Source organism: Bos javanicus, chromosome 3 (genome assembly GCF_032452875.1).
Source record: "Bos javanicus breed banteng chromosome 3, ARS-OSU_banteng_1.0, whole genome shotgun sequence".
In the NCBI taxonomy this organism is placed as follows: domain Eukaryota; kingdom Metazoa; phylum Chordata; class Mammalia; order Artiodactyla; family Bovidae; genus Bos; species Bos javanicus.
Genome location: NC_083870.1, coordinates 54,906,567 through 55,047,048, shown reverse-complemented (window position 1 = coordinate 55,047,048; position 140,482 = coordinate 54,906,567). Strand labels below are relative to the sequence as shown.

The 140,482-nt window shown below is 40.3% G+C and overlaps 2 protein-coding genes across 8 annotated transcripts; both read right to left on the bottom strand.

The window, feature by feature from the left end:
* Positions 1-38,111: 38,111 nt before the first annotated feature.
* LOC133244321 (heterogeneous nuclear ribonucleoprotein A1-like) lies at positions 38,112-39,536 on the bottom strand. Its single transcript, XM_061411352.1, has one exon. The coding sequence runs from the start codon at positions 39,519-39,521 to the stop codon at positions 38,625-38,627; it is 897 nt and encodes a 298-aa protein (XP_061267336.1). The 5' UTR covers positions 39,522-39,536; the 3' UTR covers positions 38,112-38,624.
* A 17,521-nt stretch (positions 39,537-57,057) lies between these two features.
* LOC133244316 (guanylate-binding protein 2-like) lies at positions 57,058-137,766 on the bottom strand. 7 transcript variants are annotated; one of them, XM_061411336.1, is made up of 21 exons: positions 137,583-137,766; positions 131,453-131,661; positions 130,806-130,933; positions 129,774-129,883; positions 123,508-123,704; positions 122,922-123,164; positions 120,072-120,352; positions 118,461-118,673; positions 115,971-116,073; positions 115,026-115,204; positions 83,664-83,859; positions 80,454-80,581; positions 70,889-70,998; positions 70,488-70,684; positions 68,656-68,901; positions 67,315-67,595; positions 65,060-65,272; positions 63,422-63,524; positions 62,896-63,089; positions 59,477-59,546; positions 58,277-58,358 (listed from the first exon to the last, which is right to left on the bottom strand). In XM_061411336.1, exons 1-20 carry the CDS (start codon positions 137,654-137,656, stop codon positions 59,487-59,489), a joined length of 3,465 nt encoding a protein of 1,154 aa, XP_061267320.1. In that variant the 5' UTR covers positions 137,657-137,766; the 3' UTR covers positions 58,277-58,358; positions 59,477-59,486. The 7 variants fall into 7 exon arrangements, with proteins under 7 accessions (XP_061267317.1, XP_061267318.1, XP_061267323.1 ...); XM_061411333.1 differs by lacking the exon at positions 59,477-59,546 and having other exon boundaries at positions 57,058-58,358; XM_061411334.1 differs by lacking the exon at positions 59,477-59,546 and having other exon boundaries at positions 57,058-58,358; positions 70,889-70,995.
* Between the last annotated feature and the right edge of the window lie 2,716 nt (positions 137,767-140,482).

Sequence of the window (140,482 nt, the reverse complement as noted above, 5' to 3'; positions counted from 1 at the left end):
GTGTGTGAGATGAGTGCAATTGTGTGGTAGTTTAAGCATTCTTTGACATTTCTTTTCTTTGGGATTGAAATGAAAACTGACCTTTTCCAGTCCCGTGGCCACTGCTGAGTTTTCCAAATTTGCTGACATATTGAATGCAGCACTTTCACAGCATCATCTTTTAGGATTTGAAATAGCTCAACTGGAATTCCATAACCTCCACTAGCTTTGTTCATAGTGATGCTTCCTAAGGCCCACTTGATTTCACATTCCAGGTGTCTGGCTCTAGGTGAGTGATCACACCATCATGATTATCTGGGTCATGAAGATGTTTTTTGTACAGTTCTTCTGTGTATTCTTGCTGCCTCTTCTTAATATCTTCTGCTTCTGTTAGGTCCATACCTTTTCTGTCCTTTATCGAGCCCATTTTTGCATGAAATGTTCCCCTGGTATCTCTAATTGTTTTTTGAAGAGATCTCTAGTCTTTCCCATTCTGTTGTTTTCCTCTATTTCTTTGCATTGATTGCTGAGAAAGGGCTTCTTATCTCTCCTTTCTATTCTTTGCAGCTCTGCATTCAAATGGGTGTATCTTTCCTTTTCTCCTTTGCTTCTCGCTTTTCTTCCTCTCACAGCTAATTGTAGGGCCTCCTCAGACAGCCATTTTGTTTTTTTGCATTTCCTTTTCCTGGGGATGGTTTTGATCCCTGTCTCCTGTACAATGTTGCAAACCTCTGTCCATAGTTCATCAGGCACTCTTGTCTATCAGATCTAGTCCCTTAAATCTATTTGTCACTTCCACTGTATAATCATAAGGGATATGACTTAGGTCATACCTGAATGATGTTAGAAAAGGCAGAGGAACGAGAGATCAAATTGCCAACATCTGCTGGATCATCAAAAAGGAAGAGAGTTCCAGAAAAACATCTATTTCTGCTTTATTGACTATGCCAAAGCCTTTGACTGTGTGGATCACAATAAACTGTGGAAAATACTGAAAGAGATGGGAATACCAGACCACTTGACCTGCCCCTTGAGAAGCCTGTATGCAGTTCAGGAAGCAACAGTTAGAACTGGACATGGAAAAACAGACAGGTTCCAAATAGGAAAAGAAGTATGTCAAGGTTGTATATTGTCACTCTGCTTATTTAACTTATATGCAGAGTACATCATGAGAAACGCAGGGCTAGAGGAAGCACAAGCTGGAATCAAGATTGCTGGGAGAAATACTATAACCTCAGGTATGCAGATGACACCACCCTTATGGCAGAAAGTGAAGAGGAACTAAAAAGCCTCTTGATGAAAGTGAAAGAGGAGAGTGAAAAAGTTGGCTTAAAGCTCAACATTCAGAAAACTAAGATTATGGTGTCTGGTCCCATCACTTCGTGACAAATAGATGGGGAAACAGTGGAAAGAGTGACTGACTGTATTTTTCTGGACTCTACAATCACTGCAGATGGTGATTGCAGCCATGAAATTAAAAGACGCTTGCTCCTTGGAAGGAAAGTTATGACCAATCTAGACAGCATATTAAAAAGCAGAGATATTACTTTGCCGACAAAGGTCCGTCTAGTCAAGGCTATGGTTTTTCCAGTGGTCATGTATGGATGTGAGAGTTGGATTATGAAGAAAGCTGAGCGCCGAATAATTGATGTGTTTGAACTGTGGTGTTGGAGAAGACTCTTGAGAGTCCCTTGGACTGCAAGGAGATCTAACCAGTCCATCCTAAAGGAGATCAGTCCTGGGTGTTCTTTGCAGGGACTGATGTTGAAGCTGCAACTCCAATACTTTGGCCACCTGATGAGAAGAAATGACTCATTTGAAAAGATGCTGGGAAAGATTGAGGGCAGGGAGGAGAAGTGGATGAGAGAGGACGAGATGATTGGATGGCATCATCGACTCAATAGCCATGAAATTGTGTGGGCCCCAGGAGTTGGTGATGGACAGGGAGGCCTGGTGTGCTGCAGTTCATGGGGTTGCAAAGAGTCGGACACGACTAAGCAACTGAACTGAACTGAACTGAACTGAATTGTTTAGTGGTTTTCCCCACTTTCTTCAATTTAAGTGTGAATTTGGCAATAAGGAGTTCATGATCTGTGCCACAGTCAGCTATCGGTCTTGTTTTTGCTGACTGTATAGAGCTTCTTTATCTTTGGCTACAAAGAATATAAGCAATCTGATTTCAGTGTTGGCCATCTGGGGATGTCCATGTGTAGATTCGTCTCTGGTGTTGTTGGAAGAGGGTGTTTGCTATGACCAGTGCGTTCTCTTGGCAAAATTCTATTAGTGTTTAGATTATGTTATATAGCATGCTGCTGCTGCTAAGTCGCTTCAGTTGTGTCCGACTCTGTGTGACCCCATAGAAGGCAGCCCACCAGGCTCCCCCTTCTCTGGGATTCTACAGGCAAGAATACTGGAGTGGTTGCCATGTCCTTCTCCAATGCATAACGTGAAAAGTCAAAGGGAAGTCGCTCAGTCGTGTCCGACTCTTAGCGACCTCATGGACTGCAGCCTACCAGGCTCCTCCATCCATGGGATTTTCCAGGCAAGAGTACTGGAGTGGGGTGCTGTAGCATAGGATACTTTAAAAAGTAGAGATGACCCAAGTGGACATTACCTAATCACATAAGTCTTTAACATGTAGTCTTCTCCTGTTGGTAGGAGAAGAGGTAATCAGAGAGATTAGAAACAAAGAAGAATACAGGGCACCATTGCTGGCTCAAAGATGAAGCAGGGTGGTTATCCAGAGCCCATATGAGTGCTGAAGAAAGATATATTCACATATTTACACATGGGGAGGACAGTGTGGCTTATACATGATTTAAATTAAACTTTATGCTAAATACAATAACCTGTTTGTGGCCTATCAAGCATACATTTACATCTGCTTCAATCATTAAAGGGATACATTTAAAAATCAAATTGGAATAACTTGTCCAGGAATTCAAAACTGAGCTTGGTGGCCATTGTAGATGTGATTTTAGGCATGTTTCTGCATCACTGAGAACTTGAATCTTCTGAACTTTATCACACTCAAGGATGCCACTATCCATTCCCAAAACAGTGTTTGCTATAGTAGCAACGGGAAGTTGTAAACTTATGGTCTCAAAGATCCCATTGTAAATACGCAATGGTTTCAGACTCCAAACAATCCTGTAACAAGCATTTTTACTTCTTTCCAACTCCAGTCTTAATTCTTAACAAATACTACAGGTAATTTTGTGGGTTTTGCCTATAGTGAGGGTTTTGCCACCCGCCCCACCCCCCCCGCCCCCGCCGCCGCCCCATTTTGGAGTCCAGTGGAGCACAATTCAAATGCTTCTTGTATGTGTATCTTCAGGGTGCTAGTCCTCATTTGGCTCAAATCAAATTCTTCTTATCCTATGACAAACTGCTGTTTATTCTTGGGAGTATTACTAAGGCCTTTGAGCCTTCCCCCCCCTTCATCTTGTTGTACACAGAGCACATCACCTGTACACCCTGAGCTGGGATCTAACCTGAAGAATTTTGAGCCAATAAATGTGTGTTGTTTTAAACAGCTAAGTACAAGGTAATTTGTTTACAGTAGAAAATAAAGAGGCCAGTTTTTAGAAAAAGGGATGGAATGTAGCCTGTAGAATCCTGTCTTTCACAGGAATCCAAACTCCTTTTACAAATGAGAAGCATGTGAACCACAGGTGAAAAGAAGGAGCCTTAGCACATTTCTAGAAGAAAGGTATCAGGAAGGCTATATTCTAGGCTACATTACCAGAAATTTCTTCTGGAAATCCTTCTTTTCATCCTTGAAGGAGTGCTCCATGAAGACTGCAATGGCTTCCTTCTCACAGGCTGCGTGCACCTCCAGCAGCTCCTGGAGCGTGTCTGTGGGGAGGCTCAGTCGCTTGGTCATCTGCTCACTGTAGTGGTCAGCTGCTCACTGTAGTGGTCAGCTGCCTTCTGCACGGCTGCTGAGTTCTCTAGCTGGGCCAGAGTTGTCACCGCGTTCTCCAGACAAGGAACTGATCCACTGTTGATGGCATTTATGTAGGCTTCCACCAGAGTCCCCAACCCTGAATGACACATTATATTTTTAAAATAAACAGAACATTCTCCCTCATTTTATGAACTTTAGATCAATACTGTTAAAATTACTAAAGTTTTATTGAATTTGAGGTTCTATTTCTTCTCATCTTCATCCTTATCCTCATCATTGTATCCTCCACCTTCTATAACTTTCTTATACTAACATCACTGTGTCTCCCATTCACTCTATTTTATAGTTCTCATTTCATCACAATACAGTATTAACTGAATCATCTCAAACAGTATGTTCAAAGTTCTCCTGTGACAATTTTCCCATTGTAATAAAATACAAAGAACTTATATATATATGAGTAAACTGCATATTTTGTGAGCACTATTTCCAAATGAAAATGTAGTGCCACATGCAAAAATGTCATCAAGAATTTCCAGACCATGATACAAACTTTAAAGCAAGCAGCCCCATCTCAGCACAGGGCACTATGTGACTGCCCCATTGACATGGGCATGAAGCTAGCACTACGTAAGATTATATTTAGACTTGTTTCTCAGACTCTCAAGAGTGTACATGGATTCATGACCTACTACTTATTATTGATTCATGTAAATTCACAGAATACCTTGTATATCCTCACTAGAAACACTTACCCACTCAATGATTCATCACCATGAATATTTATATCCTTAACATATCTATAATGTAATATTGGGTTGGCCAAAATGTTTGTTTGCATTTTTCCATAATATTTTACTGAAAAACTCCTTTCTGGAGCACCAGGTTATAATCCTGTTCAACTTTCTTCTTTTGCTTCTAAGTAGACATTGTGTCCTCCAGAAACAAAGAAAATTCCTTCTGAAATACTGTTCATCAAAAGCTCTGAAAGGTGCTTAAGCTCAGACTAACACAGATGCCTCTTCATTTTGCAACAAGAAAATTTCCTTCTTTTTCTCTGTGAAATCCTATCAGGGAAAGTGGAGAAATCCAATGGAAAGAAGCTGTTAGAAGGGAAGGTCCAGCTGTGATTCTTTTGGAGGAAGTCTGATAATATAGAATTGAGACACAGAATAACAGACACAGAGTCAGGAGTCTAGTTTTAGTCCAAGTTCTGACCACCTCTAGTGTGACTTGTGGGAAGTCCCTTAAATCCAGTGGACTCAACCTCAACATCTGTTCAGTGAAGGGGTTGGCAGGCATGAATCCTATGTGGTTCCTTTAGCAGCAGTAGAACAAATCGTGATCCATCCACCAACAATGAAAAATGGAAAGTTTAATTATGATGGGAAAAAGGGATTCCTCTGCACACTGGGTGCTATGGATTAAAACACATACATAGCGAATCAACTGCCCATTAATGAGTTAAGTACACACTGATCGGAGTTTTGAACTCTTCACGAATTCTCGATTCCCTGAGAGCTGGAGTGTGTGAAAATATAGAAACAGAATTTTTTGTTTGTACTTATAAATTAAAATCAGGCTTGCTTTCTCAATATGAACTAAGAGATTTTTGTAACTTGTAAGATGGTCAAGGGAGACTGAAAGTCAAACTTTCATTGAAGCTGCCAATGGTAAGTAGAACTGCAATCTCCAAGCATTCTCTCCCCTGGTGTCTACACTCTGCATAGTCTGTATACTTGTGAATATGACAAATATAGATGCTGTGTTTAGACTATGTTATATGGCACAGGCTAAGTTAAGAAATGGAGATGACCCAAGTGAGCATTACCTAATCACACAAGCCCTTCACATGTAGTCTTCTCCGTTGGTGGCAGAAGAGGTAATCAAAAAGATTAGAAACTGAAGAAAGAAACAGTGCACCATGGCTGTTGAAGAGGTAGGGGTGTTCCCCAGAGTCTTCATGTGAGTACCAAGCCCACTTGACCTTGTTTTCGGCTATGGTACACTGAGCAGATACCCGTGGACCCTGAGTGGGAATGTGACCTGAGGAACGATAAACTATTAGATGTGTGTTTCAACTTGCTAAGCTCAGGGTAATTTGTTTTACTACGACAGAAAATAAAAAGCCCAACTTTTAGAAAATGGATGGACTGTATAGCTTGTAGAGCCATATCACCCACTAGAATCTAGTCTTATTTTATGATAAGAAGCACAGGAATCATGAGGTCAAAAATGGGGTGGGTAGGCATCATTCTGGAAGAAAGGAATCAGGAAGGATATATTCTAGGTCACATTACCGCGAGCTTTTTCTGAAACATCCACTTGTCATCCTTGAAGGAGTCCCTCAAGAAGACGGCAATGCCTTCCCTCTCACAGGCTTCATGAACCTCCAGCAGCTCCTGGAGCATATCTGTGTGGAGGCTCAGTCGCTGGGTCATCGGCTCACTGTAGTGATCAACTGCCTTCTGCACGGCTGCTGAGTTCTCATGCTAAGCCAGAGTTATTACTGCGTTCTCCAAACGGGGAACTCCTCCACTATTGACGGCATATATGTAGGCCTCCACCAGAGTCCCCAACACTGAAAGATACATGATATTTATGAAATGGGAGAGAATTCTCACCTGATATTTTAAAACAGCTTTACAGATCAGCATTCTAGAAATCATAAAATTTTTTGAAGTTAAAGATTTATTTTCTTCTATTTATCCTTCTCCTCATTTCCTTCATTCTTGTATCCTCATCCTTTTATTGTATGAATCCACTTTTTAAAAATATAATCACTGTGTCTCCTATGCACTCTATCTTTTATGTTTTTCCAACTCATCACATTACAATATTGAACAAATCATCTCAAACAATATGCTCAAGGGTCTCCCAGAACACTTTTCCTATTGTAATAAAATAAGAAGAACTTATGGCACTTGTAAGTAATTTACATAATTTGTAAATTAAAACATCTTGATGAAAATGTCATCAGAATTTCAGGACAGTGACACGAAACATGAAAATAAGAAGGACTCATCTCAGAACAGGACACTGTGTGACTGCCCAGGCGGCATGTTCATGAGGCCAACCCTGTATATAAGAGTGATTTGTATTTGTTTCTCAGTCTCTCGGTAAAACTACATGGATTCATGGACTACGATTTATTTTCTTCTTAGTGTAAATTCACAAAATACTTTGCATATCCTCACTCAAAACACCTATCACATCAGACATCTCATCACCATGAAGATTTCTATCTTTAACTTATATCATTATTGTAATAGTTTCAAGAGATTTGATAGACTGCAAAAAAACCACGTACACAGGCTTCTTTTAGTGAAGAAACATGCATTTCCATGTGTGGCATGAGCATCCATTTTCCAAGTTACATGGAGAAGAAAATATAATTACTGAGAATCCCAAAGTGCAATCACAAGTTCATCACACACACTGAATCACAGAGACACATGCTCTAGTGCAAGAGACTCACCTCCCCACTTGACAATGATTCCTTCTCTTAGGGTCTTGGGTTTTGCATGGGTAAGATATATGAACAGAAATCCTCTGATTTCTTCTGGAAATTCTCGTCCAGTTGGTTATCTAGCACTTCCTCAATATGGAGTAATAGCTTTTTGTCACTTGAAGGCCAGTCAAAGGCAAAGCATTTTCTTTTTGGAAAAAACTTCCTGATATTCTTTCTGGGCATGTTGGGGTTCTGAATTCTGGGATCCTCGCCAATAGTAGTGAGAAACAAGCAATCGTGGAATGGACAAATTTCAGGTGAGGAGGCTCAAGTGTTTCATTTCTGGGATCTTTGCATTTTGGTATCTCTTGTGTCTGTAAATCTTTACTAATCAAATCATGCAAGTCAATCTTATGCTAATCTACTCAGGAAATGGAAAATCGCTTCCGTATTTTTTTCTTTTTTTCTTGCACAGAGCTGAGAGTGCAGGGCTTCCCAAGTGGTTCAGTGGTAAAGAATCTGTCTCCTAATGCAGGAGACCAGGGTGTGATCCTTGGGTCTGGAAGATCCTCAGGAGAGGGAAACGGCAACCCACTCCAGTTCTTGCCTGGGAAATCCCATGAAGAGAAGAACCTGGTGGGCTGTAATCCATAGGGTCACAAAAGACTAGGACATGACTGAGTGACTAACAACAACAAGAGTGATGAAAGTACTTCTGAGGAGGCAGGGAAGGGATCCATTCCAAGTGAAGAAACTTCTGATTACTTTCCTTAACATTCCATGCTGTGTAGTGAATCAACTGCTTATTAGATGTTTTTTGAGTAATAGATTTATCCAAGAAATTGTCAGAAATATTTTTCTGATATTGCAGTTCCCATGTTAGAAATGACATGTGTGCTCTAAAGTAATGTAATCATAGAAATAAAGATATTTATGATATTTCTGGGAAGATAACCTATGGAGACAAATGATTCTCAGGACATAAAGAAAATCTTTATAAATCAGGGTAAAAGTGTACACATACTATCAAGAGATCACTTTAGCATATACCATCCCATAGTAAAGATAGCCTAAATGAAACTTGGAGACCTCATCCATCTCCTGTATCATTTTATATTATGTCTTACAGCATCATAGAAGATGGTTCTGGGCATATCTATCATTAAGTAGTTATTGAAAGAGTGAATAAATGATTAAATATGCAAAATTAATAATGCTTTTAGGTACCAGCAATTATCCTCTCTGCTAAAATAATCTGAGTAACTAGCTTTTTATTTTAACATGACATACATACATGTAAGTTCAAGAATGAAGAGTGTGATGTTACGAGAAAGAGCATTTAGGAACCAGACAGTTCTTACTGGAAGGACATAGCAATTAGTTTCCCTGAACTCTTTAGTGCATAAACAGCCTGTCTATGAAGGAGTTACCTGTGTAGGCTAAGAACATACATTGTGTGAAATGTATGTCAAAAATTAGTCCTATTGTTTACCTTATGATTCTGTATTTACCAATTTCTAAACTGATAGATTATCTTACTCAAATAGGAGAGGAGAAGCACTCAATATATAATACACATATGTCAGCCTTTCTTTTTCTTGGTACCCATTTCTCTAATATTGGATTCTAAACTTCCTCTGTGAGCTTACGCTCTGGTCACTGGGGTTTCCAAGTAACAGCAATGATAAAGGTAAAGCTACATTTCATTCACCAAGCACCATTAGCATGGCCTCAATCCAGCCCCAAATCAAGATTGACACCATTCATTCAATTCAAGCCCCAAATCATCATTGACATCTGAGCTGAATGTCAGAGCTCTTTTTTAAAAAATTAATTAATTTTACATTACAATATTGTATTGGTTTGCCATACATTGACTTGAATCCGCCATGAGTGTACATGTGCTACCCAACCTGAACCCCCCTCCCTTCTCCCTCCCCATCCCATCCCTCTGGGTCATTCCAGTGCACCAGCCCCAAACACCCTGTATCATGCGTCAAACCTGGACTGGTGATTCGTTTCACAAATGATATTTTACATGTTTCAATGCCGTTCTCCCATATCATCCCACCCTCGCCCTCTCCCACAGAGTCCAAAAGACTGTTCACTACATCTATGTCTCTTTTGCTGTCTTGTATACAGGGTTATCGTACCTTCTTTCTAAACTCCATATATATGCGTTAGTATACTGTGTTGGTGTTTTTCTTTCTGGCTTACTTCACTCTGTATAATAGGCTCCAGTTTCATCTACCTCATTAGAACTGATTCAAATGTATTCTTTTTAATGGCTGAGTAATATTCCATTGTGTATATGTACGACAGCTTTCTTATCCATTCATCTCCTGATGGACATCTAGGTTGCTTCCATGTCCTGGCTATTATAAACAGTGCTGTGATGAACATTAGGGTACATGTGTCTCTTTCGATTCTGGTTTCCTCAGTGTGTATGCCCAGCAGTGGGATTGCTGGGTCATATGGCACTTCTATTTCCAGTTTTTTAAGGAATCTCCACACTGTTCTCCATAGTGGCTGTATTAGTTTGCATTTCCCCAACAGTGTAAGAGAATTTCCTTTTCTCCACACCCTCTCCAGCATTTATTGCTTGTAGACTTTTGGATAGCATCCATTCTGACTGGCATGAAATGGTACCTCGTTCTGGTTTTGCTTTGCATTTCTGTGATAATGAGTGATGTTGAACATCATTTCATGTGTTTGTTAGCCATCTGTATGTCTTCTTTGGAGAAATGTCTGTCTAGTTCTTTGGCCCATTTTTTGATTGGATCGTTTATTTTTCCGGAATTGAGCTGCAGGAGTTGCTTGTATGTTTTTGAGATTAATTCTTTATCAGTTGCTTCATTTGCTATTATTTTCTCCTATTCTGATGGCTGTCTTTTCACCTTGCTTATAGTTTCCTTTGTTGTGCAGAAGCTTTTAATTAGGTCCCATTTATTTATTTTTGTTTTTATTTCCAGTATTCTGGGAGGTGGGTCATAGAGAATCCTGCTGTGATGTATGTCAGAGAGTGTTTTGCCTATGTTCTCCTCTAGGAGTTTTATAGTTTCTGGTCTTACATTGAGATTTTTAATCCATTTTGAGTTTATTTTTGTGCATGGTGTTAGAAAGTGTTCTAGTTTCATTCTTTTACAAGTGGTTGACCAGTTTTCCCAGCACCGCTTGTTAAAGAGATTGTCTTTACTCCATTGTACATTCTTACCTCCTTTGTCAAAGATAAGGTGTCCATAGGTGTGTGGATTTATCTCTGGGCTTTCTATTTTGTTTCATTGATCTATATTTCTGTCTTTGTGCCAATACCATACTGTCTTGATGACTGTGGCTTTGTAGTAGAGTGTGAAGTCAGGTAGGTTGATTCCTCCAGTTCCATTCTTCTTTCTCAAGATTGCTTTGGCTATTCAAGTTTTTTTTTTTTTAATTCCCATACAAATTGTGAAATTATTTGTTCTAGCTCTGTGAAAAATACCGTTGGTAGCTTGATAGGGATTGGATTGAATCTATAGATTGCTTTGGGTAGTATACCTATTTTCGCTATACTGATTCTTCCAATCCATGAACACGGTATATTTATCCATCTGTTTGTGTCCTCTTTGATTTCTTTCACCAGTGTTTAATAGTTTTCTATATATAGGTCTTTTGATTCTTTATAGTATAGTATAGTATAGTATAGTATAGTATAGTATAGTGAAGTCGCCCAGTTGTGTCCAACTCTTTGCGACCCCGTGGACTGTAGCCTACCAGGCTTCTCTGTCCATGTTTCTCTAAGTAGATATATTCCTAAGTATTTTATTCTTTTCGTTGCAATGGTGAATGGAATTATTTCCTTAATTTCTCTTTCTGTTTTCTCATTGTTAGTGTATAGGAATGCAAGGGATATCTCTGTGTTAATTTTATATCCTGCAACTTTGTTATATTCACTGATTAGCTTTAGTAATTTTCTGGTGGAGTCTTTAGGGTTTTCTATGCAGAGGATCAAAAAGCAAGAGAATTCCAGAAAAACATCTATTTCTGTTTATTGACTATGCCAAATCTTTGACTGTGTGGATCACAATAAACGGTGGAAAATTCTGAAAGAGATGGGAATGCCAGACCACCTGACCTGCCTCTTGAGAAACCTATATGCAGGTCAGGAAGCAACAGTTAGAACTGGACATGGAACAACAGACTGGTTCACATAGGAAAAGGAGTATGTCAAGGCTGTATATTGTCACCCTGCTTATTTAACTTCTATGCAGAGTACATCATGAGAAACGCTGGACTGGAAGAAGCACAGGCCGGAATCAAAACTGCCAGGAGAGATATTAATAACTTCAGATATGCAGATGACACCACCCTTATGGCAGAAAGTGAAGAGGAACTAAAAAGCCTCTTGATGAAAGTGAAAGAGGAGAGTGAAAAAGTCGGTTAAAGCTCCACATTCAGAAGACTAAGGTCATGGAATCTGGTCCCATCACTTCATGGGAAATAGATGGGGAAACAGTGGAAATAGTGTCAGACTTTATTTTTGGGGGCTCCAAAATCACTGCAGATGGTGATTGCAGCCATGAAATTAAAAGACACTTACACCTTGGAAGGAGAGTTATGACCAACCTAGATAGCATATTCAAAAGCAGAGACATTACTTTGCCAACAAAGGTCCATCTAGTCAAGGCTATGGTTTTTCCAGTAGTCATGTATGGATGTGAGAGTTGGACTGTGAAGAAAGCTGAGCACCAAAGAATTGATGCTTTTGAACTGTGGTGTTGAAGAAGACTCTTGAGAGTCCCTTGGACTGCAAGGAGATCCAACCAGTCCATTCTAAAGGATATCAGTCCTGGGTGTTCTTTGGAAGGAATGATGCTAAAGCTGAAACTTTAGTACTTTGGCCACCTCATGCAAAGTGTTGACTCATTGGACAAGACTCTGATGCTGAGGGGAATTGGAGGCAGGAGGAAAAGGGGATAACAGAGGATGAGATGGTTGGATAGCATCATCGATTCAATGGACATGAGTTTGAGTGAACTCCAGGAGTTGGTGATACACAGGGAGGCCTGGCATGCTGCAATTCATGGAGTCGCAAAGAGTTGGACATGACTGAGTGACTGAACTGAACTGATGTAGAGAATCATGTCATCTGCAAACAGTGAGACTTTTACTTCTTCTTTCCCAATCTGGATTCCTTTTATTTCTTTTTCTGCTCTGATTGCTGTGGCCAAAACTTCCAGAACTATGTGGAATAGTAGTGGTGAGAATGGGCACCCTTGTCTTGTTCCTGACTTTAGGCGAATTGCTTTCAATTTTTCTCCATTGAAGATAATGTTTGCTGAGAGTTTGTCATATATGGCTCTTGATCCCACTTCCTACTGATCTTTCTACCACCTTGCCCCTTCAAGTTGATACCTGGAATCAACTTCAAGGCATTCTCCAGGTACTCATCTTCAGTGATGGGATTCCCATCTAACTCCAGCTCCAGCATGCAATCCCGCACATTCCAGATTAAGTCTGAAAAGAAACTCTCAAATTCAGTTGAGTCTGCTACTTTGTCAGAGCTGGGAGGTGATTTGGTTCTGATCAGTTCTGTTAATTCAGTCACATATCTGGGATCTTAACTTAGCAATAAATGGCACTCTCCAACACAATTTCCAGATCTCACCCCAAAAACCAGCTTTATGAATACTCCCTTTTGCCCCATTTTACTATCTCATCTGCCAACAGAATGGAGTCATGGAAAAGAAGAAACATTGTCAGTTGCTATTCTTATGAAGTCAATGAAATCTACTCGTTCAGTTCTGGAAGGATACTGCAGCTGTTCCAGGGCCTGGTGGTTGATGGTGTTCATCCTGTTGAACAAAGCTGCTGCTCAGGAGCATGGCCAGGGCAAAGATGCATGAGTCATTCTTGGAGTTCCCCTAGAAACTACGTTACAGCATGAGGATGCTACTCCTTATGCTTTCATTCAGTTGTTCATTTACTATAACAGCTGTACTGTAACTCAATAGTGAAACAAATAGCAAATTTTCCAGATAATGCTAAATGCAAACCTTTCTGGTGAAGATATTGACCCCTCTAAGCACTTGAGTATGATTAGCTGCCAACAGAAATGAATGATACCCTGTATGTACTTAAAATATTTAGTACAGTGCCTGGAACATAGAAGTTGTGGGACAGTGAGTGGGTGTTGGTTGCCTTTCCAACGTTTTCCTAATATATCATGGTGTATATTAAGAACACAAGTGATATTCAGTTAAATTAATCAACTACTAACTGTGCATCTAACTAACAGGAGACACTTATTTGTTTGCTTGGATATAAAATTTCATATTATACTCCTTGCCTTAGAAAGAGGGCATTGAAGAGGTGCAGGTATACCTGGAAACATAATCTTATTGGAGACGTTTACATACATCCAAGATGATAAGCTGCCAAGCATGGAATCAAGTGTTATATTATAAATGGCAAAGGTAAGTAAGTAAATGTTAGTTGCTTAGTCGTGTTTGACTCTATGTGACCCCATGGACTGTAGCCTGTGAGGCTTCTCTGTCCATGGAATTCTCCAGGCAAGAATATTGGAGTGGGTAGCCATTCTCTTCTCCAGGGAATCTTCTGGACCCAGGGATTGAACCTGGGTCTCCTGCATTGCAGGCAGATTCTTTACTGTCTGAGATACCAGGAAAACCCATATGCCCAAACCAGAAAAAATACTCTGTGCATTCAGAGCAGTAGTGCTTATGTCTGACTGTAATATGATGGTATTAAGAAATAAATAGCTGGAATTTAAAGAATTGACAGAAGATGGATTTGTGGAGTTATAGAAATCATGCAGGTGGAAGGACCCACAGAAGCCAGTCATAATTGCCAGAAAGTGTGCTCAGGTAAAGGTATTACACGATTATTTTATTTGACTGAAGTAGTGATTATCTATGTGGTAGTAGATGATGAGGCTGAAGACAAAATTCAGGGCAAGGTAGGAGTGACTTCAGAATAGAATGTGTGTGTATACAAACACACACACACACACACACACACACACACACACACACACACGGTATCAGGGCTTCCCTCGTAACTCAGTCTGTAAAGAATCTGCCTGCAATGCAGGAGACCCAGTTTCTTTTCCTGGGTCAGGAAGATTCCCTGGAGAACGACATGGCACCCTACTCCAGTATTCTTGCCTGGAGAATCCCATGGACAGAGGAGCCTGGAAGGCTACAGTCCATGGGGTTGCAAGAGTTGGACACGACTTAGTGGCTAAATCATCATATATATTACCAAGATACTTTATACCAATATGAGCAGCAAGTAGTTCTGCTATCAGTGTGCAGTTCAGTATGCTTTGGTTCTTTGAAAAATGCAGTTAGATAAAAAGAAGAGGATCATGAAAATTACGGTCTATTACGAATCAGTAGACCAACTTGGGTTGACACTAATGTGATTATTGAATACATTAAATCTGGATTTTTAAATTTAGAATTTATGTACCAACTTTTATAAATTCTGAATTTATGTACCAGCTTTTATCTACAATGATGAAGGCCAAAGATTCAATGCTATTGTTTCTTATATAGATGCAGATTACTATAAATAAGTAGAAAAGTTTGATTACAACTAACATTGTAAAGACAAAGTTTCTAAAATTATCCCATTTACAAAGTTCTTGGTTAAAGTAGCTCATGCTTCTAGATAAGTCAGTGACGAATTCATCTTCAGAACCTAAAATGTTCCTGAGATAGCTGAAACTTTTCTGGAGATTTGAAAAATACATTATTCAGAGAAATCCTATGTTAATGGTTCTTACCTACACCAACATTAACTCAACTCCACACACTTCAACGACTAGATCCCATTGATTGAATGGGTTATAGCTTTCATAATGAAGTTTTCAGGAACCTGAACAACTGGGATAGATTCTCACATTCTTTTCCTCTTGGTTCCCTGTACTGATAACACTGAATATTTTTCTGCCCAACTCAGCTCTGGGTCTTTAACTCACTGAGATATCTGTTACACTTCATCCCGAGGATTCAGATGCCCAATAAGTATTTATTAACTTGTATGGACTTCCCTGATAGCTCAGTTGCTAAAGAATCCACCTGCAATGCAAGAGACCCCGGTTTGATTTCTGGGTCAGAAAGATCCTCTGGAGAAGGGATAGGCTACCCACTCCAGTATTCTTGGGCTTCCCATGTGGATCAGCTGGTAAAGAATCTGCCTGAAATGCCGGAGACCTGGGTTGGATCTCTGGGTTGGGAAGATCCAGATTCCCTGGAGGAGGGAAAGGCTACCCACTTCAGTATTCTGGCCTGGAGAATTCCATGGACAGTACAGCCCAGGCATAATTAGTAAGCGTGGTGGGTTCCGCGCTTCAGATGGAGACTCAGCTGGAAGTTAAGGGGAAGAATGACATGGGGAGACCAAGCATTGGTGAACAAGGCCCGTAGCTTTATTTTTAACAGGGGCTTTTATACCCTAAGTTACACATAGAGGATAATAGGGGATGCAAAGTCAGCAGTTTTTGATCCTTATCAAATACCAGGGTTTCTTTCCTGCAAATTTATCGTATACAAATAGTGTAGGTGATTTACATCATCTTCTGGCCAGAAGGCCTATTAACATTTTATGACTCTTGACAAAGACTTATCAACAAAGACTTATTTTCTCTAAGAGTAATTATTTTAAGGTTTGGCGCCATCTTCCGAAGATAAAATTGCATTCCTATAGGGCGGATGTGTAATGGGTTTACAACAAAGGAAAGAATTTATTACCTTAAGGGTCTAAAGTTACTAACACCAAAGCCACTACTTATTTTTTCTACATACCAACTGTATTAATTAATACACATTCAAGGATACAATTCAGGGGATGTGGAAACTTGGCAACAAGCATTGGCTCATCAATGAAATCCTTTACTAGTTTATTCTGACAGTTTCTAACTCTCTGAGAGGTTCTAAGCTATTTGAATATCTTAAGCTTCCTGTGCCTCTCGAGGCTGGAAGACTGTAAACAATCATATGCATAGCTGTAGGAGTCCGGGTAAACTTGTCAGGTGAGTTAGAGAGCCATCTGAGGGGTTTGGATTTAAACACTCCTAATTGCCCAGGAACTTTATTAATTGGAGCTGTAAGTTAACTCTTTGACAGAGAGAGCGAGATGGTGGTGGGGGACAGCCCCCAGTAAAGTCAGAGGTGAGAGCACAAAGCAATAAAGTAGGCAGACTCTGGTTTTTGGGGGGTAGATGCTCGAGAATATTCGGGGGGACTCCTGAGGCTCGATCCCGCCTTTGCGTATGCCGAGCCTCCTTCCTCATGACCTTTGTCACGAGTGGAATGCCTCACCGGCTCCAGGCACTGAGGTATATATTTTATCAAAGAATTAATTCAAGGAAAGAGAATTTGGCCTCATCATTCATAATAGGATTTGCAGTTTATAGGAACATGTCCTAAAAATTGAATTGAGGTGGGAAATTGAAATGTAAGTGGAGTCTCAAGAGTAAAGAAGATTCCCTGCCTTACCGTCTCCACATTGCCCAGACCCTCAGTGTCCAGAAGGACCAGGGTGTGGTTCTCCTTGGAGGGATGGTGCACACACAACATCCAGATGCCTCTGGTTTCCCACCTCACTGTGGAGCCCAGAGGAAAACGTGCACAGAAAGACTAGAATGCAACACACAGTAAGAGCAATAGACCAGACTGCCCATGGGTTGCTTTGGGTGAACTTGTGTGCAGATGAATGCCTGCCTGGGAGGAAGATACTTCCATTTTAACAAGGACAGAAAATTCAACCTCTATACATATTCAGAACCTTCTCAAGGAACACTTTGTTTCCCCTATTCACCTCCTACCATTAATGGCTCTAACTGTGTCACATTCTAGAAATAATGCAAACTGTATTAAACTTTCTATATTTATCTGACACGGAAGATCCCCCATATCCTTCATCCTTTCTGATGGATATTTACCAGTGAGAAGTACCAGCAGGAGACTAGAAGTCAGGCTCCTATTCCCCTTGCTTCCACCCTCATCAACCACAGTGCCCCAGTGTCTCTTTCCTCTGCCTTGGTCACATCTTTCATTTAGCACCATCCATTTTCTCTGATCTTTGATAATTCTGGAATTCACACATTGCTTGCCTTTTCACTCTACACGAGTTATAAAAGCTACCTGGTCATTGTTCCTGCCACCTTCTGACTGCTCCATATCCTTCATTCAATCCCTCTGCTTGTGCCCTTGAACTTGTCCCCCCCACCCCCGCCTTTAAATGTCTTCAGTTACCCTTTAAGTGGATTATCTGTGTACCTCCAACACCTGGACTATACATCAGCTTTTGTCAGATATTTTTCCTCCCCTTCCTCTCTGTATTTTCCTCATTTCTCTTCTTCTCTTCAAAAAAGGATGAATTCTTTGTTCATTGACTGAGGTGGGCATGTAACAGCAGGAAATTCAACAAGACCTGTGAGAATCGCTTGCCCTTCTTTCTAAAGGTTTAAACCCACAGTGGAGAGGAGGTGAGGTGTATGTTGAAGAAGCTGCAGGCAATGCATCTTATCCATACTCCAAGATTTTGACTGTCTGCCATAGGCAATGCTCCCTTCAACTGAGAATAGAAATGGATATGATCAAATACCTAGGGGAGCGTGGTTCAGCATGCTCAGGCCAATCAGCTGCCATGTCCTGTGTGTTCTGTTTAGTATGGGTATAACATCTGAGATGATCTGTACCCCTCTACATCTTGATGGCATTTGACTTCTTGCTGATTAATACAGAGCAACCTGAGCTCCCAGTTTCACCAAGGAGAAAAGACAAAGTGTTACTAGAGTTCACCACTGTCAGGTATTTGAGATAAAGAGCAGATAAAGAAGTCATCACAAGGAGACAGAGAGAGCAGTGACCTGGTCCTGATTGTCCACCTAACCCTAAATGGGCACAAGTTTAGTGTTTGGTTTTTGTTCTTCCTGTGATATGACTGGGGTTCAGTTCAGTTCAGTTCAGTCGCTCGGTCGTGTCCAACTCTTTGCGACCCTATCGACTGTAGCAGGCCAGGCCTTCCTGTCCAACCTGAACTCCCGTAGTTTACTCAAACTCATGTTCATTGAGTCGGTGATGCCATCCTCATCTCATCCCCTTCTTCTCCTGCCTTCAATCTTTCCCAGCATCGGGGTCTTTTCAAATGAGTCCATTCTTCGCATCAGGTGGCCAAATTACTGGAGTTTCAGCTTCAGCATCAGTCCTTCCAATGAATATTCAGGACTGATTTCCTTTAGAATGGACTGGTTGGATCTCCTTGCAGTCCAAGGGACTCTCAAGAGTCTTCTCCAACACCACAGTTCAAAAGCATCAGTCTTTCTGCACTCAGCTTTCTTTATAGTCCAACTCTCACATCCGTACATGACTACTGGAAAAACCATAGCTTTGACTAGACAGACCTTTGTTGTCAAAGTAATATCTCTGCTTTTTAAAATGCTGTCTAGGTTGGTCATAACTTTTCTCCCAAGCAGTAAGCGCCTTTCATTTTCATGGCTGCAGTCACCATCTGTAGTGATTTCAGAGCCCCCAAAAATCAAGTCTGTCACTGTTTCCACTGTTTCCCCATCTATTTGTCATGAAGTGATGGAACTAGATACCATGATCTTAGTTCTCTGAATGTTGAGTTTTAAGCCAACTTTTTCACTCTTCTCTTTCACTTTCATCAAGGGACTCTTTAGTTCTTTGCCATAAGGGTGGTGTCATCTGCATATATGAGGTTATTGATATTTCTCCCAGCAATCTTGATTCCAGCTTGTGCTTCATCTAGCCCAGTGTTTCTCATGATGTACTCTATATATAAGTTAAATAAGTAGGGCGACAATATACAGTCTTGACGTACTCCTTTCCCAATCTGGAACCAGTCTGTTGTTCCATATCTAGTTCTAACTGTTGCTTCCTGACCTGCATACAGATTTCTCAAGAGGCAGGACAGGTGGTCTGGTATTTCCATCTCTTTTACAATTTTCCAGTTTGTTGTGATCCACACAGTCAAAGGCTTTGGCATAGTCAATAAAGCAGAAATAGATGTTTTTCTGGCACCCTGTTGCTTTTTCAATAATCCAATGAATGTTGGCAATTTGATCTCTGGTTCCTCTGCCTTTTCTAAATCCAACTTGAACATCTGAAAGTTCACGTTTCACGTATTGCTGAAGCCTGGCTTGGAGAATTTTGAGCACTACTTTACTAGTGTGTGAGATGAGTGCAATTGAGCGGTAGTTTACAGCATTCTTTGGCATTGCCTTTCTTTGGGATTTGGATGAAAACTGACCTTTTCCAGTCCTGTGGACACTGCTGAGTTTTCCAAATTTGATGGCATATTGAGTGCAGCACTTTCACAGCATCATCTTTCAGGATTTGGAATAGCTCAACTGGAATTCCATCACCTCCACTAGCTTTGTTCATAGTGATTCTTCCTAAGGCCCACTTGATTTAGCATTCCAGGACGTCTGGCTCTAGGTGAGTGACCACAACATCATGGTTATTTTTTGTATAGTTCTTTTGTGTATTCTTGCCACCTCTTCTTAATATCTTCTGCTTCTGTTAGGTCCATACCATTTCTGTCCTTTATCAAGCCCATCTTTGCATGAAATGTTCCCTTGGTAACTCTAATTTTCTTGAAGAGAGCTCTAGTCTTTCCCATTCTGTTGTTTTCCTCTATTTCTTTGCACTGATCACTGAGGAAGGCTTTCTTATCTCTCCTTAGTATTCTTTGGAACTCTCTATTCAGATGCCTGTATCTTTCCTTTTCTCCTTTGCTTTTCACTTCTCATCTTTTCACAGCTATTTGTAAGGCCTCCTCAGAGAGCCATTTTGCTCTTTTGCATTTCTTTTCCATGCGGATGGTCTTGATCCCTGTCTCCTGTATAATGTCATGAACCTCCACCCATAGTTCATCAGGCACTCTGTCTATCAGATCTAGTCCCTTAAATCTATTTCTCACTTCCACTGTATAATCATAAGGGATTTGATTTAGGTCACACCTGAAAGGTCTAGTGGTTTTCCCTACTTTCTTCAATTTAAGTCTGAATTTGGCAATAAGGAGTTCATGATCGGAGCCACAGACAGCTCCCGTTCCTGTTTTTGCTGACTGTATAGAGCTTCTCCATCTTTGGCTGCAAAGAATATAATCCATCTGATTTCGGTTTTGACCATCTGGTGATGTCCATGTGTAGAGTCTTCTCTTGTGTTGTTGGAAGAGGGTGTTTGCTATGACCAGTGCATACTCTTGGCAAAACTCTATTAGCCTTTGCCCTGCTTAATTCTGTATTCCAAGGCCAAATTTGCCTGTTACTCCAGGTGTTTCTTGACTTCCTCTTTTGCATTCCAGTCCCCTGTAATGAAAAGAACATCTTTTTTTGGGTGTTAGTTCTAAAAGGCCTTGTAGGTCTTCATAGAACCGTTCAACTTCAGCCTCTTCAGCATTACTGATTGGGGCATAGGCTTGGATTACATAATATTGAATGGTTTGCCTTGGAAACAAACAGAGATCATTCTGTCGTTTTTGAGATTGCATCCAAGTACTGCATTTCGGACTCTTTTGGTGACCATGATGGCTACTCCATTTCTTCTAAAGCATTCTTGCCTACAATAGTAGATATAATGGTCATCTGAGTTAAATTCACCCATTCCAGTCCATTTTAGTTTGCTGATTCCTATAATGTTGACATTCACTCTTGCCATCTCTTGTTTGACCACTTCCAATTTGCCTTGATTCATGGACCTAACATTCCAGGTTCCTATACAATATTGCTCTTTACAGCATTGGACCTAGCTTCTATCACCAGTAACATCCACAACTGGGTATTGTTTTTGCTTTGGTTCCATCTCTTCATTCTTTCTGGGGTTATTTCTCCACTGATCTCCAGTAGTATATTGGGCACCTACCGCCCTGTGGAGTTCCTCTTTCGCTATTCTATCATTTTGCCTTTTCATACTGTTGATGGGGTTCTCAAGGCAAGAATACTGAAGTGGTTTGCCATTCCCTTCTCCAATGGACCACATTCTGTCAGACCTCTCCAGGGCATGGCTTGGTTTCATTGAGTTAGACAAGGCTGTAGTCCATGTGATTAGATTGACTAGTTTTCTGTGATTATGGTTTCAATGTGTCTGCCCTCTGATGCCCTCTTCCAACACCTACCTTCTTACTTGGGTTTCTCTTACCTTGGGCATAGGGTATCTCTTCACGGCAGTTCCAGCAAAGCGCAGCCGCTTCTCCTTACCTTGGATGAGGGGTATCTCCTTACCTCCGCCCCTCCTGACCTTGAATGTGGAATAACTCCTCTCGGCCCCCCTGTGCCCACACAGCCACCACTCCTTGGATGCTTCTCAAACCTTTAATCCCTTCTAAACTGACCTACTAATTAACTAAGCTTGACAAAGGAAAGTGTTCTCCCTTGATTGGTGGTCAAGAGTTCTTATAAAAGGAAAACAGATAATAAATGTTTTGTGTGGTGCCAATGGAAGATTGCAAAGCAAAAATGAGAGAAGAGAAAAGCAGAATAAAGAGAGTGGGAGAGACTTACAGGCACAGCAATAGAGCAAGAGTCCTTGGAGAGACAGTGATATAATCCTATGGATCTTCAGGACTGGACTGAGGTTCTAGCCCCTAATTGTGATGAGCCACTAAGCCACAGAGGAAGACGTTAGGAAAGAAATGGTGAGTGGCTTTCTTAGACAGAAATGCTGAAGGAGATATAAGCAGATTGTCCTAAAAATCAGTAAGAAGAAGAGAAGTATCCTGCTAGGAAAATATCAACTTATTGAATTAGCAAATGCAAATAGTAAATAAATATATGATAAGGTACTCAAATTTATTTGCAATGAAGCAAATAACATGCAACTATACAAACACTAGATGAGCAAAAAAGATTAGTGCTTTTCCCTAATTTTTGTGAAGCTATGGAGAATTCTCAGCTTATGCTAATAAGCACATAGAATGAATATAAGCTTAAAACATTGTATTATATCATCTAGAGGGGTTTAAAACATATGTATTCCTAGACCCAGCAAGCCCATTCCTGGGCATATGCCACAAGGGTAGGTAGTGTACATGTACACAAAGATATAGATATAAGAATGTTCATAATTCATGGCAGCACTGTTCATAAAAGATAAAAACTACAAATAACACCAATTTTCATCAACAAGTGGATAAATTGTGCTGTCCATAATCTGTAGCATATTGAAAAGGAATGAAAATAATTTACAGCTACATTTGTCAAACTGGATGAGCCCTATAAACTTCTGTAGAATATGAAGCTAGATACCAATGAATATCACAATGTAATGCCCTATACTAAGTTTAAGCCCCTTTTTATAATTCTATACAAAGATTGAAAAACTATGTCTAAATAGGAATGGTGGAAAAGTGCACCATGAAAATCAAAACACTAATGAGTTCTAACAAGAGTGTGAGACAGTGTGATTTGGGGTTTTATATGTTGGTGATGTTTTATTTCTTGAAATAGGCAGTGATTAAACAGCTAATCACTTTACATACATCAGCTTTATTATGTCTATGTATATACATATATGGGCCTCCCCAGTGGTTCAGTGGTAAAAAATCTGCATGCAGTGCATGAATTACAGGAGACTCGAATTCAGTCCCTATGTTAGGAAGATCCCCTGGAGGAGGAAATGGCAACCCATTCCAGTATTCTTGCCAGAAATATCACATGGACAGAGGAACCTGGCAGTCTACAGTCCAAAGCATCACAAAGAGTCTGACACATCTGCTCCACTGAGCATGAGCAAGAGAACATATACACTTGTATACGTATGTGTTCTAATTCTACATACAAGAAAACACTAGAGATAGATTAGGGGCATGATTTCTCAAAGTTAAAAAAAAGGATGGCTGTCCCATTGAGATATAAGATGCAGGAATTTTGCTATCTGTTCTTCCTTCCATTCCTCTTTAAAAAAGTGCATTGAAAATACTTTGTATCATTTATTTATATAGTTTTCATTGAATCATTGATTCACAATGTTGTGTTTGTGTCAGGTGTACAGGAAGTGATTCGGGGAGAGAGAGGGAGAGAATGTGCATAACAATATCTAATATATAGACAAATAATTGTTTTTAAGATTCTTTTCCATTATATGTTATTTCTTTCTAAAAAGAGGAAGCAGGGCATGTTAAACAACATTTGTGTGACCTGGAAATGACCCTGTGGTTTAGGGCAAAAGTGATGAAGGAAAAACAAAGGCAGTAATCATTCAAGATGAGCCCCAGAGGAGATTGTAGCAGATGGGGTCAAGATGAAAGAGGTAGATGTTTTGATGAGATTAGGAACTCTAGATTACTGCACAGAGAGTGAACATTGTGGAGAGATGGCTTTGGAGTTATAAATTTGGTGGTGAGAATTAGAAGTTTTCTTCAGTGTGGGGGTTAGACTCTTCCTTAACATGACCCTAGAGGAGGTGGATCAGCAGCCTGCATTATCACTGCTTCCAAGCAAATGTCCTGAACAACACTCACTGTGGTTCTGTCCTGCCAGGCGGTTCATCAGGTAGGACTTTGTGGTCCGATAGAGCCCTGCAATGGCCACTACCACCGCAGGCTGAGATATCTGCTCAAGAATCTTCAGTGCTCTGGGATTTACTGACAACTGACATTTCTGGTTTTCCACCAGACAGAAGGGGTCCATTACAATGGATCCAGATGCCACTGGAAGCTGTAACCCAGAGGAACAACTCAGTAAAACACAAGATCCGGAAGTCATCTCTCATGGTGCACATCAGCCTTCTGCTTGTAGAAACTGTACATCAATTCTCTATTGTTTGTATGTTTCTGAAAGGTAAGTATTCAGCCTAGTGTGCTAAGGCCTGTACAGGTAAATTATACACATTACCTCATGGATCCTTAATGAACCCTAAAGCAACCTGTCCATGGGAGGCATGCAGTGAATAGAATGAGAACACAAAGCACTGATGATGGAGCCTTGAGAACACAAGCATTTGAGGGATATTAGGGGCAGATGGGACATGAAGGGGATGAGGAGTTACCAGACACCATCTCTGGAGTTCCCGAATGATTTGGTCACTCAGTAATTGCACAAATATTTATTGAGAACCTACCTTGTGCTGGAGACTGTCCTAGGCACTCAGAAGCAAACAGTGAACAAAATGGAGACAAATCTCTGCCTTGTGAAGCTCTCTTCTAGTGGAAGAGACAGATAATATAGGATGTGAAAAAACTAAATACACATATGTTTATTAGATAATGATAAATGCTAAGAAAGAAGTGAGCAGGGAATGGTGTTTAGTATATTGGGGGTTGAATTTACATAGTGTTTAATCTGGGAAGAACTTGTGGACGTAGCAAAAATGAATGTGAGCAGTATTCTCAGTGAGAACAGATGCAGGGAACCGGTGGGAGCAGGAACAGGCTGGAGGAGAAGTGACTGTGAGAGAAAGAAATTGAGATAAAGATAGCCATTCTCTTTCAAACATAACAGGACCAGAGCAGTGTAAAGTACCTAACAAAGTTATACATGTAAAAATTATTTTATCATCTGAAATTATAAGACATTTAAAAAAATTATTTGAACTGAGAGGGAAGAGAGGCAAGCAACGTGTATTCTAAGGTCTACCTAGATATGTCAGAGTCTCCCATCTGGGCCAAGCTCTCCTATGAATTTTTTCATCAACGTGATTGGGTGTTTCATGATCTCAAAAGACAGACAGCAGTCAGAGACCTTTAATCATAATTTTGTTTTCTGAAAGACAATACTAAAGATAAGACCACCACATGTTATCATACTTAAGTAACTGTGTGATGACTGGGAAGATTAATTTCTGTGGACTTCAGGTTTCTCTTCTGTAAAATGGTGACACAAAGGGTAAAGTCCATCTGTCATCAAGGTCATTCAGTTGAGTTCAGTTCAGTTGCTCAGTCGTGTCCGACTCTCTGCAACCCCATGAACTGCAGCACGCCAGGCCTCCCTGTCCATCACTAACTCCCGGAGTTCACTCAGACTCACGTCCATTGAGTCAGTGATGCCATCCAGCCATCTCATCCTCTGTCGTCCTGAAAGGTTGTTGTTGAATCACGCAAATACACCGGGATTCTTGGCCCCCAGAGGAGAAGAATTCAATCCGGGGCCAGAGACGAGGCTTGATCACTGAGAGCTTTTGTGTAATAAAGTTTTATTAAAGTATAAAGGAGATAGAGAAAGCTTCTGACATAGGCATCAGAAGGGGGCAGAAGAGTACCCCCCTGCTAGTCTTCAGCTGGATGTTATATAGTCACTAGCAGTCTGTTAATGAAAGAAAGGAATGTCTTAAAATTCAGAATGGCACCAGGCCCCTCACCCATAAGATGCATTTTGGGATAATCTTGGCACCAAATGGTTTATCCTGGGCCATAAAATGATTAACTTGAATCTTGAAGAAGGGCAGACCACCATACAAATGGTTTCATTTACATAGATTAGGGGAACAATATCTGAGTATAACATACTGGTTTGTCAAGTAGGTTCTGGGCCAAGAGGCGGAACCAACTTGGAGACAGAGTTTGGGGTAAAGGCATAGTACATTAGCATAGCTTAAGACAAACATTTCCATAAGAAAAAGGCATTGGTTATCTCTAGGCTCGAGAATAGCTAACTTCAGGCGAAACCAGGTGTCCTTATGGCAACACAGTATTTTAAGAGAAACCTCCCTTTAAATTTGTATAGAGAAGGAGAAAATATTGCTAGTTTGTTTCCTCCTGCCGCTTAAGAGAGAGAAAAATGTCTGATACTTGCAGGCTATTTCCTCCATTTGGAGACCCCTGGCCTTCCTGCCTGTTACCCTCTCATTTTCATCGACTCCAGTCCCCAGGTCCTGGTCTACAAAGACTGTGAAAAGTTTGTCCTTTCTTCCTCCTTGAGAATTCCAGACCCCTCTCTCCTTGGGGACCCCTAGATTTCCTATCAACCTGCTTAGGAAATGACTCTCTCAGTCCCCTTTTCCTCCTGCCCCCAATCCCTCTCAACATCAGAGTCTTTTCCAATGAGCCAACTCTTCGCATGAGGTGGCCAAAGTACTGGAGTTTCACCTTTAGCATCATTCCTTCCAAAGAAATCCCAGGGCTGATCTCCTTCAGAATGGACTGGTTGGATCTCCTTGCAGTCCAAGGGACTCTCAAGAGTCTTCTCCAACACCACAGTCAAAAGCATCAATTCTTCGGCACTCAGCCTTCTTCACAGTCCAACTCTCACATCCATACATGATCACTGGAAAAGCCATAGCCTTGACTAGACGAACCTTTGTCGGCAAAGTAATGTCTCTGCTTTTGAATATGCTATCTAGGTTGTTCATAACTTTCATTCCAAGGAGTAAGCGTCTTTTAATTTCATGGCTGCAGTCACCATCTGCAGTGATTTTGGAGCCCAGAAAAATAAAGTTTGACACTGTTTCGCCATCTATTCCCCATGAAGTGATGGGACTGGATGCCATGATCTTTGTTTTCTGAATGTTGAGCTTTAAGCCAACTTTTTCACTCTCCTCTTTCACTTTCATCAAGAGGCTTTTTAGTTCCTCTTCACTTTCTGCCATAAGGGTGGTGTCATCTGCATATCTGAGGTTATTGATCTTTCTCCAAGCAATCTTGATTCCAGCTTGTGTTTCTTCCAGTCCAGCATTTCTCATGATGTACTCCACATATAAGTTAAATAAGCAGGGTGACAATATACAGCCTTGACATACTCCTTTTCCTATGTGAACCAGTCTGTTGTTCCATGTCCAGTTCTAACTATTGCTTCCTGACCTGCATACAGATTTCTCAAGAGACAGGTCAGGTGGTCTGGCATTCCCATCTCTTTCAGAATTTTCCACAGTTTACTGTGATCCACACAGTCAAAGGCTTTGGCATAGTCAATAAAACAGAAATAGATATTTTTCTGGAACTCTCTTGCTTTTTCCATGATCCAGCAGATGTTGGCAATTTGATCTCTGGTTCCTCTGCCTTTTCTAAAACCAGCTTGAACATCAGGAAGTTCACAGTTCATGTATTGCTGAAGCCTGGCTTGGAGAATTTTGAGCATTACTTTACTAGCATGTGAGATGAGTGCAATTGTGCGGTAGTTTGAGCATTCTTTGGTATTGCCTTTCTTTGGGATTGGAATGAAAACTGACCTTTTCCAGTCCTGTGGCCACTGCTGAGTTTTCCAAATTTGCTGGCATATTGAGTGCAGCACTTTCACAGCATCATCTTTCAGGATTTGAAATAGCTCAACTGGAATTCCATCACCTCCACTAGCTTTGTTCGTAGTGATGCTTTCTAAGGCCCACTTGACTTCACATTCCAGGATGTCTGGCTCTAGGTGAGTGATCACACCATCGTGATTATCTGGGTTGTGAAGATCTTTTTGTACAGTTCTTCTGTGTATTCTTGCCACCTCTTCTTAATATCTTTTGCTTCTGTTAGGCAAACCACTTCAGTATTCTTGCTTTGAGAACCCCATGAACAGTATGAAAAGGCAAAATGATAGAATACTGAAAGAGGAACTCTCCAGGTCAGTAGGTGCCCAATATGCTACTGGAGATCAGTGGAGAAATAACTCCAGAAAGAATGAAGGGATAGAGCCAAAGCAAAAGCAATACCCAGCTGTGGATATGACTGGTGATAGAAGAAAGGTCCGATGCTGTAAAGAGCAATATTGTATAGGAACCTGGAATGTCAGGTCCATGAATCAAGGCAAATTGGAAGTGGTCAAACAAGAGATGGCAAGAGTGAATGTCGACATTCTAGGAATCAGCGAACTAAAATGGACTGGAATGGGTGAATATAACTCAGATGACCATTATATCTACTATTATATCTATTACTGCAGGCAGGAATCCCTCAGAAGAAATGGAGTAGCCATCATGGTCAACAAAAGAATCTGAAATGCAGTACTTGGATGCAATCTCAAAAACGACAGAATGATCTCTGTTTGTTTCCAAGGCAAACCATTCAATATCACAGTAATCCAAGTCTATGCCCCAACCAGTAACGCTGAAGAAGCTGAAGTTGAATGGTTTTATGAAGACCTACAAGACGTTTTAGAACTAACACCTAAAAAAGATGTCCTTTTCATTATAGGGGACTGGAATGCAAAAGTAGAAGTCAAGAAACACTTGGAGTAACAGGTAAATTTGGCCTTGGAATACGAAATGAAGCAGGGCAAAGTCTAATAGAGTTTTGTCAAGAAAATGCACTGGTCATTAAGGTCATTAGACAGGTTAAATATCTCATGATGCTCCAGTTCAGTTCAGTCACTCAGTCATGTCCGACTCTTTGTGACCCCATGAAATAGCACGCCAGGCCTCCCTGTCCATCACCAACTCCTGGAGTTTACTCAAACTCATGTCCATCGAGTCGGTGATGCCATCTAGCCATCTCATCCTCTGTCATCCCCTTCTCCTCCTGCCCCCAATCCCTCCCAGAACCAGAGTCTTTTCCAGTGAGTCAACTCTTCACATGAGGTGGCCAAAGTGCTAGAGTTTCAGCTTTAGCATGAGTCCTTCCAATGAACACCCAGAACTGATGCTTACAATACTTTTTTTTTAAAGCTGTTAACAATGTTGTGATAGTGTCAGGTGGACAGCAAAGGGACTCCGCCATACATATACATGTATCCATTCTCCCCCAAACTCCCCTCCCGTCCAGGCTGCCGCATAACACTGAGCACAGTTCTGTGTGCTATACAGTAGGTCCTTGTTGGTTATCCATTTTAAATACAGCAGGGTGTATACGTCCATCCCAAACTCCCTAACCATCTCTCCCCCATATCCTTCCCTGCTGGCATCCTTAAGTTCATTCTCTATACGATACTCTTAAAACTATGCTGGTGCATAGCGAATTCTAGATAAATATTCCTTTACAAGTGAGTGTCTCTGAAGACAGGGAGGGTCATTTCTGAATGAAAGTGGAGGCTTTAGCCTGAAACAGTAACATTTCCCTCTCTAATTACAAGCAAGTGGGAGGACACAGCCCAAGAGGAAGATGAGCAGGCTGGGGAGATCCAGTGGGAACAGCTGAGAGGCAGGATGGTGATGGGGGGAGAGTCAGGCTGGAGGAGCTCAGAGCTGCCCAGCGAAGTCCAAGTACAGATTTTGGAGTTGGGCTGCTAGAGTTCAAACCTGAGGGCTCATGTCACTTATTTTCTTTTGAGACCCTGAAAATGAACTTAACTCCGTAAGCCACCATTTTCTTATCAATGTTGTAGGAAAAATGATAATTCCTACCTGATTCATTACTGCACAGTTGATAACATATAGACTCTCTGAAATTTTTAAAACTTTTTTTCATTAATGTACAGTTTCAACAGCGAACAAGTTAGACAATGTGTTATAATGTATCATAATGTATCAGTGCTTTATGTAAGCTGCAAATTGCCAAGAATTGTAAGTTATCTAAAAATCCTTTTGTCAGAAAAAAGCATGAATTTTTTTAAACATAATGCCTCTCTAAAATTTACCTTTTTTTTTTTTTTTAAAATCTATAGTGGGTTGGGAGCAGAGTTGGGAGAATAAAATGATCTTTTACTTCTGTGTTATGTGAGAATTAATAAAGGGATGCTACTCATATCGAGTCAGCTGGCCAGAAAGAAGAGCTCTCATGTAATATGTTTGGAGGTCATTACAGACCCCAAGGGAAAAATCTTCAACAAGGGAGTCATCAGTGACAGTCTCCAACAGGAAAAGATGTACATTGCGTCTCCTAGAAGAATTGACTCCCCAACAACTCAGCCAATGAGGACGAGTTATCACCATGAGCTCTTATTTTTTACCAATGGACTTGTTTTGAAAATAATCTTTCCCAACTCCTTCCTTTTCTCCATTAAATAATATTCTTCTTTGTTAGATTTGCCCATGGCTTTTCTATAGCTTGCTATTCTGGAATTAGACTTCCTTTGCTATTCCTGAATAAACTCACTTTTACTTGAAAAATAACTGCTTAATTTTAAGGTGAGCAGCTATAAACAAGAGGAATTGTAGATTCCCTTTCTGATATTAAATACTGATAAAGCTTTGTATAGGAGCTCTAGAGTTTACAATGTATTTTTTTTTTTTCATTCAAAGTACACTGAGGTACCTAAACCAGAAACTTCAAAACTACCCAAGTAGAATGAAATAGTGTTATTAGATGGTAGAAGATGTCCAGTGTTTTTCAAAGATTATTGTTCAGGAGAGTTATCTAAAGTAATAGTTAAAAGTACAGCAATTGTATTTTCAGCTAATACCACAAGTTATTCTGAGGCAGTAACTGAATGGGCCAGGTATTAAAAATGGTGCATGATAAACCAACACAATTAGACCTTAACATATTATTTATAGTTGATTAGTGAGAAGGAAATTGAATAATTCTGTACAATAGAGTTGTGTAGTATTTGAGATGCTAAATACTTTAAAAAACTTTTTATTTTATATTGGGGTACAGCTGATTAACAATGTTGTGATAGTTTCAGGCGGACAGCAAAGGAACTCTGTCATACATATACATGTATCCATTCTCCCACAAACTTCTATCCAATCTAGGCTGCCTCATAACACTGAGGAGAGTTCCATGTGCCATACAGTAGGACCTCATTGGTTAGCCATTTTCAATATTGCAGTGAGTACATGTTGATCCCCAAATTCTTAGCTATCTCTTCCTCCCATTCTTCCCTCATGGAATATTAATATTTTTAATACAAAAATAATCCTGTCTGTGTTTTAAGATTTAAATAGTCTTTATGTTAAGGGCCTTCTTTTCTGTCTCTTTTTTTCCGGTGCCCAGCAAGGACTAGTCAGGATGCAGTCAGAGTCAGGGAGATAGGGACAGGGGGAAGCGACCTTAGCCAGTGCCTCTCTGAAGAGGTAGGCGTTGGGTCATGCAGTCCTAGGAAGGACTTCAGCCCCCTTTTCTCAGAAGAGTTAGGATGCACACCTCTGTATTCCATGGTGGGCTCCTTTCTGCACTCCTGGATGGATGCTGGAGGAGGAGCATCCATCCAGGACACGGTTGCATAGGCTGTTGCCTCCCAGCTGCCTCAGGTCCAAACTGAGAGGCTGAGTGGCAGGAGAAAAGCTCCCTGCAGGCTGCTCATCCTTTGCTCCTTCCATGACCTCTTGCCTCCCTTCCCGAAGTGTGGGCTCTGTGCTGGGGGATTTATTGCTCTTTCTAGTCAACCAAAAAGTGTTCACAAGTAAATTTTAGGAGTGTATTTGCTTTGTGTGTATTCTGCAGCCAGGGAACGATTTCTCAGCTTTCTTTGCTTATTTCTGGAGCCCCTCCTGTGTTTGGTTCTGGGGAAAATGCTTCTCTTTAGAAACAGAAAACGGAGCAGGATGTTACATCCATCCTGTAATGGACTGGGTTGATAAAAAGAGAGGAAATCAGGTCTAAGCCACATTACCTCTTTTGGAGAGGTTAGTTAGATTGTCTTTCTTTCTTCGTTTCTGTTTTCTGCTCTGAGGCATGGACACCAGATGAGGTGCGAAGAGTGGCATCCCTTCCTCCACACTCAGGTTTACAATCCCACCCTCAGTCGTCCTCCCCAGTTGGCTTTTGGGGGTCTTTTGTGTTTTCATACAGAATGAAAACCTTTTTGTTCTAGGTCTGTGAAAAATTCTACTGGTATTTTCATAGGGATAGCACTAATCTGTAGATTATCTTGGTTATCATGGCCCTTTTTTACAATACTGATTCTTCCAATCCACAAACATGGTATATCTTTCCATTTGTTGGTGTCATCTCTCATTTCCTTGATCAATGTCTTATAGTTTTCAGAGTACATATCTTTTGCCTCCTTAGGTAAGATTACTCTTATGCTGTTTACTGTTTTTGATGGAATGGTAAATGGGATTGTTTCCTTCTCTTCCTGATGGCCTGTATTCAGTGTATTGAGTGCAATAGATCTCTGTTTACTAATTTTGCATCTCCTTCCCAATTTTAAGATGTTTTAATTCTATTTCTGGGAAAAATGCCATTGGTAACTTGATAGGGATTGTATTGGGTCTGTGTATTGCCTTGAGAAGCATAATCATTTGACCAATATTAATTCTTACAACACTTAACATGCTATATCTTTTCATCTATTTGTCTTGGTGCCAAGATGAAGATGTCCAGGAGACCTCACACTGATTAATATTCTTTGAGACCTGAAATTCTCTGTTAGTCCAGTGGATTGGACTCAGTACTCATACCACAAGAGCCCAAGCCCAACTCTTAGCTTGAGAGTCAAGCCTCTGCAAGCCAGGCTGAATGAAAACAAACAAAAAGCAAAAGACAGCAACAGTAAAGAAAAGAATAATAACAAAGAATAGCAATAAATAAAAGCAATAAATAAATAGCAATAAATAAAAAAATAGCAATAAATATGGAACAGCAGTATTCAAAGTAAAGAATCCACAATAGTAAAAAAAAAAAAAAAAAATGTGAAAGTGAGTGAAAGTCTCTGAGTCATGTCCGACTCTTTGTGACCCCAAGGACTGTAGCCTGCCAGACTCCTCTGTCCATGGCATTTTCCAGGCAAGAATACTGGAGTTGGAAGCTGTTCCCTTCTCCAGGGAATCTTCCCAACCCAGGGATTAAACCCAGGTCTCCTGCATTGCAGGTGGATTCTTTACATCTGAGCCACCAGGGAAGCCCAAGAAACCTGGAGTGGGTAGCCTATATCTTCTTCAGGATACCTTCCCAAACCAGGGATCAAACTGGGGCTCTTGCATTGCAGGCAGCTTCTTTACCAGCTGAGCTACTAGGGAAGCCCACAATGGCAAAATAAATATAAGTCAGAAAGAAAAACACCAATACAATATTATACTAGCATATATATATGGAATTCAGAAAGATGGTAACGATGACCCTATATGCAAGACAGCAAAAGAGACACAGATGTATAGAACAGTCTTTTGGACTCTGTAGGAGAGGGCGAGGGTGGGATGATTTGAGAGAATAGCATTGAAACATGTATATTATCATATGTGAAATAGATGTCCAGTCCAGGTTCGATGCATGAGACAGGGTGCTCAGGGCTGGTGCACTGAGATGACCCTGAGGGATGGGATGGGGAGGGAGGTGGCAGGGAGGGTCAGGATGGGGAACACATGTACACCCATGGCTGATTCATGTCAATATATGGCAAAAACCACTACAATATTGTAATTAGCCTCCAATTAAAATAAATAAAAATTTTTTAAAAGACAAAAAAAGTAAAAAATAAGATAAAAAACTAAAACAATATTAATAATAATATAATTTTTTTAAAGTAAAAAATAAAATAATTCCCTGGTGCATCCTCTCTCAGGGTCCTTGCCCCCATGGTGAGCTACAACATATATCTCTGCCTCCCAGGCAGGCCGCCAAGGCCTCTAGGCAGCTCTCTGGACCTGTTGTGTCATCCGACCTCTGTGTGTGCTCTTCTCACCAGCGTTTACTCCTGGAGCTGCTTCTGCTCACATGTGCCTATGCAGGCTGTCAGGGATTGCAGGTTTCCACAGGTACCCCATAAGGGCCGGTGCAGCTGGAAGAAGCCTTGGAAGGTGGTGATGCTCAGCCTTGGTCGAGTGGGGGCACAGGAGGTGCAGCTCAGGCCTGGGGAACCCCTGCAGCCAGGAAAGACCCTGATGGTTGGATGTGGTCCAGGGCCAGGGGCCTATCTGGCTGGAAGAGGCCTTAGGAAGAGTGCTATTCTAGCTTTCATTTGATTTCTATTAGCATGAAATCTCTTTTTCCATCTGCTCACTTTCAAACTGTATGTGTCTATAGATCTGAAGTGAGCCTCTTGTAGGCAGCATATACACAGGTCTTGTTTTTGTATCCATTCAGCCACTCTATGTCTTTTGGTTGGAGCATTTTGGATATGTACACTCAAGATAATGATCAATATGTATGTTCTTATGGCCAGTTGGTGAATTGTTTTGGAAATGTTTTTGTAGGTCTTCTTTTCCTCTTTCTTCATCTTTTGCTCTCTTCTTTTATGATTTGATGACTAACTACAATGTTGTGTTTAGATTCCTTGAGTTATTTGTGTACATCTATTACGGAGTTTTGATTTGCAGTTACCGGGAAGTTCCTTTTTTTAATTAAAGACTATGTTGCCAACAAAGGTTCGTCTAGTCAAGGCTATGGTTATTCCTGTGGTCGTGTATGGATGTAAGAGTTGGACTGTGAAGAAGGCTGAGCACCGAAGAATTGATGCTTTTGAACTGTGATGTTGGAGAAGACTCTTGAGAGTCCCTTGGACTGCAAGGAGATCCAACCAGTCCATTCTGAAGGAGATGAGCACTGGGATTTCTTTGGAAGGAATGATGCTAAAGGTGAAACTCCAGTACTTTGGCCACCTCATGCGAAGAGTTGACTCATTGGAAAAGACTCTGATGCTGGGAGGGATTGGGGGCAGGAGGAGAAGGGGACGACAGAGGATGAGATGGCTGGATGGCATCACTGACTCGAGGGACGGGACTCTGGGTGAACTCCGAGAGTTGGTGATGGACAGGGAGGCCTGGCGTGCTGCGATTCATGGGGTCGCAAAGAGTTGGACAGGACTGAGCGACTGATCTGATCTGATCTGATGTTGCTGCTAAGTCGCTTCAGTCATGTCTGACTCTGTGCAACCCCACCAGGCTCCCCGTCCCTGGGATTTTCCAGGCAAGAACACTGGAATGGGTTGCCATTTCCTTCTCCAATGCTTCAAAGTGAAAAGTGAAAGTGAAGTCGCTCAGTCATGTCTGACTCTTAGCGACCCCATGGACTGCAGCCTACCAGGCTCCTCTGTCCATCGGATTTTCCAGGCAAGAGTACTGGAGTGGGTTGCCATTGCCTTCTCCAATGAAAGGCTATGTATGTATATATTTTTTTCAAGTTATTAATATGTCATTTTCAAATACATTTTCAAAACCCTGCATTTGTATTCTCCTTCCTTCAAGATTACAATTTTTGATAGCCTATTTTGCATCTCTTTATTTTGTGTATCCTTTAATTGCTCCTTGTGGTTAGAGACCATTTTACTGCTTTTGTCCTGTAATCTCCATATTAGATTTGTGTGTGGCTTATTTCCTGCCTTTACTGTTGAGCCTTTCATTTCATAATTTTCTTGTTTTACTTATGGCCATTTTTGCCTAGAAGTTCTTTTATCATTTGTTGTCATGGTTGTTTGGTGGTATTGAACTCTTTTAGCTTTTGCTTATCTGTAACACCTTTGAACTCTCCATCAAGTCTTAATGATTGCCCTGTTGCACATAGCAGGCTTAGTTTTGTTTTTTCCTTTTTATCACTTTAAATATATGGTGTCTATATATTTCATCTAGTCTGCAGTTCCTGCTGAAAAAATAGTTGATAGCTTATGGAAGTTCTTTTGCATATTATTTGCTTATATTCCCTTGTTTCTTTTAGTATTGCCTCTTTGTCTTTATTTTTTTTTTAATTTTTGCCCATCTTTTATTTTATTTTAAATTTTTATTGAAGTATAGTTGATTTACAATGCTATGTTAGTTTAAGGTGTACAGCAAAATGAATCAGTTATACATATACATATATCCACTTTTTTTTCTTTAAAGGTTCTTATCCCATATAGGCCATTACAGAGTACTGAGTAGAGTTTCCTGTGCTATACAGTAGGTCCTGCGTAGTTATCTATTTTATATATAGCAGTATGTATATGTCAATCACAATCTTCCAATTTATCCCTCCCCTCCTATCCCTTGGTAACCATAAGTTTGTTTTCTAGATCTGTGACTCTACTTCTGTTTTGTAGATAAGTTCATTTGTACTCTTTTTGTAGATTCCATATATAAGAGATATCATATGATATTTGTCTTCTTGTGTCTGAATTCACTTAGTAATGACAATCTTCAGATCCATCCATGTTGCTGCAAATGGTATTATTTTGATCTTTTTATGGTTGAGTAATATTCCACTGTATATACGTACCACATTTTCTGTATCTGTGCCTCTGTTGAGGGACATTTAGGTTGCTTCCATGTCCTGGCTATAGCAAATAGTGCTGCAACGAAAATTGGGGTGCATATGTCTTTTTGAATTATGGTTTTCTCTGGGTATACGCCTAGGAGTGCAACTGTTGGTCATGTAGTAGTTCTCTTTTTAGTTTTTTAAGGACCATCCATACTGTTCTCCATAGTGGCTATGCTGCGCTGTGCTTAGTTGTGTCTGACTCTTTTGTGACCCCATAGACTAGCCCACCAGGATCCTCTGTCCATGGAATTTTCCAGGCATGAATACAGAAGTGGGTTGCCATTTCTTTTTCCAGGGGATCTACCCTAGCCAGGGACTGAACCCTAGTCTTTTTTGTCTCCTGCACTGGCAGGTGGATTCTTTATCCCTGAGCCACCCGGGAAGCCCCATAGTGGCTGTACCAATTTATATTAATTTTATTTCATTTTATTTTTTAATTTATTTATTTTAATTGGAGGCTAATTACTTTACAATATTGTAGTGTTTTTTTGCCATACATTGACATGAATCAGCCATGGGTATACATGAATTCCCCATCCTGAACCCCCCCCATCTCCCTCCCCATCCCATCCCTCAGGGTCATCCCAGTGAACTGGCCTTGAGCACCCTGTCTCATGCATCGAACCTGGACTGGACATCTATTTCACATATGATAATACACATGTTTCAATGCTATTCTCTCAAATCATCCCACCCTCGCCTTCTCCCACAGAGTCCAAAAGTCTGTCCTTTACATCTGTGTCACTTTTGCAGTCTCGCATATAAGGTCATAGTTACCATCTTTCTGAATTTCATATATATGCATTAATATGCCTGGAAAATCCCATGGACGGAGGAGCCTGGTAGGCTGCAGTCCATGGGATCGCAAAGAGTAGGACGCGACTGAGTGACTTCACTTTTACTTTTCACTTTCATGCACTGGAGAAGGAAATGGCAACCCATTCTAGTGTTCTTGCCTGGAGAATCCCAGGGACGGGGGAGCCTGGTGGGCTACCGTCTATGGGGTCGCACAGAGTCGGACATGACTGAAGTGACTTAGCAGCAGCAGCATACTGTATTGATGTTTTCTTTCTGACTTACTTCACTCTGTATAATAGGCTCCAGTTTCATCTGCTTCATTAGAACTGATTCAAATGCATTCTTTTTAATAGCTGAGTAATAGTTCATTGTGTATATATACCACAGCTTTCTTATCCATTAATCTGCTGATGGACATCTAGGCTGCTTCCATGTCCTAGCTATTGTAAACAATGCTGCAATGAACATTGGGGTACATGTGTCTCTTTCAATTCTGGTTTCCTTGGTGTATATGCCCAGCAGTGGGATTCCTGGGTCATATGGCAGTTCTATTTCCAGTTTTTTAAGGAATCTCCACACTGTTCTCCATAGTGGCTGTACTAGTTTGCATTCCCACCAATAGTGCAAGAGGGTTCCTTTTTGTTTACACCATCTCCAGCATTTATTGCTTATAGACTTTTGGATAGCAGCCATTCTGACTGGCATGAGATGGTACCTTATTGTGGTTTTGATTTGCATTTCTCTGATAATGAGTGATGTTGAGCATATTTTAATGTGTTAGTTAGCCATCTGTATGTCTTCTTTGGAGAAATGTCTGTTAGTTCTTTGGCTCATTTTTTGGTTGGGTCGTTTATTTTCCTGGAATTGAGCTTCATGAGCTACTTATATATTTTTGAGATTAATTCTTTGTCAGTTGCTTCATTTGCTATTATTTTCTCCCATTCTGAAGGCTCTTTTTACCTTGCTTATAGCTTACTTCATTGTGCAAAAGCTTTTAAGTTTAATTAGGTCCCATTTGTTTATTTTTGCTTTTATTTCCATTACTCTGGGAGGTGGGTCATAGAGGATCTTGCTGCGATTTATCTCAGAGAGTGTTTTGCCTATGTTTTCCTCTAGTTTTATAGTTTCTGATTGTCTTTTTTTTTTTTTCAAAGACATTTATTCAGCGTCATGATCAGACTATTACATTTAGCAATCAACAGCATGGGTGCAAGAAAAAAAAAAAATCTACATTAAAACCCTTTGTTGGAATGCTTTACACTTTCCACAGAACAGAAACTAAAATAACCTGTTACATAATTAGTCACAAGTACAGTCCTCAAGTTTTTTGCCCATACACATGAGTATTGTCTAAAACATGTCTTCTTTGTAGCAGCTAGGCCCTGCCGCCACTGTGCTTGGCTGAGTTCACAAATCTGTGGTAACCTGTAGCTTCCCTGTCACTTCTCTGGCTCTCCTCTCCTGCTAAGCTTTGTTTCCTGGCAGTAATTAAAACCTCCTGCCACTGCCATAGCTACTGCTGCTGCTGGAGCCACCATAGCCACCTTGGTTTCATGGTTTGGCGAAGTATTGGCCTCCATCACCATAGGGGCCAGAACTTCTGCCTCCAAAGTTTCCTCCTTTCATGGGTCCAAAATTTGAGGATTGATTGTTGTAATTGCCAAAATCATTGTAGCTTCCGCCACCTCCAAAATTGCTTCCGTCATTACCAAATCCATTATATCCATCCCCGCTGCCACCATATCCGCCACCACCACGGCTGCCAGCAAAGCCACCTCGACCACTGAAGTTTCCTCCACGCCCAAAGTTGTCACTCCCACCCAAACCACCTCCACGACCGCCACCAAAGTCTCCAGAACCACGTCGACCTCTCTGGCTGGATGAAGCACTAGCCATCTCTTGCTTAGACAGGGCTTTTCTCACTTCACAGTTGTGGCCATTCCCAGTGTGGTATTTCTGAATGACAATCTTGTCTACGGAGTCATGGTCATCAAAGGTTACAAAAGCAAAGCCTCTCTTTTTGCCACTGCCTCGGTCAGTCATGATTTCAATTACTTCAATTTTCCCATACTGTTCAAAATAATCTCTCAGGTGATGTTCTTCAGTGTCTTCTTTAATGCCACCAACAAAAATCTTTTTCACAGTTAAGTGGGCACCAGGTCTTTGAGAATCTTCTCTTGAGACGGCCCTCTTTGGTGCCACAACTCTTCCGTCCATCTTCTGTGGCCTTGCATTCATGGCCGCATCCACCTCCTTCACCGTGGCGTATGTGACAAACCCAAAGCCTCTGGAGCGCTTGGTGTTTGGATCCATTACCACACAGTCTGTGAGCGTTCCCCATTGCTCAAAATGGCTCCTCAGACTCTCATCAGTTGTTTCAAAGCTCAATCCTCCGATGAAGAGCTTCTGCAGCTGTTCCAGCTCTTTGGGAGACTCTGATTTAGACATGACGGCAGTGGAGGTGGGGAAGACTTCAACGATGCTTTCTCGGCGGCGTCCACGGGCAGAAAGTTGGTTGTCTTTTTAATTATAATGTATCTTGGTGTTTTGCTCTGGATTCATGTTATGTGAAACACTCTCCACTTCCTAGACTCTAGTGTCTGTTTCCTTTTCCAGGTTAGGGAGGTTTTCAGCTATGATGTCTTCAGTTATATTCTCACCCCACTCCCTCTCTCTCTTCTCCTCTAGGACCCCTATACTACACTGAAAATATGTGTCAGCTTAATGGTATAGGGTCTCTTAAATTGTCTTCAACCTTTTGGGTAGGGACAGATCTTGGCACTAAAGAGTCCATGTGGCAGCTGCCAAGAGTGCTCATGTGGTTCAAAGTTCCTCAATATGGCTGCCACCCAGAATCTGTGTCTCCATCACCACCTCGCCTCTGCAGGAGACTCCAAAATTAGCCAGTAGGACTGGCCCAGGCTCCTATCAAATTGCTGCTTTTTCTCTGGGTCCTCATGCGAGTGAAATTTTATGTGTGCGGTTTGAGACTGAGTCTCTATTTCCCAAAGTTCTGTGGGATTCCTGAAACTATGCCCTATTGGCCTTCAAAGTTAGATGCTCTGGGGCTCATCTTTCTGGTATTGGAGTCCTGTGTTCAAGAGCCTGAAGTGGGGCTCAGAACTCTCGCTCCTGCAGGAGAACCTCTACAATATGATTATTCTCCAGTTTGAGGGTTCCCTCACTCAGGGTGTATGGGATCTAATGATATTGTGATTTTGCCCCTCCTACCAATCTCCTTGTCATTCCCTCCTTATGTCTTTATTTATAGAAGATCTATTCTGGTATTTTCCCATCTTTTCCATTGATTGTTTCTCTGCAAGTAGTTTTGGTTTGGTGTGCTCATAAGTGGAAGAAAGCTCAGATCAGATCAGATCAGATCAGTCGCTCAGTCGTGTCCGACTCTTGAGCTCAGGGTCTTTCTAAAATTCCATCTTGGCTGTTCTCGAAAGTTATTTCTTAACTAAGCTTTCAAGAAATTGGTGTCAGGTTCTCAAATGACATATCAGTGTGTCCATAGAATTTAAGGCTGTATTTAAGTCTAATTTGAGAAAATCTGGGCAACAATGCATGGATTCTGCTTGTCTCCTCCCTTGTTTCCTTTCTTGCTTTGTTTGATTAATATTTTGTAAATGATGAGTTCTAAAGTTTATCTCGACCCTTCTTCATGAATGTAAAGTGCTGGTGTCAATTTTAGGACAAAATGTGAAGTACAGTTTATGGTTAATAGAAGTGAAATTGAAAATGAAAGTAGGGCAGGATTACTTTGAAATAGGTCTAATGCTTGGAATCCAGCTTCTTATTTTGATCAAAAAATGTACTGTTTATGTGGGAAACAAACCAAAACCTTGATACCAGGGACAATTGAAACTTTTTGTAAATTGCATATAATATCAAGGTAAATGATGGTGAATTCTTTAAGTTTATAACCTGAAGAAAGTTCATTTCCCCACCTCTCTTTTAGAGTGTTTCTTTTGAGATATTTGGGCAAATGTACTTTCTCTATTTTTAAAACTATGTTTCATGTGTACATCACTATAATTTGACATCTGTATATAGAAATAAATGATCACTACCGCAAATACACTTGTCATTCATCACTATACAGTTGATTCTCTTCACCAATTTTGTCTGCCCCCGGCACCGTTTCCTCTTGTAATTGCCAATTGTTCACTGAATCTATGGGTTCATTTTGTTTTACTTTGTTTGCTTATTTGCCTTTTCCTTTTTGTCTCCTCATACGAGTGAAATAATATGGTATTTGTCTTTCTCCACTTGATCTATTTCATTCAGCATAATAGTGTCAAGGTCCATCAGTGTTGCAAATGTCAGAATTTCATTCTATTTTATGGCTGACTAGTATTTATTGTATTTATATATAAAACATCTTTTTTGTCCATTTATTCATTGACAGGCACTTCGGTTGTTTCCATATCTTGACTATTGCCAATGAAACTGCAAAGAATATAGGGGTGCCTGTATCCTTTTGAGGTAGTCCCTGGTGGCTCAGATGATAAAGAGTCTGCCCGTAATGTGGGAGGTCTGAGTCAATCCCTGGGTCCAGAAGATCCCCTGGAGAAGGAAATGGCAGCCCACTCCAGTATTCTTGCCTGGAAAATCCCATGGATGGAGGAGCCCGACAGGCTACAGTCCATAGGATCAAAGAGTGATCACACGACTGTGTGACTACACTTTTATACCCTTTTGAATTACTTTTCCTATTCTTTGGGTAAATAACCAGAAGTGGAATAGCTGGGATATATGGGATAATGCTTAGGATCCTTCAAGCTAGGATTCAACAGTACATGAACTGAGAACTTCCAGATGTACAGATTTAGAAAAGGCAGAGGAACCAGAGATCAAATTGCCAATATCTGTTGGATCATAGAAAAAGCAAGGGAACTAAAAAAAAAAAAAAACATGACTTTGCTTCACTGACTACCCTAAAGCCTTTGAGCGTGTGGATCACAATAAACAATAAAGTGTGTGGAAAATCCTTAAAAAAATGGGAATACCAGACCACCTTATCTGACTCCTGAGAAACCTGTATGCAGGTAAAGAAGCAACAGTTAGAACGAAGCATGGAGCAATGGAGTGGTTCAAAACTGGGAAAGGAGTACATCAAGGCTGCATATTGTCACCCTGCTTATTTAACATACATGTCGAGTACATCATATGAAATGCTGGGTTGGATGACTCACAAGCTGGAATCAAGATTGCTGGGAGAAATATCAATAACCTCTGATATGTGAATGACACCACTCTAATGGCAGAAAGCAAAGAGGAACTAAAGAACCTCTCGATGAAGGTGAAAGAGGAGAGTGAAAAAGCTGGCTTAAAACTCAATATTCAGAAAATGAAGATCATGGCGTCTGGTCCCATCTCTTTATGGCAAATAGATGGAGAAAACATGGACAGGCTTATTTTCTTGGGCTTCAAAATTAGTGTAGACAGTGACTGCAGCCATGAAATTAAAAGATGCTTGCTCCTTGGAAGGAAAGCTATGACCAACCTAGACAGCATTTTATAAAGCAGAGACATCACTTTGCAAAAAAAGGTACATATAGCCAAAGCTATGGTTTTTCCAGTAGTCAAGTACAGATGTGAGAGTTGGACCCTAAAGAAGGCTGAACACCAAAGAATTGATGCTTTCAAATTGTGGTGCTGGAGAAGACTGTCGAGAGTCCCTTGGACAGCATGGAGATCAAACCAGTCAATCCTAAAGGAAATCAATCCTGAACATTCATTGGAAGGACTGATGCTGAAACTGAAGCTCCAATACTTTGGCCACATGATGGGAAGAACCAACTCACTCTGGAAAAGACCCTGGGAAAGACTGAAGGAAGGAGGAGAAAGGGGCGACAGAGGATGAGATGGTTGGATGGCATCACAGACTCAATGGACATGAGTTTGAGCAAACTTTGGGTGATAGTAAAAGACAGGGAAGCCTGGCAAGCTGCAGTTCATGGGGTTGCAAAGAGTTGGACATGACTGAGTGACTGAACAACAACAATGGTAGTTTTATTTTCAGGCTCCCTGACATCTCGGTGGCTTAACCTAGGTTCAGTTCTGGCTGTAATCATTTCTTCTCAGGGAGCTGAGATGTAAAATTATTCTTTCCCATGAGGGCAATTAACCTAACAATAGATTACTCAGCTTCCAACTTAGCATGAGTTGAACACTATGAAGCAAGGCTCATAAAATTTAGCATGTAATAGCAAATTCTGCAGTTTTCGTCATCTTATGGGAAAACAAGGTCCCTTTTGATCTTAAGGAAACGTGCTCTGTACTGGCTAAAAAATGCAATGGAAAGGACTTATTTGCTTTGATATATAAAATGATATAAATGATATAAAATGAAACCATTTTATCCTTTCTAGTCATGTGTGTGTGTGTGTTAGTCAGTCATGTCTGACTCTTTGTGATCCCATGGGATTGTAGCCCACCAGGCTTTTCTGTCCATGGAATTCTCCAGGCAAAAATACTGGAATGGGTATCCATTCGTTTCTCCAGAGGACCATCCTGACCCAGAGATCGAATCCAGGTCTCCTGTATTGTTGGCAGATTCTTTACCATCTGATTACAGTCTACCTATATGCATGTTCTAGTGTTATTCGCTTAGTTGTGTCCGACTCCTTGCAACCCCATGGACTGTGGCCCACCAGGCTCCTCAGTCCTTGGGATTCTCCAGGCAAGAATACTGGAGTGGGTTGCCATGCCCTTCTCCAGGGGATCTTCCCGACCCAGGGATTGAACCCACGTCTCTATCATTGGAAGCAGATTGTTTACTGTTTGAGCCATGAGGGAACCCCATGCATGTACTAGGCCTGCTTATTCAATGATATAAAAATGTCCTCTTTTTAAATTGTTATGAAGAGGAATTTCTTTAAGAGTTTTAATTCACCAGTAATATGAAGGAATGGAATTTCCCCCTACATTTCACACCTCTTTTCAGATGACCAAGGTTACTCTCTATAGAGAAATTTTGGCATGTTGATTGTGAATAACTCAATTCATAATAGGTACAAAACTGTTCTTTTATGAAAACATTTATACATAAATAATAAACACCTGAGAATCTTGAAAATTATGTATTCCATTATAACCAGCATTTCTAGCTCACTGTTAGAATTGTAGTTTATTATTTTTATACTTTTGTGTCAATAGTGAATATTTTTCAATGATTTTGAATTCCTTTATAATCATAGTAGAATCATAGAACACACCCAACTGGAAAGTGCTTTTCCTTTGAAAAAGAGAAATCATTTATTTCAAAAGAAAATTTTCTGCTAGATGATGGGTATTTTCGTATATTTTCTAGGTAAGTATTAATGACATCACACAATACCTGTTGTACAGCGTGTCCAATGTACATGGATGAATTATCTTAATAAAATTGCTTACATAAAAAGGAGGCTTCAATGAGGGATTTTATTTGTCTTTTCGGTTTGGACAGAAGCCAGGGGCAAGTAATGAAGCTTCAGGTATAATAATGATGTTTGATTCTAGTGAGCAATTAAGAGACAAATATTCAAGTCAATGGCAGATTGTAACTGAAAAAGGTATTTCCTCCATGTGGCAGTTAACATTAAAATATTTCAAATAATAGTGTGCTGTGTATGTTTAGATGCTGACTTCAATTAATACCCATAGGGTGGTTAATAGAATGTGAATTGACCAAATCTAGAATATAACATTTTAGAAAAGGTGATCTTTGTACAGGAAGTCTTTTTTGAATTAAGAAAAAGAGTCTGTTAAGGGGCATAAGAGCCAATAGTAATAATGAAATCAGTGTTGCTCAAGACATGTGATATGTTGGGGAAACTGAGCAGGTCCCAATCCTCTTGCACAAACAGGAGGGGCCATGGCTCCTGCCAGCTGTGCTGTTCCAAGGCTCCCTTCTACTGCTCTTATTAACCGCATCCCAGAGAAGACCAGCCCTTGATAGAACTTTAAGGCCAGAGGACCTGCCATAACTGGTAACCATGGACCAGGTGTTTGCTTCATAGAGCAGGGCTTCCCCAGACTGCAGATTGGTTGTTTAAATGTTCTTGCCTGTGTTACACTCAATGCTCACACAATTAGCAGAAAAAAAATCTGAGCCTGAGGAGACCAAAGGACTCTACTTGACACTTTCTTCCTAGTCCTGCTTCCTTAAGAAGCTGTTTCCCATATTCTTGAAGAGAAGTCTCTTTTCCAATCTGTGTGTTAAGCTTCTGTTTTTAATTTTAATAACTATATTTATGTTTCAATAAGTAAGAATTTCTGCAAAGTATAAAAGTCACAGAGGAATGTGTCATGCAAAGTTGGTTATCCTCTCATGTCTTACATCAAATATGCAGGTCCATTCCTATTGTGCTCATGGATACCAATTTCTTCTGTATTTTCCAAAGATAGATGATAATATATGCACATATTCATTATTTTTCCATTCAGTAATATAACTATACACACTTTCTGCATCTTGAGGTTTTCTCATGTTAGCACAAATAGAGTTTCTCTTTCACTTCAGTGACTGTAGAGTATTCCTGTGTAAGTGTGTCTCAGGACTTATCTCACTACTGTATGACAGATGGACTTTAAAGTTGTTTCCTCTTCTGGAATTACAACAATCCTGCAGCAAATATACTGCTACATATGTCATTTTCAACTTGGGTAAATAAACCTGCAAGATAAATTGCTAAACGTGGACTTCTGTATCAGCAATATTTGCATTTAAATCTTTGGTACATATTTGCACCAATTTTCACTCTCCCTAGCATTTATCAGAGACCCCCATTTCCTGGTACCCTTGCCAGCCTGGTACCCTTGCCTTGTCCAAACTTTTCTTTCTGGACCATCTGGGAGGTGACAGAGGTCCCTCTTAATTTTACCTTGTACATCATTTATAATCAGTAAAGTTTAACACAATTTCTCTTGTATATTTCTGCCCATTTAAAAACGTCTTTGTTGCTTTTTCCTCACTGATTTCTAAGGGATCATTATAACTTAAAGAATTGATCTCCATGACTGTATTATAGACTGCAAATGTTCTTCCTCTTCTCATTTGTTTCTTGCTTTTCTTAACACTTTTCTAGAATTAATCATTATCTTACAAGTTGTTTTCCATTTATTAAAATTAACTAATTTAATCAAAAAAAATTTTTTTTTTTGCATATGAGGCCCTGGTACTCACTTTTGTAATAACTTTAGTAATTTTTTGGTAGTCAGTTTTTATTTGTAAGCTCCTCCTGAATAAAACTATAATGATAAACATATTTTAAAATGAACTGTAGTGTTACACTACTAAAACATAAGAAGCCTTTCAAAATATACTTAGTAGGGTTTCTCAGTCCCTTTCATACGATCACTGAGAAGTTTTAGTCCCACACCAAGGGCTTTATAAGCCCCAGCGAATATTGCAATTAATGTCATGCTAGCCTGGGAGCCTGGTGGGCTGCTGTCTATGGGGTTGCACAGAGTCGGACAGGACTGAAGTGACTTAGCAGCAGCAGCAGCCATATTAAGGACATTTGAAATGAAGGACTTATTTTCAGTTGTTTCAATATCTTCTTTTAGCTAATCTATCTCTTTAGTTAGCTCCTCAGCTTCCTTTTGAAATCCTTCTGTAAGTATTTCTTTTTGCATCTGTAAAAAAGGAGATTCCCCTTTTGAAAATGCCCCAGATTAGCATTCTGTACCAAACAGCTCCAGGTGATATGCATGTGCATCTATTTCTCTAATACCTTAGATGCTTTTTGATATTAGTCTAATATTTGCAAACATTTGTACCAGGGAAGAGAGAACATCTAGGATTTGGAGCTTCCCATGTTCCCTCAAGACCATCTTTCTGGGCACAGAAGATTTGGGCCTAGGTCATGCCTGAAAACTACCCCAAGAAGGGGTTCCAGCCCTAAGAATACACTTTGGGAGAATATGTGAGTGAATTCTAAATATTTGTCAGTTTCACTGAGGTAGAATGACCATACATATGTCACCAAAATGGTACTCCTGACTTGCTTTAGAACTCTGTCCATCAAATTCCAGACAGACAAAGAAAGCGTTTACTCTAGGTGTGTAAAATGAATCAGGCAGATGTGGAAACAAATGTAGTAAGTTTTACAGTTTAGTATCCTGTATTTCATACCGGCACAATCTGATACCTTCAAAAGCAGATGGAACTATTCCAGGTCTCTGATGGTTGTCACCCAAATTCTAAGGACTCTAAGACTGAGGTCCTATTCACTTGGGAACAAATGTGATGCTGTAATCACCATGAACAGCAGCCCAGGAGCCTGGGCCATGTTATTGGTCCCATTCAAACACTAACACTACAGAAGGTGCTGAGTCTTTCAGAGGTAAACCGTCAGCAAGATTCACATCTCTTTGATGTTACAGTGAATCCTACGTTTTTGTCTTTCCCTCCGGGATCTGATTTAAGGTCAAATTCCTCTCCCTTTATTCCTGAGGAGTTAGGGGTTCCCCATCAGGTCCCGCCCAGGCCCGTCTAGACTTACGTTCAGCTTGTGCTCCAGCATCGTTTCCTGCTCTCTCAGAAGGGTTTCTCTTTCCCTATCCATCTTCTCTTACAGTTGGGTGAAGTTTTCTTTGAAGCTTCTCTCTTGTGCCTCCATTTTTTGTTCCTTCTCATTCTGTTTCTCTCTTAGCATCTCCTGTTCCCTCCTGCTGCTAAGTCACTTCAGTCGTGTCCGACTCTGTGTGACCCCAAACACGTCAGCCCATGAGGCTCCCCCATCCCTGGGATTCTCCAGGCAAGAACACTGGAGTGGGTTGCCATTTCCTTCTCCAATGCAGGAAAGTGAAAAGTGAGAGTGAAGTCGCTCAGTCGTGTCCAACTCTTAGCGACCCCATGGACTGCAGCCCACCAGGCTCCTTTGTCCATGGGATTTTCCAGGCAAGAGTACTGGAGTGGGTTGCCATTGCCTTCTCCATGTTCCCTCTTAGCTGTATCCTTTTTGGCACACTCAGCTCTTTTACAAGAGTTTTAAAGAGGGAAGAGTTATGCTGAGCTGTCACCTCCTTTGCTCAGAGATAAAGTGGCTTTAATATTGTGGGAAGGAGTCTGACTGTTCCTGCTACCACATCAGACAACATGTTTCAGCCCATGATGTAGAAGCACTGATTGGATGTACATAAAACCCAAACTCCCCCGTTTATTTCCACATGTAGCAGAGAGGTTCCATGGAAGAAGAGGAAGGTCTGGTGTCAGGACGTGTTTGTTCCCACATCTGCCAAAGGGCAGCACAGGAACCACCTTCCCCTTTGAGAGCTCAGTCCTTCCTGTACCTGCCATGGCCTTGTCCCCATCTGTGAGGGCCTGGTCTGCCTGTAGGATGGCTTAGTCTGCTCTTCCCTGTGACTGCAGGAAGCTCTGGAGGACCTCGTTGGCCTGAGGAAACAACAAGGAACAAAGACTTATCAGGCAGCAAAGATGTAGTGTCTTGCTGTGGAAATTGTTGTTCAGTAAACCTACAGACTAGATCCTGTAAATTCTCCGTCCTTTGTAGGCTCCCCAAATGGTTACAGACCCTAGAATTCTGTACAGGTCTACAAACCCCCACCATCTGTTGTTCACATCTGCCATATCTGCATGTTCTTTTTCTCTTGACTAATGCTCATCTACTGTTCCTTTATTAGGGCATCGTTTATGCATACTTCAACTTGTCCTTTCTACCTCATCTTCCTGGAAGCTTTCCTAAGCTATACTCTGAGTTCTGAATGGCTGCCAAGAACTCAAAGCTACCCCACCAGTAAACCACTTGCTGGCTGTGTTGTCTTAAGCAAATTAATAATTTCTCTGTACATCAGAGTTCTCAGTTTTGTTATGGCATGACAGCAATACCTAATTCATTATTCTGAGGACTAAGATCATTGTCTAGGCAATATAGTGGAGTGGAAAGATCCTGAGTTCACCCTCAAAGTCTGTTTGCAAAACAACCATTGGTGAAAAACATGGAAGCTATCAGCAGAGATCTCCTATGAATGGTGATATAAAGGAGGAACCACAGTGACATGAGTAGGATTAGTGAAGTCTCAGTACAGTCAAATTCCACAGCCCCATGTGGGCTAGTCATGATTGAGAGGATAATTATAACCCTAAACATTTTCCAAGGAGTGAGAATTCCTAGGTCTGTATCACCACCACCCCTCCACCACAGCCATGGATCTAGCACCTTGAAGACAATCCTCAAGAACTTTGCTGTGAAGGCCAGTGAGGCTGACTTTCAGCAGTCCCAGAGAGCTTGGGGAAATAAGAATCCCAGCTCTTACAGGGTGCACACTACTTGTCACATGTCCCAGGACCCAGAGAATAAGCGGTAATTTGATAGGAGCCTGGGTCAGACCTACCTGCAGCGTGGAGCCTGAGCAAGGGGATTTATTGTTATTTAATGGAATGTTTTTTCCAGTAGTCATGTATGGATCTGAGAGTTGGACTGTGAAGAAAGCTGAGTGCCAAGGAATTGATGCTTTTGAACTGTGGTGTTGGAGAAGACTCTTGAGAGTCCCTTGGACTGCAAGGAGATCCAACTAGTCCATTCTAAAGGAGATCAGCCCTGGGTGTTCTTTGGAAGGAATGATGCTAAAGCTGAAACTCCAGTACTTTGGCCACCTCATGTGAAAAGTTGACTCATTGGAAAAGACTCTGATGCTGGGAGGGATTAGGGGCAGGAGGAAAAGGGGACGACAGAGGATGAGATGGCTGGATGGCATCACCGACTCAATGGACGTGAGTTTGAGTGAACTTTGGGAGTTGGTGATGGACAGGGAGGCCTGGCATGCTGCAATTCATGGGGTCGCAAATAGTCCGACATGACTGAACTGAACTGACTCAATGGAAGTATGCTTGGAACGTCAAATTAAGAGCAAACTTACCTGGAGCTGCAGCTAGGGGTCAAGTCAGCTGCCCTGGCTCGTCCCTAGGGCTCCTCCTGTGTCTCGCTCCTCTTGAAACCCGACTCTTATATTCAGAAGCTGAAAAGAAAGCAAGTTATTAAAGGCCATTCAGGTATTGATGGGGATTACGAGAAAAGAAATCAAAATTGAAAGAACATGGATTAAAAAAAAAAAAAAACACCAGAGGTAGGAATCTGGATGAATTGTGAGAAAGACAGGGGATGATTGTTCCTCCATGCCTGGCTGGGTAAGCATTTGTCCCTCCTACACAAGTGGCTTGAACGTGGCCCAAGTAATGTGCAGATGAGTGTTTAACAGTCTGTCTCTCAGGGGTGTTTTTGTGAGAAAGGGATTTGTTTATAAATTTTTCTCCACTTGAAAAATGTTTCATTTTTTCCTTTCTAAAATGTTTCTTCTTTTTAACTCAGTGATTTTTTAATAATTTATTTATTTTAATTGGAGGCTAATTACTTTACAATATTGTATTGGTTTTGCCATACATCAACATGAATCTGCCAAGGGTATATACATGTTCCCCATCCTGAACCCCCTCTCACCTCCCTCCCTGTACCATCCCTCTGGGTCACCCCAGTGATTTTTTTTTTCCATTAGTAAAAGAAATATGTGTGTGTACAAAATCCTTAATTTTATAGCCCATAGTCACTATTTTTTTAAATTTTTTAATTGGAGAATAATTGCTTCACAATGTTGTCTTGATTTCTGCCGTACACCACCACAGATCAGCCATAATTATGTGTATATCCCCTCCCTCTTGAGCTTCACTATTATTTTGTTAGAGTTTTCCTCTTTTCTTTTACTAGCGTGGATCCAGATTTGGAGGTTAAGGCTTGATTCATCCCTTCCATTCTTTTCTGTATCATTTAAGGCATTGTACTAACCTGCAAGTTAAAAGTTTGACTGCTGCTGTTAGGGAACCAGGTTCTTTTGCCCAAGGAGCTGCAAGCCAAAACACTGAGACCCCAGGTTTGCAGCAGAGAGTTTATTTGTGAGGTATCAACTAAGAAAGATGCACAATTTGAGAGTTGTGAGTTAAGTCTTATTTGGGACAAAATGAGGACTGTAGCCCAGAAGGCAGCACCTCAGGTAGCTCTGAGAGACTGCTCCAAAGAAGTAGTGGGGGATGTTCAATATATAAGGTTTTGGTGAACGGGGAGTTCAATGCAATCAAGTGTTTACTTTACAAGAGTTTTTCTCCTAGTCACGAGGATCTGATGTCACCATGAATGGATTTAGTGCTTTTCTAGATATGAAGGGGCTCTTCCCTGATAGCTCAGTGGGTAAAGAATCCACCTGCAATGCAGGGGACCCTGATTCGATTCCTGGGTCGGGAAGATCTGCTGGTGAAGGGATAGTCTACCCACTCCAGTATGCTTGGGCTTCCCTGGTGGCTCAACTGGTAAAGAATCCACCTGCAATGCGTGAGACCTGGGTTCAATCCCTGGGTTGGGAAGATCCCCTGGAGAAGAGAAAGGTTACCCACTCCAGTATTGTGGCCTGGAGAATTTCATGGGCTGTATAGTCCATGGGGTCGCAAAGAGTCAGACACGACTGAGCGACTTTCACTTTCACTTTAGATATGAGGAGATGCAGGGATTGGTATCATAAAATCTGTTCCCCCCAAATATCCAACTATATAAAGACCTGTCCCATCAGATTCCCTGGAGCACAGAGTGCCTCATTCCACCCTGAACTTCCTCAGGGATTGTTGAAGGTCAACAGCTGCAGCAGCACAGGGTTCAATCTCCTCAGAGGCAGATGGCAAATGCCCTTATTATAGTTCAGTTGTTGGCAGTGCTCTTGGCAAGTGTGCATTAATAGTTGACAGAGGCAACCCAGTAAGGCTGCAAGGGCTGTGATGACAGTAGGTCATGGGACAAGCAGGTCTCTTCTGAGCAGACTCTGATGAGCTATATTGGTTTCCCTGGTTTCAGCCAGGTTTGTTGTGTTACAAGAGGAAGGAGTTTTCAAACAAGCTCTTCCCTTATCTGCTGTTCTGTAAAAGGAACTCAAGAATTTCCCTTAGTTACCAGTTTCTGTTACAGGTTTTTAACCCTATGTATCAGGGTTTGGCTATCCCATCTGTATTTCAGATGGCAGTGAGGGAAAGGAAGGACATGCAGAGTATAGTCTCAAAATTCTATGCCCAAGCCTCCCCAAGAGCAAGGGCAGTTGCACAAATTCCCTATGCAGACTTCTCTAGCTGCAAAGGCAACTAGAAAAGTATAATATCCTTAGATTACCATACGCTTATTTTGTAAAATAGAATGATACGATATTTGGAGCTGCAGAGTGTGTTATAACTGTAAAGGTGTATGTGACGATATCAGGGACAGATTTTTCTTGAATTCTGAGATCACACTTAGTATATTCAAGACTTGAACCCAAGCTGGGAAGATTACTATGGCCCCATAAGCCCAAGTCACTGAGATTGATTCAGAGGGAGACTGGGCATGTAACCTAAAACCAGATAAAGCTAATCTTTTCTCAGTTACCTGTATCCAAGAAAATTTTCTCTTTTTCTCTCTCACTCTTTGTCTTTTTTCGGCTCTCTTGATCTCCTGAGAGATTTCTTCATTAACTTTTTGTTTTCATTAACTTTTTGTTGTTGTTAGCGAAGGAATAAAGATGTATGATTCAGAATGAAAATTGTAATGCCATTTAGATATGTTTGGCTCTGCAACATGATGTATGTTATAAACATGATATATATTACTACTCACAAATAAATTTGGAGTCTTTCAGTTTCCATGGTTTGTAATTGCTTCAGGAAAAATACTTTAAAAGTTATATCCCATAACTCTAATTCACAAAAATATAAAGTATTAGGAAAGGAAGAATGAGTAAAATGTGTTTGTAAATGGAAGGCAGTCAATGAGATGATTTAACTGATGATTTTTATAGTTGCTATTTATTTAACTCCAGAAAAAGTGGTCTTGCATCTTGTTTTAGAAGTTGCGCTTCTTTGTCACCTAGTAAGGAAATCAGTCCTGAATATTCATTGAAAGGACTGATGCTGAAGCTGAAACTCCAATACTTTGGCCACCTGATGCGAAGAACTGACTCATTTGAAAAGACCCTGATGCTGGGAATGATTGATGGTGGGAGGAGAAGGGGGCAACCAAGGATGAGACGGTTGAATGGCATCGCCAACTCAATGGACATGAATTTGAGTAAGCTCCGGGAGTTGGTGATGGACAGGGAGGCCTGGCGTGTTGCAGTCCATGGGGTCACAAAGAGTCGGACATGACTGAGTGACTGAACTGAACTGAACATTGAACCTTGTGTCCAGTGAAACATCTGAGAGGAAGAATCTCATTTCCACATCCTCAGAGTTTAGTGCCAGACCACAGGGTGTGGATGGACCAGCATTATAAACAGCTCAAACATGAAGTACTTGCAGTTCAGAAATATGAGTGCAGTTCTTCACATGGAAAATGTGGGCACAAAGAAGTACTAGCTCTTTGGGGGATAAAGTTCCTAGGCTTGGGGAGCTTTAAAATTGGAGAGAGTAACCATTGAGGCAAAATGTTTATAAAACGAGGCAAAACTAAAAGCACCTTGGATGTTGCTGAGCACAGAAATAAACAAGATAAAAGAATAGGCATTCAGGACTATAAAATTTAAGGTGATAGAGCTTGATTGCTTATTTGGCTAATAAGTATGTCACTCTGCTTGCAAGCTGGAGTGGAGGTGTATCACCTGAGGAAGTTCAGCCTCAGTGTATCTGCAACACGAGGTAAAGGGGTAACTGATAGCGTTCAAGCTAATCTCTCTTTAGATCTCATTTTTAAAGGAAAAAGTTATTTCTGGCTTAAGGTTCCTTTTACCATTTTTGAAGTGTCAGAGAGTTCACATGATCAAAGTCTGCAGACTTTAATATAGTTGGGTAGGAGTTTCGGGGGAAGGTGTCTACTAGAGCTATACAGAAACAGAAAGCAGGATCCAATACAAACCGAAAGCCCCAAGTGTCTGTGCATTCATCCACCGTTAGTCTCATTCTGTGTTGTCCATTCTTCTAAATTTTTAGGATCCACATGTACTTCACTGGGAATGGTTACCTTCTCACTCATCTCCACTACCTTTTAAGAATATTGGAGCCAATAGTCATATCATAATTGTATTATAACCTAATTGTATTTGTATTGTACAATGTAATTGTATTACATATTACAGTTGTATTAATATGTATACATATAATACACATATTATGTATTATATGTATATAATACATATAATATGTATATGCAATACATATATTCAGAAAACTAAGATCATGGCAACTGGTCCTATCATTTCATGGGAAATAGATGGGGAAACAGTGGAAACAATGTCAGACTTTATTTTGGGGGCTCCAAAATCACTGCAGATGGTGACTGCAGCCATGAAATTAAAAGACTCTTACTCCTTGGAAGAAAATTTATGACCAACCTAGATAGCATATTGAAAAGCAGAGACATTACATTGCCAAAAAAGGTCCATCTAGTCAAGGCTATGGTTTTTCCAGTGGTCATGTATGGATGTGAAAGTTGGACTGTGAAGAAGGCTGAGTGTGAAGAATTGATGTTTTTGAACTGTGGTGTTGGAGAAGACTCTTGAGAGTCCCTTGGAGATCCAACCAGTCCATTCTAAAGGAGATCAGCCCTGGGAATTCTTTGGAAGGAATGATGCTAAAGCTGAAACTCCAGTACTTTGGCCACCTCATGCGAAGAGTTGACTCATTGGAAAAGACTCTGATGCTGGGAGGGATTGGGGGCAGGAGGAGAAGGGGACGACAGAGGATGAGATGGCTGGATGGCATCACTGACTTGATGGACGTGAGTCTGAGTGAACTCTGGGAGATGATGATGGACAGGGAGGCCTGGCATGCTGCGATTCATGGGGTCACAAAGAGTTGGACACGACTGAGCGACTGAACTGAACTGAACAAGTTCAGGGTATATAGGTGTCTTTGCAGACCTTGTTTTCTTGGGAGCAGAATAAAAGCACTGTTGTTGTTATTCAGTCACTAAGTCCTGTCCAGTACTCTTGCCTGGAGAACTCCATGGACAGAGGAGTGTGGCAGACTACGGTCCATAGGGTCTCAAAGAGTTGGATTTTCTATTTGCATTTCTAATGAGTTCTGACAATTCATCTGTAACACTAAAGAATTTCCTTAATAAATACATTCTGTGAGGACTGTGTAATACCCAGTCAACAGGCAACAGACCCTCGTGAGCACACCATACACAAGTCTAAGGAGAAAGGGAAAGGGATGTAGTAATGTCCAGAGAAGCTCACTCTTCCTGTACTAAGTACTGTGTGAAAAAACGGTTGCCTTGCTGTCTTCCTCCAGAATTGTTCAACAAGTACTTGTGTAGAACTTTGATTCCATCAGTAATTTAACAAATATTTATTAATTATAAAGTCTGGAAGAGGCCTGGAGCCTTAAGATATGTGTAACTTTATTCCAACAGACGACCACTTGGGACTGAACATCAGAGCAGTGCAGGTTCCTTTCTCTCTGCTTTAACAGTCCTTTCCCTCACTCCTGACCCCTTCCTTTCTCTAAGCCACAATCGCTTCATGGCACAAATGCGTGTGCCTGTTTCTTGTTTGCATTACTTGTCACATGTGTCAGGAAGATTTGATGGGGAAACAGAACTCCTCACTGCCCCCTCACCCCCTTTTCCAGACCATCCAGACTTCCGGTATTCAGGATATTCCTCTGATGACACCAGAGGGTCTTTGGGGACTGGACCAGCTGAAGGACTTATTCCAGAGACTTTGGTAGGAGAAGTGGCAATTGAGCATTAACCCTGAACCCTTCAGAAAGCAGAGTCATCCTACAGACTCTGCAGTTTGTCAGCATGTGGGTGGCATGTTCAGTGAGAAATGGATCCTTCTCACATCAAAAGCACAGTTTTATTTCAATAGACATTCCTTGAACTGGTAACAGTTATGGTGACAATAGGAATTTTGCCAATTACTGGCTCTTTTGTTTGCTATTTTAAACAATATCATTGTTCTGTGAGCCAAATGTGGTGGCTTCATTGCTGGGCAAGTCTCCTGGGAGGGAAACTGGAGGAACTCAGAGCATATGGGTTGTGCAGTCTCTCCCAGAGAAAAGTGGCAGGTTCAGATGGGTGTGTGTGTACTTTCTGCCTGAATTTTTCAGTACCAGTTCCTAAAATTGTGCCCTTTGTTTTGAGAACCATAAGCAGCAATTAATGTAGTAAGGAAGTAGCAATTTGGGCCCCTGATGGGTGGAAGCTTATGTATTTATTCATGTGTATTGTTTGAACACCTGAAGCCTCAGTGGTGGTCTTTGTGGTGGGAGTTAAGTTTCAGTGAAGATCATCTAGTAGACAGGATCATGAGGTGGTTGCTGCTAAGTCGCTTCAGTCGTGTCCGACTCTTTTGACCCCATAGATGGCAGTCCATGAGGCTCCCCCGTTCCTGGGATTCTCCAGGCCAGAACACTGGAGTGGGTTGCCATTTCCTTCTCCAGTGCATGAAAGTGAAAAGTGAAAGTGAAGTCGCTCAGTCGTGTCTGACTCTTAGCGACCCCATGGACTGTGGCCCACCAGGCTCCTCCGTCCATGGGATTTTCCAGGCAAGAGTACTGGAGTGGGGTGCCATTGCCTTCTCCACATGAGGTGGTAGAGGAGATAAAATGTAAACAGGTCATTTCAATGTCAAAATTATATAAAAATCCTGTGCTCTGAGTGAAACATAGTACAATGAGGGCACAAAGAAGGGACACCATGCCCAGTTCATTTTAAGCACAAGGCCTAGCATTAGACCGCTGAGAAGAATTCTTAAATGTTGTGTTGAAATTGAAGAAAACCTCTTCTTTGAACACATTGTCTTCATAAGGTGTAGCAGGAATTTGGAGGTCGTAACATTCCAGCAGACTTTATACCTAAAAATAACTTAGAGACTAGAAGTTCAAAGCCTTAATGACAACAACAGTATGATACACATCTGGTGCTTTCTGCTTCCTGCTCTAATAAGTAGATTCCTCCTGCGGAGTTGACTTTTTATTTCTCACAGTATTCAACACTTGCATCTTGTCATAAGAACTATTCCATCCCATGTATTATTATTTCTTATTTAATGTTAATAATTCTATTTATGTTTGAATAGGTGATAAATCATACAAAATATAAAATCCACAGAAGAATATGTCAGGTATTTTTTGCCTCAAATATGCAGGTCCATTCCTATTTTGCTCATGGATACCAGTTTCTTTCGTGCTTCCAGAGATAGAAGATAATATATTCATATATTGATTATGTTTTAAATCAGTAATGCAACTCACAGACTTTCTGCATCTTAACTTTTTTTTTTTACTTATGATACATCTTGGAGATTTTCTCACATTACGACAAATAGAGTTTCCCTTTTCACTTTAGTGATATAGAGCATTCCTGTGTAATTGTGTCTCAGGATTTACCTCAAGCATATGACAGGGGAACTCTAAAGATGTTTCCAGTCTTTTGGAATTATAACAATCCTTCAATGAATGTACCACCATTCATTCCATATTCAGCTTGGGTACATAAATGTTTAACATAAATCCCTAAGTGAGAACTTGCTGGATCAACAGTGTTTGCATTTAAATTTTGGTATACATCTGTATCAATCTGCACTCTTCCTAGCAAATATCAGGCTGCCAATTTCCTGTAACCCTTGCCAGACCAGTGTCCTGTCAAAACTATACTTCTTGGCCCACTGAGAGGTGACAGTTATCTCCTAATTATACTTTGCATACCTTTTATAATCAGCAAAGTTAAACATTTTAATTATCTTCTTATATGTTTACCCATTTAAAAAATGTGGTTGTTGTCCTTTCCTTGCTGATTTATGAGGGCTTGTTAGATCGAGCCTAAAGAAACTCTCTCTGTGTCTATATCATAGTTGACTGTCCCTTCTCTTTATGCTTTGCTTAAAACTTTGCTATGAATCAATCATTATCTTTTAACTCATTTTGCATTTCTTTAAATTGGCCAAGTCAATCAAGATTATTCATATATTTGGATATCAGGCCCTGATTATTTGGTAATAACTTATTTTTAAACTTTTCTTGATTGAAACTACTGTGACATATACTTCAAGGTTTAGCCACCCTTACATGAAGTTTTTTTTCATGTACTTAACAGGAATTGTCAGCTCATTTAACAACTCACCTGAGATCCATCATATCTATACACTGTTAAGAAATCTAGATCGTGAGGCCATTAATATAAGGCCAATTTGTGTCAGAAGCCTTACATTTTCTAGGAGCCTATCATCTTTAGTTCTTTCGATTTCCTTTTGTAGTTGAAGTATCTCTTCATGTAATTCATTGGCTTTCCTTTCAAATCCTTCAGTAAGCATTTCTTCTTGTATCTGTAAAAAGAAGACAGTGCCCTGTTGAAAATATCCAACTATCAGAATTTCATATCTAACAACTACAGGAAATCAGCACCTGTGTCTATTTCTATATGGCCTTAGATGCTTTTTGATGAGTTTGTCCAATATTTCTAAACGTTTGGATGTGGGTGGGTAGAAAGAGTATTCAGAGTTTATAGCTTCCCAGGATTGACCTATACCAGTGACCCCAACCTTTTAGGCACCAGGAACCAATTTCATGGAAGACAATTTTTCCACAGACCAGAGGAGGGGAGAACGGTTTCAGGATGATTCAAGCATATTGTATTTATGTGCACACTATTCCTATTACATTATAAAGCAGAATCAAAGGGAACCCCGAGCTTGTTTTCCTACAACTAGATGGTTGCTGCTGAGGGGATGGGAGACAGTGACGTCTGAAACGTGTTGCTTATGTCCAGTCTACTAGGTAATCTCATTTCAGTTGCTGTTACTGCAAAAAACCCTGCTTCATGAAGACAGGATGTTGAAATGGAAGCAAGCTTTTCAGTGCTTTTGTGGCAACCTCAGGATATTTCACTTTGACGTTAATCTGGAAAGTATTTGACATTTGAAGCTGTCTCAAACATACTTTTAAGGCCACTGTAATTTGGAATTTCATGCAAATTCATCCTGTTCTAGCACGGATAAAGTTGATTCATTTGGTTTATTCACAAATGGGTCTTGGATCCTTTCGTTTCCAGTTTAGGGGTCTTCTGTGTTTGGGAAGTGAGGTTCAAACTGTTTTGAAAGCCGAGATAGATGTTCACACACCGGTTGGGAGAAAGAGGCCCTGGCTCAGTCTTTTTCAAATCTCTGCTAATGTTTGAAACATGTCAAAAATCCCAGTGTTCACTCATCATCCGCATACTTACAGTTTGCCTTTAAATGCAGCCATTTTATCTGCTGGCTTGAACACAGTTGTCATTCTTCCATGAAGTTGACAGATTGACTTTGTTGAATATGTCACACAAGTAAGCAAGTTTGGGTCACAACCCATTGTGTGTCACTGAAATGTGCTGCCAATGGTGACTGTCTTTCTAAAAGGAATCTCTGGAGCGGCTCTCTTAACTCAAAAACTCTGGCCAGGGACCTACCTTTAGAAAGCTATCCCACTTTTGTGTATAAGAGGAGATGTGTGTGCTCTGCATCTGTTTCCTCACAGAGCTGGGCAATCAGACATGAGCTAAGGGCCAATACTTTAATGTGGTTGACAATTTTAATCACATTGTGCAAAATGTTGTTACGTTCCAGTGACATTTTTCATCTAGCCAGCATTTCTCTAAGGATAACACAGTGCATAGACTCACATTCAGAAGCAAGCTCTTTGACCTGAATAGTGAATCGAGAAAGCCATCAGTCATGGCAGCCACTCCGTCCATGCACATACTAACACAGATGCCCGATTCAGGTGTCCTGATATGTAATCATTCAAAGACTTGAATAGTTCTGTGGTTGTGGTGTTGGTTGGCAACAAAACTGCACATAACATATCCGCCTGCACATCCTCTCATCCTCTGAAAAATAGATTCCTCAAAAACAAGACTGTTGCTTTGTTGTCAACATTCATAGACTTGTCAGCCTGGATTTCATACCACTGTGACTCATTAACCTCTAACAATTGTGCCTCAATGCCCTCTGCTATTTCAAAAATTCATCTAGTTTCAGTGCTAGCCAAAAGAGGAACACGTGCCATCTTCTGAACTGCAGCCTCTCCTAAAAGTTCCTGACAAATGTCCTTGGCAGTTGGCAGGATCAACTCTTCACCAACTCTTCTTAGCTCTAGCATGTGGTTAGCCACTAAGAATGATGCTTTCAGTGCAGACACGTTTGATGAAGTGGTGGCCTTCAATAATTGCTTCTGTTCTTCTTGTTCACATTTTTTTTCTTTTGAAAAATTGCAAAAGCTTGTCCTTTAATACAGAGGGCTTGGTTTCTATGTGGCGAATCAGTTCTGAGGGTTTCATGGCTTCGATGTGTAGCTGGTCACTACATATTATACAAAGTGGGTTGGAGAATGTGAACCACCTATTGCAATGGACCTGTATTTTAAGTAGAGCTTTTGGTTATTTTCTTTTAAATGCAACTTTCATTTTGTTGGCAGTCTTAGAGTCTTCTGCTATCTTTCCCCCTTTTTAAAGAATCTCTCCAGTGACTTTTTTTTTAAATTATTTTGGCTAGGCTTAGCTTGTGAGCTCACCAAAACTGTGATTGAGACAAGTGAGCAGTGTGGAAAAGAGGCAGGGACAGAAGTGGTAAATAAAATAATCAGTGGGCCATGTATGGACTAAAATAAGTGTTGGATTCTTACTTGAAACCTGCCATCAGATGTACAATTGAAGTACATCAACTCACTTGCCAGTATAGAACCTGCCACTAGATGCAGCTTAATTGTCACTTGCCACTCACTGATAGGGTTTTGATATGAGTCTGCCAGCAATTGATTTATGATGGCTCTGTGCAGTCAAACCTCTCTGCTAATGATAATCTGAATTTGCAATCACTCCCCAGAGTCACTGCCTCAGCTCCAGCTCAGATCATCAGGCATTAGATTCTCATAAGGAACACGCAACCTAGACCCCGTGCACGCACAGTTCACGATAGGGTTCAGGCTCCTCTGAGAATCTAATGCCGCCACTGATCTGACAGGAGTCAGAGTTCAGGCAGTAATGTGAGTGATGGGGAGTGGCTGTAAATACAGGCTTTGCTCACTTGCTCACCACTCACCTCCTGCTGTGTGGCCCAGTTGGTAATAGGCCACATCTGCTACCAGTCTGTGCCTGTGGGCTGGGGACCCAAGCTCTACACCATCTCCCTGGGCAGGGAGGATCTGTGCCTCAGTCAGGCCTTCAAGCTATACCAGTAATGTGTTCCAGCCCTAAGAATGCACTCTGGGAGGGAATGTAGGTGAATTCTGAATATTTCTCAGTTCCCCTGAGATAAAATGGCCACACTCATGTCACAAATAATGAGATCTGCTGACCCTCTTTAGGACACTGACTATCAAACTCTAGGTTTGAACAAAGAATATATTTACTCTAGGTATGTAAAATGAATCAGGCAGATCTGGAAATAAATATAGCAAATTTTAGAGCTTTCAGCATCCCATATATCATACCAGGCACAATGTGATATCTTCAAGAGCAGATGGAACTATTCTCTGTCTCTGATGGTTGTACCAAAAATTCTAATGACTCTAACACTGAAGTCCTATTCATGTTGGGGCAAATATGACACTATAATCACCACAAACAGCAGTTCAGGAGCCTGGGCCATGTTAGTTTCCCTTCCAGACCCTAACACTACAGAAGGTGCTGAGTCTTACAAAGGTGAGTCTTCAGCACAATCCACATCTCTTTGATGTTTACATGAAACATATGTCTTTGGAGTTCTCTCTGGGATCTGACTTAAGGTTGAAATTCTGTCCCTTAATTGTTGAGAAACTAGCATTTTGTCCATCAGACTCTCAGTTCAGTTCAGTTCAGCCGCTCAATCATGTCCGACTCTTTGCGACTCCATGAACCAGAGCACGCCAGGCCTCCCTGTCCATCACCAACTCCCGGAGTCCACCCAAACCCATGCCTACTGAATCGGTGATGCCATCCAACTATCTCATCCTCTGTCATCCCCTTCTTTTCCTGTCCGCAATCGTTCCCAGCCACAGGGTCTTTTATAATAAGTCAGTTCTTCACATCAGGTGGCCAAAGTATTGGAGTTTCAGCTTCAATATAAGTCCTTCCAACGAACACCCAGGACTGATTTCCTTTAGGATGGACTGGTTGCTTCTCCTTGCAGTCCAAGGGACTCTCAAGAATCTTCTCCAACACCACAGTTCAAAAGCATCAATTCTTTGGTGCTCAGCTTTCTTTATAGTCCAACTCTCACATCCACACATAACCACTGGAAAAACCATAGCCTTGACTAGACGGACCTTTGTTGGCAACGTAATGTGTCTGCTTTTGAATATGCTATCCATGTTGGTCATAACTTTCCTTCCAAGGAGTAAGCATCTTTTAATTTCATAGCTGCAATCACCATCTGCAGTGATTTTGGAGCCCAGAAAAATAAAGTCAGCCACTGTTTCCACTGTTTCCCCTGTTTCCCCATCTATTTGCCATGAAGTGATGGGACCAGATACCATGATCTTAGTTTTCTGAATATTGAGCTTTGAGCCAACTTCTTCATTCTCCTCTTTCACTTTCATTAATAGGCTCTTTGGTTCTTCTTCACTTTCTGCCATAAGGATGATGTCATCTGCATATCTGAGGTTGTTGATACTTCTCCCGGCAATCTTGATTCCAGCTTGTGCTTCTTCCAGCCCAGCATTTCTCATAATGTACTCTGCATATAAGTTAAATAAGTAGGGTGACAATATACATCCTTGACGTACTCCTTTTCCTATTTGGAACCAGTCTGTTGTTCCATGTCCAGTTCTAACTGTTGCTTCCTGACCTGCATACAGATTTCTCAAGAGGCAGGTCAGGTGGTCAGACTGCCTACATCCAATTAGACTTACCTTCAGCTTGTGTGCCAGCACTGCTTCCTGCTCTCTTAGAAGGTTTTCTCTTTCCATCTCTAACTTCTCTTTCACTTGGGCTATATTTTCCTTGTGGCTTCTCTCTTGGGCCTCCATTTTTTGCTTCTCATCATTCAGTTCCTGTGTTAGCAGATCCTGTTTCATCTCTGCTGCTTGTCTCTTGGTACGTTCCTCTGTTTCACAAAAGTTTTAAAGAAATAACAGTTATGCTGAGCTGTACCTTCCTGAGCTCAAAGACTAAAATGACATTAAATTGGTGGGAAGAAGTCTGACTGTTTCTGCTACCACATCCTGCTACCACATCAGACAGCCTGCTTGAGCATATGAGGTAGAAGCCCTGATTGGATGTACATAAAACCCAAACTCCCCTGGTTATTTCCATGTGTAGCAGAGAGGTTCCACAGAAGAAGAGGAAGCTCTGGTTCCAGGAAGTGTTTGTTCCCATACCTGCCAAAGGGCAGCACAGGAGCCACCTACCCCTCTGAGAGCTCAGTCCTCCCTGTACCTGCCATGGCTTTGTCTGCATCCGTGAGGGCCTGGTCTGCCTTCAGGATGGCTGCCTCTACTTCTGCCTGTGACTGCAGGAAGCTCTGCAGGACCTGGTTTGCCTGAGAAAACAACAAGAAGCAAAGACTCAACAGGCAGCAAAGACACAGTGTCTTGCCATGGAAATTATTGTTCAGTAAAGCTACAGTTTGGACCCTATAGGTTCTTCATCCTTATTGGGGCCCCACAGTGGTTAAAGACCCTGTAATTCTGTGCAGTTGTACAAACACCAATCCTCTACTGCTTGCAACTGTAGTCTCTGCACCTTGTTTTTCTTCTAATGCTCATCTACTCTTTCTTTACTGGATACCATTTACTGACAGTCCAACTTGTGGCCTTTACCTCCTCTTCCAGGAAGCATTCTTAAGCTTTATTCTGAGTTCTGAATGGCTTCCAAGAACAAAACAGCTGCCCTGTAAGCACTACTACTTGTGTGATCTTGGGCAACTTAGTGCATTCTCCCCATGTCATATTTCTCAACTTTATAATAAAGATGATAGCAGTATCTAATTTATATTATTCTGAGGACTAAATTGATAATCCAACCAAATCACCTAAGGTACAGTTGATGTAGTGAGTCCTTAACATACATCAGCCATCATCATCATCACCACCACCATCACTATCACTCATCCCTATCAATGTATATAATAACCATTGTCCCACCATATCCATTGACTATTTACATGTCCTTCTCAGGTAAGGCCATAAACTTCTTGGAAATAGCAGCTTTTCTTTAATTTTCCCTATTCTTTGCAGAAAGCTCATTTGAGGGAAATTTCTTTTTAAAATTTTGTTATTTTATTTTTATACAATTTTTAAAGGTTACACTGCATTTAAAGTTACTACAAAATATTGGCTATATTCCCTATACTTTGCAATACATCTTTGTAGCCTATCTTACATCCAATCATTTGTACCTCACATCCTCCCTCCTGTATTACCCCCACTCCACATTAGTAACCACTGATTTGTCCCCTATGTCTGTGAATCTTCTTCTTTTGTTATGTTTACTAGTTTGCTGTAGCTTTGGATATCAAATATAAGTGATATCATCAGTATTTGTCTTTCCCTGTTTAACTTATTTCTGTTTAACTTATTTCTCTTAGTATAAGTCAATCCATGTGGCCACAATGGCAAAACTTCATCCTTTTATTTTTTTAATAACTGAGTAAGTAGCATTCATATATATGCACACTCCACATCTTCTTTATCCATTCATCTGTTGATGGATATTTAGGTTGCTTCCATATCTTCCATAATGCTGCTATGAGCTTTGAGATGTGGGTATCTTTTTGAATTAGTGTTTTGCAAAACCTAGTACATTGTTTGAATAAAAGGAATATTCTCTTTCATCTAGATCCTTGATAATAAGTCCTGTCTTTGGGTAGAAATATTTCTGGTTTGGTGAAGAGCAGCTAACAAACCGTAGATATAAAAGCTGAAAATGTAAAGATGTTGCCACGCTCTCCTTTCTCTACAAAAGTTGTGCTATGGTCTTAGAATTTCAAAAGAACCAACAAAACCCCTTGGTCTCCAATCAGTTATTGGATTGTTATTGGGAAAGTTATTCTTTCCCAATCCCCTTACTCCTCACCTTAACTCCTTTCCTGGGAATGAGTTTATAGTTCTCTTCGAACTTGTTCCTTGCTTCTAAGTAGCAATGGTGTCCTCCAGGGACCAAGAAAGTTCCCTCTGAAATACTCGTCATTAAGGGCTCTGAAAGCTTTTTAAACTCAGTCTGACAATATCTGACAGATGCTTCCTCATTTTGCAACAAGAAATCATCTTTCTTTTTATCGATCATGATCTGTTGAAAAAACAAGGAGAAATTCAATAGAAAGGAGCTGTTAGAAGAAAACATCCAACTGTGATCCTCTTGAAGGAAGCAATGGGACAACATTGGAGCATATGAGACACAGAATAATAGATACAGTCAGGAGACTAGCTTTAGTCCCAGGTGTGACCAACTCTGTGTGACTTATAGGAAGTCCCTTAACTTTCTTGTCTCCATCTCAGCATCTGTGAAATGATGGGTTGGCAGATGTCAATTTCATTGTTCCTTTAACAGTAATAGGATTAATAGTGATAAATCCATCAACAATGAAAAATAGCAAGTTCAATTATGATTTGAAGTAGGCTTTCTTATGCATACTAGGTGCTTTAGATAAAATATATACATAGCAAATCAACTGCCTAACATAATGAGTGAAGTATACACTGAACAATGTTTTGAACTTTTTCTGAATTCTTGTTTCATTGAGGGTTTGATTGTGTGAAAATATAGGAACAGAAATTTCATACCTGTCCTTGTAAATTACAGTTGGGCTGGTTTTCCTCTGAGAGATTTTTGTAACTTGTAGGACATACAAAGGTAGACTGAAAGACAAGGTTTCAGTGATGGTGCTAATGGTAAGTACAATTATGAACTCTAAGAATTCTCTCCCTTGGTGTTCACACTGCATGGTCCCATGACTATGAACATGATGAACGTTGATCCTGTGTTTAGATTATGTCTTATGGCACAGGCTACTTTAAGAAAGTGAGATTACCCAAGCATTACATAATCACACAAGCCCTTTCCATGCAGTCTTCTCTAGTTGGTGGCAGAAGAGGTAACTGGAGTGATTAGAAACAAAAGCAGAATACAATGCACCATTGCTGGCTTGAAGATGAAGGGGGGTTCCCCAGAGCCCATATGAGTTCTGATGAAAGATATATTCACACATTTACATATGGGGAGAACACTCTGGCTTATACATGATTTAAATTAAACTTTATGCTAAATACAATAACTTGTTTTGTGGCCTATCAAACATGTACATCTGCTCTAACCATTAAAAAAGAATGCATTTAAAAATCACAATGGAGTAACTGTTGGGCAGGATTAAAAATTGAGCTTGGTGGCCATTGTGGATGTGGTTTCAGACATGTTTCTGCATCCCTGAGAACTTGAATCTTCTGAACTGTATCAAATTCAAGGATGCCACCATCCATTCTCAAAAGAGTGTCTGCTAGTAACTGGGAGCTGCACACTTAGGAACTCAAAGTGTATCATTGTAAAAATGCAATAGTTTCAGACCCCAAACAATCCTTCTTTATCAAGCACTCTTATTTCTTTCCAGCTACAATCTTAATTCTTGACAAATAATACAGGTAATTTTGTGGGTTTTGCCTATAGTAAGGGTTCCCCCCACCCCGCATTTTGTCATGCAACAGAACAGAATTCAAGTTCTTCTTTAATCTGTATCTTCTGGGCTCTAGTCTTCGTTTGGCTCAAATCAAACTCTTTTCTTATCCTGACAAAAGTTGTTTACTGACTATTCTTGGTGGTATCGCTAAACCCATTTGAACCTTGATTTTGTTTCCAGCTTGCTGTACTCTGAGCACATCACCCATATACACCCTGCACTGGCGTGTGACCTGAAAAAGTGTGAGCTAATAACTGTGTGTTGTTTTAAGCACCAAAGCACAGGGTAAGTTGTTTACAGTAGAAAATAAAGAGGCCAGTTTTTAGGAAAAAAGAAGGAAAGTAGCTTATAGAGTCCTGTCATTCACCTGAATCAAAATTCCTTTTACAATGAGAAGCATATGAATCACAGGTGAATAGAAGGAGCCTAAGAACATTTCTCATCCTCTGCAGAGGATGAGATGGTTGGATGGCATCCCCCACTCAGTGGACATGAATTTGAGCAAATTCCAGGACATAGCGGAGGACAGAGGAGCCTGGTGTGTTGCAGTCCATGGGATCGGAGAGTCGGGCATGACTGACATACTACTGAACAACAGCAACAACAACGCATGTTTCTAGAACCACAGGAACCAGGAAGGATATATTTTAGGCCACATTACCGCAAGCTTCTTCTGGAAATCCTGATTTTCATCCTTGAAAGAGCACTCCATGAAGACTGCAATGGCTTCCTTCTCACAGGCTGCGTGCACCTCCAGCAGCTCCTGGAGCGTGTCTGTGGGGAGGCTCAGTCGCTGGGCCATCTGCTCACTGTAGTGGTCTGCTGCCTTCTGCACAGCTGCTGAGTTCTCCAGCTGGGCCAGAGTTGTTACTGCGTTCTCCAGACAAGGAACTGATCCACTGTTGATGGCATTTACATAGGCCTCCACCAGAGGCCCCAGCCCTGAATAATATATTACATTGTGTTATCCAAAAAGTTCGTTTAGATTTTCCCATAAGATGCTACAGAAAAATCCAAACAAACTTTTTGACCAATTTAATATTTTGAAAATAGAATGTTTTCATTCATTTTATGAACCTTAGATTAGCATCCTAAAAATCACTAAAATTTTATTCAGCTTGAAATTTTCTTTTCTTCTCTTTCTTCTCCTCATCTTCATATCCTTCTCTTTTTTCTTCTATAATTTTCTTATAATAACCAGTGTCCCCTATTCACTCTCTTTTATGGTTCTCAGTTCATCACAATACAATATTAACTGAATGACCTCAACAATATGTTCAAAGTTCTCCTGGAACACTTTCCCCATTGTAGGAAAATACAGAGAACTTACATATGTAAATAAATTGTGTATTTTGTGGGTACTATTTCCAAATGAAAATGCAGTGCCCCATGTAAAAATGTCATCAAGAATTTCCAGACAGTTACAAAAACATTAAAACATACAGGGCACATCTCAGCACAGGGCATTGTGAGACTGCTCAGGTAGCCTGTGCATGAAGCCAGCTCTGTTTATAAGACTGTATTTACATTTGTTTCTCAGTCTTTCAATGAGTTTACATGGATTCGTGGTGTACGACTTATTTTCTGATTCATGTGAATTCACACTAGAAATACTTATCCACCAGATGGCTCATCATAATGAATATTTGTATCCTTAACATACCTTCAATGTAATATTGGGATAGCCAAAAAGTTCGTTTGGGTTTTCCCATAACATCTTACTGAAAACCTGAAAGAACATTTTGGCCAGCCCTACAGTTTCATGAGATATGATAGTCTTAAAAAAACCCTCATGTAGGGAAATTTTAACCAAGTAACATGCACTTCTATGTGGGGCATAAATATGTTTTTCCAAATTATATAGAGAAGACACAATTACTGGAAAAAAGAAAGCACAATTATTGGCAATCCTAGAGGATATTCACAACTTCAACTCCACCACACATTCCTCACCCACACTGAATCACAGAGAGCCATGCTCTATCTAGCAAAGGAGGCTCACTTTTCCCGGTGACAGTGATTCCTTCTTTTAAGGTCTTGGTCTTTGCATGGGTATAGATATATGAACAGAAATCTTTTGATTGCTTCTGGAAATCCTCATCCAGTTGATTATCTGGCATTTCCTCAAGATGGAGTAATTGCTTTTTGTTGCTCGCAGGGCGGTCAAAGACGAAACACTTCCGTTTGGGAAAAAACTTCCTGATACACTCTCTGGGCAAGTTTAAATTTTGAATTTGGGGACCTTTATCTGCAAAAGTGGAAAAAGAGCAATCACAGAAGCGAAAGACTTCAGGTAAGGGGGCTGAGGACTTTCATTTCCAGGAATTTTTGTATCACTCTAATTCCTGTGCCTGTAAATCTTTTTCAGTCTTATGGTACTCTACCATGGAAACTCTGTTTTTGTACTGAGCCAAGAGTGAAGAAAGTACTCCTGGGGAGGAAGAAGAAGCATCCATCCCAACTGAAGAAACCTGTAGTTGTTTTCCTCAGCCATTGTATAGTATGCCATGGATTAATTATTTATTAAATGAAGACCTCATACAGCTTATGGTGGAAACCCTGTCGGGGATTTATACAGACCTGCCAATGAACTTTCTTCGTGGCTCAGACGGTAAAACATCTGCTTACAATGCAGGAGACCTGGGTTCAACCCCTGGGTTAGGAAGATCTCCTGGAGAGGGAAATGGCAACCCACTCCTGTATTCTTGCCTAGAAAATCCCATGGATGGAGAAGCCTGGTCAGCTACAGTTCATGGGGTGGCAAAGAGTCGGACACGACTGAGCGACTTCACTTTCTTTCACTTTCTTTAAAGATAAACTAATACATATAATTGTCAGAAATACTTTTCTGATCTTACAGTCTCCATTTCAGATATGAAATGTGGGCTCAAAAGTAAAGAAATCATAGAAATAAGGATATTCAGAGTATTTTGGGGAAAGAAACCACGCTAGAGACAAATGATACACAAGGCACTAAAGTTTTACAAAATCAGAGTAAAAAAATGCACATCCTATAAATATGTTTTGCGATTATTTTAGCATACACAATCTCATGGTAAGATTGGCCTAAATGAAACTAGGACACCTCATCAGTCTTTTGCATCATTTTCTGTTGGAAGTGACAGTAGCATCCAGAGAGATTCTGGGCATATACCTGCAGTTCCATAAATATTTATTGAAAGAGTAAATAAATGATTAAACAAAATCAATATTTCTTCTAAGTATCACTCATTATTCTCTCTGTTAATTATAATCTGTTATAACTAATTTGTTATATAATATGACATACTATGTAAAGCTCTAGAATAAAGAGTGTGAGATTAGGCGAAAGCATTTGAAGGCCTTTCACAGTCTCAGTGAAAGGACATAGCAATGCTTTTCTTTGGAACTAATTAAGGTATAAACAGTTTGTCTGTGAAGAATGTATCTATATAAGATAGTAAAATAAACTGTGTGAAATGTGTTTAAAAATTAATTATTTTGCTTACCTTATGATTCTGTATGTACTAATTTCAATTTGATGGGTTATATTTCTCAAACAGAAGAGGAAAAACACTTAAACTGTATGAAACACAGTGTATGAGCCTTTCTTTTTCATGGTATTACTTTTTCTAAAGTCATTCGGTAGAATATGGGATTCTAAATTTTCTCTGTGAGCTTAAGTTCTGGTTGCTGGGGTTTTCCCAGTAATAATGACTGAAGCCACCTCCCAGTCATTCACCAAGTACCATTAGCATGGCTTCAAATCCAACTTCAAATCAAGTTCTGACATCAGGGGCTCTGTTGACCTCACCTCCTACTGAGCTTCCTACCACCCTGGCCTTGCTTTGATACCTGGAATCAACTTCAAGGCATTCTCCAGGTACTCATCTTCAGTGATGGAGCTCCCGTCTAACTCCAGCTCCAGCATGAAATCCCGCACAGTCCATATAAAGTCTGGAAAGAAACTCACAAATCGGGCTGAATCCTCTACTTTGTCAGAGCTGGGAGATGATTTGCTTCTGATAAGCTCTGTTAATTCAGTCACATAGCTGGGATCTTAGCTAAGGAAAAAGAAGTACTCTCCAACACAGTTTCCAGGTCTCACCTCAAAACAAGTTCTATCATCATTCCCTTTTGCCCCATTTTCCATCTTCATCAACCATAAGAATGAAGTCATGGGCAAGAAAAAACAGTGTCAGTTGCTATTCCCATAAACTCAATGAAACATGGTGGTTCAATTCCTGAAAGGATACTGCAGCTGCTGCAAGGCCTGATCGTTGATGCTGTTCATGCTGTTGTAGATTAAGGTGCTACTCAGGAGCACAGCCAGGGCAAAGATCCACAAGTCATTCTTGGAGTCCTCCTAGAAAGTATGTTAGAGAGTGAGGACACTACTCTTCATGCTCTCATTCAGGTGTTCATTCACTATAACAGCTGTACTGTAACTCAGTTGTAAGGTAAATAAATTTTTAAGACAATGATAAATTCAAACTTTCTGGTATTGATATTTTCCCCTTCAAGTACTTCAGTGTGATTAGCTATTTACAGAAGTCAATGACATCTTATATGTGATTAAAATGTTTAATACAGTGCCTGGAACATAGAAGTTGTAAAATAGTAAGTGGACAGTATTTGCTTTGCAAGTTTTTCTAGATCACAATGTATATTAGAGACAGAGATACTATTTAATTAAATTCATCAACTGCTAACTATTTATCTAAATAACACAAGATACTTATTTGTTTACTAGGATATAAAGTTCCACATGATAATGCCCACCCTAGAGAGATGGCTTTCTTGAGGGACAGATATACATGGGAACATACAAATCTATCCACAATGATAAACAGCCTGGTATGGAACCAAATATTGTACTGTAATAGACAAAGTGGCAACTCCCAAAAGACAGAAAAAAATGCTCTGTGCATTCAGAGCCAGAATTAATTACGTCTGATAGTGAAATGATGGCATCAGGTTGAAAGGAACTGGGCTTTCAAAACTTGACAGAATGTGGATTTGTGGAGTTATAGGGACTCTGCAGGTAGAAGGGCTCACAGAAGCTGATCACAATTGCCAGAAAGTGTGGTCATACAGAGAAATTACAAGGTTATTTTATTTGACTTAAGTAGTTTTACCCATGTAGTAGTAGATGTTGAGGCTAAAAATGAGATTTGGAAGGTCATGAGTGACTTTGGAATTGATTATATATATATACTACAGAAATGGGCCCCCTGCATGCCAATGCAGGGGACATGAGTCAAGAACACCCCCTGGAGAAGGAAATGGCAACCCTCTCAAGTATTCTTACCTGGAAAATCCCATGAACAGAGGAGCCTGGCAGGCTACAGTCCATGGCGTTGCAAAGAGTTGGACACGACTTAGTGACTGAGTTCACATGCATACTACAGAGATACATGACACACAGTGGGGCAGCAAGGAGCTCTGCTGCACAGACACAATATATTCCAAGTGGTGAAATGTGAGAACCAACAAACAAGAATATGCTATCCAGCAAGACTCTCGTTAAGATATGATGGAGAAATCAAATGCTTTCCTGACAAGCCAAAAATTAAGAGAATTCAGCACCACCAATCCAGCTTTGTTTGTTGTTCAGCAACAGCAACAGTTGCCCAGTAGTGTCCAACTCTGCAAATCCCATGGACTGCAGTATGCCAAAATTCCCTATCCTTCACTGTCTCCCAGAGTTTTCTCAAATTCATCTCCATTGAATTGGTGATGCCCTCCAACCATCTCATCTTCTGTCACCCCCTTCTCCTCCTTCCTTCAATCCTCCCCTGCATCAGGGTCTTTTGCAATGAGTCAGGTTTTTGCATCAGGAAGCCAAAGTTTTCAAGCTTCAGCTTGAACATTATTCCTTCCAAAGAATATTCAGGGTTGATTTCCTTTAGGATTGACTAGTTGGATCTGCTTGCTATCCAAGGGACTCTCAAGAGTCTTCTCCAGCACCACAGGTCAATAGCATCGGTTCTTCGGTGCTCAGCCTTCTTTATGGTCCAACTCTCACATCCATACATGACTACTGGAAAAACTATAGCTTTTACTAGATGGACCTTTGTCGGCAGAGTGATGTCTGTGCTCTTTAATACACTGTCTAGGTTTGTCACAGATTTACTTCCAAGGAACAAACACCTATTAACTTCATGGCTGAAATTACCATCTGCAGTGATTTTGAAGCCCAAGAAAATAAAAGCTGTCACTGTTTCTATTGTTTCTCCATCTATTTGCCATGAAGTGATGGGACTTGATGCCATGATATTCATTTTTTGAATGTTGAGTTTCAAGCCAGCATTTTCACTCTCCTCTTTCACTTTCATCAAGAGGCTGTTTAGTTTCTCTTTGCTTTCTGCTGTGGCATAAGGGTGGCGTCATCAGCATATCTGAGGTTATTGATATTTTTCCTGACAATCTTGATTCCACCTTGTGCTTCATCCAGCCTGGCATTTCTCATGATGTACTCTGCATATGTTAAATAAGCAGGGTGACAATATGCAGCCTTGACATACTTCTTCCAAGTTGAACCAGTCCATTGTTCCACATCCAGTACTAATTGTTGCTTCTTGTCCTGCATACAGGTTTCTCAGGAGGCAAATAAGGTGATCTGATACTCCCATCTCTTGAAGATATTTCCACTGTTTGTTGTGATCCACACAGTCAAAGGCTTTAGCTTAGCCAATGAAACAAAAGTAGATGCTTTTCTGGAATTCCCTTGCTTTTTCTATGATACAGCAGTTGTTAACATTTGATCCTTGGTTCCTCTGCCTTTTCTAAATCAAGCTTGTACATCTGGAAGTTCACAGTTCGTGCACTGTTGAAGCGTAGCTTGAAGTATTTTGAGCATTACCTTGCTAGCATGTGAAATGAGTGACATTGTGTGGTAGTTTGAACATTCTTTGGCAGTGCCCTTCTTTGGGACTGGAATGAAAACTGACCTTTTCCAGCCCTGTGGCCACTGTTGAATCTGCCAAATTTGCTGATATATTGAGTGCAGCACTTTATTAGCATCATCTTTTATTTTTGAAATAGCTCAGCCAAATTTGCTGATATATTGAGTGCAGCACTTTATTAGCATCATCTTTTATTTTTGAAATAGCTCAGCTGGAGTTCCATCACCTCCATTAGCTTTGTTTGTAGTAATGCTTCCTAAAGTCCACTTGACTTCATACTCCAGGATGTCTGGCTCTAGGTGAGCGACCACACCATCGTGGTTGTCTGGGTCATTAAGACCTTTTTTGTGTATTTCTTCTGTGTATTCTTGCCTCCTCTTCTTAATCTCTTCTGCTTCTGTTATGTCCATACTGTTTCTGTCCTTTATTGTGCCCATCAGTGCATGAAATGTTCTCTGGTGTCTCTAATTTTCTAGAAGAGATCTCTAGTCTTTCCCATTCTATTGCTTTCCTCTATTTCTTTGTATTGTTCACTTAATTGAAAGGCAAAGGAGAAAAGGAAATATATACCGATCTGAATGCAGAGTTCCAAAGAATAGCAAGGAAGGATAAGAAAGGTTTCTTTTCTTTTATGTATTTTTTTAATTGAAAGATAATTGCTTTACAGAATTTTGTTGTTTTCTGTCAAACCTCAACATGAAGGAAAGGCTTCTTAAGTGAACAATGCAAAGAAATAGAGGAAAACAATAGAGTAGGAAAGACTAGAGGTTTCTTCAAGAAAATTAGAGAAACCAAGGGAAAATTTCGTGCAAAGATGGGCACAATCCAAATTTACGAATATTAAAGGGACTTCTCTAGGCAGGAAACACAAGAGAAGAAAAGGATCTACAAAAATAAACCGAATACAATTAAGAAAATGGCAACAGAATTATATATATCAATAATTACTTTAAATGTAAATGGATTAAATGCACCAATGAAAAGGCATAAACTGGCTAGGCTGATGAAAACATGTGCATGTACCCACTTCCACTTACCACATCACTCTACTTAGCCCCCCAAATTGTATGTAATTATTTTATATTGTTAGGTTAATCATGTTTTATTATGGCTTGCAATTGTAATTACCTTTTATTTTTTGTCTGGTTATTGATTGTGAAAACTGATACACATCTTTTATTATTGTGATTATGTAACTATTATTCCCTTAATACTATTGTATCATGCTGCTGCTGCTAAGTCGATTCAGTCGTGTCCAACTCTGTGCGACCCCATAGACGGCAGCCCACCAAGCTCCCCCATCCCCGGGATTCTCCAGACAAGAACACTGGAGGGGGTTGCCATTTCCTTCTCCAATGCATGAAAGTGAAAAGTGAAAGTGAAGTCTTTCGGTCCTATCCGATTCTTAGCGACCCCATGGACTACAGCCTACCAAGCTCTTCCATCCATGGGATTTTCCAGTCAAGAGTACTGGAGTGGGGTGCCATTGTCTTCTCCAACAACAACAAAAAATAACATAATTCTATATCAGTGCAATTACCATTTAATAGAAAACCTGTAATCACTTATTAAAATCCAGATGCATATCAGAATTATCTTGTAATTTTTTGAAAAATACAAATGCCCAGGTATTGCTTTTTTTTTTTTTTCCAAAGCTTTAGATGTGTTTCTAATGAACAGTCATATTTAATAACAACTGGACTATATGATGATATTTTACTTTTCTCTAGTTTGTTTCACCTTTTCTATTTCATATTCAGTGCTCCCATTTGGTTTAGTTTATGCTTTCCAATTTTTCTGTCTCTTTTTTTTTTATGTTTTTTCTAAAGTCCTTATCAAGAACAGCAGAAAAACTTTTGTATATATATGTGTATATATATATAATACATAATGTGTATTATATATATATATATGTATTTTAGAAAACTTATAAATTTTTGTCTGGCTAAAAATCATGACATTTTGATTTCATTTGTTTGGCTTACTATAAATAGAGTCCTATATTTCTACTTTATATTCACTCAAAACTTTGATATAGTTCCATGTATTTTGGCAGAAGCATGCCAGCTGCAACATACCACGTAGAAGTGTGGCTGAGAGGAGCTATCCCACGCCCAAGGTCAGGGGCAGTGACCGAGAATGCCAGGCTGTGAAGGCACAGGAGCGGCCTAGAGGAGCTATCCCATGCCCGAGGTCAGGGGAGGCAGCTGACAGGAGCAACCCCACGTCCAAGAAGCAGCGGCTGCGCGAGCGCAGGAGGGCTGAGAGGAGCTACTCCACATTCAAGGTCAGGAGAGGCGGCTGTAAGGAGACACCCCTCATCCAAGGTAAGGAGCAGCAGCTGTGCTTTGCTGGAGCACCCATGAGCAGATACCCCAAGTCCAAGGTAAGAGAAACCAAGTAACATGGTAGGTGTGAGAGGGCATTAGAGAGCAGACACACTGAAACCACAATCACAGAAAACTAGTCAATCTGATCACATGAACCACAGCCTTGTCTAACTCAAATGAACTAAGCCATGCTGTGTGGGGCCACCCAAGATGAGCGGTCATGCTGTAGAGGTCTGACAGAATTTGGTCCACTGGAGAAGGGAATGGCAAACCATTTCAGTATTCTTGCCTTGAGAACCCCATGAACAGTATGAAAAGGCAAAATGATAGGATACTGAAAGAGGAACTCCTCAGGTCGGTAGGTGCCCAATATGCTACCAGAGATCAGTGGAGAAATAACTCCAGAAAGAATGAAGGTTTGGAGCCAAAGCAAAAACAACACCCACTTGTGGATGTTACTGGTGATAGAAGCAAGGTACGATGCTGTAAAGAGCAATATTGCATAGGAACCTGGAATGTCAAGTCCATGAAATAAGGCAAATTGGAAGTGGTCAAATAGAAGGCAAGAGTGAACGTTGATATTCTAGGAATCAGCGAACTAAAATGGACTGGAATGGGTGAATTTAACTTCGATGACCATTATATCTACTACTGTGGGCAGGAATCCCTCAGAAGAAATGGAGTAGCCATCATGGTCACCAAAAGAGTTCAAAATTCAGTACTTGGATGCAATCTCAAAAACGACAGAATGTCATTTCGTTTCCAAGGCAAACCATTCAATATCACGGTAATCCAAGCCTACAACCCAACCAGTAACACTGAAGAACCTGAAGTAGAACGGTTCTATGAAGACCTCCAAGACCTTTTAGAACTAACACCCAAAAAAGATGTCCTTTTCATTATAGGTGCCTGGAATGCAAATTAGGAAGTCAAGAAACACCTGGAGTAACAGGCAAATTTGGCCATGGAGTACAGAATGAGGCAGGGTGAAGGCTAATAGAGTTTTGCCAAGAGAACGCACTGGTCATAGCAAACACCCTCTTCCAACAACAAAGATAAGACTCTACACATGGACATTACCAGATGGTCAACACGAAAATCAGATTGATTATATTCTTTGCAGTCAAAGATGGAGAAGCTCTATACAGTCAGCAAAAACAAGACCGGGAGCTGACTGGCTTAGATCATGAACACCTTATGGCCAAATTCAGACTTAAATTGAAGAAAGTAGGGAAAACCACTACACCATTCAGGTATGACCTAAATCAAATCCCTTATGTATATTTAGTGGAAGTGAGAAATAGATTGAAGGGACTAGATCTGATAGAGAGAGTGCCTGATGAACAATAGACAGAGGTTCATGACATTGTACAGGAGACAGGGATCAAGACCATCCCCATGGAAATGAAATGCAAAAAAGCAAAATGGCTGTATGAGGAGGCCTTACAAATAGCTGTGAAGAGAAGAGAAGTGAAAAGCAAAGGAGAAAAGGAAAGATAAAAGCACCTGATAGCAGAGTTCTAAAGAATAGCAAGGAGAGATAAGAAAGCCTTCCTCAGCTATCAATGCAAAGAAATAGATGAAAATAACAGAATGGGAAAGGCTAGAGATCTCTTCAAGAAAATTAGAGATACCAAGAGAATATTTCATGCAAAGATGGGTTCGATAAAGGACAGAAATGGTACAGACCTAACCGAAGCAGAAGATATTAAGAAGAGGTGGCAAGAATACAGAGGAGAACTGTACAAAAAAGATCTTCACAAGCCAGATAATCACGATGGTGTGATCACTCACCTACAGCCAGACATCCTGGAATGTGAAGTCAAGTGGGCCTTAGAAAGCATTCCTACAAACAAAGCTAGTGGAGGTGATGGAATTTCAGTTGAGCTATTTCAAATCCTGGAAGATGATGCTGTGAAAGTGCTGCACTCAATATGCCAGCAAATTTGGAAAACTCAGCAGTGGCCACAGGACTGGAAAAGGTCAGTTTTCATTCCAATCCCAAAGTAAACCAATGCCAAAGCATGCTCAAACTACCGCACAATTGCACTCATCTCACATGCTAGTAAAGTAATGCTCAAAATTTTCCAAGCCAGGCTTCAGCAATACGTGAACCATGAAATTTGAATGTTCAAGTTGGTTTTAGAAAAGGCAGAGGAACCAGAGATCAAATTGCCAACATCCGCTGGATCATGGAAAAAGCAAGAGAGTTCCAGAAAAACATCTATTTCTGCATTATTGACTATGCCAAAGCCTTTGACTGTATGGATCACAATAAACTGTGGAAAATTCTGAAAGAGATGGGAATAACAGACCACCTGATCTGTCTCTTGAGAAACCTATATGCACATCAGGAAGCAACAGTTAGAACTGGACATGGAACAACAGACTGGTTCCAAATAGGAAAAGGAGTACATCAAGGCTGTATATTGTCACCCTGCTTATTTAACTTCTATGCAGAGTACATCATGAGAAATGCTGGGCTGGAAGAAGCACAAGCTGGAATCAAGATTGCCGGGAGAAATATCAATAACCTCAGATACGCAGATGACACCGCCATTATGGCAGAAAGTGAAAAGGAACTAAAAAGCCTCTTGATGAAAGTCAAAAAGGAGAGTGAAAAAGTTGGCTTAAAGCTCAACATTCAGAAAACAAAGATCATGGCGTCTGGTCCCATCATTTCATGGGAAATAGATGGGGAAACAGTGGAAACAGAGTCAGGCTTTATTTTTTTGGCTCCATAATCACTACAGATGGTGACTGCAGCCATGAAATTAAAAGACGCTTACTCCTTGGAAGAAAGGTTATGACCAACCTAGATAGCATATTCAAAAGCAGAGATATTATTTTGCCAACAAAGCCCCATCTAGTCAAGGCTATGGTTTTTCCATGGTCATGTATGGATGTGAGAGTTGAACTGTGAAGAAAGCTGAGTGCCAAAGAATTGATGCTTTTGAACTGTGGTGTTGGAGAAGACTCTTGAGAGTCCCTTGGACTGCAAGGAGATCCAACCAGTCCATTCTGAAGGAGATCAGTCCTCGGTGTTCACTGGAAGGACTGATGTTAAAGCTGAAACTCCAATACTTTGGCCCCCTCATGCAAAGAGTTGACTCATTGCAAAAGACCCTGATGCTGGGAGGGATTGGGGGCAGGAGGAGAAGGGGACAACAGAGGATGAGATGGATGGATGGCATCATCGACCCGATGCACATGAGTTTGGGTGAACTCTGTGAGTTGGTGATGGACAGGGAGGCCTCGTGTGCTGTGATTCATTGGGTCACAAAGAGACACGACTGAGCGACTCAACTGAACTGAACTGATTTTGGCATCTGGTATTACTTCTAGAAGTCTGTGTGTGCTTAGTTGCTCAGTCATGTCCAACTCTTTGCTACCCGCTGCCTGCCAGGCTCCTCTGTCCATTGAATTCTCCAGGCCAGAATACTGGAGTGGGTAGCCATTCCCTTCTCCAGGGTATTTTTTGGATCCAGGGATTTAACCCAGGTCTCCTGCATTATAGGCAGCTTCTTTACTGTCTGAATCACCAGAAAAGTTTATTATCTTCGTTGTTTTTTAAAAAGAAGTTTTTTGAATGAGGCTTGAAACTTCTAATCCAATTCTGAGAATATAAAGAAATACTATGTTTTAAAAAAAAAAAAATTGAAATTAAACATGTGATATAGTATTGTTAACTAAAGTTCAGATTTTGTTCAAATTTCACAAAACTTTATGCTTGTGTCCCTTGTTTTCATACCTTATTCAGGACTCCACATAGTATTTAACTGCACTGAGCAGCTTCAGCTGCATGTAACAAATTCCGGCAAATTCTCTTTTCATTTTTATTCTATTACAAATATTTTCTAGTTTTCCTTGTTATGGCCTTTTGGATATATCCATCATTTAAAAGTGGACATTAAATTTCTAAACCTATGGAATTTTTTAAGTATCTTTGATATTAATTTCTCATTTTGATACCAAATTCTCATTTAAATGCTTTCTGCTCTGCAACCACCCTCTGTGTTTTTTGCAGTCTCCTAAGTTTATTGAGTATTTCAATGGCTAAGTCAAATATCTATCTTGCTAAATGTCACAGTGCAATTATAAGTATGTGAGTTATTTTAACATATCTTTTGATATTGGTCTCCAACATAATTCCACAATGATAAAAGAACAGACTCTATGAGTTCAATACCTTTATACCATGACTCTTTTGCACCTGATCTTACATCCCTGGATAAGTTCCAGTGTCTCCTAGTTTATAATCTATGGGAACTTGGATAGAATTTGTATTCTACTGTTTTGTGAAAATTGTATAACTCTTAGTTATGTTGAATTGGTTCATAGTGCTTTTCAGGTCTACTATATCCTTCTCCTTTTCTGAATATTCCTTCCATTAATTTTCAAGTGTTTAATATTGAAGCTCCAACTAAAATCTTATCTACTTAAAATTATTTATAATATGTAGTGGTACTATATGTAGCTTTCCTCTGTATTTTCCAGGTCTCCTATAAATGTGTTATCATATTTTCACAATTTAAAAATAAAAATGAAAGAGGAAAAGGAGTAGAGAAGATTCTCTGCCTTACCTTCTCCACATTGCCCAGGCCCTCAGTGTCCAGAAGGACCAGGGTGTGGTTCTCCTTGGAGGGGTGGGGCACACACCACATCCAGATGCCTTTGGTTTCAGACCTCACTGTGGAGCCCAGACGGAAACCTGCACAGAAAGAAGAATGCAATGCACAATAAGAGCAGATAGTCCAGGCTGCCCATGGGTTACTTTGGGTAAAATTGTCGAAATGTGAGTGCGTGGCTGGGGGAAATGTGTTTTTATTTCAGCAAGGACTGTCAGCTCCAATGTTTACACATGCTCAGGACCTTCCCAAGAAATATTTCTTGTCCCCTATTCACCTCATAACATTAATGGCTCATACTGTGTCACATTCCAGAATTCATGTGAACTCTATTAACCTTTCTATTTTTATCAGTTCCATATCCTCCACTTTCTGATAGAGTCCCAACAGTGAGAGGTACCAGCAAGAGAGCAGAAGTCAGGCGCCTGTTCCCTTGGCTCCCACCCTGGTGAGCCATGGTGTCCTAGTACCTCTGTTTCTCTGCCTTCGTCACATCTCCTTTCATTTAGCTCCATCCAGTTGTTCTGGTCTCTGTCACATTCTGGAATCCACTAACTGCCTCTTCACCCTAGAGGAATTATAAAGGCTCCCTGGCCATCGTTTCTGCCACCCTCTGAGTGCTTCTGCTTCCTTCAGAAAAATGGAGTGGTTCCTTTTTCTCTGCTTGGGCCCTTGTAATTGTCACTCCATTTACGGTTACCTGTTAAGTGGATCATCTGTGTCCTTCCAGGTTCTGAACTAATACATTAGCTTTTGTTAAATTGTGATGGAATCTTTGTTCATTGACTTGGGTGGGGATAAAATAGCAGGGGATTAGAAAAGATGTGTGAGAATTGTTTGCCCTTCTTTCTAAGGCTTAAACCAACAGGAAGTGATTATGTGAGATAATGGGCTTCCCTGTTAGCTCAGACGGTAAAGAATCTGCCTGCAATGCAGGAGACCTGGGTTAGATCCCTGGGTTGGGAAGATCCCCTGGAGAAGGGAATGACAACCCACTCCAGTATCCCTACTTGGAGAATTCCATGCACAGAGGAATCTGATGGGCTACAGTCCATGGATCACAGAGTCAGACAGGACTGAGCAACTAACACACATATGTGTAAGAAAGCAAAATATGTCTTATCTATAGTCCAAGATTTTGACTGTCTGCCAGATGCCAATGCTCCCTTCAACTGAGAATAGAAATGGATATGGTGAAATGCCTCGGGGATCATGGCTTAGGCCATTCAGTTGCCATGTTCTGTGTATTCTGCTCTAGTGGGTATAAGACCTGAGATGATCTGTACTCTTCTACATCGTGATGCATTTGGCTGCTTCCTGATTAATACAGAGCAGTCTGACATCCCAGTTCCCCCAGGGAGAAAGGCAGGGTAAAACTGAAATTCGTCACAGTCAGTTATGTGAGGTAAAGGAGAGACAAAGAATCGTAAGAAGGTGACAGTAGTGAGCTGCTTCTGCTAGTGAACTTTGACTGGGCACCAATTTTGCTTGTTTGTTTTTTTGTTGTTCTTCTTGTCATTTAATTGGGATAGCAGTGCCACAATTCAAGTTCTTTAAAACATAACCAGATGAAGGATTTCCTTAGTAATGGAAATCACCTCCTTATTACCTGGTGTTATCTTGAACAAATAAAAAGGAATATTGTTGAAACACCTTGACTGTTCAAACATCTTGGCTGATATCATTTCTTAGAGTTCTCAAATCTTTAATCACCCAAAAAATTGACCTATTAAGTATTTTAGCCTGGCAAAGAAAAAGTGCTCTCCCCTGACTGCTAGTTAAGAATTCTTTAAAAGAAAGACAAATATAAAATGTTTAATTTGAGGCCAATGGGAGACTGTAAGCAAAAAGAAAGAGGAAGATGGGAAGAAGTCTATCTACAAGTACTACTTACTTGTAGTGAGGCAAGTAATGTTCAACTGTACAAACACCAGATCAGCCAAAGCTAAAAAAGTCTTACCAAATTTTTATGATGATGTGGAGAATTCCAGTTACTGCTAATATGTACATAAATTGCACATGAAACTTGAAAAACTGTTTAATATTATCTTGAAAGCCTGAAAACATATGGACTCCATGACCCAGCAATGGCACTTCTGAGTATATTAAACAAGGGTAGCTAGTGTACACGTGCATCAGGATATAGATACAGGAATATTCACAACAGTGAACCCATAAAAGTTGGAGCTACAAATAATACCAGTGTTCATCATCAATGAGTGAATAAATAAAATTTCCTATCCTCTGTCAATAGCATACTCTACAGTGGTGAATATACATGAATTATAGATGTGTATGACAAACTAGATGACCCTCATAAACTTCTTGTTGAGCTTAAGAAGCAAGATCCCCATTAAGTTTGAGCAGTGCTTAACAAATGCAGAAACATTTGTTTAATACAAAGCCATTTTTAAAAAGGAAGAATGAAACAATGCACCATGGAAATCAAAACATGGGTGAGACGTTTTGATTTTGTTGTGAAGGTATGAGAAGGCATGATTTGGGCTTTTGGGTGTTGAAGCATTTCTCGATCTGTGTACTGATTACACAGATGATCACTTTAGGTTTATCACCTTTGTTGTGTGTGTATATATATACATATACACACACACATATGTCTTATGCACTGTTCTATATGTATTATAGTTCAGGTAATAGAAAAGACTAAGTAGAGAAACAGGGATATAATTTACCAAAGCTTAGAAATAAGGAAATTAAATGAAGCAAAAAAAGTGGATGGTAGCCTCATTGAGATATGGGAGTTTTAGGAATTCATCTGCCTGTATTTCTTTACATCTCTTCTAAAAAACAGAGCGTTTGAACAACTTTTGTGTGCTATTTGAAATAACACTGTGGTTTAGGGCAAAAGTGATGAAGGAGAAAGGAAGGGAGTAATTTTTGAAGATGAACCCTTGAGGAGATGGCAGTAGATGGGATTGGGATAAATAAGGCGGATATTTTGATGGGCCTGTGAACTCTCCATTACTGGATAAAAGAGGGAACATTGTGGAGAGACAGGTTTGGAGATACAAATTCAGTGGTGAGAATTAAGAATTTGTTTTCAATGGGGGGAGTTAGGCTCTTCCTTAACAGGGCACTAGAGGAGGATGATCAGCAGCCTGTATTATCACTGCTTCCCAGCAAATGGTCCTGAACAATACTCACCGTGGTTCTGTCCTGCCAGGCGGTTCATCAAGTAGGACTTTCCTGTCTGATACAGCCCTGTGATGGCCACCACCACCAGAGGCTGAGATATCTGGTGAAGAATCTTCAGTGCTTTGGGATTCACTGATAGTTGACTTTTCCGGTTTTCCACCAGATAGATGGGGTCCATTTTGATAGATCCAGATGCCATGAGAACCTGTAACCCAGAGGAACAGCTCAGTAGACTATAAGATCTGGAAGTCATCTCTCACAGTGTACATCAGCCTTCTGTTTGTGGAACTTATATATCAATTCTCCATGCTTTGCATGTTTCTAAAAGGTAAGTATTTAGCCAACCTGGGTCAAGGCTTGTACAGGTAAATTATGGAAATTATCTTATTGATCTTTAAATGAACTCTAAAACAACCTTGGCCGCATGAGCCCTACAGTGAACAGAATGAGAAAACAAAGTATTGATGATGGAACCTTGAAAACACTAACATTTGGGGATAAGTAGAGGCAGATGGGACATGAAGGAGATGAGGAGTGATCAGAGATGATTTCTGGAGTGTCAGAATGATTTGGTCACTCATTAATTGTACAAATATTCACTGAGAACCTACCATGTGCTGAACACGGTTCTAGGGGCTCAGTATCAAACTGAAGAAAATGAATAGAAACCTCTGCCTCACGGTACTCTATTCTAGTGGCGGAAACAAATAATATAGAAAGTAAAACCAAAAAATATATATGTAAGGCTTGTACATGCTCAGCCATATCCAACTCTTTACCACCCCATGGACAGTAGCTTGCTAGGTTTCTCTGTCCTTGGGATTTTCCAGGCAAGAATACTGGAGTGGATTGCCCTTTACTACTCCAAGAGATCTTCCCAACCCAGGGAGCAAACCCATGTCTTCTGCATTGGTAGGCAGATTCTTTAACATTGAGCCACCTGGGAAGCCCTATATGTACATGAGAGGGTAGTAAAGTATCAGAAGGAAATGAGCAAGCAATGGCCTATGGAACACTGAGGGTTGAATTTATGGAGAGGCTATCCAGGGAAGACCTTGACAATTAAGGCAAGATGAAGGTGATCAGTGTCCTCATCCTTTGATGAGAACAGACAGATTCAGGGAAGCAGTGGGAGCAGGAACAGGCTGGAAGAGGAGGGACTGTGAGAGAAAGAAATTGAGATAAAGAATGCAGCTCTCTCTCAAAAAACACAACAGAATTTAAGGTACCTACACAATGTTGTGTGTGTAAGAATTAATTTATTAACAGAAACTGTAGGACATTTCTTAAGCAGATAGAGAAGAGAAACAAGCAACCAGGGTGTTGTCAGATCTGCCTAGATACGTCAGAGTCTCACATCTGGGCTAGCTTCTACTTTAAATAATTTCATTACAATGGCAGGGTGTTTCATGATCTCAAGAGTCAGACTGCAGTAGCAGTCAGAGAGCTTGGATTGTCCCTTTATTTTCTCAAAGGCAATATTAAGCAGTGTCCACATGTTGCTGTACTTTACGAACTGTGTGATGACTTGGAAGATTAATTTCTCTGTGCCTCAAGTTTCTCTTCTGTAAAGTTGTGACATGAAAAGTAAAGATCAATCTGTCATTAAGGTCGTTGTTGTTCAGTTGCTAAGTTGTGTCCAACTACAGCATGCTAGGCTTCCATGTCAGTCACTGTCACCTGGTGTTTGTTCAAAATCACGTCCATTGAGTCAGTGATGCTATCTAACCATTTCATCCTCTATCATTCCTTCTCCTCCCCTCAATATTTCTGAGCATCAGGGTCTTTCTAGGCGGCATTTTGCATCAGGTGGCCAAAGTATTGGAGCTTCAGCTTCAGCATCAGTACTTCCAATGAATATTTAGGTTGATTTCCTTTAGGATTGACTGGTTTGATCTCCTTGCAGTACAAGGGACTCTCAAGAGTCTTCTCCAGCACCACAATTTGAAAGCATAAATTTTTTGATCTCCACACTGTTCTCCATAGTGGCTGTACTAGTTTGCATTCCCACCAACAGTGTAAGAGGGTTCCCTTTTCTCCACACCCTCTCCAGCATTTATTGCTTGTAGACATTTGGATAGCAGCCATTCTGACTGGTGTGAAATAGTGCCTCATTGTGGTTTTGATTTGCATTTCTCTGATAATGAGTGATGTTGAGCATCTTTTCATGTGTTTGTTAGCCATCTGTATGTCTTCTTTGGAGAAATGTCTATTTAGTTCTTTGGCCCATTTTTTGTTTACTTGCTTATAGTTTCGTTGCCTTTTAATTTTAATTAGATTTGTCTTTTCTCCACTGTTATATTCTTGCCTCCTTTGTCAAAGATAAGGTGTCCATAGGTGCGTGGGTTTATTAATTTCATGACTGCAGTCACTATCTGCAATCATTTTAGAGCCCATGAAAATAAAATCTGTCACTGCTTCGACTGGATGCCATGGTCTTAGTTTTCTGAATGTTGAGTTTTAAGTCAGCTTTTTCACTCTCCTCTTTCATCCTTATGAAGAGACTCTTTAGTTCCTCTTCAATTTTTGCCATTAGAGTGGTATCATCTGCATATCTGAGGCTGTTGATATTTCTTCTGGCAATCTTGATTCCAGCTTGTGATTCATCCAAACCAGCATTTTGCATGATGTACTCTGCATATACATTATTAATAAATAAGCAGGATGTCAGTATAAAGCCTTGTCATCATCCTTTCCCAATGTTGAACCAGTCCATTGTTCCATGTCCAGTTCTAATTGTTGTTTCTTGACTTGCATACTCAAGGTTTCTCAGGAGGCATTTAAGGTGGTCAGATATTCATGTCTCTTAAAGAATTTTCCACAGTTTTTTATGATCCACATAGTCAAAGGCTTTAGCATAGTCAATGAAGCAGAAGTAGATTTTTTTGTTTTGTTTTGTTTTGGAATTGCCTTGCTTTTTCTATGATCCAACAGATGTTGGCAATTTGATCCCTGGTTCCTCTCCCTTTTCTAAATCCAGTTTGTACATTTGGAAGTTCTTATTTCATATATAGCTGAAGCCAGGCTTGAAGGATTTTGAGCATTACCTTGCTAGCATGTGAAATGAGAGAGACTGGACAGTAGTTTGAGCATTCTTTGGCATTGCCCTTCTTTTGGAATGGAATGAAAACTGACCTTTTCCAGTCCTGGGGCCACTGCTGGGTTTCCAAATTTGCTGATATATTGAGTGCAGCACTTTAATAGCACCACCCTTTAGGATTTGAAATAGCTCAGCTGGAATTCTATCACCTCCACTAGCTTAGTTCATAGTAATGCTTCCTAAGGCCCACTTGACTTCACACTCCAGGATATCTGACTCTAGGTAAGTGATCACTCCACTGTGATTATCTAGCACATTAAGTTTTTTTGTGTGTAGGTCTTCTGTGTATTCTTGCCACCTCTTCTTAATCTCTTCTGCTTCTCTTACATCCTTACTGCTTCTATCCTTAATTGTGCCCATGTTTGCATGAAATGGTTCTCTCAATATCTCCAATTTTCTTGAAGACATCTGTAGTCTTTACCATTCTATTGTTTTCCTCTATTTCTTTGCATTGTTCACTTAAGAAGGCCTTTTCATTTCTCCTTGTTATTCTCTGAAACTCTGCATTCAGTTGGGTTTATCTTTTCCTTTCTCCCTTGCCTTTCACATCTTTTCTTTTCACAGCTACTAGTAAGGCCTCCTCAGACAACCACTTTGCCTTCTTGCATTTCTTTTTTTTGCGGGAAAGGGGATTGTTTTCATCATTGCCTCGTGTACAATGTTATGAATCTCTGTCCATAGTTCTTCAGGTACTCTATCAGATCTAATCTTTTGAATCTCTTTATCACCTCCAGTGTATAATCAAGGGCTTCCCTGATAGCGCAGTCAGTAAAGAATCTGCTTGCAATGCAGGAGATCTGCGTTCAATTTCTGGGTTGGGAACATCCCCTGGAGAAAGAATTGGCAACCCACTCTAGTATTCTTGCCTGGAGAATAATCCCATGCACAGAGGAGCCTGGCAGGCTACAGTTCATAGGATCACAAACCAAACCAGTGTATAATCCTAAGGGGTTTTATTTAGGTCATACCTAATGGACTAGCAGTTTTCACTACTTTCTTCAATTTAAGCCTTAACTTTTTCAATAAAGAGCTCACGATCTGAGCCACAGTCAGCTCTAGGTCTTGTTTTTGCTGACTGTATAGAGATCCTCCAATCTGGGCTGCATAGAATATATCAGTCTGATTTCAGTATTGACTATCTGGTGATGTCCCTTCACCACGAAAAAGTTGTGATCCATGTAGGTATTGGGGTCATTAGGAGGATTACATATCTCATAATGCTTACCATACTCTTAAAGTTATACAAGCACATAGTCAATCCTATATAATTTTATAATTGTGTGTCTCTGAAGACTGGGAGGGTAATTTCTGAATGAAAGGGGAGAGTTGGCTTTGGCCTGAGAAGTGACACTTCCTTCCCTGGTTGCAGCAGTGGGAGGACACAGCCCAAGAGGAAGATGAGCAGGCTGGGAGGCCCAAGCAGTAACAACTGAGAGGGAGAATAGCAACGGGGGAAAGTCAGGCTGGAGGAGCTGAAAGCTGCCCCGAGATGTCCAAGTACAGGTTGTGGAGTTGGGCTGCCAGGCTTCAAACCTGAGGGTTCAAGTCACTTATGGTCTGTTGAAACCTTGAGAAAGGAACTTACGTGCAAAGCCTCCATTTTCCTACCAGTGTTATAGGAAAAACAGTAATTCCTGCCTGATTCATTACTATACACATGGTAAGATATAAGTTCTCAGAAAGTTTTTAAAACTTTTCCTGCATTAATGTATGACTTCAACAGTAAATAGGTTGGACAATATGTTATAATGTATTGGTGCATTCTGTAAGTTGCAATTTGCCAAGAAATCTCTCAGTCAGGAAAAAAACATGAATTTGCTCAAAAGAATTCCTCTCTAAAATTTCTCCTTCTCTCACTCTCTCTTACTCTTTTTTCTTTTTTTCTACAGTGGATGGGGACCAGAGACAGAGCAGTAAAATGACCTTTTACAGCTGTGTTAGGTGAAAATTAATAAAAGGAATCTTCACTCAGATGGAATCAGCAGGCCAGAAAGAAGACCTCTCACACAGTACCACTGGAGATCCCCAAGGAAAAACTCTTCAACAGGAGATTCTCCAGTGAGAGTCCCCAACAGGAAAAAGTATGCCTCACATCTCCTAGAAGAACCCAGAAGTACCCCAGCAACCCAGCCAAGGGAAAAGGGTCATTACCTTGAACTCTCACTTTCCTCCAATGGACTTTCTTTTAAAACAATCCTTTCCAACTTACTACTTTTCTTTATAAAATAAGACAGAGAAACTTCCTCTTTTTCTTGGTTGAATTTGCCCCATGTCTTTTGCTACAGGTTGCTTGTCCCAAATGACAATTCCCCTGCTATTCCTGAGTAAATCCATTTTTACTTGAAAAATCACTATTTTTAAGGTGAACAGATTTAAGCAACAGGAATAGTAGTATTCACTTATGAGTCAGAATATTCATAAAGCTTTGTAGGAGACCATAAATTTACCATGTGTTTTTTTTAATTAAAAATATTCTGAGGTTTTCAAACCAAGAAACTTCAAAACTAAATAGAATGAAATAGTGTTACTAGATGGCAGAAAATGATGAACAGTTTCCAGTGGTTACTATTCAGTAGAGTTATCTGAAGTGATAGTTAAAAGTACCCCACACTCTGTATTTTCAGCAAGCATCAGAAGTTATAAGAGGCAGTATTTGTACGGGCCAGGTATTAAAAAAAAAAAAAAAAGGCATGGTAAATAAACATGAATAGGCTTACAGTTAGTATTTTTTCATTAAGAATGAGATTGAATTATTTCAAATAATAGTTTTGTATTATTCAAAATATTAAATGTTAAGAAAAAAAATAACCCACTGTTTATCTGCTAGGATTTAAATTGTCTGTGGACTACCACCAGTGCCCAGCGGGGTGCAGTCATGATGGAGGGGGCTGGAGGAGGAGGAGACTGCACCCAGGGCTTCTGCGAGGGGGCTGGGAGTTTGGGCCCTCAGTCCTAAAAAGGACTTCAGCCCCTTTTTCTCAGAAGATAAAGCATACTCTCTTCCTTGTTCCATGCCGGATTTTTGCTCCAGCCCTGCTTAGGGGGTTTCCTTGGACAACAAGGAGATCAAACCAGTCAATCTAAAAGAAATTCAATTCTGAATATTCATTGGAAGGACGGTTGCTGAAGCTAAAGCTCCAATATTGGCTACCTGATGTGAAGAGCTAATATATTGGAAAAGACCCTGATGCTGGGAAAGATTGAGGGCAGAAGCAGAAGGGGTGAAAGAGGATGAAATGGTTGGATGGCATCATGGACTCAATGGACATGAGTTTGAGCAAACCCCAGGAGGTAGTGGAGGCTGGGGTGCTGCAGCCCATGGGGTCGCAAAGAGTCGGACACCATCTTAGCAGCTGAACAACAGCAACTGCTACATGCTCCAGGAGGAGCAGAGCATCAGGGTGACATGCCTCAAAGCCAACCAACTCTGAGCTGCTTGAGCTACACTCTGACCCCACGGGGCCATCCTTGCCTCCCTTCCCCCAGGATAGGGCCTGCACTGGGGGATTTTATTGTCATTATTTAACAGAAGAGTGCTTAGAAGATCAAGCTTAGGACCAAACTTACTTGAGGCAGACACTGCAGCTGGGAGTCAAGTCAGCTGCTCCAGATCGCCCCTAGGGCTCATTTTGCTTCTGTCTCCTCTGGATACTGCTCTTATTCAGAAGCTGAAAAGCCAGTTGGTTATTAAAAGTCACCTGGTGTGGGTGGGGTTTATGAGAATCGAAATTGAAAAGACAGAAGGACCTGTATTTTTTTTTCCCTTTCCTGGAGGCAGTAACCTAGATGCCTTCCAGGAAAGCCAGGGAGATAAGGGTTCCTCCCTGCCTGGCTGGGTAAACCCAACTTCATCCCTCCTCCACAGGTGACTTAGGCATTCCTGACCCCACAGTGAATGAGACCCAAATAATGGTAGGATGAGAGTTCAACAGCCTGTCTCTCGGGGTGTTTTTATGAAAGAAGGGGTTTATTTATTAATTTTTTTTTCAGTTGAAAAGCCTTTAATTCTTTTATTTTTCTCTTTCCTTTTTAAAAAAGTACTTTCTTTTTAACTCTATGATTTCTTTCTTCACTGGAGAAGAAAATGGCAACCCACTCCAGTGTTCCTGCCTGGAGAACTCCATGGACAGAGGAACCTGTGTATTTAACCCTTGATTTTATAGCCCAGAAATATTCACTTTTTTTTTTTTTTTTTTTCTGTTCTTTTACTAAGGTGGATCCACCTTTGGGGTTTGGGCGTTCATTAAGATTTCTTCCATTCTTTTCTGTATCCTAAGGTGTTGTACTAAACTACAAGTTAAAAACTTGACTGCTGCTGTTAGGGAATCAGGTTCTTTTGCCCAAGGAGCCACAAGCCAAAACACTGAGACACCAAGGTTTGCAGCAGAGGCCACCCAGTAAGGAGGCAACAGAACAAGTCTCAGGTCTGCCTCCCAAGAGGACAGGTGCTTAGAATATTAACAGGAGCAAGAAGCAGAATGGTCTTAGGCCTTAGAGAAAGGTGATTGGTGGTAAGGAAAAGTGAGATAATTGGTGTTCTGTGCAAGTTTATCTTGGTTACCTGCTTCTTCATGGGACATGTGCAAATACAGAGGATTTGGTGTGAAACAGGTTGGTGAATTTTGGGCTGTGATGACAGTGGGTCACCTATGGGACAAAAGGTCTCTTCTGTGCAGATTCTGATGAGCTGTATTGGTTTGACCTGGTATCGGCCAGTTTTATTTTGTTACAATAGGAGTTTTCAAACAACCTGTTCCCTTACCTGCTGTTCTGTAAAAGGAGCTCAAGAATTTCACTTAGTCACCAGTTTCTGTTACAGGTCTTTAACCCTGTGAATCAGGGTTTGGTTATCTGCCAGGAGCCAGCACGGGAGTTCCCACCCATGACAAAGGTCATGAGGAGAGGATTTGACATGCAAAGGCGAATCAGAACTCGAGAGGCCCCCTGGACCTGCCCAAGCATCTACCCCAAAACCAAAATCTGTCTGTTTTGCTATTTCACGACTTTCACCAACTCTTCTGACATTAACGGGGGGCTATCCTCGATCACCTTTCTCTGAAGAAAATCAACTTAGAGCTCTAGTTAATAAGTCTCCTGGGCATAATAGGAGTGTTTCAATTCAAACCCCTCTGATGACTTTCTAGCTTGCCTGACAGGTTTGTTTGGACCCCTGCAGCTACGCATGTGATTGTTCACAGCCTCCCAACCAGGAGAGGCACGGGAAGCTTAAGATATTCTAACAGTGCAGAGCTTCTCAGAGAGTTAAAATTGTTAGAATAGAACTAGTACAGGATTTCTTGTTTGAGCTAATGCTTGTTGCCAAGTTTCCATATCCCTTACCTACTGTGTCCCTGGGAGTGTATTGATTAATATAGTTGGTATATAGAAATGTAAGGAGTAGCTTCAATGTTTGTAACCCTGGACCCTTGACTTAATTCTTTTCTTGTTATAACCCACCACACTTTTGCCCTATAGGCATGCAACTTTATCTAATGCTTTCAGAAGGTGGAGCCTGACTTTAGAATAATCACCTTTAGAGAAAATAAGTTTTCTGATTGACTAACCATTATTCAGAAGAATAAGTCATAAAATGTTAACAGGCCTCCTGGCCAGAAGATGATGTAAGTCACCTAAAACCTTTGCATATGATAAGTTTTCAGAAAGAAAGCCTGGCTTCAATAAGAGTCAAGGACTGCTGACCTTGCATGACTCTACACCCCCTATTATCCTCTATGCACAACTTAAGTTATAAAAGCTACTTTGGAAAATAAAGTTGCGGGCCATGCTCATCAAGCTTAGTCTCCCCATGTTGTTCTTTCTTGTTTCCTTTTCTCTCCTTTTCTTCTCTGTTCTTCCTTCAGGATGACTAATTTGGAGCACAGGGGCCCTCTGAGACCATTTATTTGCCCGGGCTTCTAAGACCCACTCGAGAAGGTGCCTAAGGTGGGGCACTTTCTGAGATTTGAGAGGACGCCTGTGGCCTCCATGGTCAGTGCAAACCTGATGTCACAGGTTTTATTGGCTTTCTGTGTAAACCAGTTAGTTCAAGCCTCTGTCTCTTTCTCCTTTTATCTATCCTTTTGCCAATGCCATCCTCCCGAGGGAGTCCCTGGATCCAACTGGGGCTGGACACCGGTAGTTATCCCATCTGTATCTAGACGGCAATGAGGAGAAAGGAAGGACAGGCAGAATGTAGTCTCAAAGTTCTATGGCCAAGACTAGCCAGGAGCTAGTGCTTTGGCACGTATTCCCTATGCAGACTTTTCTAGCTGCAAAATCAGCTAGAACAGTATAAAAATCCTTAGTCAGATTGCCATATGCTTATTTTATAAAATAAAATGATACTGTATGTGGAGCTGCAGAGTGTGTTGTAACTGTAAGGTGTATGTGACAATATCAGGGACAGATTTTTCTAGAATTCTGAGACTGCACTGAGTAGATTCAAGACTTAAATCCAGTCTGGGAAAATTACTGTGGCCATATAATTCCTGAGCCACCAAGATTGATTTAGGGGGGAGATTAAATACGTGAACTGTGAACTTCCAGATGTTCAAGCTGGTTTTAGAAAAGGCAGAGGAACCAGAGATCAAATTGCCAACATCCGCTGGATCATCAAAAAAGAAAGAAAGTTCCAGAAAAACATCTATTTCTGCTTTATTGACTATGCCAAAGCCTTTGACTGTGTGGATCACAATAAACTGTGGAAAATTCTTCAAGAGATGGGAATACCAGACCACCAGACCTGCCTCTTGAGAAACCTGTATGCAGGTCAGGAAGCAACAGTTAGAGCTCGACAGGGAACAACAGACTGGTCCCAAATAGGAAAAGGAGTATGTCAAGGCTGAATATTGTCACCCTGTTTATTTAACTTATATGCAGAGTACATTATGAGAAACGCTGGGCTCGAAGAAGCACAAGCTGGAATCAAGATTGCCGGAAGAAATATCAATAACCTCAGATATGCAGATGACACCACCTTTATGGCAGAAAGTGAGGAGGAACTAAAAAGCCTCTTGATGAAAGTGAAAGAGGAGAGTGAAAAAGTTGGCTTAAAGCTCAACATTAAGAAAATGAAGATCATGGCATCTGGTCCCATCACTTCATGGGAAATAGATGGGGAAACAGTGGAAACAGTGTCAGACTTTATCTTTTTGGGCTCCAAAATCACTGCAGATGGTGACTGCAGCCTTGAAATTAAAAGACGCTTACTCCTTGGAAGGAAAGTTATGACCAACCTAGATAGCATATTGAAAAGCAGAGACATTACTTTGCCAACATAGGTCTGTTTAGTCAAGGCTATGGTTTTTCCAGTGGTCATGTATGGATGCAAGAGTTGGACTGTGAAGAAAGCTGAGCACCAAAGAATAGATGCTTTTGAACTGTAGTGTTGGAGAAGACTCTTGCGAGTCCCTTGGACTGCAAGGAGATCCAACCAGTTCATTCTGACGGGGATCAGCCCTGGGTGTTCTTTGGAAGGACTGATGGTAAAACTGAAACTCCAGTACTTTGGCCACCTCATGTGAAGAGTTGTCTCATTGGAAAAGACTCTGATGCTGGGAGGGATTGGGGGTAGGAGGAAAAGGGGACGACAGAGGATGAGATGGCTCAGTGGCATCACCAACTTGATGGACGTGAGTTTGAGTGAACTCCAGGAGATGGTGATGGACAGGGAGGCCTGGAGTGCTACTATTCATTGGGTCACAAAGAGTCGGACATGGCTGAGCAACTGAACTGAACTGAGGCATATGACCTAAAATAGATAAACTTAATCATTTCTCAGTTACATGGATCCAAGAAATTTTTTTTTTTTTTTTTGCTTTTGCTCTTGCTCTGTTTCTCTGAATCTCTTCTCTTGTTTTCATCAACTTTTTGTTGTTGTCAGTGAGGGTATAAAGATTTGTGTTTCTAGATGAAGACTGTAAGCCACTCAGATATGTTTGGCTCTGGAATGTTATATATACTATTACCAAAGTATCTACAAGTGTTATTTGAAAACAGATTATAGTGTGTGAGAGTAATACATATAGCAGCATATAAAAATAGATTTTAAAAGCAAAAATGCCTGTCTGTAGGCATGCAGAAATTTGAAGACAATTTCAGCTTTATAGAAAACATAATATTGTTGTATTTGTATGTACCTTGTGGCTCAGCTGGTAAAGAATCCACCTGCAATGTGGGAGACCTGGGTTCGATCCCTGGGTTGGGAAGATCCCCTGGAGAAGGGAAAGGCTACCCACTTCAGTATTCTGGCCTGGAGAATTCCATGGACTATACAGTCCATGGGGTCACAAAGAGTCGGATATGACTGAATGACTTTCACTTTCACTTTATAATATGGCTTCCAATAAATTGAGAAATGGCAGAACTGAAAGAATAGGGAAAGTCAAAATTTTTAGGACACACTTATCCCACTTCAGAGATTAATTAATAGAACGAACACACAAAATCAGTAATGGTGTTGAAGACTTGAAGTGAAGTGAAGTGAAGTGTTAGTCACTCAGTCATGTCTGACTCTTTGCAACTCCATGGACTGTAACTCATCAGGCTCCTCTGTCCATGGAATTCTCCATCAAGAGTACTGGTGTGGGTTACCACTTTATTCTCCAGGGGAATATTCCTGACCCAGAGGTCAAACCCATATCTCCTGCATTGTAGGCAAATTCTTTAACATCTGAGCCACCAGAGAAGCCCAAAGCTTTGAAGAGGATAATTAGCAAATTGAACAAATATTTAACATGCTGATAATTGTGATCAAACACTGTAGAAAACATTTTTTTCAGGTTAAGAAATTAAAGTTAAGCAGAGTATACCAATTTACCATAATACTATGTTAAAAAAATATTCCCTGGTGGCTCAGATGGTAAAGAATCTGCCTGAAATGCAGGAGACCCAGGTCCAATCCCTGGGCTGAAAAGATCCCCTGGAGAAGGGAATCGCTACCCATTCCACTATTCTTGCCTGGAGAATCCCATGGACAAAGGAGCCTGGTAGGCTATAGTCCATGAGGTTGCAAAGAGCTGGACGTGACTGAGCAACTAACACTTTCACTTTTCAATGTTATAAAACAGTGACAAAAAGATAACTGAAGATTCTTATATTTTTATGTTATAATTCTAAATAATCTATAGGCCACGAAGAATTTTATTTTGAAAAATATAAAATATTTTTAAATGAGAAATACTGATAATACTATATTTCAGACTTCAAGATGCAGTTAAATCACTAATTTCAGTGAAATTATATCCTCAGGCCATAAACTAGTAAAGAATTAAAGTAGAAAACAAGCTAAATATCAACCTCTTCAAGTGATCCAAATGCAGAAAAAGTAGAAGAAACCAAAATAAAAGCAAAACAGACTTAGTGGAGTAGAAAACCACTATATAATAAGAGAGTCAAAGCAACCAAACTGTTTGTAAAATTGGTAGTTTATGAAATTGGTAAACTTAGAGTGACTAATCAAGAGAAATGAGATCCATGTTCCAAACTACTAAGAATCCAAAATGTCTCAAGAGAACATTGATCCAATCTGAAAAGAAAAAAGGTCCAAATAATCTATAAAATCATTCTTTTAAAAACCTATCCCAAGTGAGGTCACAAAGCAAGAAGAGAAAATTTCAAAGAGTTGCAATCCCTTTTGAGAAGATGAGCCACATAAACAAGTTATCTTTTATCTGATTACAGATATTAGAATAACAAAAATTTTAATAAACTTCCTGCATATTGCACAATGGCCAGAATCCCCAATAAACCTTGACATAAGAGAAATTCACACATACTCATATAAAATCTTCCATTGGCCTCCATCAGGTATCATAAGAAATAGTAGATGGAGGGCAGGAGATATGCAATAACCTTTGTTGCGCAGACTGACTGAGTTTTTCAAGGTTTGAGGTGCAATAGATTTACCTGGAAAACCTAAGAGTATGCAGGCATTCAACAAAGCCTTGCAGTGAGTAAATAAACAACAACAACAACAAAACAAAAACAGCAGCCTACCATTGGAATAGGTCAAGAGCACAGAGACTGCCCACAAGACAAGTATGCAGGGTCTGCTAAAGGTTTAGGATGGAACAAGAAAACTAAAAGAGTCTTCTGGTGCTTCAGGTCTTCCACTACAAATAGTAGAATTCCACTGGAGGAATGTGAAGCTTGTGGTGGACTTGATGTAGTGTAGCAACAACAAAACTCAGCACAGATGAATTACTACACTGAATAAATGCCCCCCACAATCATCCTAACCAAAATAGAGGTTGTGATATTTTTCAACTATAAATCTTATTATCTCAATATCCACTTTTTTTTTTTACAGTGCTAAGCATATAATAAAAATGGAGTCAAGCAAAAATAAGAAACAAACAAAAACAAACAAACAAACAAATCCAAGTTAAAACTATGCATCATAATGAGATAAGACAAAGAACAGAAACAATATCAGAAATAAACCTAATGTGGAACAATTGGGGCCTTTGAAATCACTATTACTATGTTGAAAAATCTACAGGAAAGGTGAATAACACACATGAACACATTAAAATTTTTTAAAGACTGCATGCTATTAATAGAGTTAAATGGAAATCCTATAAAAGTAAAGCACAATATCAGTGACTAAGAATTCTTTTAAAGGAATTAACAGAAAATATGTGAACAAATTGGTGGAAAGAACCATACAATCTGAGATAGATAGATAGTCATTAACCACATGGAAACACAGAAATAGAGAGAAAAAAATATTCTGAGCCTTCAATAATTTAGGATATCCCCCAGTACAATGACAAAAGGTTTCCGTGCACATAACTGGAAAAATAAAAATAGAAGAAGTAAAGAAAGAGGCAGGAAAAATACTTGAAGAGAAAATTTCCCAAAATTAATAAAAGAGACAAATGACCAATCAAAGGTTCACAGAACCCCAAACAAAACAAATATAAGATAACTACGGCCTTGCGCCCCACAGACTAGTAATAAAAGCCAATTATGAACAGAAAATCTTAGAGACAAGCAGTGAAAAAAGAAACATTACATACAAAAGAGCAAAAACTAGGCTTGGAAAGAAACATTGCTGGAAATTACATAAGCTAGGAGAAAGTGGAATAACATTTCTTTTAAAGTGTTGAATGAAAAATGTCAACCAGAATAATCTACAGAGTAACAATGCCTTTAAAGTGAATGCAAAAGATTTTTAAACTATAGCGTTTGTATGTACCCTATTGGTGGGAATGTAAATTGATGGAGCCACTATGAAAAACAGTATGAAAGTTCCTCAAAAGACTAAAAATATAACTACCATAGCAAGGGTATGGTATGGGCATGGTACGTGGTATGAATTTATGTAAGCATTACACTCATTCATGATTGTTCTGGGCTCATGAACTAATCACTTCCTAAAGGCCCCACCACCAAAACCAGCACATTGGGCATAAGTTTTTCAACATATGATATTTGGGGAGACATACTGATTTTGATGGTAGTATAAAATGATATCCAATCAGTCCATTCTGAAGAAGATCAGCCCTGCGATTTCTTTGGAAGGAATGATGCTAAAGCTGAAACTCCAGTACTTTGGCCACCTCATGTGAAGAGTTGACTCATTGGAAAAGACTCTGATGCTGGGAGGGATTGGGGGCAGGAGGAGAAGGGGACGACAGAGGATGAGATGGCTGGATGGCATCACTGACTCGATGGACGTGAGTCTGAGTGAACTCCAAGACATGGTGATGGACAGAGAGGCCTGGCGTGCTGTGATTCATGGGGTCGCAAAGAGTCAGACACGACTGAGCTACTGAACTGAACCAAACTGATAAAAGTTCTCTAGGGCAGGCAGGGGTCCCAACTCCCCTCATCCCCTGCTGCAGACTGGTACTAGTCCATGCCTGTTAGGAACTTGGCTGCACAGCAGGAGGTGAGCTTCAGGGCAAGAAAGGGAAGTTTCATGTGCCACTCCCCATCACTAGTATCGCCACTTGAACTATCCTTTACCTCCACTCCCATTGTCTTCCATAAGACCAGTCCCTGGTTCCAAAACGTCTTCTAGGGGACCACTTTTCTAGGGAAACCAAAAGATAGCAAAGAGACAAAAACATTAACAGTAAGGAAATTTTATTTCCTGACACAGCAGCCAAAACAAGTGGTAAACACAATCTAACCTGTTGACAGTTAACATAAAACCTCACACTATAGACATATTTACATCAGGTCCTTCAAAATATTAAACTATGCCAGCTTTCAACAAAAAAATTACTAGACATGCTGAAAGGCATAAAAGCAGTCTGAAGCATCAAATCAAGTATCAGAACCAGACTCAGACAAGGGAATTTGCAAATAATTTGCAAATTATCAGACAGCTAAATTTAAAATTACTGTGATTAATATGCTAAGAAATCTAATGGAGAAGAGGAAAACGTGAATGAACAAGTGAGTAATGTAGGGAGAGAAATGGAAACTCCCACAATTGTAAGGAGATACAAGAAACTAAAAACAGGCTGACAGAATGAAGATTGTCTTTGGTGGGTTCATCAGTAGACTGAACATGATTGGGACGGACTCAGTGAATTTGGAGGTGTGTCAATAGAAACTTCTCAAATTGAAAAGCACATCATATTCAACTACAGAAAATCAAAGGCAAAGAGAAAATCTTGAAATAAGCCAAAGAGATTTTATTTTACTCATAGAAGCACTAGGGTAAGAATTATATCAGACGTCTCCTTTGAAAGCATACAAGCAAGAAGAGAATGGAGTGAAATAATCAAAATCTTGAAAGAAATAGCAACACCAAATTAGAATTCTGTGTCTACTGAAATTATTCTTCTGAGTGAAGGAGAAATAAGTACTTCCTCAGACAAGCAAAAATTGAGGGAATCTCTCACCAGGAACCCTGATTTTTAAGAAATGTTTAAAGTTCTTCAGAGGAGGAAAATGATATATCAGAAATTTGGATCTACATAAAGACTGGAAGAGCACTGAAGGAGGAATAAATGGCAAGAAAATAAAAATATATTTCTCTTATTCTAAGTTGATCTAACATACAACAATTTATTAAAGCAATAATAGCGCCAGTGTATTTGAAGATTGAAGAGTATGTATGAGTGAAATGAATTATAGCAATGATACAAAAGACCAGAGAGAAGAATTAGGAATATTTTGTTATTTTAAGGTGCTTGTGCTATTGGTGATGTGGTATAGTGTTATTTGACACTGAACATGGATTGGTTAGAAATGTATATTGCAATCTCTAGGGCAAACAGTTTAAAAAAATTTTTTAAAGAGGTACAATTGCTATGCTAAGAAAGGATAGAAAATGGAATCATAAAAAGAATACATTTGAATCAGTTCTAATGAGGTGGATGAAACTGGAGCCTATTATACAGAGTGAAGTAAGCCAGAAGGAAAAACATAAATACAGTATACTAACGCATATATATGGAATTTAGAAAGATGGTAATGATAACCCTGTATACGAGACAGCAAAAGAGACACTGATGTATAGAACAGTCTTATGGACTCTGTGGGAGAGGGAGAGGGTGGGAAGATTTGGGAGAATGGCATTGAAACATGTGAAATGTCATGTATGAAACGAGATGCCAGTCCAGGTTCAGTGCACGATGCTGGATGCTTGGGGCTGGTGTGCTGGGACGGCCCAGGGGGATGGTATGGGGAGGGGGAGGGAGGAGGGTTCAGGATGGGGAGCACGTGTATACCTGAAATTTAAAAATGTTAAAAATTATTAAAAAATAAATAAATAAATATGAAAATATAAAACTTGAACAAAAAAATAAATAAATTGTGAGTGGATGTTGAATTTTGTCATATACTTTCTGTCTACTAAGAAAAAAAAAATGGATTCATATAAAAAGCATAATTAAAACCAAAAGTTAGAAAAGGAGTGAAAGATAAAATAGTGACAAAGATATGGGCAATGAATAGTGAAAAGTATAAAGTCAGGTGGATATTAATCCTACTATATCAGTAATCAATTTCAATATCAATGGTCTAAATACACCAGTTAAAAGACAGAGACTGTCAGAGTGGATTAAAAACACAAAACTCAATTATCTGTTGTGTACAAGAAAACCACTTTAAATATAAAGACAAAGGCAGACTAAAGGGATGGAGATTATGGCATATCATATAGGGTATATATAGATTATATATACCATATATGTGTCATATATGGTATATATAGATGATGGTAGATAACATCAGTTTAGTTCAGTTCAGTCGCTCAGTCATGTCCGACTCTTTGCAACAACATGGACTGCAGCACTCCAGGCTTCCCTGCCCATCACCAACTCCTGGAGCTTGCTCAAACTCATGTACATCGAGTGGGAGATGCCATCTAACCATCTTAACCTTCTCCTCCTTCCCTCAATCTTTTCTAGCATCAGGGTCTTTTCCAATGAGTCAGTTCTTCACATCAGGTGGCCAAAGTATTGGAGTTTCAGCTTCAGCATCAGTCCTTGCAATGAATATTCAGGACTGATTTCCTTTCAGATTGACTGGTTTGATCTCCTTGCAGTCCAAGGGATTCTCAAGAGTCTTCTCTAACACCACAGTTCAAAAATATCAATTCTTTTACACTCAGCTTTCTTTAGAGTCTAACTCTCACATCCATACATGACTAATGGAAAAGCCATAGCTTATTCTAGACACGAGTTTTGTTGGCAAAGTAATATCTCTGCTTTTTAATGTGCTGTCTTGATTGATCACAGCATTTCTTCCAAAGAGCAAGCCTGTCTTAATTTCATGGCTTCAGTCACCATCTGCAGTGATTTTGGAGCTCCTCCAAAAATAAAGTCTGTCACTGTTTGCATTGTTTCCACATCTATTTGCCAGAAGTGATTGGACTGCATGCCATGATCTTCGTTTTCTGAATGTTGAGCTTTAAGCCAACTTTTTCACTCTCCTCTTTCACTTTCATCAAGAATCTTTTTAGTTCCTCTTCACTTTCTGTCGTAAGGGTGGTGTCATCTGCATATCTGAGGTTATTGATATTTCTCCCGGCAATCTTGATTCCAGCTTGTGTTTCATCCAGTGCAGCATTTTGCATGATGTACTCTGCATTCAAGTTAAAGAAGCAGGGTTACAATATACAGCCTTGATGTACTCCTTTCCAGATTTGCAACCAGTCTGTTGTTCCCTGTCCAGTTCTAACTGCTGCTTCCTGACCTGCAAACATATTTCTCAAGAGGCAGGTCAGGTGGCCTGGTATTTCCATCTCTTGAAGAATTTCCCACAGTTTGTGGTGATTCATACAGTCAAAGGCTTTACCATAGTCAATAAAGCACAAGTAGGTGTTTTTTCTGGAACTCTATTGCTTTTTTGATTATCCAATGGATGTTGGCAATTTGATCTCCAGTTCCTCTGCCTTTTCTAAAACCAGCTTGAATATCTGGAAGTTCACAGTTCACGTAGTATTGAAACCTGGCTTGGAGAGTTTTGAGCATTACTTTGCTAGCATGTGAGATGAGTGCAATTATGTGGTAGTTTGAGCATTCTATGGCATTGCCTTTCTTTGGGATTGGAATGAAAACTGACCCTTTCCAGTCCTGTGGCCACTGCTGAGTTATCCAAATTTGCTGGTATATTGAGTGCAGCACTTTCACAGCATCATCTTTTAGGATTTGAAATCGCTCTACTGGAATTCCATCACCTCCACTAGCTTTGTTTGTAGTGATGCTTCCTAAGGCCCACTTGACTTCAGATTTCAGGATGTCTTGCTCTAGGTGAGTGATCACAATATCATGGTTATCTGTGTCATGAAGATCTTTTTTTTCATAGTTCTTCTGTGTATTCTTATCACCTTTTCTTAATATCTTCAGCTTCTGTTAAGTCCATACGATTTCTGTCCTTTATTCTGCCTATCTTTGCTTGAAATATATCCTTAGTAGCTCTAATTTTCTTGAAGAGATATCTCAGTTCAGTTCAGTTCAGTTCAGTCACTCAGTCGTGTCCGACTCTTTGCGACCCCATGAATCACAGCACGTCATGCCTCCCTGTCGATCACCAGCTCCCAGAGTTCACTCAGACGCACGTCCATCAAGTTAGTGATGCCATCCAGCCATCTCATCCTTTGTCGTCCCCTTCTCCTCCAGCCCCCAATCCCTCCCAGCATCAGAGTCTTTTCCAAAGAGTCAACTCTTTTCATAAGGTGGCCAAAGTACTGGAGTGTCAGCCTCAGCATCAGTCCTTCCAATGAACACCCAGGACTGGTCTCCTTTAGAATAGACTGGTTGGATCTCCTTGCAGTCCAAGGGACTCAGTCTTCTCCAACACCACAGTTCAAAAGCATCAATTCTTCGCCGCTCAGCTTTCTTCACAGTCCAACTCTCACATCCTTACATGACCACTGGAAAAACCATAGCCTTGACTAAACAGACCTTTGTTAGCAAAGTAATGTCTCTGCTTTTCAATATGCTATCTAGGTTGGTCATAACTTTTCTTCCAAGGAGTAAGTGTCTTTTAATTTCAAGGCTGCAGTCACCTTCTGCAGTGATTTGGAGCCCCAAAAGACAAAGTCTGACATCGTTCCCACTGTTTCCCCATCTATTTGCCATGAAGTGATGGGACCAGATGCCATGATCTTAGTTTTCTGAATGTTGAGCTTTAAGCCAACTTTCCCACTCTCCTCTTGACTTTCATCAAGAGGCTTTTTAGTTCCTCTTCACTTTCTGCCATAAAGGTGGTGTCATCTGCATATCTGAGGTTATTGATATTTCTTCCAGCAATCTTGATTCCAGCTTGTGCTTCTTCCAGCCCAACGTTTCTCATGATGTACTCTGCATATAAGTTAAGTAAGCAGGGTGACAATATACAGCCTTGACGTACTCCTTTTCCTATTTGGAACCAGTCTGTTGTTTCATGTCCAGTTCTAACTGTTGCTTCCTGACCTGCATACAGGTTTCTCAAGAGGCAGGTCAGGGGTCTGGTATTCCCATCTCTTGAAGAATTTTCCACAGTTCATTGTGATCCACACAGTCAAAGGCTTTGGCATAGTCAATAAGGCAGAAATAGATGTTTTTCTGGAACTCTCTTGCTTTTTCCATGATCCAGCAGATGTTGGCAACTTGATCTCTGATTCCTCTGCCTTTTCTAAAACCAGCTTGAACATCAGGAAGTTCACGGTTCACGTACTGCTGAAGCCTGGCTTGGAGAATTTTGAGCATTACTTTACTAGCATGTGAGATGAGTGCAATTGTGTGGTTGTTTGAGAATTCTTTGGCATTTCCTTTCTTTGGGATTGGAATGAACACTGACCTTTTCCAGTCCTGTGGCCATTGCTGAGTTTTCAAATTTGCCGGCATATTGAGTGAAGCACTTTCACAGCATCATCTTTCAGGACAATAGATGAGATATCTAGTCTAGATATCTAGACTAGAAGAGATATCTAGTCTAGATATCTAGACTAGAAGAGATATCTAGTCTTTCCCATTATTTTTGTTTTCCTCTATTTCTTTGCATTGATCACCAAGGAAGGCTTTTTTATTTCTCCTTGCTCTTCCTTGGAACTCTGCATTCAAATGGGTATATCTTTCCCTTTCTCATTTACCTTTTACTTCTCTTCTTTTTTCAGCGATTTGTAAGACCTCTTCTGACAACCATTTTGCCTTTTTGAATTTCTTTTTTTGGGGATGGTCTTGATCACTGCCTTGATCACAGAGTCATGAACCTCTGTCCATAGGTCTTCAGGCACTTTGTCTATCAGATATAGTCCCTTGAATCTATTTGTCACTTCCACGGTATAATCGTGAGAGATTTGACTTAGGTCATACCTGAATGGTCTAGAGGTTTTCCCTACTCTCTTCAATTTAAGTCTGAATTTGGCAATAAGGAGTTCATGATCTGAGCCACAGTCAGCTCCTGGTCTTGTTTTTGCTGACTGTATAAAGCTTCTCCATCTTTGACTGCAAAGAATATAATCAATCTGATTTTGGTGTTGACCATCTGATGATGTAGAGTCGTCTCTTGTGTTGGAAGAAGGTGTTAGTTATGACCAGTGCCTTCTCTTGGCAAAACTCTGTTAGCCTTTCTCCTGCTTCATTTTGTACTCTAAGACCAAATTTGCCTGTTACTCCAGGTATCTCTTGACTTCCTACTTTTGCATTCTATTCCCCTATGATGAAAAGGACATCTTTGTGGGTGTTAGTTCTAGAAGGCCTTGTAGGTCTTCATAGAACCATTCAACTTCAGCTTTTTCAGCACTAGTGGTGGGGCATAGACTTGGATTACTGTGATATTGAATGGTTTGCCTTGAAAATGAACAGAGATCATTCTGTCATTTTTGAGATTGCACTCAAGTGCTGCATTTCAGACTCTTGCTGACTATGATGGCTACTCCGTTTCTTCTAAGGGATTCTTGCCCATAGTAGTAGATACAATGGCCATCTAAATTAAATTCACCCATTCCAGTCCATTTTAGTTCACTGAATCCTACAATGTCGATGTTCATTCTTGCCATCTCCTGTTTGATCACTTCCAATTTGCCTTCATTCATGGACCTAACATTCCAGGTTCCTATGCTATATTGTTCTTCGCAGCATTGGTCTTTACTTCAATGACCAGTCACATCCACAACTGGGTGTTGTTTTCCCTTAGGCTCCATCTCTTCATTCTTTCTGGAGCTATTTCTCCACTCTTCTCCAGTAGCATATTGGGCACCTACTGACCTGGGGGATTCATCCTTCAGTGTCATATGTTTTTTCCTTTTCATACTGTTCTTGGGTTCTCAAGGCAAGAATACTGAAGTGGTTTGCCATTCCATTCTCCAGGGGACTGCATTTTGTCAGAACTCTCCACTATGACCCAATCCATTTTGGGTGGCCCTACATGGTATGGCTCATAGTTTCATTGAGGTAGGTAAGGCTGTGATCCATGTGATCAGTTTGATTAGTTTTCTGTGACTGTGGTTTCACTCTGTCTGCCCTCTGACTGATAAGGATAAGAGGCTTATGCAGGCTTCTTGATGGGAGAGACTGACTGAAGGGGAAACTGGGTCTTGTTCTGATGGGTGGGGTCATGCTCAGTAAATCTTTAATCCAATTTTCTGTTGATGGGTGGGGCTGTGTTCCCTCCCTCTGGTCATGAAGATAATGGTGACCTCCTCCAAAAGGTCCCCTGCAGGCACCATTGTATTCAGTGTCCATGACTCTGCAACAGGCCACTCTCAACTTACCCTCCTGCCAAAGACTCCTGGACACTTACAGGCAAGTCTGGGTCAGTCTTTTGTGGAGTCAGTGCTCCTTTCTCCTGGGTCATGGTGCACACAAGGTTTTGTTTGTGCCCTCCAAGAGTCTGTTTCCCCAGTGTTGTGTGACTGCTGTAATCAAATCCCACTGTAACAGGAGGGAAAGGGGCAGGCCACAACTTTTGAAAGAATGACATCACCCAAGGACACAACATAAACTGATTAGAATCAAATGGGACCATGATGGCAGACAATACTAGATCTTGATCCTCAATCACAAGTGAAATGACACATCCAGAAGTGCCATGACAGTTCCAAGGCACTGTTAAAAGACCAAGGAATGGGCAGTGGCCCAAATCCTGGAAATCTCTTCCCCTTTTCCAAAAATAGTTCAAATAATCCTCACACTCATTAGCATGTTAAATTACCCAGCCTATAAAAACTAATCACGCAATATTTTGTGGTCTCATTCAGCCTCTACAAAGGCCCACACTCTTGTCTGTGGAGTGTGTTTCTCTCTCTATCTGAATAAATCCACTTCTTATCACTTTGTCTCTCACTGAATTCTTTCTGCAATGAGACATCAAGAACCTGAGTTTCACTGGGTCCTAAAACCATGTACTATGGGTTTGGGCTAGGTTTGAGTCCCAACCATGGGGGTTCAAGTCCCAAGCAGGGATTTGGATGGGTAAAAGTCCCAGCCACGTGGATTCAAGTTCCAAGCAGGGTTTTGCTGGTTTCAAGTCCCAGAACATGGGTTTCGGGTCCCAATCTGTGGTAAATGGTTTCACCACTGGCCTCCAAGGTCAAATTCCCTGGGGGTTCTCAGTCCCTTTGCCAGATCCCCAGGTTCATATGCCATACTAACACTAAACAAAAGAAAACTGTGGAAGACAGAGTAGACATCAGAAAAAGAAAACGATCATGGATAAAGAGGGTAATTGCATACGAATAAAAGGGTTAAATTTCCCAGAAGATATAGCAACCCTCAATGTGTTTGTGCCTAACCACAGAGTGCCAAAATATGTGTGTCATAAACTGACACAACAGGGAGGAGAAACAGAGGAATCCATTGAAGGCTTGAAGGTTTCAACACCTCTCGGTTAGAAATGGACATATATAGTAGGTGGAAAACCATTACTGACATATCTGACTCTTTGCAACCCCATGAACTGTAGCCCACCGGGCTTCCCTGTCCATGAGATTATCCTGGCAAGAATACTGGAGTGTGTTGCTATTTCGTTCTCCAGGGGATCTTCCCAACCTAGGGATCAAATCTGCGTCTCCTGTGGCTCCTGCATTCGCACATGGATTCATTACCACTCAGCCACCTGGGAAGCCACACAATGTAGAACTGAAGAGGATCTCAAATCAGCTGTAAACAGTTCACATCTAGAGACTACTCCATCCAACATCAGCAGAATATACATTCTTTTCAAGCTCATATGGGCCAAGGTAAATCACATTCTGGATCATAAACTATGCCTCAACAAATTAAAAGAATAGAAGTAATACAATATTTCCTGTCAGATCACAATTGAATAAACTGGAAATCTGTAAGAAAAAGCTGGAAAATTCCTGAATATGTGGAGATTGAGTAGCACCCTTCTTAATAACATATTGGTTAAAGGAGGAATCTCAAGAGAAATTTTAAAAGAGTTGAGGTAAATAAAAATAAAAATACTACTTCCCTAAATTTGTAGAATTTTGTGAAAGCAGAGCTTAAAGACACATTTATAATATTGAGTGTGCATATAAAAAAAGAAGAAAAATTTAAAATAAAAGCCCAAGCTTCCATAATAAGAAAGTAGAAAGAGAAGAGCAAATTCAACTCAAAGCAGAAGAAAAGTAATAATTAAAATTAGAGTAGAAATTACTAAAAATTAAAAACAAGAGATCATTTAAAAATCAACAAAATTTTAAAAAATCAAAATCATTAAGCCTCTAGTAAGGCTAACAAGGACAAAAGAGAGATGATGTGAATTACTGTTACCAGAAATTAAGGATGGACAATGTACAGATATCATGGACATTAAAAGGATAATCAATAAATAGTATGAACAACTCTGCATCCACAAATTTGATACCCTAAATGAAATGGACCAATTCCTTGAAGACACTTTCTGACAAAACTCATTTAAGAAGAAACAGACAATTTAATAAGACTTATAAATTTATCAAATAAATTAAATCAATACTTAATAACCTCTAAAAGCAGAAAGTACCATGCTCAGTTCAGTTCAGCTCAGTTTTTCAGTCATGTCTGACTCTTTGCTACCCCATGAATCACAGCACGCCAGGCCTCCCTGTCCATCACCAACACCTGGAGTTCACCCAAACTCATGTCCATAGAGTCGGTGATGCCATCCAGGCATCTAATCCTCTGTCGTCCCCTTCTCCTCCTGCCCCCAATCCCTCATAGCATCAGAGTCTTTTCCAATGAGTCAAATCTTCGCATGAGGTGGCCAAAGTACTGGAGTTTCAGCTTTAGCATCAGTCCTTCCAATGAACACCCAGGACTGATCTCCTTTAGAATGGACTGGTTGGATCTCCGTGCAGTCCAAGGGACTCAGTCTTCTCCAACACCCAGTTCAAAAGCATCAGTTCTTCAGCGCTCATTTTTCTTCACAGTCCAACTATCACATCCATACATGACCACTGGAAAAACAATAGCCTTGAATAGACAGACTTTTGTTGGCAAAGTAATGTCTCTGCTTTTCAATATACTATCTAGGTTGGTCATAACTTTCCTTCCAAGGAGTAAGCATCTTTTAAATTCATGGCTGCAATCACCATCTGCAATGATTTCGGAGCCCAAAAAATAAAGTCTGACACTGTTTCCACTGTTTCCCCATCTATTTCTCATGAAGTGATGGGACCAGATGCCATGATTTTAGTTTTCTGAATGTTGAGCTTTAAGCCAACATTTTTACTCTCCTCTTTCACTTTTATCAAGAGGCTGTTTAGTTCTTCTTCACTTTCTGCCATAAGGGTGGTGTCATCTGCGTATCTGAGGCTATTAATATTTCTTCCAGCAATCTTGATTCCAGCTTGTGCTTCTTCGAGCCCAGCGTTTCTCATGATGTACTCTGCATATAAGTTAAATAAGCAGGGTGACAATACACAGCCTTGACGTACTCCTTTTCCTATTTGGAACCAGTCTGTTGTTCCATGTCCAGTTCTAACTGTTGCTTCTTGACCTGCATACAGGTTTCTCAAGAGGCAGGTCAGGTGGTCTGGTATTCCCATCACTTTCAGAATTTTCCACAGTTTATTGTAATCCACACAGTAAAAGGCTTTGGCATAGTCAATAAAGCAGTTTTCCATGATCCAGGAGATGTTGGCAATTTGATCTCTGGTTCCTCTGCCTTTTCTAAAACCAGCTTGAACATCAGGAAGTTCACGGTTCCCATACTGCTGAAGCCTGGCTTGGAGAATTTTGAGCATTACCTTACTAGTGTGTGAGATGAGTGCAACTGTACAGCAGTTTGAGCATTCTTTGGCATTGCCTTTCTTTGGGATTGGAATGAAAACTGACCTTTTCCAGTCCTGTGGCCACTGCTGAGTCTTCCAAATTTGCTGGCATATTGAGTGCAGCACTTTCACAGCATCATCTTCCAGGATTTGAAATAACTCAACTAGAATTCCATCACCTCCACTAGCTTTGTTTGTAGTAATGCTTTCTAAGGCCCACTTGACTTCACATTCCAGGATGTCTGGCTCTAGGTGAGTGAACACACCATCGTGATTATCTTAGTCGTGAAGCTCTTTTTTGTACAGTTCTTCTGTGTATTCTTGCCACCTCTTCTTAATATCTTCTGCATCTGTTAGGTCCCTACCATTTCTGTCCTTTATCGAGCCCATCTTTGCGTGAAATATTCCCTTGGTATCTCTAATTTTCTTGAAGAGATCTCTAGTCTTTCCCATTCTGTTATTTTCCTCTATTTCTTTGCATTGATCACTGAGGAAGGCTTTCTTATCTCTCCTTGCTATTCTTTGGAACTCTGCATTCAGATGCTTTATCTTTCCTTTTCTCTTTTGCTTTTCACTTCTCTTCTTTTCACAGTTTCTTGTAAGGCCTTCTAAGACAGCCATTTTGCTTTTTTGCATTTCTTTTCCATGGGGATGGTTTTGATCCCTGTCTCCTGTACAATGTCACTAATTCCATCCATAGTTCGTCAGGCACTATGTCTATCAGATCTAGTCCCTAAAATCTATTTCTCACTTCCACTGTATATACACAAGGAATTTGATTTAGGTCATTCCTGAATGGTGTAGTAGTTTTCCCTACTTTCTTCAATTTAAGTCTGAATTTGGCAATAAGGAGTTCATGATCTGAGCCACAGTCAGCTCCTGGGTTTGTTTTCCTGACTGTATAGAGCTTCTCCATCTTCGGATGCAAAGAATATAATCAATCTGATTTCGGTATTGACCATCTGGTGATGTCCATGTATAGAGTCTTCTCTTGTGTTGTTGGAAGAGGGTGTTTGCTATGACCAATGCCTTCTGTTGGCAAAACTCTATTAGACTTTGCCCTGCCTCATTCCATATTCCAAGGCCAAATTTGCCTGTTACCCCAGGTATTTCTTGACTTCTACTTTTGCATTCCAGTCCCCTATAATGAAAAGGACATCTTTTTTGGGTGTGAGTTCTAAAAGGTCTTGGAGGTCTTCATAGAACATCTTCAGCTTATTCAGCATTACTGGTTGGGGCATATACTTGGATTACTGTAATATTGAGTGGTTTGCCTTGGAAACGAACAGAGATCATTCTGTCGTTTTTGAGATTACATCCAAGTACTGCATTTTGAACTCTTTTGGTGACCGTCATGGCTACCCCGTTTCTTCTAAGAGATTCCTGCCCACAGTAGTAGATATAATGGTCATCTGAGTTAAATTCACCCATTCCAGTCCATTTTAATTTGCTGATTCCTAGAATATTAACGTTCACTCTTGCCTTCTATTTGACCACTTGCAACTTGCCTTGATTCATGGACCTGACATTCCAGGTTCCTATGCAATATTGCTCTTTACAGCATCGGTTCTTGCTTCTATCACCAGTCACATCCACAACTGGGTATTGTTTTTGCTTTGGCTCCATCCCTTCATTCTTTCTGGAGTTATTTCTCCACTGATCTCCAGTAGCTTATTGGGCACATACTGACCTGGGGAGTTCCTCTTTCAGTATCCTATCATTTTGCATTTTCATACTGTTCATGGGGTTCTCAAGGCAAGAATACTGAAGTGGTTTGCCATTCCCTTCTCCAGTGGGCCACATTCTTTCAGACCTCTCCACCATGACCCCCCCCCCCAATCTTGGATGGCCCCATACAGCATGGCTTAGTTTCATTGAGTTAGACTAGGCTGTGGTCCATGTGATTAGACTGACTAGTTTTCTGTGATTATGGTTTCAGTGTGTCTGCCCTCTGATGTCCTCTTGCAACGCCTGTCATCTTACTTGGGTTTCTTATCTGTTCACAGCTGCTCCAACAAAGCGCAGCCACTGCTCCTTACCTTGGACAAGGGGTATCTCCTCACAGCCACCCTCCTGACCTTGGATGTGGAGTAGCTCCTCTTGGCCCTCCTGCGCCCACGCCGCCACCACTCCTTGGAAGTGGGGTTGCTCCTCTCAGCCAACGCCCCTGACCTCGGGCGTGGGGAGCTCCTCTCGGCCACCACCCCTGACCTTGGGCTAGGGGTAGCTCCTCTCGGCCATGCTTCTGTACGGTCCGTCTCAAAGCAAAAAGCATCATGCTCAGATGAGTTCAATGGTGGATTCTACCCAACATTTAAAGAAGAAATCATGTGAATTTTACACAGTCCCCTTCAGAAAATAGAAGCAGAGAAATATTACTGGCTCATTCTGTCAGATCAACCTTACCCTAACACCAAAGCCATGCAAAGGCATTACAAGAAAAGAAAATCACACAAACATTTCTCAGGAATAAAGATGCCAAAACTCTCAAGAAAATATTAGAAAATTGAATACAGTAATGTCTACAAAGAATAATACATATAATACAACCAAGTGGGATTTGTACATGAAATATAAGGCTTTATGTACAAAACAACAGAGGAAAAGTTAAAAAGAATATTGAGATCATGGTAAAGAAAAAAAATTTTTAAATCACATTGTATGTGATGTATGTGATAATACTATTGGGTTATTATCATTATTTCTAACATAGTATGTATCTCCAGAAATCTACCTAAAGAATCAGTTGACACTAACATGGATGGAAATGGATCACATTATGAGACTATAGTTTCCCAAGTGGAAGATAGACAACTCTCATTTCCAGATTCCAGTGGGGAGGCATATAATTTTATTCTGCCAAGCAGGTACACTTTTGTGAGATTGAGATGGAGACATGAAGTGAAGTGAAGTCACTCAGTCATACCCAACTCTTTGTGACCCCATGGACTTTAGACTTCCAGGCTCCTCCATCCATAGGATTTTCCAGGCAAGAATACTGGAGTGAGTTGCCATATCCTTGACCCCATGGACTATACATTCCATGGAATTCTCCAGGCCATAATACTGGAGTGGGTAGACATTCCCTTCTCCAAGGGACTTTCCCAACCTAGGGATTGAACCCAGGTGTCCTGCATTGCAGGTGAATTCTTTACCAGCTGAGCCACTAGGGAAGCCCAAGATGGAGACATAGCAACCCTCAGTGCAACTTTTCATGGGGGGTTTATTTACTTCAGATATAAAGGTGGAAGCATCCAATACTTACAGCTGACATTGGTAGAGCATCTGACTTGTGATCTGGAGATCACTGTACCAGGTGGTAATGGATGTGCTGTTTTCTTTTGAGATGCCTTCCCATGTGGTTGATATTATTCTTGGTGAAAGATCAGTAGAGTTTGACTCCCTTACCATCTTGGAGAATCTGTCTGCTACCTACCAGGCTTAAAAATCATCTTCCTTTTAAGTTACTGAGAAGATACTATTTGTTGCAGTGAGAACCTTAAGTGATGTCCTAAGACAACTGTGGTAGGTTAATATTTTTTTGTATTAATTAATTATTTTTATTTTTCTTGTTTCTTGTCCTTCCATACTAGATATTTGCCTTGAGTGGTTCCCAGGCTGTGATGTCATAGCAAACAGGAAGAAAGAAAAATGGAGTTAGGTAAGGTTTTGAAGAATTATAGTTATGATTCTCAGAGGAATAGAAAGGAATTTTGAGCTAATGTTTCCTTTTTGTGATTGTAGAAGTTATTCTTGGAACTGTGGGTGAAGGGAACTAAGAAAAGAAGAGTAAAATAGAGATACATTGTGTGGCCTGGAAATGGGGCAGTAATTATCTAGAGGGATTCTCTAGACAAAGAAGGTTGAACATCCACTCATATATCCGTTTCACACAGGTGCAAGTAATGCCCCTATCAGTGTTCAGGAATCCCATCAGTGACCACAGCAATGCAGCCTCCACCCAATGGAGAATTGAACACTGTCTGCACCCTGAAGTTAATTGTTCCAGGTCTCCCTTATTGGAAGCCATCACGTGACCTAGTGACCACTTGGCAGGAGTGATGCTAACTGTGCTTCATGACTTTGTACACTCCCGTCAGACTTTTCCTGTGTATACAACACTCCAACTCCATCCCAGTACCAAAGTAAATCCTTGAATAAGACCATGGAGCTGAGACTATCTAGAGGGGTGGTTTATGTATGGGGAAACAGTCTACACTGAATAGAACATCTCTGATATCCCCAAATTCAATGTAAATGTATCCCAGTTACACAATTAAAAGTCTCTCTAGAATCAATATGCATGATTTCAAACATAGGTTCTACTGAGGTATCATACTAGTCATTTATACTATATTTAATCATGAATTGAATTCTTCTGTAGGTTAAACACTGCCTTCACATTTTGTTTCATCTTTGCAAACTTTAAGCCTCAGTGAAAATGCATCTTATGACTTCAAGATTAGTGGCAATTGTTTGACATCTTGAAGTTGCTCATTTAACTTGTTCTTAACAGATAGAAGCTGGTTAGGAAATTATGGTCCTTAGGTTTTTAGAGACTATTACATGATGATGATTCTTCCTGTTTCTTCTGGAGGGCTACAATCTCTTCCTGAAATTTCATGCTTTCCTTTTGGAATCCCTCATGGAGAAGCCATCCCTGTTCCCAAAAGGGAAAGTGGAGACTGAACACACACAACTTAAAACATTTCCCACGTTTGCTAAATTATATCTGTATTAATCCCTCGTGGGTTGTGAAATTTCTTTTTGAAATCTTTTCTTCCTTTAATTTTCATTATATCCCTCTTTCTTGAATCTACTATCAAAATTTTTCTGGGACTTATTTATCTTAAGAAATATTCTTCTCTTATGGTTTCTAAAATATTAGTGACCCCTAGAATTAATTTTTTACCTCCTTCAACCTGAAACAACAGTCTTTAAAGAAAAACTGTCCTTTTCTATCTCAGCTCTATATCACACGAACTCCCAGATGTATATCTAAGAAGGCAAGGAAGATGAAGAGACAATATAGGAAGGTTACTACAAAATTCAGAATCACAGGAGGTGTTTGATCAGGGAATTTAGTACAAATCTCCAAATTTTTGTAGCAGAGATAACAGAAATAAGTTCAGGAGGTAAAGCCTACACTGGTCCATGCTCTATTACAGGGTAGACATCCCGACTCAGCATAGAGTTGGAGAACAGCCCAGAGATCAGGAAGAAACTAGCAGCCTGGGTATGTGGTTCATGGTACGATATGGAATCTCCTGGTGGCTCAGATGGTAGAGAATCTGCCTGAAATGCAGGAGACCTGGGTCGGGAAGATCCCCTGGAGAAGGAAATGGCAACCCACTCCAGTATTCTTGTCTGGAAAATCCCATGGACAGAGGAGTCTGGTAGGCTAGAGTCCACGGGGTCCAAAAGGGGTCGGGCACCACTTAGCGATTAAACAACAAGATAGACTTCAATAACCAGAGATGGTTAGGGGTAGAAGCAGTAAGGAAATGAAGTGTCTACTAGTGCTTGGGCTAGAACAGTCCTTAAACTGATATAATGCTCTAACTTCTAAGAGCTTTTGATTCAGCACAGTGGAAGATAGAATGGAGATGCCACAATTGAATACCTGAAGGGCTAGAACCCTCTCTTGGTCTGCTGTTAACTGGGCCCTCTCCTTTTCCATCTTCTCAGTCAGTTGCTTCACATGTTCTTGATAACTCGCTTCTTTTTCTCGCATCATCTGTTCATTCTTCTTTTGCATTTCCTCTAAGATTTTGTTTGCAGCTTCAGACTTCATACGTTCCACTTAAGAAGAAAAATAAGCAGAGAAATATGAGAATCTTAATTTTTTTATAGCTTTATTTCTGCTTTCACCCTTTTTACTTGTTTGCTTATCTCATGAAGAAAGCCTCTTGTGTTCATTTTTGCACTGAACAATCAGAATCTGACTGCCAATGCAGGAGATGTGAGTTTGATCCCTTGGTGGAGATCCCCTGGAGGAGGGCATGGCAACCCACTCCAGTGTTCTTGCCTGGAGAATCCCATGGGCAGAGGAGCCTGGCAGGCTACAGTCCACAGGGTTGCAAGAGAGTTGGACATAAATTAGTGACTAAACAACAAGAATAAATCAGAAGACAGCTTAACATAAATATTGGATAAGTAAAGAATCCTTTAAAAATATGAAATATACTTGCTTTTTTTGCACTATAGTAATATTTCAGGTGGATCGATGTGGCTAACATGAACATTTCTGGGGCTTTCTAACTATCTAGAGTGTTTTCACGGAGAGGGCAATGGCACCTCACTCCAGCCCTCTTGCCTGGAAAATCCCATGGATGGAGGAGCCTGGTAGGCTGCAGTCCATGGGGTCTCGAAGAGTCGGACACTTGAGAGACTTCACTTTCACTGTTCACTTTCTTGCATTGGACAAGGAAATGGCAACCCACTCCAGTGTTCTTGCCTGGAGAATCCAAGGGACAGGGGAGCCTGGTGGGCTGCCATCTATGGGGTCACACAGAGTCGGACATGACTGAAGCAACTTAGCAGCAGCAGTGTTTTCAGCTGTTCTCACCTTCAATCTCTTTTTCCTTTTCTGTCAGCAACTGATCAATCTGTAGAAGTGCATCAGCCACATCCTCTTTGGAATCCAAATATTTCCTCAGTGTCTCTCCTGTCTATTGATGCAGACCAAGTTAAAATTAGGAAATAGAGACTATGGGTTAAAGGAAAACCTGGCAGTACATGTTTCAATTCAATTTCATTTTACCCATTTTAGAATTTATTAATGAATACTATTTCAAACTGGCTTAAAATCCAACTCCAGATCCATCCTCAAATTTGCTTCATTTTCAATCACCCCAATGTTAGAAATGTAATCAGTAAAGCTGATCTTCTAATTGTATGGATTACGAACCTTATGGCTGTTCTTTACATCAGCTAATGGTATTTGCTTTGGATTCAAAATAAAACCAGCAAGAGCCCATCGGTTGCAACCTATTTCTCCCAAACACACCAGTCCAAGATAGTATCTCTTCTTGCCTGGACCATGGTATTAGCTTCATAACTGGTCTCCCTACTTCCTTCTACTCTTGCTCCCCTACAGTCTGATTTCCTGAGAGCAGCTAGCATTGTATCACTTTAAGAAAGATTACTCACTCTGATGCACCAAATCCTCTGCTGATTTTCTAGCTCTTTTCAAGTAAAACTGAAACTGCTCTCAGGGCCCTCAAGGATACTACCTGGTTAGCCTCTGGCCTTGAGCATCTCTCTGACCTCACCTCCTGCCATCTCTTTCTTTGCTCATTGCCCTCTTGCCACATTTGTTGGACATAAACCAATTCATCCTTCTGGGATTTTCTGTCGTTTGAAATTATCTTCTTCTAGATGCTCGCTTGGCTTACTTCCTGACTTCCTTGAAGACTGTTGAAACAGCATCTCACCAGAGAGGCCCTCTCTAAAATCCTACATATAAAATAGGACCATGTTCCCTTCCTCTCCTAGGCCTGTACCCTACTTTATTTTCCTTCAGGGCGATTTTTATCTCTGCGATAGCAGCTTCTAGAGTCACCCTAATATTTTTCTCCCCTTTGTTCTTAGTAATAGAACCTATTTTTTTTTTCCCAATCAGGGCACATCAAAGGCCATGATAAAACACAGCATTTTTTTAGTCAACCTCCCTGATAGCTGGAGGTGGCCATATGATTAAAATTTGGCTAATACCACTTATGGAAAAGCCTTCAAGAGAGTCGATCCAGAGACCTTTTGCTCTTCTGTTTTCCCCCTTTCTTCCCATCTGTAATATGGAAGGAATGGGTGAAACTCCAACAGCCATCTTACACCATGAATTGACCTTGAAGATGGAGGCTGGGTGCTAAGGTGCTGGGGCAGAACAGGAAAGAGTCTGGGAACAGCATGATTGTGGATTTATGATAGCAGCCTTGACCCCTCTGCCTTACTTCTTGTATATAAGAGAGAAAGAAACTTTTGTGTTCTTAAGACACTCTTGCTTTTTTTAAAATAATATGTGCCCAAACCTAATTCTAACTGATATAACCTGAGTATACTGGCACAGAAGCATACTTATGAGCCCAGAGTTTCCTATTAGTGTTTCCATTTCAGCTGTACCACTTATTACCTGTACATCTGAAGTGAGTTATTTCACTTCCTTCAGTTTTCTTATTTATAAAATGAGGACATTGATATCATGTACTTCATAGTGCTCTTGTGAGGATTGAATGAGTTAAGCCCATTTGTTTCCTAACACAAAATAAGGTCTATATGTGAACTGTTACTATTATTAGATTTGCTGTAAGCTATACTTTGTTGATTGCTGATGAATAGTTTGAAAGAACTTGCTTGTTTTTAAACTGCACTAATCCCAGGTATTGGAGAAGGCAACGGCACCCCCTCCAGTACTCTTGCCTGGAAAATCCCATGGACGGAGAAGCCTGGTAGGCTGCAGTCCATGGAGTCACGGAGAGTCGGACACTGAGAGACTTCACTTTCACTTTTCACTTTCATGCACTGGAGAAGGAAATGGCAACCCACTCCAGTGTTCTTGCCTGGAAAATCCCAGGGACGGGGGAGCCTAGTGGGCTGCCGTCTATGGGGTCACACAGAGTCGGACACGACTGAAGTGACTTAGCAGCAGCAGCCAGTGTTCTTGCCTGGAGAATCCCTGGGGCGGGGGAGCCTGGTGGGTTGCCGTCTATGGGGTCGCACAGAGTCAGACACGACTGAAGCAACTTAGCAGCAGCAGCAGCAATCCCAGTTATAGACATATTGTTAGGCCTGAGTAGAGAATTGTTGGATGATAGAATGACTAAATTATTGAATAAATTCTGCAAGAGTCTTTGAGGGCTCCCATCTGTGCCTCCAAGAAGCACCACCATGAGATGAATCTGCTCATCACTTCATGGTAGTCTGTCCTACTGAGTAAACCAGTGAATAGTCAATGAAAGCCACAGGCACCATTTACCCATTGCATTTTTGTTGTTCCCACTGTAGTTTGAAAGAGTCACTTCAGCGAGGCCCCAGAAAAGGTGATCAGTTTGCACTTTACCTGTACCCCCTTTCTGGGGACCTGGTGGTACTTATTCTTCGGCTCATTCATCTTCTTAATAAATAAATAATAAGCTCCTGGTTTAAAAAATGTTCCCTGCTTCACATCTTCATATAGAGGATGAAAAATGTCCTGAATTAAAGCCATGCAGTAATCTGAGGATGCTTTCATGTTCTGTTTACAAAAGTCATCTAGTTTTGCTTCTAACTTGTCCTGTGAGGTGAAAAATAGCACAAACAGCACCGTGAGCCATGATGAGGATGTGAACCAATGTGGATTACTGGGAAATGCTTCTCCTGCAGAGAATGTGGCACATAAATATAACACAGCCCTCACCATGTTGGGAGAATCTAGACAACTCTTCAATAGAATGCTGGTTTTAAAAATGCATCTACTTCTCTTTGTGTTTATGTGAAGCTTTTTTCCCTATGGTTTTTTAGCTTCAGAGAATGATTCTCAAAGCATAAACACTGCTCATTTGAAAGTTCTCTTTTTAAGTTCCTAATAGTTTACCACACAATTGTCCAGTATGATAGGCCTGCAGGAAGTTCCTGGTTCTGCCAATTTGTGACTTAGTGACATTCAATCTTCATGAAATGAGATTTCTTTGTTGGTAAAACACAGGAAATTGTATCCATCTCATAGATACCCTGTCAGGATTATATGCAGTGGTATAAAGTGTTAAGCCCAGTGACTTCTCTGTAAGTGCTCAAAAGGGTCAATGATTAGTAGTATGTTCTTTAAAATAATAGTACTTCTGCATATTTTCTCAATAAAAGGCTAATGAAGGTAATGGAGATTGTACTGCAGTTAATGTCTGTGTGGAGAAAGCCTACAGAACAGTATTTTTACCTACATTCAATTATAGAAGAGAATTCACATGTTTCTTTGGTCTAGAAAGACATCCATAGCCTGCTGACCTTCACTATTTAGTTTCATCAGAACCTTTGAAAGCAGGAAGGTATGATTTGTAAAATTCTGCCCTACAAGTCAGGGAAGGAACTGTCATCTGTCAAATGATAGTTTGTCATACAACAATCCTTCCTTAATTTAGAAGAACTCAGACCTGAGTCCTCAAATAGCATGCTAATGATTGATTTCTCTTTCTTGTCTTTCTGAATATTTGTTGTTGCTTTACATTAAACACAAAAAGTTTTTAGGTTTTTACAAAGAAGCAAATCCTCTTATATTATTAGCAGGGAATATGAAAGCACTGTGTCTTTGACTAACTCTAAATTAAAAAATAAATTAAAATAATCTTACGTAAATACAGTGTTACAGTTTACTTGTTTGATTAAAATATGACATCTATAGGGTAGAGATTAATAGATGAGGATATTTTTAATAACCATAGTTGGTCGTGGTACCATAGTCTCCAGGACTAAGGCTAAGAACAGTCTGTTCTTTTAGTAAAGAGTGCAAATGAGTACATATAACTGAGGGCTGATATCCTTGGGTCTGGGAGGACTACTTATAGCAAGAAAGGCTTATTCACATTGTTGTATGGAAGAAACCAATACAATATTGTAAAGCAATTATCTTCCAATTAAAAACAAAAAAGAGAAAGGCCCAGATTTTTCTTCCTCTCATTAACCAGAATAGCAAACATACCCCTAATTTTTTCTGAAACACTTGGTCTACATCCTTGAAAGAGTTCTTCATGAAGACTTCAATGGCCTCTTTCTCAGTGGCCCTGTGCAGGTCCAGCAGTTCCTGGAGGGTTTCCGTGGGCAACTTCAGCTTCTGGCCCATCTGCTGGTCATAGTGGGCAATGGCCTTTTGCACTGCAGCCAAGTTCTCGATCTTGGCCAAGGCCAGGACTGCACTCTCCATGCACGGCAGATCCCCACTGCTGATGGAATTGACATAGGTCAGCACCAGGCTCTCTAGACCTATGAAAGGGAATTTAAAAAACAGTGACTAAGAGTTGGTGAGACAGAGGAACAAGCTGTGTTAGTTTAGTCCTGAGCATGCAAATTTAATCATTCTGAGTCAACTGATAGTGCACTTTTTATGCTTTTCCAGTGTTACAAACAGTAGTTTTAAGAATTTTTAAGAAGAATTGTGATGGGATATTTTGCTACCCTCTAGGTTCAGAATAGTTTAAAGCTTCCCTTTCCTCCTTCTTCCTTCACCTAAATGGAAGCTATTGGAATGAATGGATTAGAGTAAGGATATTTTGCAGACAAGATGGTAAGTCTTAATCTTTTCTTAGCCTTCCTGAATCTCCCTTCTTTTTTTAATGAGTTCCTCTTCCTTTCTCAATTCTAACTAATATAAAGGTCAAGGAGACATTTTAATGTACACAAGCACATGTGTGTGTAAATGTAAGTGTACATGTGATGCATCTCACTAGTTCTGGGTCTGGCCTAAATAAGAGAGTCTTCCTAGATATTCTTTCATCAGAGCTCCATGCAGTGTGATCAATTCATCCAAGTTTGCCAGGGAATTCTGGTTTTAACACTGAAAGTCTTACATACCAGGAAATCGCAGCCTTGGGAAACTGGAGTGGTTTGTGGCCCTACAACTACTAGTTCTTGACTACAATAAGCTATCACCTCATACTGGTCAGAATGCCATTGTTCAAAGGTCTACAAATAGCAAATGCTGGAGAGGGTGTGAAGAAAAGGTGGCCCTCATACACTGTTGGTGGGAGTGTAAATTGATGTAGTCACTATGGAGAACATTACGGAGGTTCCCTAAAAAATGAAAAATAGAGTCCTCTTATGACCCTGAAATCCTAATCTTGGGCATATATACAGAGAAAACTATTATATGAAAAGATGCATGCACACCAATCTTAATAGAAGCACTATTTATAGTAGTCAGAACATGCATGCATGCTCAGTCACTTTAGTCATGTCTGAGTCTGAGACACTATGGATTGTAGCCCACAAGACCCCTCTGTCCATGGGATTCTCCAGACATGAATACTGGAGTGGGTTGCTGTACCCTCCTCCAGGGGAATCTTCCTGACTCAGGGATCAAACCTAGGTCTCCCACACTACAGGTGGATTCTTTACCACTGAGCCACCAGGGAAGCCCCAGTCAGGACATAGAAGCAACCAAATGTCCATCAACAATGAATGGATAAAGAAGATATGGTACATATATATATATATATATATATATATATATATATATAATGGAATATTACCCAGCCACAAAAATGAAATAATGTGCTTTGCAGCAATATAAATGGGCCTAGAGATTCTCACACTAAATGAAATAATCAAACAGTGAAAGACAAATATCATATGATATCACTTATATGCATGTGTGCTATGTCACTTCAGTCATGTCTGACTTTTTGTGACCCTATGGACTGGACCCTGCCAGAGTCCTCTGTCCATGGGATTCTCTAGGCAAGAATACTGGTGTGGGTTGCCATTTCCTCCACCAGGGGATCTTCCCAACCCAAGTGGTTGAACTCAAGTCTCATTGCCTCCTGCATTGGCAGGAAGGAAAATCAATACTAAATAATCCAGATCTAAACAACTTCATCCATTCTGGAAAACTATTCTGGATATTTTAGTAAATAACATCTGTTCAAGTAGTTGCTTAAGCTCAGAATCCTGGAGTGAAGCTTAACACTGCCATATCATTACTTCCACACACCCACATGCCTTCCATCATCAAAGTTTATGTTTGATATTCAAAATATGTGAGGATTCTGTTAATTTTGACAGTCTCTATTGCTACTATCTTAGCCTACATAGTCACTATTTATTATAAAATATTTCAAGTACCATTCATCTTCTTGTTGCTTCATGCACATCCCTCTAGCATGTTATCTATAAAACATTCTGAAGGACTGTATGAAACATAAATTACATATCTTTACCTCTTTGCCTGTCATTCCTCAAAATCGTTTCACTGGGCCCACACTTTAACCTCCTTGAAGTCACCCACAGGTCCTTTCAGGTATGGTTCCCTGTACTTATCAGTGCTTAATCATTAGGGTTACATAAATTGTTTAAGTACCTTTTGTTCCCATCAGGTTGGAATGAGGATTATGCCCAGTGGTTGGTACATGGCAGGCACTCCTAATCAGAGTGCCTAATCACACATTTTTGCATTGATTAACAAGAGAATTGTGTTAAGGTGAGAAGCAAAGCCTCACATACATGGAATATTTGCCTTTTCCTGACTTTGTCAATAATACACCTCTCCTGGAAGAAATATCATAAAAATGGAGTTGAGAAGTTGGTGGAGAAGCTTACTACACCAGGATTAGATTCTAGGTCTTTTTCTTTATTCATCTGACTCATGTGAATATTAGATAATATCAGAAATAGTTTTAGTTCATATGTAAAATTCACAATGTGACCCTTGCAGTGTGTTTTCCTTGGCATCATTAGACTCTGTATTTGTCAGAAGTAATCCTCATGCCTCCCAATTCTGTTGTCCATAATGGCAGTAGGAAAGTCCAGGTAAGGAAAGAGAGTAAGAGGGACTCACGAGGCCCATTGACTGTGATACCGCCTGAGAGAGTCTTGGCCTTGGAATGGCTGAGGATGTAGAAGCAGAAGTCTGCAACTTGTTCTCTGAATTCAGGGTTCAAATCTTCCTCTTGTAGCTGCTCCAGGTGGATGAGGTACTTCCTATGAGCAGGGCGATCAAAGATGAAGCACTTTTTCTCTGGGAAGAACTTTCGGATACATAACCGAGGTTCATTAAAGTTTTTAGTTTTTTTATCATTTCCTAGAGGAAAGAAAATCAGAGGTTTTACAAATTCAGGCTACTTCAAATATATACCCTTCAATTTTGTAATTTGCACAAATCCTATATAAAGAGGTAAAAATTAACTAATCATGGATCAGACCCAATAATTAAAGGGGTAGAGAAATGAAATTTCTTTCCTTCTCCAAGAAGGAAGTAACTTAAAATTAGATTGCATTGATTTATCTAAGAAACATTTCATTTCCTCTAATAGAACAGCCAGGATAACAAAGTTATAAAATTATAATTTTCAGCATCTGCATTGAAATGGTCATTCTGATACTGTTTTCTCTTTTTTTGTTTGCCAACCATGAGTCCCAGTAACCTTGTTTTAGCTTCAGTGAATACTCCAGGTACTCATCAGCAGTGATGGGTTGTCCATCTGCTACCAGCTCCAGGGAGAAATCTCTCAGAGTCCACACAAAGTCTGGAAAAAAGCTCACAAAGTTGGCTGAGTCTAGGACCTCATGTTTATCAGGCGAGGATTTTGCCCTGATTCGACGTGTCAGCTCTGTCACATAGCTGGGATGCTAATATAGGAAAACTGCAGAAAAGGAGTAGCACCTTTTATGCTATACTGTTCCCCAAAGCTTATCTAAAATAATTTTTCTTGATTAGCTCATTCATTCATTCCACAAACATTTATTGAGCAATTACTATAAACCAGGAATTGTCCCAGGGACAAATAACATTGCTATGAGTGAGAAAATGCTACCATCTACATTCTAGTGAGGGCTTCCCTGGTGGCTCAGAAGGTAAAGAATCTGCTTGCATTGCAGGAGACTCATGTATGATTACTGGATTATGAAGATTCCCTGGAGAATGGAATGGCAACCCACTCCAGTATTCTTGCCTGGAGAATTCCATGGCCAGAGGAGCCTGTCTGGCTACAGTCTATGGGGTCACAAAGAATAGGACACGACTGAGTGACTAATACACACACACACACACACACACACACACACATTCTGGTGAGGGGGACAGATGATAAACAAGTAAACAAATATGTAATAAACCTGAGATATTGATAATAGTTGCCTTGAAGAAAAATGAACCTCAGCTAAACTTTAGAGAATAACTGTGTGTATCTGTGCATGGTGCTGGTTTATGTGGTGGTTCAGGTAAATTCATTCTGAGGTGATCATTGTGCAGAAATCTAAATGAACTGAGAGAGGCTGCCATGTACTAATCCACTGGAGAAACCTTCCTAGCAGAGGAAATAGCTCCTGCAAAACCTCAGAGGGGAAACCATTGAGTGTGTCTAACATATAGCAGGGAGGCCAGCGTGGCTAGGAAAGAAGTCTTAGAATAGCTAAGGTCCAGACTATGTAGGCACTGTAGGCCACAGAAAGTGTTTGAATTTTAATCTTAATTTAAGGGGAAGCCACTGAGAAGCTTTAAATTGAGAGGGGAATATGACCTAATGTTTGTTTTTAAAACAAAAACCGGCAGGTGCTGTACCTATGGGAGGCAAGAGAGAAGAGAAAGAGAAGCTTAGGCAGTTAAGAAGATAACCTGGAGGTGAGAAGATGGAAGCTTAAACTGAAATTACCATTGAAGAAGTGGTGGGAATTAGCCAGCCTGGGCAAATACCTATGACAGAGGAGCTGACCAGACTGCGAGTGATAGTTTGTAGGAAATAAAGAAAGGAATTGTCTAGGATGAATACTAAGCTTTTGATCCAAAAATCTCTACGAGTGCTATGGAAATTTACTGCGATGTTGAAGGAGTGTTTTTGGTCAAAAATTTAAGACTTTTCCAGAGATAATTCCACACATGTATGGACACCTTATCTTTGACAAAGGAAGCAAAAATACACAATGGAGAAAAGATAGTCTCTTTAAGTGCTGGGAAAACTGCTCAACCACACATAAAAGAATGAAACTAGAACACTTTCTAACACCATACACAAAAATAAACTCGAAATGGATTAAAGATATAAGTGTAAGACCAGAAACTATAAAACACTATAGAGGAAACTATAAACTCTTAGAGGAAAACATAGGAAGAACACTCAATGACATAAATCACAGCAAGATCCTCTATGACCCACCTCCCACAGTAATGGAAATAAAACCAAAAATAAACAAATGGGACTTATTTAAACTTAAAAGCTTTTGCACAATGAAGGAAACTATAAGCAAGGTGAAAAGACAACCTTCAGAATGGGAGAAAATAATAGCAAATGTAACAACTGGCAAACATTTAATCTCCAAAATATTCAAGAAGCTCATGCAGCTCAATACCAAAAAAGCAAACAATCCATTCAAAAAGTAGGCAAAAGAATTAAACAGAGATTTCTCCAAAGAAGACATATAGATGGTTAATAAACACATGAAAAGATGCTCAATATCACTCATTATTAGACAAATGCAAATCAAAACCACAGTGAGGTATCATCTCATGCCAGTCAGAATGGCCATCATCAAAATGTCCACAAACAATAAATGCTAGAGAGGGTGTGGAGAAAAGGGAACCCTTTTACACTGTTGGTGGGAATGCGAACTGGTACAGCCACTATGGAGAACAGTGTGGAGATTCCTTAAAAAACTGGGAATAGAAGTGCCATACGTCCCAGCGATCTCACTGCTGGGCATACACCTCCAAAGAAACCCAAATTGAAAGAGACACATGTACCCCAATGTTCATTGCAGCACTATTTACAATAACTAGGTAGGAGATCCAACCAGTCCATTCTGAAGGAGATCAGCCCTGGGATTTCTTTGGAAGGAATAATGCTAAGGCTGAAACTCCAGTACTTTGGCCACCTCATGCGAAGAGCTGACTCATTGGAAAAGACTCTGATGCTGGGAGGGATTAGGGGCAAGAGAAGGGGACAACAGAGGACGAGATGGCTGGATGGCATCACTGACTCGATGGACATGAGTCTGAGTGAACTCCGGGAGTTGGTGATGGACAGGGAGGCCTGGTGTGCTGCGATTCATGGGGTTGCAAAGAGTCGGACATGACTGAGCGACTGATCTGATCTGAGGATATGGAAGCAACCTAGATGTTCATTGGCAGACGAATGGATAAGGAAGTTGTGGTACATATACTCAATGGAATATTACTCAGTTATAAAAAGGAACACATTTGAGTCAGTTCTAATGAGGTGAATAAAACAGGAGCCTATTATACAGAGTGAAGTAGTCAGAAAGAGAAACACAAATACTGTATATTAATACATATATATGGAATTTAGAAAGATGGTAATGATGATCCTATATGGAGGGCAGCAAAAGAGAAACAGATGTAAAGAACAGACTTTTGGAGTCTGTGGGAGAAGGCCAGGGTGGGATGATTTGAGAGAATAGCATTGAAACATGTATATTACCATAGGTAAAATAGATGGTCAGTGCAATTTGATGCATGAAGCAGGACAACCAAAGCCAGTGCTCTGGGATAACCCAGAGGGGTGGGGTGGGAAGGGAGGAGGGAAGAGGGGTTCAGGATAGGGGGACACATGTGTAACCATGGCTGATTAATGTCAATGTATGGCAAAAACTGTTACAACATTAAAGTAATTATCCTCCAATTAAAATATATTAATTAAAAAAAAAAGTATCCCCCATGTATTTCTACTTTAATAGTGCCAGAAGCATGATAATATTCAATTCATTATAGTCACTTAAATATTTAAGACTTTTGTGTTGTTTTTGCATGTTAAGTTTGAAATGTTTCTTATACATCTAAATGGAGACTTGTAATCAACTAGATACACAATTTTGTACCTGAGAGTGGTGGTCATGATTGCTTATACAAATGTCATGGTAACTGACATAAAGGTGCTAGTGAAAGTCCGAGGCTGGATGAGATGGACTAGGGACTAAGAAAAGAAGAATAGAAGCCAAAGAATCAAAGAACCACCATACTTAAAGGCCAAGAAGAAGCTGAATGAGAACTTGACTTTTAGAGGATACCGAGGGTTTGTCAATGGATATTTGTAGGGGGAGGTGATCAAATATGACTGCAGTTTTGTCCCCTGAGGTGGACCCAGGCAATTGAAGTATGCTCATCCTCTTCTCCATCTTTGGAATATGCACTGTACTTGCCTTCCCCATGCTGGAAGCTGCACACGGACACAGTCTCCTTGAGATACTAATGTGGTGCTAAGACCATCTGGACTATGTACTCACCAGGTCCAATTTAGGCGTCTATAGAGACCTTTAAAGTTTGGCGGGTGGGTGTGGAAATCTGTTAGTCTTCCAGTCACCTAAGAAAGCATACCTAAGAAAATCCCCTTGCTTATTAAACCTCCCACCTGCCAATCTCAAGTGATCTGCCATCCTCTTTTGTCTCTCCTTACTGTATGGGTGAGCTTCCCAGGTGGTACTGCTAATGCAGAAGACTTAATAGAGGAGAACAACAGAATGGGAAAGTCTAGAGATCTCTTCAAGAAAATCAGAAATAACAAAGGAACATTTCATGCAAAGATGGGCTCGATAAAGTACAGAAATGGTATGGACCTAACAGAAGCAGAAGATATTAAGAAGAGATGGAAAGAATACACAGAAGAACTGTACAAAAAATATCTTCACGACCCAGATAATAATGATGGTGTGATCACTGACCTAGCGCCAGACATCCTGGAATGTGAAGTCAAGTGGGCCTTAGAAAGCATCACTACGAACAAAGCTAGTGGAGGTGATAGAATTCCAGGGAGCTATTCCAAATCCTGAAAGATGATGCTGTGAAAGTGCTGCACTCAATATGCCAGCAAATGTGGAAAACTCAGCAGTGGCCACAGGACTGGAAAAGGTCAGTTTTCATTCCAATTCCAAAGAAAGGCAATGCCAAAGAATGCTCAAACTACCACACAATTGCACTCATCTCACACGCTAGTAAAGTAATACTCAAAATTCTCCAAGCCAGGCTTCAGCAACATGTGAACCGTGAACTTCCTGATGTTCAAGCTGGTTTTAGAAAAGACAGAGGAACCAGAGATAAAATTGCCAACATCCACTGGATCATGGAAAAAGCAAAAGAGTTCCAGAAAAACTTTTATTTCTGCTTTATTGACTATGCCAAAGCCTTTGACTGTGTGGATCACAATAAACTGTGGAAAATTCTGAAAGAGATGGGAATACCAGACCACCTGATCTGCCTCTTGAGAAATCTGTATGCAGGTCAGGAAGCAACAGTTAGAGCTGGACATGGAACAACAGACTGGTTCCAAATAGGAAAAGGAGTACATCAAGGCTGTATATTGTCACCCTGCTTATTTAACTTCTATGCAGAGTACATCATGAGAAATGCTGGACTGGAAGAAGCACAAGCTGGAATCAAGATTGCCAGAAGAAATATCAATAACCTCAGATATGTAAATGACACCACCCTTATGGCAGAAAGGGAAGAGGAACTAAAGAGCCTCTTGATGAAAGTGAAAGTGGAGAGTGAAAAAGTTGGCTTAAAGCTCAACATTCAGAAAACGAAGATCATGGCATCCGGTCCCATCACTTCATGGGAAATAGATGGGGAAATAGTGGAAACAGTGTCAGACTTTATTTTTCTGGGCTCCAAAATCACTGCAGATGGTGACTGCAGCCATGAAATTAAAAGACGCTTACTCCTTGGAAGGAAAGTTATGATCAACCTAGATAGCATATTCAAAAGCAGAGACATTACTTTGCCAACAAAGGTTCGTCTAGTCAAGGCTATGGTTTTTCCTGTCTTCATGTATGGATGTGAGAGTTGGACTGTGAAGAACGCTGAGTGCTGAAGAATTGATGCTTTTGAACTGTGGTTTTGGAGAAGACTCTTGAGAGTCCCTTGGACTGCAAGGAGATCCAACCAGCCCATTCTGAAGGAGATCAGCCCTGGGATTTCTTTGGAAGGAATGATGCTAAAGCTGAGACTCCGGTACTTTGGCCACCTCATGCGAAGAGTTGACTCATTGCAAAAGACTCTGATGCTGGGAGGGATTGGGGGCAGGAGAGAAGGGGACAACAGAGGGTGAGATGGCTGGATGGCATCACTGACTCGATGGACATGAGTCTGAGTGAACTCCAGGAGTTGGTGATGGACAGGGACGCCTGGCGTGCTGCGATGCATGGGGTTGCAAAGAGTCGGACACGACTGAGCGACTGATCTGATCTGATCTGATAAGAGACATGGGTTTGATCCCTGGGTTAGTAAGACCCTCTGGAGGAGGGCACGGCAGTCCACTCCAGAATTATTGCCTGGAGAATCCCTTCGACAAACCAGCCTGGTGGGCTACAGTCCATAGAGTCACAAACAATCAGACATGACTAATCGACTTAGCACACACACTCATACATGATATCTAGGGACTGGGGTCAGCTGCAGATTACACACAGGAAGCTCCTGAGGAGATTGTGACCCAAAAATATTAACTCAGATAGAAGGCATACAGAATCTTGTGCAGCTAATTGTCTGATGATGATGTGTGATCAGAAAGGCTTGGGCTTCTGGTGGTGATTGAAGTAAACAGGGATGGTGAGCATAAGCATAATGGGGTTCATTAAGAAGGGGATTCCTGAATTCTTCTGCAGTGGACCACCAGTGTAATTGTTGATAAAATGAAGCTGTTCTTTTCTAGATTTTATGTTGTCTAGTCCACAAAAAGGATACTGTAGTTGGTCCATGGCCTGCTGATTGATGGCTCCTATGCTGTTGTATACAAAGGTGCTGCTCAGGAGAACCGCCAGGGCAAAGATCCAGGAGTCATTCTGGTTGTCTCCCTAGAAGTCATTGGAGAAGCCACGCCAAGTAACTAAGAGCACATGATTGCAGTTCAGATGGACAGACTCTGAACCCAGCTGTCTCTATTTGGAAACACATCAGTCATTTCCCTATGCAAAGTTTTATCCATCTGTACATGATTTTAAAAACATAAAATCAATGGTGTAGTGAAATTTAAATAAGACTTTATATAACTGCATATGATAGTGTAAAGCAAATAAGCACTTGATCACGTAATAGAATTCAAACCTATCTCCTGAACTGAGATTATGATCTTCTATTCCCATGACAAATCATGATGAAGCACCTTTTAAACAGTGGTTAAAATGTACCCCTTTAACAAGAGTTTTCTAAGACTTCTAAGAGTAGTAATGTATGATCCTTTATGAACAAAGCTGTTGTCATCAGGTCTTATACTCTGCTTCTCTCACTAATCTTACAGCTGCGGATAACACTATTTCCACCATCTTTCTGGATTCCCACTCTGACAAGTCAGACATGTTTATAAACTTTCTAGTTAGGTTTAGATGCACCTTCCGTAGCTTTATTAGAACGTTTTCCTACAATATGAAAGGAAATGACTTAAAAAGTCATTAGGCATTATTTTATGGGTTACAAAAATATCAGTGGGCCTTACTGACCACTCTCAATGCTTATATGTGTGGCCAAGATATGCAACAATTCTTAAATTAGCCCACTATTCTCATACTTAGAGTTTAGTGCTCTCACATAAAGCTCACTTTGGATTGCTTCAAATTGCATTTGAGGTCAAATCTTGAGCACAAACAAGTAAATAAAATAAAATAAAACTATAATACATTAATAGTATATATTTGAAGCACAATTCAAAGGGTGGGAAGTGATAATGCAAGAAGGGCTACTGATTTGACATAAACAGGATTAGAAGATTTATTTCTTTACCTTCTCCACATCCCCCAGGCCCTCGGTATCAAGCAGAACCAGAGTATGGTCTGGCTTCTTGGGATGAGGCACACACCACATCCAGATGCCCTTCGTGTGAGACTGCACTGTGGAGCCCACAGAGAAGCCTGCAAGGGGTCATGGGGAAAAGAGAGGATGGATTTTTAATAGCAGGTGGATTGGATCTGGAAATTGAGACATTAGATAATAAAATCAAGGTTTAAAGAAATAAATGAAAGCGTAATCAATATTGATCTTAATTATGAGAAAAAGAGAGAATTTAGAACATTCAGTAAAACTGAAATTTTTGTATTACCTTAGAGATCACTATAAGCTTGATGTTAATCCACATACATTTTAGTAAATGTTTTATTGTTTATTATTATCTATGTTAGTTTTATTTATAACTACTGTACTCCTTTCAGAAAGACATGTTTATACTTTAAAGAGGAAGTTAAGGCAAAGTGGGAAGAGTCGACTCTTATCCTCCAGCACAGAATGAATGTTAGAAGCCCATCACCAAAATGAAAATTAGCTTTCAATATCCCTCCCAGGTCTCTCCCTTCCTCTCCTCACATCACCATGCTGCACGCTGGGAGTGTGGGTGGACAGAAGGGACTTGGCTGGGCTCTGCCTACGTCACTCACCCTTCTTCTTCCCGGCCAGCTTGTTCATCAGGTAGGACTTGCCTGTGCGGTAGAGGCCCACGATAGCCACCACCACAACAGGCTGCCTGATGGCAGACAGGATCTTCAGGGCTTCTGGATTAACCAGCAGTCTCCCATTAATATTCTTAATGAGGCACTCTGGGCCTGGCATGTGGATCTCTGAGGCCATATCCAGGGTGTCTTCTGATCTTCAAGGGAAAAGATGGTATGGAAAGCAACATTTAGTCAGTGAGCTGAGTGAGAACTTTACAGTTAGGACCAAAATTTGGTTTTCTTCTTGAACTTTTTTCCTTATGTGTTTTAAAAAGCCCAATGGCCTCTTTAATCTTGTCCTATAGACTAGCCCACTGGTCTCTTTAAAAATAACTTTATTTTGAAGGAGATTACCCTTACACAGAAGCATACACTGGCTACAGAGAACTTCCATATGCCATTTCCCCAGCTACCCTGTTATTAATATCTTATGTAACCACAGACAATGATTGAAACAGGACTTTCATATTGAAACATTACTATTAACTAAGCTACACACTTTTCCCCACGTCATCAATTTTCCTTTTGTCCTAGTTGTTTTTGTCCTTTCTTTCCTTTTGTTCCTAGTGTCCTTTTCTGATCCAGGATGCAATTCAGAATTCTTTGTCACATTCACTCATTACCTTCACTTAGTCTTCTCTCATCATTGGCAGTTCTTCATTTTTATTTTGTCTTTGATGATATTGTAATTTTAGAAGAGTATTGGCCTGTCATTTTGCAAAATATCCCTCTGTTTGGGTTTTTCTTATGGTTCCTCATAATTAGATTGAGGTTATGTTTTTCCCTTTTTCAGCAAGAATGCCATGGTTGTGATGTTCTGCCAGTCTCGGTGTATCATATCAAAGGTTTCATAATGTCTATAGAACATACTCTGGTGCTGTGATGTTAACTCTGCTCACTTAGTTTAGGTGTTGCCTGCCAGATTTCTCCACTGTAAAGTTACAGTTACCTCCTTGTAATTAAAAAAGTTAACATGGGGGGAGATATTTTTGAGACTGCAGATATATTCTCCTCAAAGTTTCATATCATTTTTTCAGTACTGATTTTAACATCCACTAATAATGATTCCTTCTTGTAACAGTTATTACTGTGGTGCTTGACTGTAGGTCATTTGTACTTCACCATTCCTTCAACATTAGCTGAGGTTCTACTTCAAACAAGAGCTATCCCTTCTTCTCTATTTTTTCCCTCCTTTAATTATTTAGTTGTATCAGTATAGACTCATAGATAATTTTATTTTATTCTGTGGGGTTTAGTACTTTACTATCATTCCCTTGTAGCTCAGAAGTCAAGAATCCGCCGGCCAAGAAGGAAAGGCAGGTTCAAACCCTGGGTCGGAAAGATCCGGGAGAAGGAAATGGTAACCTACTCCAGTATTCTTGCCCAGAAAATCCCATAGACAGAGGAACCTGGTGGGCTATAGTCCACGGGATCACAAAAAGTCAGACACAACTGAGTGACTAAACAACAACAAACAAATTATTATTTACTTATTGCTTAATTTGCCCCAGATTTGTTTTTTGAGAGCTTCTTCGACCTGGCTCCTGGGTCGTTTGGCCATGCTTCCACCATATTCTAAGCACTTTTTTACTTTGTGGCACCACAAGGTATTCCTGGTCCATCTTGTACTTTGTCTGAGTCAGCTCTAGATTTGGCCATTTCTCCCAGAAACCCTGATTCCTTTCTTTGGATAACAGAACTTTGATGCCAGGATATAATTCTAGGGGTGTACCTTATTTCTGGGTCTCCTAAGTGGGCCAAATTCAGAAATACATGTATGAATACTAGCACATGTAGATACATCTGTATTTATTTCTGTCTTTGTGTATACAGCCTTAATTTCCTGCTGATGTTTTTAATTGGAGGATAATTGCTTTACAATGTTGTGTTGGTTTCTGCTATATAACAGCATGAATCATTCATAAGCACATATATATCCCCTCCCTTCTGACCCTCACTCTCACCCCACCATCCCACCCCTCTAGGTTGTCACAGAGTGCCAGGCTGGACTCCCTATGTTATATACTGCTCATGTTTCTTATTGCAGTTCAACACAACAGGAATTACTCAAGCTTTACCTTGCAACTCCATACTCTGACTATGAAAGCCACAGCTCTTAGTATCATAAATTTGCTTATGTGCTCAGTCCTAGTATATGTATAAAGTAGTTTCAAAGTTGCTAATCCATATCTTGGTGATAAATAGATTTACTAATGAAAGTGTATTATTAAGATACAGTTGGTTTTGTCTTTAATCTAATATATATAGTCAAAACACTGTATTCTGAAATTCTTAGATTAGTTCTTTCCTTCCTCATCCTCTTGAGCTGTTAGTTTATTCATTTGTAACACAGTCAGTTTCATTTGTTACTATATGTGCTTCATTTAGGACTCCCCCACATCTTGGTTGGGCTTCTGTGGTAGCTCAGAATCCACCTGCCATGCAGGAGACCTGAGTCCCTGGGTTGGGAAGATCCCCCAGAGAAAGAAATGGCTACCCACTCCACTATTCTTGCTTGGAGAATTCCATGGACAGAGGAGTCTGGCAAGCTACAGTCCATAAGGTTGCAAAGAGTCGGACATGACTAAGTGACTGACATTTTCACTTATTTCATATCTTGGTTAATTTTAGTATATGATTATTTTTTGAGTATGTGAAACATTATATAGTTGTGAGAGTCAGAGCTTTCCAAAAAGGTATACTCAGAGAAATGTCACTTTTTCTTCATCTGATCACTCCATTCCTGTTCCACCCTTCTATTCTTGAAAGCTCAGTAGTGTTCAACTCTGTGCGACCCCATGTAGCCCACCAGGCTCCTCTGCCCATGGGATTTCTATTCTTACTACCTCATAATCACCCATTCTCTGAGAATAAACCAATCTCATTAGTTTCTGGTTGATACTTCCTAGATATTCTTTCCATAAATCAGATATATTTTCTTATTCACATTTTTAATAAGAAAGATCACATTTTACAAATATATGGAAATCACTCTATATCACTTCATAGAAAGCTTGCTCACTCTTTTTGATGGATGTCTACTCCATTAAATGTATATACCATAGTTTACTTAACCACTCCTATGTGTGGGCACTTAGATTGCTTCTAGTGTTTTTCAATTACAGTGCTGCAATGAATAACCCTGCTTTCATATTGTTGCAGATGTTTCTTCAGAATAGATTCCTGGGAATGTGGTTGCTCTGTCAAAAGGCAAGAGTATATACTTTTGTTGCTTATTGCCAAATTCTTTTGTAGAAGAAGGGTATCAGTCAGTTCAGTCACTCGGTCGTGTCTGACTCTTTGCGACCCCATGAATTGCAGCACGCCAGGCCTCCCTGTCCATCACCAACTCCCGGAGTTCACTCAGACTCACACCCATCAAGTCAGTGATGCCATCCAGCCATCTCATCCTCTGTCGTCCCCTTCTCCTCCTGCCCCCAATCCCTCCCAACATCAGAGTCTTTTGCAATGAGTCAACTCTTCGCATGAGGTGGCCAAAGGACTGGAGTTTCAGCTTTAGCATCATTCCTTCCAAAGAAATCCCAGGGCTGATCTCCTTCAGAATGGACTGGTTGGATCTCCTTGCAGTCCAAGGGACTCTCAAGAGTCTTCTCAAACACCACAGCTCAAAAGCATCAATTCTTCAGCGCTCAGCTATCTTCACAGTCCAACACTCACATTCATACATGACCACTGGAAAACCATAGCCTTGACTAGACGGACCTTTGTTGGCAAAGTAATGTCTCTGCTTTTCAACATGCTATCTAGGTTGGTCATAACTTTCCTTCCAAGGAGTAAGCATCTTTTAATTTCATGGCTGCAGTCACCATCTGCAGTGATTTTGGAGCCCCAAAATATAAAGTCTGACACTGTTTCCCCATCTATTTCCCATGAAGTGATAGGACCAGATGCCATGATCTTAGTTTTCTGAATGTTGAGCTTTAAGTCAACTTTTTCACTCTCTACTTTCACTTTCATCAAGAGGCTTTTTTGTTCCTCTTCACTTTCTGCCATAAGGGTGGTGTCATACCAGACAGCATTTCCACTGGCTCAGCTTGTATTACATTTCCATAACATGGAGATTTTTTTTCCTTGTATCTCACATATTCTGACTTCATTACAAAATTTCCTTTCAAAGCTTCTCACCTTCAAATTTTAATCTTTGGACAGGACACCCTGAGCTGTCTCACCTCAAGCATATATAACAGGCAGCCTGCTCCTGGGGAATATTATGTCAAACATTTATATAATGTGAAACACATGCCATCCTAACCCAGTCTTGGACCTGGTTTCTCCCAAGTCTGTTCCTGGGCAAACTCTGGATCAGACTGAGACTCAGGGTCCCCAGTGGCTTCCTCCTCTCAAGGACAGACACTGCTGAGCTGCCATAATCCACCCTGTCTAGTGACTCACTGGTTCTTAACCATTGATCTGCATCTGAATTCATGTGTTTTTGTCCAAGACTGATACCTCTAATCTGAATCTCACTCTTCATGACAAATTAAAATTACAATGGAGTAATCATAGTTCAGACATATAAAACTAGTGTTGAGTGCCATTAAGAATTTAGTCTAAGACATATCCTAGCACCATGAAAAGCTTCAATTTTCTCTGACCTGTATCACACCTAAGGACAGCATCAGCTGTATTTGGGACAACATCTGCTACTTACAACTTTATGGTTCAGGATTCCCTCCTCCCCCCACCTTGGGGAACTTTAAAACCATGTCAGCGATTTAAACCAATTTAAAATCAATTCAGTAACCAATTCAGGTCCTTACTTTTTGTCTTAATTATAATCCTTAACACAGAATTGTAAATAACTGTTCTTAGTTTTGACCTTACTAAACTTCTTCTATTTTGTAGTCAAGAGGAACACAAGCTTTTAAGTGCTTCTTGAATTTGTCTCCCAGGCTAAAGTCCTAATAAACCTTGAGTAAAACACCTCTTCATTTTAATCAGGTCATAGTTTCTGAAATTTTTGTTAACACTTTATATTTCACTTAATTATGTTACCAAATTTTTGTCTCCTTGTGTTTGAAGATCGATTCTTTATTATCTCCACATATATCAACTGGCATATTGCTTTTAATTACCTCAGGTAATGAAGCTACTCTTATGAAACATGATCTTATAAACGATCATGTTTCCTCTCTGAACTCTGTTCTATATAAAGTATTTATTCGCATGATTTTAGTCATGACCTCTTTAACCAGGACTTGATGATTTGATAATTTTATAGCATTAAGAGAAATTGAAGTTTTCTTTTAGTAATGCCCTACTTACCTTGTTAACTTCAATGTCTCAATCCCTGTAATCAGAAGTGATCATGATAAAATTTTATTAACTTTTTGAGATATCAACAAAGACAGACTAAGGGATGCTGGTTTTTATTCTTATCCTATAAGAAAGCATGATTGCTTCTATTATAGTTGATTACTTCTGACTTCTGGCTGAAGACTGGAATTTTATATGATGCCAGTCTTGCCACCTATCTGGCTTCCCATTTCTCTAGGGGTGGCTAAAAATAAAGCTTTTTTTGTTTGTTTTCCTATGACAGTACTGTACTCATTTCCTCTTACAACATTGGCCCACCAGGACTGCTGGCAAGAAGATTGCCTGGTTTTAACATGAGACATAGCACTTTTATAAAATGAGAATCAGTTACTGACCAGAAAAAGTGGCTGAATAAAGATTTTGTAAGCTCCCAAATTACAATAACCTGTAGCCTTTTTTTGTAGACCCCAAGTTCTAGCACTTGGAAAGTTTGCAATAAAGACAGAAGTGAACTCTGAACTTTAGTTAGTGGGTTTTATAAAAAATAAAGACACTTTAATAAAGTATCAAGAAAGAATCTTGAAGCATTCCTGGCTCTCAGTTTAGACTCTGCCTCTGCTGGAACCTAATTCAGCACAAAGCTCAGCAGTGAGCACTTAGAGGACACCCTGCTGCCCAACATCAGACTTTCATCTGAACTCATGACAGATCAGGCTCTGCGCAGCCTGTCTTGGTATGATTGCTTTAGAGAAAGTGTGCTGCCTCCCATAAATCTCTTCCCACCCAGCCTCAGTCTTACCCGGGGGAGAGATCCTGTAGAGATGAGCAGAAAGCTGCCTCAACTGGAAGGTTAGAAGAGCTTGTCCTCTTCATGTTTCTTCTGAGTTTGGTTTCACTTTTCTCTCTCACTGGCAATTTGGGCTTTATTTTATCCCTCCAATCTCCTGGGGCTTCTCAGATTTTCCTCACCCAATGATAAGAAAGCGAAAGTCTGCAAAGAAATAGCACTGAAACTGAAAGTAGAATCTAAGGCTACAAAGGAAATGCGAGAGCTATGCTAGTGAGAGAGCGTGACATGATTTCTCAACTGGAACCTTTAACTTTTATAATTAGAAAACGTCTTAGAGACTGCTGAAAAGAAAAATGAGAGAAAGATCCATTGGATCAATTAAAATAATGCTGTTTATTTCTTCTTGGAGACAGTTTGAAAAGTATTAGGATGAGAAAACCTACTATAATGATTTTCTAGGTCCAGTTAGATTCAGTCACAATGTAGCTGGTTACTCGTGTTTAGTAAGTGAGAACTGTAAGTTCTCCAGGGGAATGACTGTGTCATATATTTTTTTAATTCTCCATACTTAATCCTAGTACTGGCACTTAGTGCCTAATAAATAATAAAAAATGAGGTTATATTCCATTTTTTGCACACTTGATTCATACCCAGTGACAACTTCTATACATACATTATCCCCTCTTATTCTTATACCTCAATATTTTTACCACAATATTATTCACTTTTACCACAATATTAGAGAGATTTAATAATGTGCTAAAACCACAAGGTAGTAAGTATGATTGAACCCCAAAAGTCTTTCTCCAGAACCCATGCTATCAACCACCTCACTTAATACCTCTGTTGTTGCCAAGTGAACAACAATAATAATAATGTTTCTTATTTATCAATTGCTTCCTAGGCCAAACTCTTTACATATTATTACCTATTGCATATAATAATTAGGCAGCTTGAATTTGTAGTCCTTGGGTTCTTTGGGGCTTCCCTTGTGGCACAGCTGGTAAAGAATCTGCCTGCAATGCAGGAGACCTGGGTTTGATCCCTGGGTTGGGAAGATCCCCTAGAGAAGGGGAAAGCTACCCACTCCAATATTCTGGCCTGGAGAATTCCATGGACTGTATAGTCCATAGGGTCCCAAAGAGTCAGACACAACTGAGTGACTTTCACTTTCACTTTCTTTCATTGAGCTCTTTTGATTGAGGACTTTCATGGGATTTTGACTTATTCTTTTCACGGCCTTCTAGCTGTTTAAAAGCCTCTGTGCTCTACATAAGGAGGTCTAAGCCAGGATTCCCCAAAGGTCATTCTACTGAACAGTGAGCCTCTGGAATGTTCCTTGATAAAAATATTTCATGGCCAAACAAGTTTGAGAAATATCTTGTTCCCCTGTTAGAGCTTTACCAGTAATAGAAAAGAGCAGAGTGAGGAAGGGAAGGAGGGAAGAAGGGTTCTATAACTTATTTCTCACGTAATCCTTTTTCTGCTTCAAGTAACTGATGTTTCTTATCCTGCTCTGTGTTGATTCATATAATCTTATCTCAATGTTCAATCCATTTTCTGAGTTTGAGTTAAATTCTTTGAGTGGTTTCATTACTCTTTTCATGCTACCAAGGTCCCGCATATAAATCTGATTGTAGACACCTGGGAAGAGCAATTTTTCTTCTCTGTCTTTGAAAGTGCCTAGCAAAGTTCTCAGTACATAGATGATGCACAAACACTTTTGATATAACAGCAGATGATTGAAAAACAGTGGCACCTAAATGTAATCAAATCCATACTATGCACCAACATTTGTTCAATGCATTTGGTATTAGTATTAGAAAGAGTAAATGTAGAAATATAAGCAAAGTACTAGATTTGTCCCCATTTTACAGATGATAAAACCTGAGGCTCTCAGAGACTGTGAATTGTCAGAAGTCCCAGACTAGTAAACGTGAATTTGGACCTGAATTTGAAGCCATCTAGATCTGTCTGACTTTGAAGCCAATGCTCTTTCTATTAATGTATAGTTTAAGGCTCATAACAATACTTATATATGGGGTACTTATTATCCCCATATTTAATGAGGAAAAAGTCAGAGGGTAAGAAATATGTCAGCCTAAATATTCTTGTGTACTTTAAAACATACCCTTCATATGCTGGGTACAGTGTTCTATGGATATTCAATAGATGTTCAAAAGAACTTAACAGAATTCAGTAGAATTCCTTTCTTTGCTCTTCATTCCATTCTATGTCTCCAAATTTCCATCTAGCAATATATACAAATAAATAGTAATATAATATAAATATGAATAAAACTAATCTTCACCTGAAAAATTATCTCCTATTTAGTTGAAGAGAGAGTTAAATAATAAACTACTAAATGGCAAAGATGAGAATCAGTGGGAATAAGAAGAGCAAGTGTGGACAGAACAAATTGTAATGCTAATGCTATGGTGGATGCTCATTTAAAATATTATCTGAGACTTATGCCTCAACTGAGAGCTTGAGGACCAGCCAGTAATCATTTAAAACTGGCAGAAATGACGATTTTTAAATGAATGGTCCTAGGCCAGTGAGTATCCACAAGGAAAAATGAGAAAATAACTTCCACGTCATACCATACACAAAAAGTTATTCCAGAAAGATTGTAGAATTCAATATAAAAGGGAAAACAGTAGCCTGTAGAAAATAGTATGAAAGAATAGTTTCAAGTATTTGAGGATAGGAGAGGTATTTTTAGGGCATAAGATGTGTGAAACAGTTGTAAAGATTAACAAATTTGACTATATAAAATTAAGATATATTGTTTATCAAAAGATACCCTTAATAAAAGAAAAAGGTAAACTGCATATGAGAAGACATAAATAAATGATGAATGATCATATATAAACATATAAATAACTTCTAGAAAGATAGATACTCAA

Coding starts and splice junctions, on each gene's coding strand:
- LOC133244321 (XM_061411352.1), bottom strand. CDS start 39,521: ATGTCTAAATCAGAGTCTCCCAAAGAGCTGGAACAGCTGCAGAAGCTC.
- LOC133244316 (XM_061411333.1), bottom strand. CDS start 137,656: ATGAAGAGGACAAGCTCTTCTAACCTTCCAGTTGAGGCAGCTTTCTGC. Junction 116,074..118,460: donor TCCCCAGAAAGGGGGTACAG/GTAAAGTGCAAA, acceptor CTGCATCAATAG/ACAGGAGAGACACTGAGGAA. Junction 115,205..115,970: donor AAAGGAAAAAGAGATTGAAG/GTGAGAACAGCT, acceptor TTTCTTCTTAAG/TGGAACGTATGAAGTCTGAA.